The 133,487-nt window shown below is 39.5% G+C and overlaps 7 protein-coding genes across 9 annotated transcripts; 2 read left to right on the top strand and 5 right to left on the bottom strand.

The window, feature by feature from the left end:
- Positions 1–4,304: 4,304 nt before the first annotated feature.
- Positions 4,305–17,616, bottom strand: LOC148300618 (uncharacterized). 2 transcript variants are annotated; one of them, XM_088274538.1, is made up of 3 exons: positions 13,186–13,231; positions 11,308–11,641; positions 4,305–5,998 (listed from the first exon to the last, which is right to left on the bottom strand). In XM_088274538.1, the coding sequence occupies exons 2-3, from the start codon at positions 11,570–11,572 to the stop codon at positions 5,904–5,906; spliced, it is 360 nt and encodes a 119-aa protein (XP_088130664.1). In that variant the 5' UTR covers positions 11,573–11,641; positions 13,186–13,231; the 3' UTR covers positions 4,305–5,903. The 2 variants fall into 2 exon arrangements, with proteins under 2 accessions (XP_088130664.1, XP_088130665.1); XM_088274539.1 differs by lacking the exons at positions 11,308–11,641; positions 13,186–13,231 and adding an exon at positions 17,333–17,616.
- Positions 17,617–19,334: 1,718 nt separating this feature from the next.
- LOC148300617 (uncharacterized) lies at positions 19,335–45,953 on the top strand. Its single transcript, XM_088274529.1, has 22 exons — positions 19,335–19,411; positions 22,358–22,474; positions 24,382–25,242; positions 26,201–26,304; positions 27,023–27,214; positions 27,800–27,834; positions 27,949–28,055; positions 29,116–29,274; positions 30,041–30,199; positions 30,910–31,030; positions 32,025–32,180; positions 33,651–33,895; positions 35,564–35,671; positions 36,231–36,327; positions 36,927–37,042; positions 37,960–38,049; positions 39,828–39,931; positions 42,155–42,221; positions 43,087–43,182; positions 43,666–43,836; positions 44,784–44,968; positions 45,600–45,953. Exons 2-22 carry the CDS (start codon positions 22,359–22,361, stop codon positions 45,854–45,856), a joined length of 3,546 nt encoding a protein of 1,181 aa, XP_088130655.1. The 5' UTR covers positions 19,335–19,411; position 22,358; the 3' UTR covers positions 45,857–45,953.
- Positions 45,954–50,248: 4,295 nt separating this feature from the next.
- LOC148300616 (unconventional myosin-Vb-like) lies at positions 50,249–107,844 on the top strand. Its single transcript, XM_088274541.1, has 33 exons — positions 50,249–50,416; positions 54,040–54,278; positions 56,656–56,738; positions 58,558–58,680; positions 60,091–60,221; positions 61,434–61,653; positions 62,494–62,732; positions 64,065–64,311; positions 65,184–65,320; positions 66,429–66,627; positions 67,396–67,583; positions 68,576–68,766; positions 70,110–70,190; positions 70,631–70,769; positions 72,853–73,010; positions 75,748–75,922; positions 76,682–76,771; positions 84,844–85,028; positions 85,852–86,108; positions 89,524–89,662; positions 91,635–91,695; positions 92,203–92,506; positions 92,948–93,027; positions 96,872–96,981; positions 97,863–97,970; positions 98,552–98,715; positions 99,867–100,093; positions 100,710–100,813; positions 101,597–101,742; positions 102,649–102,893; positions 103,523–103,912; positions 104,621–104,786; positions 105,280–107,844. The coding sequence occupies exons 1-32, from the start codon at positions 50,390–50,392 to the stop codon at positions 104,747–104,749; spliced, it is 5,316 nt and encodes a 1,771-aa protein (XP_088130667.1). The 5' UTR covers positions 50,249–50,389; the 3' UTR covers positions 104,750–104,786; positions 105,280–107,844.
- Positions 107,845–112,285: 4,441 nt separating this feature from the next.
- LOC148300615 (uncharacterized) lies at positions 112,286–113,890 on the bottom strand. Its single transcript, XM_088274537.1, has 2 exons — positions 113,753–113,890; positions 112,286–113,255 (listed from the first exon to the last, which is right to left on the bottom strand). Exon 2 carries the CDS (start codon positions 113,150–113,152, stop codon positions 112,367–112,369), a length of 786 nt encoding a protein of 261 aa, XP_088130663.1. The 5' UTR covers positions 113,153–113,255; positions 113,753–113,890; the 3' UTR covers positions 112,286–112,366.
- Positions 113,891–115,230: 1,340 nt separating this feature from the next.
- On the bottom strand, positions 115,231–117,984 carry LOC148300614 (uncharacterized). Its single transcript, XM_088274530.1, has 3 exons — positions 117,848–117,984; positions 116,367–116,718; positions 115,231–116,192 (listed from the first exon to the last, which is right to left on the bottom strand). The coding sequence occupies exons 1-3, from the start codon at positions 117,974–117,976 to the stop codon at positions 115,351–115,353; spliced, it is 1,323 nt and encodes a 440-aa protein (XP_088130656.1). The 5' UTR covers positions 117,977–117,984; the 3' UTR covers positions 115,231–115,350.
- Positions 117,985–118,762: 778 nt separating this feature from the next.
- Positions 118,763–121,484, bottom strand: LOC148300613 (uncharacterized). 2 transcript variants are annotated; one of them, XM_088274535.1, is made up of 3 exons: positions 121,367–121,484; positions 120,241–120,699; positions 118,763–119,561 (listed from the first exon to the last, which is right to left on the bottom strand). In XM_088274535.1, exons 2-3 carry the CDS (start codon positions 120,632–120,634, stop codon positions 118,942–118,944), a joined length of 1,014 nt encoding a protein of 337 aa, XP_088130661.1. In that variant the 5' UTR covers positions 120,635–120,699; positions 121,367–121,484; the 3' UTR covers positions 118,763–118,941. The 2 variants fall into 2 exon arrangements, with proteins under 2 accessions (XP_088130661.1, XP_088130662.1); XM_088274536.1 differs by having other exon boundaries at positions 120,241–120,687; positions 121,367–121,482.
- Positions 121,485–122,301: 817 nt separating this feature from the next.
- Positions 122,302–127,071, bottom strand: LOC148300612 (uncharacterized). The gene is made up of 3 exons (XM_088274533.1): positions 126,974–127,071; positions 124,719–125,157; positions 122,302–123,388 (listed from the first exon to the last, which is right to left on the bottom strand). The coding sequence occupies exons 2-3, from the start codon at positions 125,092–125,094 to the stop codon at positions 122,496–122,498; spliced, it is 1,269 nt and encodes a 422-aa protein (XP_088130659.1). The 5' UTR covers positions 125,095–125,157; positions 126,974–127,071; the 3' UTR covers positions 122,302–122,495.
- Positions 127,072–133,487: the final 6,416 nt, after the last annotated feature.

Below are 133,487 nucleotides of genomic sequence, written 5' to 3'. Positions count from 1 at the left end.
AACACCGTTTATCATGTCCCTACTCAGGCTTCAACTTTATAAGTTTCATAGCCTATGCCTACTTGTGAGTGGATTTACTTTTTATGTTTAAAGTGACTATAATTTAATGTAATTCATGAGTGAAAATTCTAGGCAAAAACACTCGCTGGTATAAACCCTGATCTCTACGTTTAACTATATCTATACGTCTAAGCGACGATTGGAAGATCTGAAAAACTGGGACTCGTTATTTTTTAACGAACTGATTAGGTCGCACAAAGATCCGGATCCCCGTCCTGGGAGCGTCGCTTGGTATTATAATGCGGCACACTCACGAGCACACAAATGAAAATATTAACTTTGCTACAAAATCAAATTATTATAATGTTTAAATACAATTAATTGACCAAAAATCATTAAAGATAATTTATCACTTTTGAATCGTATAAAATTTTCAATAAACTCATCTCTTAAGATGTTTTGAGTTGTATTCAAATATATTAATATCGTACTGTGTATACCCCATTTATTTTATACGAATTGAAAATTATATTTTTGTTTTAGCATTGAATATGTTTATAAGCCAATATAACTTTTAAATTTGGTATACAATTTATAAAATTATGATACTTTTTGCATTTTCATTGGAAATTTTGAATAGTATATTTTTTGACAGATGTGTTTTTTTGAGCTGATTTTAAAATATTTTTTTCAAAAAGGGATTAAAAGAGAATGAGTAAGGCTATGCAACCCGAGTGTTCTATCCACTGCTGAAATTACGCTTTTTTGTTCATGGCATTTCCTTTTCAATGCGCAGTGAGATGTTTCATTTGTTTTTTTGCATCCTTCCTGGCTCTATCCCAACTTTTCGTATTTGTAGACTGTTGGGGTCAGCTCTCCTCGTCCTCAGGTTGTAGGTTTCATGCCTTCAAATCGTGTTATCTTTTGCTTCACCCATGAATTCCTTCCTTACCACATAGTTACTTCTAAATCAATTTATGAAATTCCATATTCTTACCCAGACATGCATAATATATCCTTCTTCATCGAGAGGTCAATAAAGTTAAATACAGTGAAACCTCTATCTATCGTTCCTGGAATAATCGTTTTCCCGGATGTGTCGTTTATTTCTTCTATCCCGAATTATTTTCATACTAAAATAGATTGCATCGATCGTTTCTCTATCACCATTTACCGCTTTTATCGTTTGAATTAAGCTGCATATTTGATACATTTTGTCTGTTTTTTTACATTCTTTTCAATTTTTTTTACATTCAACGGCAACGTATGGGATAGAAACTATCGAAAGATTGTGTAACCGATAGCAGGAGAAGTCGATATTGATGAAAAGGAGCCGCTGCCTCTACCTGCATTTCCAGAAGCGTGCACACTCTTTGAAAGAAAACTTTCTACAACGCACATTCAATAACCGATGCTGAAAAAAATACTATTTGCAAAGCCGAAAATATACTATTGACTTACGAAAATAAAACAGTTAAAAAAACTAATTTTGAGTATTTTTTAAAAATTCTATTCAGGTTTTTATTTTTTTTTAAATAAATACATTTGCATCTGAAACATGTATTCTTCTTAGAATTTTAGCCTACGAATGGTTTTGCAGATTGGGAGGACGGTATCTTTACTCCGTCATATCTACTTGCGTATTGACCTCTTAATCCCGCATTCATTGTTTTCCCGCATTCATAGTTTATTTGAATAGGTCCCTTTAAAAACGATAGGTAGAGGTTTCACTGTATTATATTTATTGTTTCGGCATTTACTTTATGGTAGGACATGTTAAAATGATTAACACTTGTTTTTATTAATGACTACTAGTTTCGGAAGCTAAACTTCCATCGTCAGGTCTGAATAATAACTAAAATATAAAATAAATAAAACTGTTCTATAAGGAGAGGGGTAAGTCATTTCTTTTCCATGTTATAATGTATAAATGTAAACGTTGTGTTTCACTCTCTCTCGCTGCTCGCTGATAGTGTGTGAAGGAGATGTGTATTTACCAGTGCTAAATATTTGTTATTTTATTATTATTTTATGTTACAAGACTTTTTGTTTCTTTATTAGTGTATTTTTATATTAGTTACTGTGTTAATCATATGTATTAATCATGTTAAAGGTATTAGCCGTTAATAAAAAAATAAATATGTATTTTTTTCACGACCACAAATTATGTAACAACATTTCAAGTGCGTGAAGAGGTCCGAGGTGATAGTTCAAGGTTGACACAGTCTATTTTCGTCTCATTCAATCACACAAGGAACAACATACAAAGAAAAAATACAACAACAGCAGATAATATTTATTTCAAAGGTAGAATGAATCCATAGTAACAAAAATATAATCAGGAACATTTAAAACAAAAATTCACTAACTAACCATAGGTACCAAATACTTCCTGCAACCTTCTGTACTCCTGGTAGCTTCATGGAGTTTGTATGGAAGTGATGAGTGGAAAATCAGACCGTATGTGTGTTATTGCATTGTATTGAAAGGTTGTATGTATCCCTTCGTAGTACTATAGTCAAAATAATAATTAACTAACTAACTAGCATGGGTACCGAATACCTCCTGCGCCGTTCTGTACTCCTGGTAGCTTCATGCCATCAGTACCTTACATCCATTCATCAAACTAGGTTGATCTGGATGTTGTAGCTAACTGTGACCATCATCGTTGCCTCTTCCACATTTATACATTTTCTCATACATCTCTTAAACCTTTATCCGCACCTCAATGGTGCATAGGGCACTGCATCATATAAACGCAGTGTTATCTCGGTCATTAACGCGTGAAGGAAAGGTGATCAGCTATCTGCTTCAGGTACCAGCCCAGGGTAATATTGAATAAAAATTAGAGTGAAAAAAATCACTTATAAATATATTTATTTAACCCCCCCTCCCTGGGAATCGAACCCGGGACCTTCAGAGCGGTAGTCAAGCGTGCTGACCATTACACTACGGTTGGGGACAATACACGCTGATCATTCCGACTCCTGACCTGACCACTTTCAAGTATTTGAAATACTCAATCATGCCAAGTTTTCCCCGGTCTTCTTCTACTTCTATTACCAAACTACGTTCACCTCTTAAATTTGTTTAACTATCCTTTCTTCACTCATTCGATCCACATGTCCAAACCATCTCAACACACCTTTCTTAATTTAATCGATAATGCTTATTATTTGCATTATTTCCTTATATCACCATTCGAACATCTAAAACACAATGTTTTGCCGCACAATCGTCTGAGAGAATGCATTTCATCCTTCTTTTGCCAACCCCATGCTTCACAACATACATCAGGAAGATGGTAATAAGTATTATTTTTTAAATAATTAAAAAAAAAAATCATTCTTAACACATTGTAGTCGGGCGCTTCGAACAATAGACTGTAGCCTATAGCGGACGTTTTTCGCGATTAGCGCAAAAATATATCGCTTTCTTAAAATTGACACAATTTCTAAACCAAATAATATTTTCCATTGAAATTTTCAAAGAAATCATAAATGACATTTGATCATCAAAAATAAATTATAATCATAATTTTTAATTAAGTATTCCGTATTTCACAATTTTAGAAGCATTGTAAACTCTAAAAAATAGTCTTCCCTTCCGAGGTATCATTCCCTATACAATGCTAATATATTCAAATAATAAAATACCAAACAGTAAACTAAACAGTGCGAGCGGTATGAAAAATAGTCCAATACGTGAAATGACTCAAACTAAACTGGAGATTGTGATCGCATAAAAACTCCAGATTTCTGGCGATGCCTTTACACGCGGTACACTAGCCAATCCGGACAAGGCATCTCAAATAACGTCAACAGACTGTCGCCTCGCACCCAGGTAGCAGATTACCCTTCAACGCGTTTTATTTCACGCTGATAACAAACCCGTATATTGCCGTTTCCCGCCGATAACCGACAGTCCACAAAAACGGCATTTGCCGTGTCCCGCAGTTGACCGACAGTCCGCGAAAAACGGCAAATGCCGTGTCCCGCCGACAATGTGTTAAATATATTAAAATTTGAGATACGATGCCAAGTTTTTTATTGTTGATAGAAAAGGGAAATATTTGTGTTTTTATTATTTATACAAATATTTCAATTTCATACTATTTCTGTGAGCCTTAGCGGCTCATTATTAGAAATAGGTATCAAATTGTGGTAGAGTGGTAGAGAGAAACAACAGGACCACAACCCGACACTTTAAGTCCAATCTCCTGTCAAATGACATTCAAAATATTCATTTAAAAATATACGTAGATACCCCCTCTGCGCTTAGTAAGATAATAAATAAAATAAAAGTTTCAATATTTCACAATTAAAATATATTTAGTACAAAATATAAATAAAATTCAACATTTTTATAAAATAAAACAAACGCATTGTATTCAACCACTTTCGGTACTTTTCTCCGACTTTGTCATCTTCAGAGATGGATATGTACATCCCTGAAGATGACAGGGTAAAAAATAAAAGTGGTCAAGAACAAAGTTTTAGTTTTATTTCATAAAGTTTTATAAAATGTGCCACAAGGTATTTTCAAAAAACTTTTGAGAAATTGTTCAATTTTGTTCCAAGGCTCCCCCGATATCCTTTCTAGATTCCCATTGACTCGTAATAAAAATTCCTGAAATTCCTCCAAGGATTCCAATTCAGACAAATCGCTCTCTCCTTTCAACAACGTCATATATAAAAAAACATGATTTTTCAGGAGATCATTTTTAATGTTTGAAAATATAATAAAATGTATTAAAAATAAATATCAAGCCACTTATTGAACTTTTTACTGTGCAACAGATCTTTTTAGGTAAAACCTGAATGTTTTTTCTCCATTCGAAAAATATTTAGTATGTATAAAAAAATTATTAAACAATACCTTTTATTCAAAATGTAAAAACAACACTTTCTGCCCTGTAGCGGGTAAATATTCAGTTTAAAATATGCCACTTTTGCTGGGTTATAGTACATTTACTGGGCATTCCGAAATCATACAGATTTTTGATTTATGACGTTGTTGAAAGGAGTGAGCGATATGTTCTCAATATCCTTCCTACATACCCAATTACACACTAGAAACGTTAGTAAAATCTATCCAAGATATTTTGTATATTAAAAGCATTGTTAACTTTGTGGTATGGTAATATAACACTCTCCTTATCATTCATCGTTCACTTTGCGTAATACCACTTTAAAGAACACTACTTCGTGACTACCAGTTCGGGAATAATCGTTCCGTAATCAGGTCAAATGTAGATTAAAATGAAATTCTTACTTAAGCATTGTGATTCATTTGTATTTTATTCTCTATGCCAAAATTTGATTTTTGTATAAATGTGTTTTGTATAGTGTAATGGTCAGCATGCTCGCCTACTGTACTGGAGGTCTCGGGTTCGATTCCCAGGAGGGGGTCAAATAAATATAAGTGATTTTTTCACTCTAATATTTATTCAATATTACCCTGGACTGGTGTACCTGAAGCGGAGGGCTGATCACCTTTCCTTTGTGTGTCAACAATCAAGATAACACTGCGTTTATATGATGCAGTGCCCTATGCACCATTGCGGTGCGTATAAGGGTTAAAAGAAAAGATTAATAAATTGTCAGACTGTAAAAATTTAATTTTAATCTACATTTGACGTGATGATGGAATGATTATTCCGAAACCTGTAGTTACGAAGTAGTGTTTTTTTTAAGTGGTATTACACAAAGTGAATGATGAATGATAAGGAGAGTGTTCTATCCAAGATTCAACATTCCAATGAATGTTGTCAATATCCTTTCTAGACTTCCAATGACACCCCAGAAACGTTCCTTACATCCCTCTTATTTCCCCAATTTTGCCGAATGCTCCCGATATGCCCCGAGCTCCCCGTCCGCCGGCCGAATGTCGCAACATCGCGTCTACTTCCTCTTCTTCAGCTGCTTCAGCTTCCTCTTTTCCTCTCGCTTGACTTCCTTGTCCTTGAGAGACTTGTAAAGTTTGTACCCGAAGAATGCTGCAACAAAGAAATGTACGGGTTAGAAAGGAGAAAAATTGACATTTTAAAAATTCAATTTATTTATAATAAACACATTATTTTTTGACATCTCATCAAAGATGAAGAAGAATATGGAAGTCTGGCCATTTACGGGGCTGACGACCGTCATTGGCTGGTTTAAGTGATCGCTTAACACACGTGTAACATTCACCAATTCTACCCATTATTGACAACCACACAACTCAAATTCTTGGAAGTTCTATAACTAACTAACTAACTAACTAACCATCACACCGCTTCCCCGCAGGGGTAGGCAGAGAGAATCGAACGCCACACCACTCTGTCCTTGCAAACATTCTTTGCCTCTTCTACATTCATGCATCTCCTCATACATACCCGACGATTATTACGACTCCTGACCCGGCCGCTTTCAAGTATTTGACATACCTGATTGTGCCAAGTTTTCCTCGGTCGTCCTCTGCTTCTTTTTCCAACTACATTCGCCTCATAAATTTGTTTAACCGTTCTTTCTTCACTCATACGCTCCACATGTCCAAACCATCTCAACACACCTTTCTTAATTTTATCGATAATGCTTATCTCAGCCTTACATTCTTTCCTTATTTCATCATTCGAACATCTATCAAACATCGTTTTGCCACACATTCGTCTGAGGGATCGCATTTCGACTGCATTCAGTCTGCTTTCATCCTTCTTTTTCCAACTCCATGCTTCGCTTCCATACATATGGGTTGGAACCAGAACTCCATTGTGTACTGCCAGTTTAGCTTCCGCTGATAGATTTTTATTTGCTAAAACTGATTTTAGTGCACAATTCACTCTGTTCCCAGCATTCACTCTCCTTTCTATGTCTTTATGAAGTTCTATATATATGAACCAATTTAGAAAACTTGTTCTTGAATCACTAGAACTTCACAAGAGACATCTATTGTTGAGATGTTAAGAAGCTTTTTATCAAGCAGAAACTCTTATATTAGTATGTGAGGTCCGAATCCTGGATTATAATCACACACATGAGAAACGCCAGAAAATACCAAGAATTTGAGTAGTGTGGTTCGAGAAAATGTTCAATTTTATTCTAGGCTACTCCAATATCCTTTTTAGATTCCCATTGACTCGTAATATAAATTCCTGAAATTCCTCCAAGGATTCCAACTCAGACAAATCGATCACTTCTTTCAACAACGTCATTTATCAAAAAACTTGATTTTTCAAGTGATTATTATTAAAGTTTAAAAATATAATATAGTGTATTAAAAATAAATATCAAGCCACAACAAGTTAGGAGTCGTAACAATCGGCGGGTATGTATGAGGAGATGCATAAACGTGGAAGAGGCGAAGAATGTTTGCAAGGACAGAGTGGTGTGGCGCTGTATTCTCTCTGCCTACCCCTGCGGCGAAGCGGCGTGATAGTTAGTTAGTTAGTTAGTTAGTTATAATTATCTTGGCTTGACAACATGATAGAGTGGCTCCATTGCAGCACCGAAATTGCTGTGAGGATTACCGACCTTCAGCGTGGAGTGCCACAATAAAAGACCAAACTAACCAAATATCACAAGGAGGACTATAGCGCAAATTATAATGGTGCCAGCGCTGTACTGCTGCAGCGTCCACGGCAGGCTGTCCGAGGCGCTCGCGGTGAGCTGCTCCACGGTCTTGCTGTTGACGATATCGCTCGTCAGCTTGGCGGCGATGCCCTTGATCTCCTCCATCTTGCTTCCGAGCTGCTCGCGAGCCTTCGAGTCGAACTCAGCCTTCTCGTTGGAGGAGAGCAGGTCGTAGCGGTCGGACATCCCTTGCAGCTGTGCCGTGAGGCTGGAGAGGGTCCCCTCCCCCCCGCTCAGCTGCTTAATCAGCCCCTCCAATGCCTTGAGAGTGGTCGCCGGATCTCCGGACGCCTTCTGCAGAGCCATCTGGCTGGAGATCTCGCGCAGTCTGGCCGCCTCTTGCGTCATTTTGGACACGACGTCCACCAGATGGTCCACGTTTTGGTCGACCTCCATTACGGCGGAAGGTTTTATAATTTTTTTTAAATCACGGCAACTGCTTTTGTACGTCCGAAGGTGTATATATAACTAATGGCCACGTACGATTGATAAAATGAGATATTATTTATCAATTATTGATAAGGATAATAGATTCTTATTAAATATATCAAATAATGATTGATTTATGCGAATATACACACACACACACACACATATATATATCGTAGTCGTACAGGAGAAAGTGACCAACTGACAAAACGTAAAATGTTCAGGAGGGCCATTTAAGTCACTTTTGCTTGGCAACAAAATAAACATCAATGAAGTTAGTAATTTTTACCAAGTCAATATATTATGCTTCCAAGTTTAAAATCCTTTGGGATTTTTTCAGGGCAAAATTAAGCTAGTAAGTTATCAAAAAGTCAATTGATCACATTTTTGTACTTGGTCACTTTGTCCTGTATGACTACGATATATATATATATATATATATATATATATATATATATATATATATATATATATATATATATATATATATATATATATATATATATATATATATATATATATATATATATATATATATATATATATATATATATATATATATATAGTCCACAAACTGTCTCCAGGCTTTTCTGTCGGCTGGCTGCCAGCTCCCTTGCATCCTCCCAAGTCAGATCCGCGTCCCGAAGTTCTGACGAGAACTGCCGACGAATTGTCATCCTGGGCGGCGCGAACCTGATGCCTTGTAAAAGAGGCAAGCTTGATTAAGGCTCTCAGGAGGCATGCGGAGTACATGGCCAAGCCAACTGAATCGCCTTTTCTTGACGACAGTTGACAGTTATATATATAAATATATGATTATATATATATATATATATATATATATATATATATATATATATATATATATATATATATATATATATATATATATAAATATAATCGTCCGCCGTCTACCGTTTTTCACGAGTTACATACGACGTTGGGAAATTCAGACATGGCGTAATTTGATAAGGTGACAAACGTAATATTGTGTTATCTGATTGATTTTAGATTAACATGAGATAAAAACTGTGTGTTGAATTAAATTTTTTATAAAAAAATTAAACTGTTGATAATTCTCATATAAATTTCAAATAATTACATAACAGAGCTTATCAACAATTAAAAGATATCCGACGAAACTATGGATCATTGTCAGATGGGAGGAATATCTAATTGAACATACTCTACCTATAAAGGATTGTATTAGACTCGTGAAGTGTTTATAACTAACTAACTAACCATCACGCCGCTTCTCCGCAGGGGTAGGCAGAGAGAATCGAACGCCACACCACTCTGTCTTTGCAAACATTCTTTGCCTCTTCTACATTCATGCATCTCCTCATACATACCCGACGATTATTACGACTCCTGACCCGGCCGCTTTCAAGTATTTGACATACCTGATTGTGCCAAGTTTTCCTCGGTCGTCCTCCGCTTCTTTTTCCAACTACATTCGCCCCATAAATTTGTTTAACCGTTCTTTCTTCACTCATACGCTCCACATGTCCAAACCATCTCAACACACCTTTCTTAATTTTATCAATAATGCTTATCTCAGCCTTGCATTCTTTCCTTATTTCATCATTCGAACATCTATCAAACATCGTTTTGCCGCACATTCGTCTGAGCGATCGCATTTCGACTGCATTCGGTCTGCTTTCATCCTTCTTTTGCCAACTCCATGCTTCGCTTCCATACATAAGGGTTGGAACCAGAACTCCATTGTGTACTGCCAGTTTAGCTTCCGCTGATAGATTTTTATTTGCTAAAACTGATTTTAGTGCACCATTCACTCTGTTCCCAGCATTCACTCTCCTTTCTATGTCTTTATCAAGTGTTTATAACAGCTGATATAATCAATATTCTCATTCATCATTTTCTTGTGGAAAATTCGCCTTCGTTAATACGTTATTTAAGTAAGTTGGTAATGAATGACGTCACAGAAACGATGGACTTATTTTAATATTGGTAACATTGCTAAATTATTGGCGGCTCTATTCTCTAAGCATTCTCGATAAAATTAAGAAAGGTGTGTTGAGATGGTTTGGACATATAGAACGAATGAGTGAGGAAAGAACGGTATTAATATAACAAATTTATGAGGCGAATGTTAGCGGGAAAAGAAGCAGAGGAAGACCGAGAAAAACATGGCACGATCAGGTATGCCAAATACTTGAAAGTGGTCAGGTTAGGAGTCGTAACAATCGGCGGGTATGTATGAGGAGATGCATGAACGTGGAAGAGGCGAAGAATGTTTGCAAGGACAGAGTGGTGTGGCGCTCTATTCTCTCTGCCTACCCCTGCGGAGAAGCGGTGTGATGGTTAGTTAGTTAGTTTTTTTTCTATTCGTTGATGTCTATGGTCCACCCCCCCTCCCCTCATATCTGGATAACATTAATGGTAGTGTAGTGGTAAACAAACAATCCACACTACTACTATTACAGCTCTATAAACCATAGACAATAAACCATATGACGTCATAAAACGTTCGATGACGGAAATTTGATGACGTATGCGAATGCACGTTTTTCGTTTTATTAAAATATCAAAAGTTTAAACCTTCATATCTCCCTTAGTTCTCTACAGATTTCAATAAGAATGTTACCGATAGTCTTATGGTATTTCATAATAATTTATTAGCTAATAAACCAACATCGTGACAAAAATCTATTGGCTGGGCTATATATATATTTAGTGGAACTTCTATATATAATCACCAGTGTGCCGCGTCACACGCTTTGCGGAACAAAGCTTGATTTGTCGGACTGATTTGTACCACAAAAATCAATCTGTTTAGTGCATGCTACCTTTTTCTGCATTTAAAGATTATTTCTATGTATGTTTTCATTTTATCAGGTGCAAAATATTAGCGCCTCATTGTTTGACAAACCATATCACCTCCCCTCCGGGCGGGGCAACTTTCTTACTTGCGGGGATACATTCAATTAGTGTCTTTGTATACATATTTTTGAAGAAAAAAAACTGATATGCGGATGGATTAAAAAAAAATTAATAACCATCATAACTAGTTAGTTTTATTTATTTGTATATATCACAATTTATACAAATTAAGAAGTTTTTTTTTTTTTTTTTGCTGAGACCCACCAAGCCACCTTGTGTGTCTTGTCGGTGGAGTGCTTTTTTAATACATTTTTTATTGTTTTTAACGATTTTAACCTAATATAGACACAAAAAAGAGAAAAAAATTAGTTAGTTAAAAAAAATAATTAAAAAAATACACAAAGGGCCCATCGGCCGACATTACCAAAGATGGAAGCCACCAGCAAGAGAAACGCGAAGAGAACGAACATCTGCGGCGACCAGAACACCTGCGGGGCGCCCAGGGGGCTGTCGTCCATCAGCGCCGCCCGCAGGTCCTCCTTCTCCGCGTCGGAGAGCCCCATCGTGTCCAGCATCCCGAGCAGCTCGTCGCGCGACGGCATCTTGAAGGGCTTCTGGTCCGCGGAGGGGTCAAACGAGGGATCGATCGTCCCCTCACCAACCTCCGATACCATGTCTTGTTCGGACATTGTGCACTGATTTTAAGATGGCGAAATGTCTCCGTTGCGAGGGCTGATCTTTAACCTTTCCGTTTGCGTCTAGTGCGTGATAAAATTAGTCTTCTCTCTGCACCCGATGGTGCATAGCGCACTGCGTCGAATTCATTGTTATCTTCATCGTTATTTACGTGGTTCAGGTACTAAGTCCAGTGTGACAATGATTAAAGAAAACACTTGTTTTTATACCGCTTGAGTTTTATTAAAGTCAACTAGTTTCGGAAGCTAAACTTCCATCGCCAGGTCTGAATAATAACTAAAATATAAAATTTAAAATTGTTCTTTAAATAAGGAGAGGGGAAAGTTAGGGGGAGGGGGTTAGTCAAGGGGCGGAGTTTGAAAACAAAGGAAAAATGGAAAGCAAAGGTGAAGAATTTTGAAAAAATATATTATTTAATAAATTATTATTAGAATTTAGTTTTTTTTATTTATTAACCATATCCGCTCCCTAGGTGGAGCATATGGAGTCCACAAACTGTCTCCAGGCTTTTCTGTCGGCAGCCAGCTCCCTTGCATCCTCCCAAGTCAGATCCGCGTCCCGAAGTTCTGACGAGAACTGCCGACGAATTGTCAGCAGTGGTCGTCCTGGGCGGCGCGAATCTGATGCCTTGTAAAAGAGGCAAGCTTGATGGCGGCTCTCGGGAGGCATGCGGAGTACATGGCCAAGCCAACTGAATGGAATTTCTAAATTTTCTAAATAATTCATAATTTGGCCTTTATGTGGTGTACAAACACTTTAATCATTGCAACATGTCTTACCACAAAGTTAATGCCGAAACAATAAATAAAAAGTCCAGTGTGATTTTAAACTAACTAACCAGATCGGATTTATACTCGGTGAAAACCAAATGCCGCCTATACAATGCCTGCATTGCTCCTGTTCTCTTATACGGCTGTGAAACATGGCACCTTACAAGGGCCCAGAGCAGCCGTGTACTAAGCTTTGAGAATAGGTGTTTGCGGAGAATCTTAGGCGTGCGGTGGTTTGACTTTGTGAGGAATGAAGAGATTAGGCGTAGGACGCAGCAAATCTTGGTCACAACTGTTGTCAAGAAAAGGCGATTGATTGCATAAAAAATTGAGAATCCGGTTTTCAGGCGTTTACCAGTATGTAAAATAATCAGTAATGTAAAATAATTCATGTTTGGATATTGCATCAAATAAAAGGTTCTGTGTTAAATAAAAACTTTCTAAATCCAATCATAGATGGCTATTGTGAACTCAATCACGCAACATCGTGTGATTGATCATATATACGTATGATTTCCAAAAATTGGAGTAGTGTGGCTGTCAATCGTGGATAGAATGGTGAAAGATACACATATTATAAAGTGACGAGTCAAACCAGCCTATGACAGGTCGTAAGCCCTGCAAATACCCAGACTTCCATATTCTTCATCATCTATATTGAGACAACCGTCTAATTTATTCAATATCACCCTGAACTGGTCACATTCCTCCGCGCATTCAACGATCAAGATATCACTGCCTGTATACGATGCAGTGCCCTATGCACCGTCGGGTGCGGGTTAGAAGGAGAAGATGTCACTTTACGAATTACAATATGATTGGCATTTGTAACTTACGAAGAACTACCGTTACACTTGCAAGTTAAACTTCAAATGTGAGATTACGAAGGAAAAAAATTAGGTAATATTTTTATCAGTGCTCTTATTATTTACACTTAAAAAACCAGTCACGTTTTTTAATTTTTTTATTCTGTACAATTCTATGTTGAATCTAACTTCTTCCTCTGCTTCTATTTTATGTTTTATTTTTATTTTACAAGAGAAATATTTGTGTTTTTATTATTTGTCCGCCTCTGTAGTGTAGGTCAGCACGCTCGGCTACCGTTCCCGAGGTCCCGGGTTCGATTCCCAGGGGGGTCAAATAAATATACGTGATTTTTTCACTCTAATATTTATTCAATATTACCCTGGACTGGTACCTGAAGCGGAGGGCTGATCACCTTTCCTTCGTGTGTAAACGATCAAGATAACACTGTGTTTATATGACGCAGTGCCCTATGCACCATTGGGGTGCGGATAAGGGTTTTATTTATATATATTTATTATTTACACAAATATTTCGATTTCATACTATTTCTGTGAGCCTAAGCGGCTCATTATTAGAAATAGGTATCAAATTGTGGTAGAGTGGGTTCGAACCGAGAAACTCCGACTTCTGAGTCCGCGACACTAACCACGGGACTACAACCCGACACTTACCGACAACATTCACTTTATTTAAATTAATCTACTAAATTGTATTTTACTGTTAACTCTTACCACTCTGTAGGCCAGACATTCTGGCCCGTATGATTCTAGTAGGCAGCTCCGTGGGCCACAATGTCTGGCCCGGCGCAGGTATAACTTTGATCACTGATTTCTTTATCACCCAAGTATATTCTACCAACAAATATTTCAGATAAATACAGTTCATCTTAATTCACATGGTCATACGAATTGCCAGACAGAGTGTCCCAAAGTTAGGGAATTAAAGTATCATTTATTGATTTGGCGTTTAATTTGTAGAACTCCATTTTAATTTATGTATTAATTTCAAATCAAACACAGATTTTTTGAGTCTACTAAGTTGTATTTTATTAACAAAAACAGATAAAAAAAACTATATTGTGTCAATTGTTTCGCCTTGTTAGGGCATTATCCAACGAATGCGAAGATCAAATGGACTACGGTCCTTATGTAGCTATACAATTCTAAGTGACAGTTTTAACACGTGCAGCAATAATTTATGGTAAACAATTGTCACAATATATTTTTTTTAAATATTGTTTTGGCATTTACTTTGTGGTAAGACATGTTACAATGATTAAAGAAAACACTTGTTTTTTACCACTTGAGTTTTATTATAGACTACATGTTTCAGAAGTTAAACTTCCATCATTCAGGTCTGTATAATAACAGACACAGACTGTTATTATACAGACCTGAATGATGGAAGTTTAACTTCTGAAACATGTAGTCATTAATTAAACTCAAGTGGTAAAAAACAAGTGTTTTCTTTAATCATTGTTATATAATTTTTTTATGTGTTTTTGTTAATAAAATACAACTTAGTAGACTCAAAAAATCTGTGTTTGATTTTAAATTAATACATCAACTATTTTATTTATTGTTTCGGCATTAACTTTGTGGTAACACATGTTACAATGATTAAAGAAAACACTTCGTTTTTTACCACTCGAGTTTTATTATAGACTACATGTTTCAGAAGTTAAACTTCCATCATTCAGGTCTGTATAGCAACTAAAATATAAAATTGTTCTATAAATAAGGAGGGGAAAGTAAGGGGAAGGGGTTAGTCAAGGGACGGAGTTTGAAAACAAAGGAAAAATGGAAAGCAATGGTGAAGAATTAAATTAAATCAATTTATTATTTTTTTTTAATGAATTTTTTTTAAATTCTTCACCATTGCTTTCTATTTTTCCTTTGTTTTCAAACTCCGTCCCTTGACTAACCCCTTCCCCTAACTTTCCCCTCCTTATTTATAGAACAATTTTATATTTTATATTTTATATTTTAGTTGCTATACAGACCTGAATGATGGAAGTTTAACTTCTGAAACATGTAGTCTATAATAAAACTCAAGTGGTAAAAAACGAAGTGTTTTCTTTAATCATTAATACATAAACTAATTTTTTTATTTTAATGTAAGAAAAACGTCGCGTTTTTTTGATCAGAGTAGCTGATCAGTTGTAAGAGTGGAAAGGTTTAAAGAACACATAAAATCTTTTTTTTTATGTGTTTTTTTTAGTAGACATCAAAAAATCAAATTTGTATGTGAGACCGGTTTTTAAAGAGTTAAGTCTAGATAATTTTCATGTTGTGTTTGTATTGGGAGATAAGGAGGAGCGTGCCACGTGTTCCCCAATGACTGCAAACGTGTCACAACACAGCACGACGCGATACACGTATGTCATTCCAACGACAACGCCGGTCAATCCGAGGTGGTGCTGTGAAGGAGCAAGTCTCTGCTGATTGCCAATTATTTATTATGAAACTTAAATATGATATTTATATGATGAAAATACGTAATAAAATCCTACTTTCATTGCATTTTATTATGTATTGCAAAATTTATGTAGAAAATATTTATATTTAAAGTACTTATTTTAGTAAATTTACTAAGTGTCAAAAGCCTGCGTACTCGGAGGACATGTCGCTCACTCCTTTCAAGAACGTCATAAATCAAAAATTGTCAATTTTCAGTTGTGCATGTTTTCGGAATGCCCAGAAAATGTACTATATCCCAGCAAAAGAGGCATATTTTTAACATAATATTTACCCGCTACAGGGCAAAAAGTGTTGTTTTTGCAATTTGAAGAAAAGGTATTGTTTAAGTATTTTTTAAAATATACTAAATATTTTTCAAATGGAGAAAAAACCTTCAGTTTTTACCTAAAAAGATCTGTTGCACAGTAAAAACTTCGATAAGTGGCTTGATATTTATTTTCAATACATTGTATTATATTTTCAAGCTTTAAAAACATTCTCCTGAAAAATCAAGTTTTTTGATTTATGACGTTCTTGAAAGGAGTGAGCGATGTATGACTAGATGTAGGGATGTGAAGGAGGTGAGGAGTGTATGTCAGGACAGAAGAGTGTGGCGTTCCATCCTCTCTGCCATACCCCTGCGGAGAAACGACGTGATGGTAGTAGTAGTAGTAGTACTAAATATAACTCTGACAGCGAAAGCTAAACTGGCAGTTTGCAATGGAGACTTCCAACAGATAGATTGTTTCCCATTCCTATATACAGGAGCAACCTGCCGATGGTTATGCCTGTAGGAAGATATGCTGAACAATACCTGTTCCATGTGCCTGAGGGGGTATTCCCATGAGGGATTCTTCTACATCTTTAAGTCTTCTTCCTTACTTTTAATATATACGCCTTGAATATTGTTTATTACGCATATTTAATCTTTTTTGGTGAATAAAATTTAATAATGTGTGGAAAAAATACTTAAAAACCTCTACCTTGGGGGACAAACATGAAGAAAACTGAATACATTGTGACCACATATGACTAAAATTATATAGTGTCCAAAATTGATATTAAAATAACAACTTTTGTGTCAACAAAAAACAAAAAAATACAGAATTTGCGACCAAAAATTACTTAAAACCGTAACATACGACACTAAAAATAAATGGTGTATTTTTTAAAATTTAAAATATCAAGTTTTAGCATCTAAAATGACTAAATGACTCTAAAATTCGTGTATAAACTATTAATTTCAAAATTTTTTCACAAAATTATGTCCAAAAATCACGAAAAATCACAAATTTTATGCAAAAAAATCACATATTCAATATTCTACCTAAGAGACAATTTAAGACTCGATGTATTTTTTGTATTTTTTTTTAATTCAAACACAGATTTTTTGAGTATACTTAGTTGTATTTTATTAAAAACACAAAAATGAATATTGTGACAATTGTTTCGCCCAGTTATGGCATTTACAAACGTTGATGTATTTCGTTATATGCTGTTTGTTTTACTGGTAAATTACATTTCGTGGGGTGGATACACATATCGTGAGTGATAAAAACACCAAAACATCGACACATTGTGTCAAAAAAACGTAAAAATTTGTCAACATATTGTTGGAAAAAATTCACATTAATCTCTGGCAAATCGCGCGTTTGAGGTCGGAAAAAATGGCTGCAAGAAAAAAAAACAAATGACAAATGTTAGATGAATGCCTCACCTGATAGTCCGATGACGATGATGCCAGGAATGATGAAGACGGAGTTGGAGAAGCCGTGTTCGAAGAGCCCGTCGTCGGGGGCGCTCCCGAGGTCCACCATGTCGAGACTGGGTCTTCTATTATTATCAACTATCGACTATTGTCAATTGATAGTCTAAACAGAGATATTATCAGTTAGTGGTAAAGGTCATTGTTTGTTTATTAGCTGCGAACCGACCGACACATTTCACCGGCCGCTTGGAGCTCTGAATAAATTGATAAATACACATACAGATGAAATGCCGAACGTGCTGTAGTGTAAACATTATAAGGTCTGTTCGTGGTTGACAACATATTCATCGCATTCTGCACATGACGTCATAATTGGATATAATAAAATGACAACTATGAAATTCTTTCTACATGAAATTTATTTGACCAGCAACCGGGTTTCGTCATAACCAACATCATCAGACTGGTGAAGTCGGCTACGACGAAACCCGGTTGCTGGTCAATAAAATTAATGTGGAAAAAATTACACAGTTGTTATTTTATTATATAAAATGCAGTTCCACTAAGAAATCAGTACAAAGCTAAAATCTAATAATTGGATAGTTTTTTTTTACCTTGTCTTCTTTTTCTTCCAATCTCCATCCCAACTCTTTGTAGACTGTTGGGGTCAGCTCTCCTCGTCCTCAGGTTGTATGTCCTTCTGTCATAGACAACGTCACTTAGGCCATGCCTTCAGCATCCATGAATTTATTGGTCTCCGTCTTTCAAAGAAGATCCATTACAATTGCTTGTTTCACAACATGTTCAGGGTCTCTTTGTATTGTATAAACACTTTATTTTAAGTCTTGGCGATGCTAATAACAATACCTAGTGATATAATATTTAAAAAGTAAAAGAAGAATAAGGAAAACTTGACAAAATCAAGTATTTCAATTATGTACTTGAAAGTGGTCAGGTCAGGAGTCAAAATAATTAGCGAGTATGAATGAGGAGATGTATGAATGTGGAAGAGGCGAAGATTTATGGCGTTTGGCGTTTATTTATTTTCCTTACTAAATGACTACGTAAAAGTTTATATTTCATTAATGTTTTACCTCTATAATAGAGTGGTTATGTATGAAAAAGGAAAGACCGCGATTTGAAAATATGTTTTTTTATTTAATTACCACATACACACAAAATATATTTCTGAAATCACATAAATCTCCATCGATTTGTGAAATGCGGGTTAGTTTTATACGTCATCTAAACAGAGTATCTAGATGTCTCTACTGCATGATCCACGCATGACTAGACTAAAACATCAAAGCCACGAAAATTGTAATCGGCGACGCGCAGCATCTATTTTGACGTTTCTATCCAACACATGAAGAAGTGGTACAAATACGTCACTATATGTATCTCTTTTTTTGGTATCCAAAAAAGAGTGACACCAAATAAAACGTTTGTTCTATGAAAACAAATCGATGTGATATGACTCAAGTAATAGGCAGAGATAATTCAAAATGCTACCTCGCGGGAAAATGAGGTAATGAAACGGACCTTGTTCTTTTAAATATCAGTGAATACCACGTCAATTTAGTGGTGCCTTATGCACCAGTTATGGCAGATAGGTCAACAAAGATTTTTAATAAATTTATTGGACAATTTATAAAGTATCGTTTGCATAATTATGTAAAACAAGATATCATAATGTACTGTTGTTAATTACTAAACGTCTGGTTTTCACTAATATTTGAAAAATATGGTATGTATGATATCAGGTATGTCAAATACTTGAAAGCGACCGAGTCAGGAGTCACTTTCGTCGGGTATGTATGAGGAGATGCATGAATGTGGCAGAGGCGAAGAATCTTTGCAAAGACAGAGTGGTGTGGCGTTCGATTCTCTCTGCCTACTTCTGCGGGAGAAACAGCGTGATGGTTAGTTTTCGGTATGTATAGAGAGACATATACCTAAGATCAGACCTACTTCTTGAACTTTGATTAGAATCATGCCCTGTACTTTATCTCTAATTCAAAAGAAAAACCTATCATGGTGTTGTTTTGTATATTGCCGCTGTTATTAAATTGTGAATATCTTTTTAATGTAAGTATTTAAAAAATATGTGTGAAATATTACGTCCATAATGTGATTTCCTTTTACCAATAAAACTCTATGAAGATATTCCCGCTAAAATATAATATCCAGCTGTCAAAATATTCACAGGCCGTAACTCCATACGAAATGTCAGCCATGACAGCGGATTACAGGCCGCTTATAAATTAATTACTTTTTTTTTTTAAATTCTAATCTTGGTACAACATAAATTAATATGGGTATCTTTCAAGCCCTTTGCCAATAAAAAATGTCGAAATATTTTTATTGGCAATTATTATCTCCTATACTAGAGTAATATTGTATTTACAAATTTATGAATACCTGTTGTAAAAAAAAACTAACTAACTAATCATCACGCCGCTTCCCCGCAGCGGTAGGCAGAGAGAATAGAACGCCACACTAGTCTGTCTTTGCAAACATTCTTCGCCTCTTCCACGTTCATGCATCTCCTCATACATACCCGCCGACTGTTACTGTTGTAAAAAATGTAATAAAAAGGAAACTCGTATAAAAAAAGGAATTTTACATCGATTGTAATATTAATTTTTTATGCTGCAAGATATACTAATCTCATTACTTTAAAGCTTGCTTAGTTTCAAACTTGGGTTTGATTACCTTAAAAACTTAAAACCCTTATGCGCGCACCCCAATGGTGCATAGGGCACTGCATCATATAAACACAGTGTTATCTTGATCGTTAACACATGAAGGAAAGGTGATCTGCCCTCCGCTTCGCTAACTAACCATTGCGCCGCTTCTCCGCAGGGGTAGGCAGAGAGAACAGAACGCCACACTACCCTGTCTCTAAAAACAATCGTTCACATTTTCGTTAACATTAAAAATGTTGTGGACATAGTTTTTTTTAACTTTATATATATTTTATTCATTCATTCAAACCCTTATCCGCACCCCAATGGTGCATAGGGCACTGCATCATATAAACGCAGTGTTATCTTGATCGTTAACATGTGAAGGAGAGGTGATCAGCCCTCCGCTTCAGGTACCAGACAAGGGTAATATTGAATAAATATTACAGTGAAAAAATCGCTTGTATTTATTTGACTCCCCCCTGGGAATCGAACCAGGGACCTACAGAACGGTAGCCGAGCGTGCTGACCATTACACTACGGAGGCGGACAAAAACATTATAAGCCAGGAAAATAATTAATGCAATTCCCATCTAAAAAAAATCAAACTGAATTACCTGCTTCGATTATCCATAAAGTCATTAAATAATGAAACTATGTATAAAAGAGCTATTCATAAATGGATAACGGGGGTGGGTAGATCTGAAATAGATTGCATCATTCGGCCATGTCATACATGCTTGTATGACTGATGACAGACAAATTACTAATAAAATAAGTAAACACCGCTGATGTGCATTCCCTCAGACGAATGTGTGGAAAAATCGACGTATGACAGAAGTAAAAATAATGATATCAGAGAAAAAAAAAGAAAAAGAGAAATATATTATTACGGGGCTCGGGTATAGGAAATAATAACTCGTAATTAGGATGCAATCGGTTTATTCAACAGGTCGCCATGACAGTACAATGACAAGTGTGTGCAGGAGATGCTGCATTCGTCTCATAAGGGATATAACGTAAACGTTCCCCGCGTACACCCCGCCCTGCCCCTAGCGGGCGCACAGGGTCATAGTTCATGTTGCTACAAATATTACGCCGTAACATATCGCTCACTCCTTTCAAGAACGTCATAAATCAAAAATCATCAATTTTCAGTTGTGCATGTTTCCGGAATTCCCAGAAAATGTACTATATCCCAGCAAAAGCGGCATATTTTTAACTTAATATTTACCCGCTACAGGGCAGAAAGTGTTATTTTTGCATTTTGAGGAAAAGGTATTGTTAAATTATTTTTTTAAATGTACTAAATATTTTTCAAATGGAGAAAAAATATTCAGGTTTTACCTAAAAAGATCTGTTGCACAGTAAAAAGTTAAATAAGTGGCTTGATATTTATTTTTAATACATAGTATTTTATGTTTGAGCTTTAAAAACGTTCTCCTGAAAAATCAAGTTTTTTGATTTATGACGTTCTTGAAAGGAGTGAGCGATATATGTTTTTATTATTTACACAAATATTTCAATTTCATACTATTTCTGTGAGCCTAAGCGGCTCATTATTAGAAATAGGTACCAAATTGTGGTAGAGTGGGTTCGAACCGAGAAACTCTGACTTAAGAGTCCGCGACACTAACCACGGGACTACAACCTGACAGGAGGAATGTAAGACTGAACTAGGGATGATTGAAAAGATTGAGAAAAGTTCTTTAAGGCGGTATGGACATGTGGACCGAATGGATAGAGAGAGAATGACTGAGAAAGTATGTTTGACGAATGTAAATGGGAGAACAGTACGAGAATGGCCAAAAAAAAATTGGAACGACCAAATCAATCGCAAGCTAAAATATGGTTGTGTCAATAGTCTACGTAACCGGAGAGCATGTATAATTAGATGTATATACGTGAAGGAAGCTAGGATTGTATGTCAGGACAGACAAGTGTGGCATTTCATCCTCTCTGCCTACCTCTGCAGGGCAGTGGTAGTCGTATTAAAAGTATTGCAAAATGTGCCCTTAGCACAAGAACACTCAGTGAGGACGTATTTTATATAAATTTGAAATTGTTAATACATTGTATGATGAAAATAACATTCTGCTTCTTCTTTATGAGCCCTCTGGCCTCCACAGCTGGATATAGGCCTCTTCCCCTTCATTCCGTTTCCTCCAGTCGGTTGCTGCTTGCAGCCAGATTCTACACCCCACAGCGACAACATCATCAGACCATCTCTTTTGGGGTCGTCCGACACCTCTTGTGTTCTCCCAAGGTCTCCATCGTAGAATCCTTGGGGTCCATCTTGTGGGGTCCTGTCTCGCTATTCTAGATCAATTTTTTCCCTTTGTTTCAGAATGAATGAAATGTCATTTTCAAGCATCATCCTGTGCCTGCAGAACCATCTGGATGAAGAGACTTCCATCGAAGTCTTGCCCGAGGATGATTTCCACACTTTCATGGAGAGAGCGAGGTATGGATCACAAATTACTTGAAGCGTCTAAAGAAATGTGTGGCAAAGCCATGTGTGATAGATGTTGGAATGGCGAGATAAGGAAAGAATGCAGGCTAAGGTGACCGTCTCCTAGTACATTGTTCAGCCACGTGTTTGCCGCGGCACACTGGTATACTGCGGTGATTAGTTGGTGTGCCGCGGAAAAAAGGTCTAGGTTTGTGAAAATAACACAATTGCCCAGAAAAAGCGGCAAACTTTTAACCTAATATTTACCCGCTACAGGGCAGAAAGTGTCGTTTTTGCATTTTGAAGAAAAGGTATTGTTTAATTATTTTTTTAAAATAAACTAAATATTTTTCAAATGGAAAAAAAACATTCAGGTTTTACTTAAAAAGATCTGTTGCGCAGTAAAAAGTTCAATAAGTGGCTTGATATTTATCTTTAATAAATTTCATTATATTTATATTATTTTTTGACATCTCATCAAAGATGAAGAAGAATATGGAAGTCAGGGCATTTACGGGGCTTACGACCGTCATAGGCTGGTTTAAGTGATCACTTTACACACGTGTAACATTCACCAATTCTACCCATTATTGACAACCACACTACTCAAATTCTTGGAAGTTCTATATATATGAACCAATTTAGAAACTTTGTTCTTGAATCACTAGAACTTCACTAGAGACATCTATTGGTGAGATGTAAAGAAGCTTTTTTATTAAGCAGAAACTCTTATATTAGTATGTGAGATCCGAATCCTGGATTATAATCACACACATGAGAAACGCCAGAAAATACCATTTTCATTTTTATTATTAAGCTTATAATTTGACCAGATAAATATATTATATTATAATATATTATATTATATTTTCATTATATTTTCTAACTTTAAAAACGGTCTCCTGGAAAATCAAGTTTTTTGATATATGACGTTGTTGAAAGGAGTGAGCGATATGTTAAATATGTTACCATAATAATATGGTAAATATGCACCTCTGAAATTTAGTAATTTGGTAGGTGTACCTTGAATAGAAATAGTTTGCGGAACACTGTCCTAGTATGTAATTGGGAAAAATCCTACATTTATTTCATGACAGTCTTTGATAGTCAAAAAATTAACTTACTTAATTCAACTGAAGCAGAAATGTTGGGAGCAGAGTATGACCGAGAAAAACTTAGCATGATCTTCTTCTCTTTTTCTTCTTCTGCTTGGTGTAGGCCTTGTGGCCTGTTTTTAAGGAGGACTAGCATCCTGCGATGTCGATTTCCAGCTGTCGACCCATCTCTTCAGCATGATCAAGTATTTCAAATACTCAGGCGTGGTCAGGTCAGGAGTCAGAATAATCGGCGGGTATGTATCAAGAGATATATAAATGCAGGGTATGCTTGGCCACAATAGTTTAGAGACTAGAAGGAATGTGTATTTGATGAGGCATTTCTATCCATTGTTGCGCAGTATGATGGATAATCCTGAAATTATCCGGAGCATCGGTCTGTATGTTCCCGATAGTTAGCTAAGACAGCGTCGGCATAGATTGTTTCACATTCCTGTACACAGGACCAACCTGCGGATGGTTATGCCTGTAGGAAGAGCTACCGCTATGTTGAACAATATCTCATTGAATATTGATCTGTTCCATGTGTCTGAAGGAGTTTTCCTAAGTGGGATTCTTCTACGCCTTTAGCAATAGTATTCTTGCTTATTTTCGATTTTTGTTAATGTATACGCTTTAAATTTTAGTTTGTAATGTGTATGTTAATTATAAATGAATTGAATGTGGAAGATGCAAATGTTTGCTTAGACAGATTGGTGTGGCGTTCTATTCTCTCTGCCTACTCCTGGGAGAAGCAGCGTGATGGTTAGTTGGTTGATTAAATAGTCTACTCAAATTATTGATATTTGTGTTACTTGTTTGTAGGTCGATTTTAGGGAAAGATGTGGACATTGCGACCATCACGGGCGGAACGGAGGTCTCGCTGTCCGACAACATATACCAGTTCATCTTAAAATCCCAAATCATCTTCCAACCGGACGCCAGAGACGAAGAAATCAGGCAAGAACAGTACGAAACTCAAGAAATAGTCACATTGACGGATGCGGAAAATGAGCAAGAAGAAGTGGTCTACGTAATAAGCGACGCACAAGGATACTACGCGAGTAACAATGACTCCAATCACTCACCTGCAAATTCTGATAATCTCGTCTTGTATAATATCCAACCAAACGACTGTAGCTCTGAATCTGAAGACCAGAACGCGTTTCAAATCGTGGACAGCGAGATAACGCACTACGAGGTAACAGAATCCAACGTGAGTGACGCGATACCGAAAAAACAGTCAAACGAAAACAAGTGCCACGTCTGCGGCTTGTATATAGTATCAAACGCGTACGTCGCATATATTTTGGACCCGAAAATCCAAAAGAGCCGGGTCAAACACGCCGCGAAACAGCTGTTTGACTCTCCGAAGGTGATATGCTCCCCGTGCTTGAATAAGAACTACGTCAAGTATGAAACGAAGCCAGAGGCTCTCGGGGATTGCGATCACCTCGTGATCAGGAACAACGTTCAGACAATCTACAAGCGAGTACGCGATGGGCTGCCGCCTCAACCCTCGAACCGCAAGCTGCTGAACCGTTCCGTGAGCGGTAGGAGCGAGGCCGTCAGCGCGACGGATCAGTCCTGCATCGTGAAAAAAGAAAACGGCCATTTTGATATTTTTAAAGATAATTTTGTGACTAACGTAGCCGATAGTGCGGAGATACCGTCGTATTCTTGCAGGTGAGAAAATTTAGTCATTTGATTCACAGAACACCACATCACTCAGTCTTTGCAAACAATCTACGCCTCTTCATTCAATCATTATTCCCAATTGACCTGATTTTGCCCAAGTATTTGACATACTTGATTGTGACAGGTCTTCCTCTGCTCCTATTTTCATCTACATTCGCCTCATAAACTTGTCTTACTGCTCTTTCTTCCCAACCCAACGCACCTTCCTTGGTTTGATGGATAATGCTCATCTCAGCCTTGCATTCTTTCCTTATATCACAATTCGATAAACGATGTTCTTCTTCTCCGTCTTAATCCTCATTGCTGAGGGTTGTGACCCTTGCAGAAGCAATGACTCTTCTCCAGCTATCCCTTGACTGCGCTGCACGTACCGCTCCAACCACTGAGGTGCCTGCTGCTGCCTTAATTTGATCGGTCCATCGTGTGGGGGATCTTCCTCTCCCTCTCTTTCCCTCCAGGCTACCCATCACAACTAGTCGTTCCAGGCTATCCTCGATGCCACGCGCAACGTGTCCAAAGAACTGGAGAATCCGTCGGGTACAGATATTGGCCAGAGACAAGCCATCCAAGTTATATTTTACTAAATTAAACAACTTTGTTTTAACCACTTTTTTATTATCAGTACAGTTTAACCTACCGGTTTCGACAAGAGCCTTGTCATCATCAGGGTTTATTAAATTCTAAAAGATTAAAATACTCTTAATTAATTACATTCCCTTACCGAATATTAATGTTACCTTATGTTTTAATGTTTTAGAATTTAATAAACCCTGATGATGACAAGGTTTTTGTCGAAATGGGTAGGTTAAAGTGTACTTATAATAAAAAAGTGGTTAAAAAAAGTTGTTTAATTTTATAAAATATGCCACAAAGTATCTGCGAAAAACATTCAAGAAATGTTATATTTTTGATTCGATATACAATTGTTGTTCATATTCTGTGCTAGGCTGTGCGGGCAGGGCTTCTCGCAGCTGCCGGTAGCTCACAGCGCACAGCACAAGCTCACAGTCTCCAACCAGCCGGTGTTCCCCTGCGTCATCTGCGAATACGGCAAGTATCAATCCTAAATCATAAATTATTATTTTAAAATGAAATTTACTTGATAAATATCAAATAAGGCCGCTGACGACCATTCACCGACTATACTCAGCGGAACTTCGAGACGTCGGACTGACCTGGGAGGAAGCCAAGGAGATGGCGCGTGACAGAGTGACTCGGAGACGTCTCGTGTAGGCCATATGCTCCACCTAGGGAGCGAACATGGAAAAAAGAAAAAGAAGAAGAAATATTAAAAACAAAAATACCAAAAACAAAACAATACCGTATACCACTACAGGTGAGCTCATATCCACCCAACTTGGACATGTGAGCTAATACCTAGCCAACAGGTGGGCTAATACCTACCCAACTTGGTTGGTAAGGTGAGATAATACCCACTCAATAGGTGAGCTAATATCTACTCAACAGGTGAGCTAATATGGACCTACCTTCCCAACTTGGACAGATGACCTAATATGGACCCAACGGGTGAGCCAGTACTTACCCAACTTAGAAAGGTGAGATAATACCTACCCAATAGATAAGCTTATACCTATCCAACATAGACAGATGAGGTAATACCCACCCAAAAGGTGAGCCAATACCTACCCAAATTGCCAATCTACTCTAATCACTGCCGTTTACCAGCGATGCCAATTACACCCCCTACCAAACCCCATTCCCATCGACCAACACATCATACAACAACTAACAAAGCCTGACGTTCCAGGGTACAGCTCCATGGACGAGGTGGGCGCGCACATGCGCAAGGAGCACTGCAGGGCGGAGGAGGAAGGGGAGGAGGGCCGGCGGGAGGACCTGCAGCTGCTGCGGCGCGCGCTGGGCGCCCGGGTGCGCGGGGGCGGAGCCCAGTGGCTGGACGAGGGCACAGGGGTCCTGATCAGCATAGCCAACAAGGACGGTATGTCCCTTTATATTACGTACTCATGTCGTATCAGTGATTGACACAGGAAGACCGAGGAAAATTTTGCATGATCGAGTGTTTCTAATGATTGAAAGCGGTCAGGTACAGGAGTGGGAATAATCTGCGGGTATGTGTGAATGTGGAAGAGGCAAAGATTGTTGTGAAGAAGAAGTTGGGCGTTATTCAAGGTGTCTCAGATAATGTGACTAACATGGGTTGGGCGCTATCCGAGGCGTCACAGACAATGTGCCGAACATGGGTTGGGCACTATCCAAGGCGTTACAGATATTGTGCCAAACATAGGTTGAGCGCTATCCAAGGCGTGTCAGACAATGTGCCAAACATGGATTGGGCTCTAATCGAGGTGTCACAGACAATGTGCCAAACATGGGTTGGGCGCTAATCAAGGCGTCACGGACAATGTGCCAAACATGGGTTAGGCGCTATCCAAGGTGTCACAGACAATGTGCCAAACATGGGTTGGGCGCTATCCAAGGCTTCACAGACTGTGTGCCAACCGAAGATACAAAGTTAATTGATTCAGCGGTCACTTATTGGTAACTTTTGGTATTATCATTTCAGATGATGAAGACTCACTCCAAACATCAGAACACAAGGTAGGAGTTCAAAATATTGCTTTCTGATTCTAGACTACGATAAGCCAAAACTCATTTCAAGTGTGTCCAAATCTTTGTTCACAAATTATATTATAGTGTTGTGTCCTTTTATAGGGTTCTGATACTGAGGATTGCATATGGATAATTCAAGCGGAAACCGACTCACAGACTGAAGACCAGCCAGTTGTGACGGCTCGCAAGTTCCATTGTTACGACTGCAAGTTAGTACATTATCATCCAAGATTACAACTACACATTATCATCTGCTGTTAGACTCGCAAGCTAGTACATTATCATCAGCTGTAACAACTGCAAGCTAGTACATTATCGTCTACTGTTACAACTGTATGTTAATACATTATTATCCGCTGTTACAACTGCAAGCTAGTACATCATCATCCGCTGTTACATCTGAAAGCTAGTACATTATCATCTACTGTTACAAATGCATGTTAGTACATTATCATCTGCCGTTATAACTGTAAGCTAGTACATTATCATCCACTGTTACATCTGCAAGCTAGTACATTATCATCCGCTGTTACAACTGTAAGCTAGTACATTATCATCCACTGCTACATCTGCAAGCTAGTACATTATCATCCGCTGTTACAACTGTAAGCTAGTACATTATCATCCACTGTTACAACTGTATGTTAATACATTATTATCCGCTGTTACAACTGTAAGCTAGTACATTATTATCCGCTGTTACGACTGTAAGCTAGTAAATTATCATCCACTGTTACAACTGTATGTTAATACATTATCATCTGCCATTATAACTGCAAGCTAGTACATTATCATCCGCTGTTACATCTGTAAGCTAGTACATTATCATCCACTGCTACATCTGCAAGCTAGTACATTATCATCCGCTGTTACAACTGTAAGCTAGTACATTATCATCCACTGTTACAACTGTATGTTAATACATTATTACCCACTGTTACAACTGCAAGCTAGTACATTATCATCTGCCGTTATAACTGCAAACTAGTACATTATCATCCGCTGTTACAACTGTAAGCTAGTACATTATCATCCACTGTTACAACTGTATGTTAATACATTATTATCCGCTGTTACAACTGTAAGCTAGTACATTATCATCCGCTGTTACGACTGTAAGCTAGTAAATTATCATCCACTGTTACAACTGTATGTTAATACATTATCATCTGCCATTATAACTGTAAGCTAGTACTTTATCATCCGCTGTTACAACTGCAAGCTAATTCACTATCATCCGCTGTTACTACTGCAAAATGAATGTTCCAGGAGGCGCTACAGCTCAGCAGAGAGACTGGCGAGACATCACTGCGGCTACGGAAAAGGTGATTCCAACAAGGCCAGGAGAAGTTTGACCTCGGGACACAAGTATTCCTGTGACTCGTGTGGCAAGGTCTTCCCAACCAAAGTGCGTCTTCAGTTCCATCTGTGAGTACACCTTCTGCAATACTGAATCAACATTACACACACATACACACACATACGCATTCATTTATTTGCTAGATCTACACTAAATATGTTATACTAATCTTTATGTTTCTGTGGTTAGCTATAATTGGCTTGTTTAATGTATATCTTTCAATTGTTTTGTTTTACATATCGCTCACTCCTTTCAAGAACGTCATAAATCAAACATCGTCAATTTTCAGCTGTGCATGTTTTCGGAATGCCCAAAAAATGTACTATATCCCAGAAAAAGCAGTATATTTTTAACTTAATATTTACCCGCTACAGGGCAGAAAGTGTTGTTTTTGCATTTTGAATAAAAGGTATGGTTTTATTACTTTTACAAATATTCAAAATATTTTTCAAATGGAGAAAAAACCTTCAGATTTTATTTAAAAAGATGTGTTGCACAGTAAAAAGTTCAAAGAGTGGCTTGATATTTATTTTTAACACATTGTATTATATTTTTAAACTTTAAAAACGTTGTCCTGAAAAATCAAGTTTTTTGATTTATGACGTTCTTGAAAGGAGTGAGCGATATGTTGCTGTTGTAAACCCAAATAAAAAAATTTAAAAAAACAATCTTTCAACCCCGATCATGGTCTATCCACTTCTCAGGATATTACACCTTCCATTCCTCCGCATAACACATCCTTCTTCACTCATCGCCTTCTTTATACACCTCCAAGAAACGTTACTATCTCCCATTCGACCCTGCCCTGAGCGTGCGATGCTCGTCTGATTGCAGGCGCCACCTGCAGTGCTCGCTGGCGCTGGCGTGCCCGGCGTGCCCGGATGCCCGGTTCGGCGCTGAGGAGGAGCTGTACGATCACGTGCACTTCGCGCACGCGCGCGCCCGCCGCCACCGCTGCCCCCACCCCGGCTGCGAGAGGGACTTCCTGCTGCGGTCAGTGCCACGAGGGATAGGTACCTCGTACCGAGTGCCTAAATCCTTTTTACTTATGTCTTTATGTTACTATAATAATAATAATAAAACCCTTATCCGCACCCCAATGGTGCATAGGGCACTGCGTCATATAAACGCAGTGTTATCTTGATCGTTTACACATGAAGGAAAGGTGATCAGCCCTCCGCTTCAGGTACCAGTCCAGGGTAGTATTGAATAAATATTACAGTGAAAAAATCACTCATATTTATTCTTACCCCCCCTGGGAATCGAACCCGGGTCCTCCAGAACGGTAGCCGAGCGTGCTGACCATTACACTACGGAGGCTTATGTTACTAATCTTTGTTAATCTTCTTCTCTTCTTCTTCTTCTTGGTGTAGGTCCTGCGGGCTGTTTTTAAGAGGCGCTTAGAGCAGTGTTCCGCAAAATTTTTGAGGTACCGTAGAACGGGGCTACTTGAACTTTGATGTGTTACTTGAGCCCAGTACAAAAAACAATTAATCTGTATTTGGTCTACAATAATGAACGTGTCGTGACAATACCTGTCAGGGAAACAATGAATCATGTCGATTCGGAAGAATGGAAGAATCTAGACTGGTGGGGGAATGACCCGAGCTGGATTCGGGCAAATCACTGTGTCTTCAAAATACCTACCCGAATTGTATTCGGGCAAATCAGACAAGGGGTTAAGATGTTTCCTGTGGTTTCAGGGCGTCCCTGAGCAGCCACCTGAAGTGCCACTCCGGGGAGCGGGCGCACGAGTGCGAGCAGTGCGGGAAGAGGTTCCTGGACCGCCAGACCCTGGCCGAGCACAAGGTCACCCATCTCAAGGTGAGACCCTACACAAGTACCATAGTGCACTTGGACAGTCTGTGCCTCCGTGTCTGTATGTGCATACAGTCGCAAATGTAAAAGTAGTGGTAAATGCAAGTTGGTACACAGTCTGCGGTTGCTTGGGTTGTGTCCAATGCATGTTGGCACAGTCTGTGGTTGTTTGGGTAGTGTTAAATGCATGTTGGCACAGTCTGTGGTTGCTTGGGTAGTGTCCAATGCACGTTGGCACAGTCTGTGGTTGCTTGGGTAGTGTCCGATGCATGTTGGCACAGTCTGTGGTTGCTTGGGTAGTGTCCAATGCATGTTGGCACAGTCTGTGGTTGCTTGGGTAATGTCCAATGCATGTTGGCACAGTCTGTGGTTGCTTGGGTAGTGTCCAATGCACGTTGGCACAGTCTGTGGTTGCTTGGGTTGTGTCCGATGCATGTTGGCACAGTCTGTGGTTGCTTGGGTAGTGTCCAATGCACGTTGGCACAGTCTGTGGTTGCTTGGGTAGTGTCCGATGCATGTTGGCACAGTCTGTGGTTGCTTGGGTAGTGTCCAATGCACGTTGGCACAGTCTGTGGTTGCTTGGGTAGTGTCCAATGCATGTTGGCACAGTCTGTGGTTGCTTGGGTAGTGTACAATGCATGTTGGCACAGTCTGTGGTTGCTTGGGTAGTGTCCAATGCATGTTGGCACAGTCTGTGGTGTCTTGGGTAGTGTCCAATGCATGTTGGCACAGTCTGTGGTTGCTTGGGTAGTGTCCAATGCATGTTGGCACAGTCTGTGGTTGCTTGGGTAGTGTACAATGCATGTTGGCACAGTCTGTGGTTGCTTGGGTAGTGTCCAATGCATGTTGGCACAGTCTGTGGTGTCTTGGGTAGTGTCCAATGCATGTTGGCACAGTCTGTGGTTGCTTGGGTAGTGTCCAATGCAATATTTTCGAGTCAATTGTATATTTGCTATACCTGACGTGGGAGTTGAACCGAAGGTCTGGTCTCTTGTCGCAGGTGAAGCCGTTCCAGTGCCACATCTGCCTGAAGTTCCTGAACCGCGGGTCGCGCCTGCGCATGCACCTGCTCACGCACGGCTCCGAGCCCGTCGCGGCGCGCGTGCTGTCCTGCGGCGGCTGCCAGCGCGTCTTCCGGGACGCCGCCCACGCCGAGGTAACAGCTCGGGCGTGTGCAAGTGCTTGTGCCTTGTGCGCGAGTTGTGTGGTAACAGCCATAGATACCACATTTTGGCATCTCAACGTAGATGAAGAAGTGATATACGAAGATTTGCAGAATGGTCTGGAAAGGTGGAGAAGGGTTTTGTAGGATAATGGATTTAAACTGAGAAGAAACAGAGTATATCGTAGTCGTACAGGAGAAAGTGACCAAGTGCATTTTTTACAAAAACGTGATCATTGACTATTTGATATCTTACTAGCTTAATATTGCCCTGAAAAATAATCCAAAGAAATTCAAAGTTGAAAGTATAATATATTAACTTGTTAAAAATGACTAACTGCATTGATGGTTATTTTGTTGCCAAGCAAAAGTGACTTAAATGGCCCTCCTGAACATTTTACTGTTTGTAAGTTGGTCACTTTCTCCTGCTGTATACGATATGTACCTACCGTTCGAGAATAAAAATGCTGATGGTCAGTTAGTTATGAGTTAAATTTGTAAGGCGAATGTAATTGGAAAAAGCAGCAGAGGAAGACCGAGAAAAATATGGCGCGATCAGGTGTGCCAAACATTTGAAAGTGGTCAGGTTTAGGAGTCGAAATAATCGGCAGGTATGTATGAGGAGATGCATGAACGTGGAAGAGGCGAAGAATGTTTGCAAAGACAGAGTGGTGTGGCGTTCTATTCTCTCTGCCTGCCCCTGCGGGAAGCGGCGTGATGGTTAGTTAGTCAGTTAGTTAGATGGAAACATGTGCGAATGCAAAGTTGTGTCAAAATTTCAAGCAATCTGTGTATAATTTTTGGAGATTTGAAACTTTGAACAAATTAGCATTTAGAGCGTTTGAGCGCTCTTTGGCTTCAGAAAAATCGCACCGTCACACATAGTATTAATTTTACCCATATTATTTTTTGACATCTCATCAAAGATGAAGAAGAATATGGAAGTCTGGGCATTTACGGGGTCGACAACCTTCATAGGCCGGTTTAATCACTTTACACACGTGTAACATTCACTGATTCTACCCATTATTGACAACCGCACTACTCAAATTCTTGGAAGTTCTATATATATATATATATATATATATATATGAACCAATTTATAAGCCTTGTTCTTGATTTACTAGAACTTCACTAGAGACATCTATTGGTGGGATGTAAAGAAGCTTTTTACTAAGCAGAATCTCTTATATTAATTCTTTGAAGAGATGTCAAAAAATAATACGAAAAATAACTCAAAGTGAACAAGTATTTGGACACACTCAAAATGTTGTAGACGGATGTGAATTTAACTTCACATTTGCTTGAAAATGCCATGACTAGGCGAAACAACTGTCACAATATAATTTTTATGTGGAAGTTCCTTGAAAATACTCCTATAATTGGAGATAATCCAGATTTGTGAACAAGTATTTGGACACACTCAAAATGTTGTAAATTTTACCTATCCCTATTTTTGTCCAGGAACACCTGGAAGAAACGGGAGACTGTCCGGACTTTGACGAGAACGACCCGGACGATCCCGACATATTTCCCGACAAACTGAACGACCAAGAGACGAATGGGGATGAGTCGTTCGCCGCAGAGGATCGGAAGTCGTCGCAAGACGCAGAGGGAGCCGCGAAGTTGTCACAGTTGACCGTACAGTCGAGGCGCTGGATCAAGTTGGTAGAGATCGACAGAGCGTACCGCTGTGAATACTGCGAAAAGTAACTAAAAACTTGTATTTGACCTTGAAAATTGATTTAATTACAATCTTATATATATTTATATATTTTCGTCCGCCTCCGTAGTGTAATGGTCAGCACGCTCGGCTACCGTTCTGGAGGTCCCGGGTTCGATTCCCAAGGGGGGTAAAATAAATATAAGTGATTTTTTCACTGTAATATTTATTCAATATTACCATGGACTGGTACCTGAAGCGGAGGGCTGATCACCTTTCCTTCATGTGTAAACGATTAAGATAACACTGCGTTAATATGACACAGTGCCCTATGCACCATTGGGCTGCGGTTAAGGGTTTTATATATAAATTAAGGTAGCATTGAATACCATTAATAATTTACGTAAATTTTTATTTTTTCCCTATACTTGGGGTCTCCTGTGTACTCCGCATGCCTCCTGAGAGCCTTAATCAAGCTTGCCTCTTTTACAAGGCATCAGGTTCGCGCCGCCCAGGATGACAATTCGTCGGCAGTTCTCGTCAGAACTTCGGGACGCGGATCTGACTTGGGAGGATGCGAGGGAGCTGGCAGCCGACAGAAAAGCCTGAAGACAGTTTGTGGACTCCATATGCTCCAACCTAGGGAGCGGATATGGTTTAATTTTAAAAAATTATACTTGGGGTCAGCACACAGGTGGTGCCAACTGAGATAGTTTTTACGCCGCACTTGGCACACAGTTAGTGTCGAATTAGTTATTGCCCACAGCGCAGTAGGTACTAATTTGGACAGTGTTTACGGCGCATTTAGGATACATTTTGTTCCAGCTAGGATAATGCCCAACACGCGTTTTGTACACAAGAGCCAACTAAGAAAGCGTTCGGAGCACTTTTGGAAAACAATTTGAGCCAACTAAAATAGCACCCAAAGCGTGTTTGGCACACAGTTTGTACCAACTAAGATAGTGCCCAAAGAATGTTTGGTAATTAGTTTGTGCCAACTAGGATAGTGTCCAAAGTATGCTTAGAACACAATTAGTGGCAACTAGGATAGTGCCCAAAGTGTGCTTAGAGTACAATTTGTGGTAACTAGGATAGTGTCCAAAGTGTGCTTAGAACACAATTTATGGCAACTAGGATAGTGCCCAAAGTGTGCTTAGAACACAATTAGTATCAACTAGGATAGTGTCCAAAGTGTGCTTAGAACACAATTTGTGGCAACTAGGATAGTGCCCAAAGTGTGCTTAGAACACAATTAGTGGCAACTAGGATAGTGTCCAAAGTGTGCTTAGAACACAATTTGTGGCAACTAGGATAGTGCCCAAAGTGTGCTTAGAACACAATTTGTGTCAACTAGAATAGTGCCCAAAGAATGTTTGGTAATTAGTTTGTGCCGTACAGTGCCCAATGCCCGTTTGGTAGACGATTTATGCCAACTAGGATAGTACTTGAATCGTGTTTCTTATACAGTCTGTGCCAACTAAGATAACGCCCAAAGCGCGTTTGATATGCTATTTGTGACCAAAAAATTCCAAGGAGAAACGAAACTAACAACCTCCTTAGATAAGCAATACCTTCCCATTCCACGCTTCAAGTATATGGTTATACATCACTCCAATATCACTGTCTTTCAGGCAAAGAGGCGTTCACTCTTTCCACACAAATTCCACTTTTGCTTAGACTTGTCGGTGATGGATAACTATGTGTTTGTTTCCAGAGTGTATTGGAGACCGCAGTCTCTGGACGCCCATAGAAATGTTCACAAAGGGTTGATGAGTCCGTTTGTGTGTCACGTCTGTGGGGCGACCTTCTCCTCCTACTCGCGGTGAGTCCATATTACACATGTTTACAAAGACAAATTGGTGTGGCGTTCTATTCTCTCTGGCCACCCCTGATGGATGAGAGATATTTGAATGGTGAAATAAGGAAAATAATGCAAGGCATTATAGATAAAATTAAGAAAGGTTTGTTGAGATGGTTTGGGCATGTGGATCGAGTGAGCGGAGAAAGGATAGTAAAACAAATTTATGAGGCAAATGTAGTTGGAACGGAAAAAGACCAAGGAAAATTTGGCATGATAAGTGTTTTAAACGCTTGCGCGTGGTCAGGTCAGAAGTTGGAATGATCGGCGGGTGTGTATGAGGAAATGCATGAATGTGGAAGATGCAAAGGTTGTTTGTAAAGACAGAGAGGTGTGGCTTACTTTTCTCTCTACGTCTGCGGAGAAGCGTTGTGCGGTACCCGAACAGAGCGCCATAGTCAAATGTGCCGCGGACGAACGTGACGTCACCACGGACGAGCATGACGTCACTGGGCGAAGCATTAAATAGACTGACCACGAAGAATATCGCATCGGAGATTGATGGTTCCTCATTGGTTTCCAGATGTACCACGCACAAGACGACGCACGGGTTCTATCGCTCCAAGCACTCCACGCCTGTGACGGACACTTATCCAGTCGTGAGGCACTTCCTTTGTGAGGTAGGTTCCGCATTCCCGAACCTCGGCAATACTCTCTCTGAGCCTCGGCTATAGTCTCCCCCGAGCCTCGGCAATACTCTCTCCGAGCCTCGGCTATCGTCCCCCCCAAGCCTCGGAAAGTCCCCTTCAAGCCTCGGCAATACTCTCTCCAAGCCTCGGCTATAGTCCCTCCGAGCCTCGGATAGTCCCCTTCAAGCCTCGGCAATACTCTCTCCAAGCCTCGGCTATGTTCCCCCCTTAAGCCTCGGATAGTCCCCTTCGAGCCTCGGCAATACTCTCTCCGAGCCTCGGCTATAGTCCCCCCCAAGCATCGGATAGTCCCCCCGAGCCTCGGATAGTCCTCCTCGAGCTTCGGATAGTCCCCCTCAAGCCTCGGCAATACTCTCTCCAAGCCTCGGCTATAGTTCCCCCCGAGCCTCGGTTGTAGTCCCCCCAGAGCCTCGGTTACAGTCCCCTTCAGAATATATAAGTGAGATGTCAATAGTCGATTTGTAGAAATTAACATTATATGTTTGGCACGCGCTTTGTGCCAAACACTCGTTGGGCACAGGCCTAGTGCCAACCGCAGGAAAGACTAAAAATGACATTATTCATTACAGGTGTGCGGCAAATCCTACTTGCATTGGACGTATCTGCAGGTCCACAGGAGGCAGAAGCACTCGGACAACGTGCACATGTACCAGTGCCGGACTTGCGGTGACGAGTTTCCCAACAGGTGAGATCGCCCGGGCTCACACAGCCGGCCGACGTCAGGTTGTGAGTTAAAGAAACTAACTAACCATCATGGATATTGATCTGTTCCATGTGTCTGAAGGAGTTTTCTGAAGCGGGATTCTTCTACACCTTTAGCAATAGTTCTTGCATATATTTTATTTTAATGTATACTATTGAATTTTTTTATGGTTTGTAATGTATATATTAATCGAAATAAATAAATTGAATTGAAATTGAATTGAATTGAATGCCGCTCTCTGCAGAGGTAGGCGCAGAGAATAGAACACCACATCACTCTGTCTTTGCAACAATCTACTCTTCTTCATTCAATCATAATTCCCAATTGACCTGATTTTGCCCAAGTATTTGAAATACTTGATTGTGTCAAGTCTTCCTCTGCTCCTATTTCCGTCTACATTCGCCTCATAAATTTGTCTTACTGCTCTTTCTTCACTCATTCGTTCCACATGTCCAAACCATCTCAACACACCTTCCTTGGTTTGATGGATAATGCTTAGCTCAGCCTTGCATTCTTTCCTTATATCACTGTTCCAACATCCAAAATACATCGATTTGCCGCACATTCGTCTGAGAGATCGCATTTCGACTGCATTTAGTCTACTTTTTTGCAAACTACATGCTTCACTTCCATACATTAGAATTGACTCCACAGTATATGACTTTCACTGATAGGCTTGCATTTGCTATAACTGATTTCAGTGCACCATTCACCCTGTTCCCGGCGTTCACTCTCCTTTCCATCCCTAGAAAACAAACTTCCCAATTAAAGGAAATCATCATCTACATACCTGTTATAAAATTTCCCCATTTACTATTTCACGGTGACATTACACATCCCTGTTTAACACCTGCAGAGATGACAAATATGTGTAATTTATTATTTATTTTGGTTTGCAGTTGGGGAATCGCATACCACAGGAAGAAAGTACACGGACAACAGAACGGGTCAGCTCCCGCAGATGAAATTTCTCTTCCGCCAATAGAAAAGTATGTCCCGAAGGTCTATATTTGCGTCTAAACGTAATGCCACATTGGTCCTTTTGAAGTGTTCATTCAGTCTACTTCTTCTTTTGCTACATACATTATATTCCCGTTATTTCTATTCTTCTCCGTCTTATTCCTCATTACTGAGGGTTGTGACCCTTGTGGAAGCAATGACCCTTCTCCAGTTATCCCTTGCCTGCACTGCACGTAGATCTAACCACCGAGGTGCCTGCTGCTCCCTTAACTCCATCGGTCCATCGTGTGGGCATCTTCCTCTCCCTCTCTTCCCCTCCAGGCTACCCATCACAACCAGCCGTTCCAGGCTATCCTCGTAGCCACGCGCAAAGTGTCCAAAGAACTGGAGAATCCGTCGGGTACAGACACTGGCCAGAGTCAAGCCGTCCGAGTGTAGTTCCTGGCGAATGGACTCGTTGGAGCGTCTAGCTGTCCATGGAATTCGGAGCATGCGCCTCCAACACCACATTTTGACAGCGATTTTTCTCTTTCTGCTGCTTTTATGGTTCACGTTTCAGAAGCATAGAGAAAATGGAGTGATTTATCATACTATGAAGAAGAATATGAAAGTCTGGGCATTTGCGGGGCTTACAATCGTCATAGGCTGGTTAACTGATCACTTAACACACGTGTAACATTCACCAATTCTACCTATTATTGACAACCACACTACTCAAATTCTTGAAAGTTCTATACATATATACGATCCAATTTTGAAATATTGTACAAGAATCACTATAATTTTCACTAGTGACATCTATTGATGAGACAAAGAAGTCTTTTTATTTATCAGAATGTTATACGTGTGTAAATTGATCACTTAACCACTTAGCCTATGACGGTCGTAAGCCCTGTAAATGCTCAGACTCCCATATTTTTCTTCATCTATGTTGAGTTGTCCTATAATTTTGTCCGCCTCCGTAGTGTAATGGTTAGCACGCTCGGCTACAGTTCTGGAGGTCCCGGGTTCGATTCCCAAGGGGGGTATAATAAATATAAGTGATTTTTTCACTGTAATATTTATTCAATATTACCCTGGACTGGTACCTGAAGCGGAGGGCTGATCACCTTTCCTTCATGTTTAAACGATCAAGATAACACTGCATTTATATGACGCAGTGCCCTATGCACCATTGGGTGCGGATAAGGGTTTATTATTTTTATTTTTTATAATTGGAGATAATACGGATTTGTTAACAAGTATTTGGACACACTCAATATATTGTTGAAAATGGAGTGGACCAAACCCATTTTCCTCTATGCTGCATCTATTTTATTTTATTTTTTCTTTATTTTAAATTCTTTTGCAATATACAAAACATGACATAAATTCAAATACAAAAAATATGAATAAAATATAAATACGAAAAAATATCCCACAAAGGCATGGCCTGTGTGTGGGTATACAATATAATTTAGGTCATAGTAAAGGCTATAAGGATATAATAATAAAATAAAACCCTTATCCGCACCCCAATGGTGCATAGGGCACTGCGTCATATAAACACAGTGTTATCTTGATCATTTACACACGAAGGAAAGGTGATCAGCCCTCCGCTTCAGGTACCAGTCCAGGGTTATATTGAATAAATATTACAGTGAAAAAATCACTCATATTTATTCTTACCCCCCCTGGGAATCGAACCCGGGTCCTCCAGAACGGTAGCCGAGCGTGCTGACCATTACACTACGGAGGCGGACAGGATATAGGTATTATAAGTAGAACTAGAATAAAAATACTTGACTATCAATTATTTGTAATCTAGGTTCCAATATTCTTGTCCGGAGTGTGGAACTACCGTCAAAACCAAGGCCCAGCTGTTCCTGCACAGGAGATCTGAACATCCTCCATCATCGTCAGCCAAACCAGGTAACTCTACTTTATAACTAACCAAATACCTCCTGCGTCCTTCTGTACTCCTGGTAGCTTCATGGAGTTTGTATGGAAGTGATGAGTGGAATATCAGAACGTATGTGTGTTATTGAATTGTATTGAAAGGTTGTATGTATCCAAAAAGGAGTTGGCAAAAGAAGGATGAAAGTAGACTGAACGCAGTCGAAATGCGATCTCTCAGAAGAATGTGCGACAAAACGATGTATGATAGATGTGCGAATAGTGAAATAAGGAAGGAATGCAAAGCTGAGATAAGCATTATCGATAAAATTAAGAAAGGTGTGTTGAGATGGTTTGGGCATGTGGAACGAATGAGTGAGGAAAGAACGGTAAAACAAATTTATGAGGCGAATGATAGTGGGAAAAGAAGCAGAGGAAGACCGAGAAAAACATGGCACGATCAGGTATGCCAAATACTTGAAAGTGGTCAGGTTAGGAGTCGTAACAATCGGCGGGTATGTAAGAGGAGATGCATGAACGTGGAAGAGGCGAAGAATGTTTGCAAGGACAGAGTGGTGTGGCGCTCTATTCTCTCCGCCTACGCCTGCGGAGAAGCGGCGTGATGGTTAGTTAGTTAGTTATGTATGTGTGTAATTGAATTGTATTGAAAGGTTGTATGTATCCCTTCCTAGTACCTACTATAGTAAATAATAATAATCAACTAACCAACCAGCATGGGTACCAAATACCTCCTGCGCCATTCTGTACTCCTGGTAGCTTCATGGAGTTTGTATGGAAGGGATGTGTGGAATATCAGAACGTATGTATGTGTGTTATTGAATTGTATTGGAAGGTTGTATGTATCCCTTCCTAGTACTATAGTAAATAATAATAATCAACTAACTAACTAGCATGGGTACCAAATACCTCCTGCGTCTTTTTGTACTCCTGGTAGCTTCATGAAGTTTGTATGAATGTATGTGTGTTATTAAATTGTATTGAAAGGTTGTATGTATCCCTTCGTAGTACTATAGTAAAAATAATAATAACTAACTAACTAGCATGGGTACCAAATACCTCCTGCGCCGTTCTGTACTCCTGGTAGCTTCATGCCATCAGTACCTTACATCCATTCATCAAACTAGGTTGATCTGGGTGTTGTAGCTAACTAATCTACATACGGCTTATCCGCAGGGGTAGGCAGAGAGAATAGAACGCCACACCACTCTATCATTGCAAACATTCTTCGCCTGTTCCACATACAGCCATCTCCTTATACTCGTACAAACCAATGAATCCAAAAACTTTTGAGAATTTGAAATACCTGATCATGCCTAGTTTTCCTCTGCTTCTATTACCAACAACCACATTCGCCTCATAAATTTTGTTGTACTATCCTTTTTCTTCTTTTTTGTCCGCCTCCGTAGCGTAATGGTCAGCACGCTCGGCCACCGTTCTGGACGTCCCGGGTTCGATTCCCAGGCAGGGATCAAATAAATATAAGTGATTTTTTCACTCAAATACTTATTCAATATTACCCTGGACTGGTACCTGAAGTGGAGGGCTGATCACCTTTCCTTCATGTGTTAACGATCAAGATAACACTGCGTTTATATGATGCAGTGCCCTATGCACCATGGGGTGCCGGTAAGGGTTTTGATGATCCTTTCTTCACTCACTCGTTCCACAGAAACCTTGTTCTAAATTCTCATGTGTGTGATTATAATCCAGGATTCGGATCTCACATACTAATATAAGAGTTTCTGCTTAGTAAAAAGCTTCTTAACATCTCACCAATAGATGTCTCTAGTTAAGTTCTAGTGATTCATGAACAAGGTTTCTAAATTAGTTCATATATATAGAACTTCCAAGAATTTGAATAGTGTGGTTGTCAATAATGGGTAGAATTGGTGAATGTTACACGTGTGTAAAGTGATCACTTAAACCAGCCTATGACGGTCGTAAGCCTCGTAAATGCCCAGACTTCCATATTCTTCTTCATCTTTGATGAGATGTCAAAAAATAATATGAAAATAACTCCTGTAATTGGAGATAATCCAGATTTTGTGAACAAGTATTTGGACACACTCAAAATGTTGTAAACAAATTTCTTAATTTGATGGATAATGCTTATATCAGCCTTGCATTCTTTCCTTATATTATTTACCATTGGAACTAAACATTGCATCATTTTAATTAAAAGCAATATCAGTTAAGTGTTTTTACGTAGAAATTGATGCATGTGATTATGCATTCCAGGTCTGTTTGCTTGCGGAAAGTGTGACAAGCGATACACCACTAAGGTCGGGCTGAAAACGCACATGAGGTAAGTCTATCTCTACATGAGAGTACGGCTATTATCCTCGGCTCTACCCGACCCAGTTCCTCCAGGGTATGCTCGGCTACAATAGTTTAGAGACTAGAAGGAATGTGTATTTGATTACGCATTTTTATCCATTGTTGCGTGGTATGATCGATAATCCTGAAATTATCCAGAGCATTGGTCTGTATGTTCCCGATAGTTACCTAAGACAGCGTCGGCATAGATTGTTTCACATTCCTATACACAGGACCAACCTGCCGATGTTTATGCCTGTAAGAAGAGCTACCGCTATGTTGAACAATATCACATTGGATATTGATCTGTTCCATGTGTCCGAAGGAGTTTTACGAAGCGAGATTCTTCTACACATTTAACAAGAGTCTTCTTGCGTAATTTTTAATTTGTTTTTTTAATGTATACGCCTTAAATGTTTGTTTGTAATGTATATATTAATTATTGAATAAATTGAATTGAATTGAATCAAATAGTCAATGATCACGTTATTGTTGTACAATAATGTGATCATTGACTATTTGATATCTTACTAGCTTAATATTGCCCTGAAAATCTTTTTTGTGGTCTTCCGACGCCTCCTTTGGTCTCCCAAGGTCTCCATCGTATAATTCTTGGGATCCATCTTATGGGGTCCTGTCCGACGATCAAGATAACACTGCGTAAATACGATGCAGTGCCCTATGCACCATTGGGTGTGTCTGAGGGTTTGGAGAAATCCAAGATCGAATAATGTTTGCATTTGACTCCACACTCCCGATTTGTGCACCGTCTGGATGTGTGGGATGCTCCTTATGTTGCGTCGTACTGGTCCCTGATGGTTTCATTGTTCCCGGATGGGCTGGTGTTCCCGCAGGAGCCACGGGGAGGGGCGGAGGGGGGAGACGCTGCACCCGTGCCAGCAGTGCCACAAGACCTTCGTCCACGCCACCGGACTCAACACCCACACCAGGCAAGTATCTCAGGATTTACTTGTCACTGATAACTGCTCACTCACTCTATATTCTGTCTCTTACCACTCACTCTGTATCCTATCCCTTGTCACTCACTCTATATTCTGTCTCTTATCACTCACTATCCTGTACCTTGTCACTCACTCTATATTCTGTCTCTTATCACTCACTATCCTGTACCTTGTTACTCACTCTATATTCTGTCTTTACTCACTCATTCTATATTCTGTCCCTTGTTACTCACTCTCTATCCTGTCCCTTGTTATTCATTCTGTATTCTATCTCTTGTCACTGCTCATTGCTCAGTCACTCACTCACTCTATATTCTGTCCTTTGTTACTCATTTTATATTCTGTCTCTTATCACTCGCTCTGTATCCTGTTCCTTGTTACTCACTCTGTGTCCTGTCCCTTGTCACTGTTCACTCACTCACTCTATATTCTGTAACCGGTCACTCACACTGAGTCCCTTCTCTTGTGCAGGCGCGTGCACATGCGCGAGGTGAACTACCGCTGCCAGCAGTGCCCCAAGGCCTTCTACAGCGCCAGCGACCTGCGCAGCCACGCGCGCCGCCACACCGGGGAGCGGCCCTACGCCTGCCACGCGTGCTCCCGCACCTTCCGCACGCACGGCATGCGCAATGAGCACTTGCGGTACGTGCAGACATCATCCTCACCCCCTCCTCCCCTACTCCTACTCCACCGCCCTCTCCCGGACTATGAGTTAGCTTTTTTCACATTTAATACAAACTATTTTTACACTTAATTTACACCATGGGTAGAATGGTAGTGAATGTTACACATGTGAAAAGTTATCACTTAAACCAGCCTATGCCTTCTCTTATGGTAGAGAAAGTCCAAAAGAAGTTTTTGAGGTATCTCTACATGAGAGACTACGGCTATTATCCTCGGCTCTACCCGACCCAGTTCCTCCAGGGTATGCTCGGCTACAATAGTTTAGAGACTAGAAGGAATGTGTATTTGATTACGCATTTTTATCGATTGTTGCGCGGCATAATGGATAATCCTAAAATTATCCGGAGCATTGGTCTGTATGTTCCCGATAGTTACCTAAGACAGCGTCGGCATAGATTGTTTCCCATTCCTATACACAGGACCAACCTGCCGATGGTTATGCCTGTAGGAAGAGCTAGCGCTATGTTGAACAATATCACATTGGATATTGATCTGTTCCATGTGTCCGAAGGAGTTTTCCGAAGCGGGATTCTTCTACACCTTTAAGTCTTCTTGCTTACTTTTACTTTTAATATATACGCCTTGAATATTGTTTGTTATGTATATATTATTTTTTTATTGAATAAATTTAAATTGAAATTGAAAATGACGGTCATAAGCTCTGGATTCCCAGACTTCCATATTCTTCTTCATCTATGTTGAGATGTCGAAAATGTAAAAAGAAGCTTACATACATACATTAGTCTTTTTTTAAAAGTTAACCAGTTGAGTTCTTCTCTCTAATTTTTTCTACATTCTTTTATCTATTTTTTGTTAACACTGTTTCCAAAGCTTTATTTTGAAGAATTTCCTGTTAATTTAAACCTCCTTCATCGGCCTAACATAATGCTGTGGGCTCTGTGCAGGATCCACACCGGGGAGAGGCCGTACGCGTGCTCGGCGTGCGGGCTGGCCTTCCGGCGCCCGTACGCGCTCAAGGCGCACCGCCTCGTGCACTCGGGCCAGCGCGCGCACGCGTGCGCCCTCTGCGCGCGCCGCTTCCGCCTGCGCGCCGAGCTCAACACGCACCTGCGACACACGCACGCCGTCGGTGAGTGGCTCCCACCTTGTCGCCTCCCTACAGCGTCTCCCTGGACTGATCACTCTGCCTTCATAAAAAATAGAAAAAATTGGAAAAATACGGAAATCTATAGCTAATCCCCTTAATTAATTATAAATGAAGTAAAAATTTTGTCCGCCTCCGTAGTGTAATGGTCAGCATGCTACCGTTCTGGAGGTCCCGGGTTCGATTCCCAGGGGGGTTTAATAAATATAAGTGATTTTTTCACTCTAATATTTATTCAATATTACACTGGACTGGTACCTGAAGCGGAGGGCTGATCACCTTTCCTTCATGTGTAATCGATCGAGGTAACACTGCGTTTATATGAAGCAGCGCCCTATGCACCATTGGGGTGCAGATAAGGGTTTATATATAATATTTATTCAATATTACACTGGACTGGTACCTGAAGTGGAGGGCTGATCACCTTTCCTTCATGTGTAATCGATCGAGGTAACACTGCGTTTTTATGAAGCAGTGCCCTTTGCACCATTGGGGTGCGGTAAGGGATTTATTATTATTATTATTAGATTGAGAGAAGCAGAGTCACTTAAACATTAGGTAATTAAAAAAAAAATCACAATAAAAAGGAACAAAAAATTTATATCTTTTTTTATAGAACCGAATTCGTACACGGCCGAGCTCTGCGATCGGGCAGAAGGAGAGGGTGATCAGGGGATGGCCTTCAGCGCGCGGCCGGCGGAGCTGGCGCTGTCGGACGAGGAGCTGGCCGCGGGGGCGGAGGCCGGGGGGGCCCTGTTTACGGCCATGTTCGAGGACGCGCCCCCCATGGGCTTCGAGGCCATGGCGGGGGCCCCGGGCCGGGTGGACCTGGACGACGCGCAGCGCTTCCAGGACCTCTTCAGGCACCACTGATCCGGATCATGCCAATTTATCCATGTATTGATTCTACAAATTAAACGCCATTTTTAATTTATGTATTAATTGTTAAATTAAACACAGATTTTTGTGAGTTATAGCGTTTCTTTTATATATATCAAGTATGTATGTTTTCGAGGCATTTTCGAGGCGTGGACTTAACGTAATCGAAAGATTTAGGGAGGCAGAGTGATTGGCCCTGCGCTCCCGAGGCCTGATGTCCGAGGACCCCTCAACAGGTCGGCTCAACCTTGTTTCCCGCTTTGTCTGGCCTCTCTTCACCAACCTGCTTGGCATGGGAGACCCTTCTGGTAGTCAGACTACCGCCATAGCCTGGTGAATCACTATCAAGCCCCCTCACCGCGACAAGGTGGGGATCAAGGAGGGGGTCTCTTTTACAAGGCATCAGGTTCCCGACCACTGCTGACAATTCGTCGGCAGTTCTCGTCGGAACTTCGGGACGCGGATCTGACTTGGGAGGATGCGAGGGAGCTGGCAGCCGACAGAAAAGCTTGGAGACAGTTTGTGGACTCTATATGCTCCACCTAGGGAGCGGATATGGTTATTATTATGTATGTTTAGCCCTTTCCGGCCCTATGTCGAATGTCATTTGACATTTTTTTCTTCATCAGTTTACTGTTAAAATACAAGAAAACATATTTCTTTCTCACTTGGGACGAGGATTCAATGATTTTCATAAACACTAGAATGTTTATAATGTTCACAACTTTCTACCTGAGAATGATACAAAAGGTTTGTTTTGGGGGCTGGCTCGGTACCGTCACTCGGATGTCCGGCTACCGGCTTCAGTTACACTCGACCCGTGCGTATGTGAGCAGCAGTGATTACGATTCCGTCCACAATAGCCCGCGTGTATGGAAAAATGTTACGCTCAGCGAAAAATTCCTGGAGGTAGGAAAGAAACCCGATACATTTGCGTCACTTGCGAGAGAAAGCCCGGCCTTTGCGTCGGTGACCGTTTTCACCGGTACCATACATTAGATGTCTATAAAATGTAATCATAAGAGACAAGATTGTATACATTCAAAATAAAAATAACAATTTAAAAAATATATAATATATATAATATAAAAATTTTAACATAAGAAGTTTCACAATCTGGCGGTGTCAAAAGTCTGCGTAATCGGAGGGCATGTATGACTAGATGTATAGATGTGAAGGAGGCGAGGAGTGTATGTCAGGACAGAAGAATGTGGCGTTCCATCCTCTCTGCCTACCCCTGCGGGGAAACGGCGTGATGGTAGTAGTAGTTGTAGTAGTAGAAGTTTTATTTAAAAAAAAAAACTTGGATGTATTGTTTACCCTGTAATGCTGTAAATCTATTTTGGACCTGATGGAATTTTTTTATGGACCGGAAAGGGCTTTAGTCATGAAATATATTATATTTTGTTCTGGAGGTCCCGGGTTCGATTCCCAGGGGGGTAAAAATATATAAAAGTGATTTTTTCACTGTAATATTTATTCAATATTACCCTGGACTGGTACCTGAAGCGAAGGGCTGATCACCTTTCCTTCATGTGTAAACGATCAAGATAACACTGCGTTTATATGACGCAGTGCCCTATGCACCATTGGGGTGTGGATAAGAGTTTTATTATTATTATTATTATATAATATATACAAACATAATATAAGAGGGCAACAGGTTGTTGCCGAAACTAGTTGGTTTTTTATAAAATTGTGGGTGGATCAAATAACAGACTTTTTATTTCTCTAAATAAAATGATTAAAACTATTCATTTCCAGTGAAAACATCCACTTGACGCAACGCCATAATTCAATTCATTTATTGATCTGGCGTTTATTTTGTAGAACTCCATTTTAATACCAATAATATAATAAAACCCTTATCCGCACCTCAATGGTGCATAGGGCACTGCTTCATATAAACGCAGTGTTATCTTGATCGTTTACAAACGAAGGAAAGGTGATCAGCCCTCCGCTTCAGGTACCAGTCCAGGGTAATATTGAATAAATATTACAGTGAAAAAAGTCACTTATATTTATTTGGCCCCCCCTGGGAATCTAGCCCGGGACCTCCAGAACGGTAGCCGAGCGTGCTGACCATTACACTACGGAGGCAGACTAGATTTTAGTTTATGTATTAATTTTTTAATCAAACACAGATTTTTTGAGTCTACTAAGTTGTATTTTATTGTTTATAAAAACACATACAAATTGATATTGTGACAGTTTTTTCGACTAGTTATGGCATTTTCAAACGAATCTGAATTTAATATTATTTTTTGACATCTCATCAAAGATGAAGACAAATATGGAAGTCTGGGCATTTAGGAGGCTGACGACCGTCATAGGCTGGTTCAAGTGACTTTACACACGTGTAACATTCACCAATTCTACCCATGATTGACAACCACACTACTCTTTTTTTTAAAATTACCTAACGTCCAAGTGACTCTGAAATCTAGCTACGGCTTATGCAACACCGTTTATCATGTCCCTACTCAGGCTTCAACTTTATAAGTTTCATAGCCTATGCCTACTTGTGAGTGGATTTACTCTTTATGTTTAGAGTTACTGTAATTTCATGTAATTCATGAGTGAAAATTCTAGGCAAAAACACTCGCGACACAACTCAAATTCTTGGAAGTTCTTTATATATGAACCAATTTAGAAACTTGTTCATGAATTACTAAAACTTCACTAGAGACATCTATTGGTGAGATGTAAAGAAGCTTTTTATTAAGTAGAATCTCTTATGTGAATTCTTTGATGAGATGTCAAAAAAAATATTAAAATAACTCCTATAATTGGAGATAATCCAGATTTGTGAACAAGTATTTGAACACTCTCAAAATGTTGTAAATGAACTTCACATTTGCTTGAAAATGCCATAACTAGGCGAAACAACTGTCACAATATAATTTTTATGTGTTTCCTTGCAATAAAATACAACTTAGTAGACTCGAAAAATCTGTGTATGATCATAAAGTCATATCAATTATACATAAAGCCATAATTCGATATTAAAAAATCGTTTCTATTTACCCCAAAGCACAAACGTCGTTTCTATTCACCCCAAAGCAGAAACGTCAGTATTCGGGGCAGAGTTCACCGCTACATATCGGCCGTGTGCAGCGCTCTTTATAAACGGATAGTGTGTTTTCATTGCCACGAGGAAGGCATTGCGCTTGCGTAATCCGTACTAATTAGTTATGTCATAAAAATATATATCAAAAAGTACAAAATGTTAGTACTAAGCACAGAATAAAAGCAAATAAAGGCATTTTACCTTTTGCTGGAGTGTTCTCTTTTTACCTTACCTGTATTGTTTGACATTTCATGAAAATGTAGGGTTGGCACTCCCAACATATAATTTATTTATTAAAAAAAAACATATTACATATATAAGTCATATTTATAATTTCCAGATAATTAATTTCTATTTCTCATTTTGATTTATTTCTTAATTCAATAAGTCTCACGACTTCATTTTTTTAAACATAATTTCTTTCTTCATAATACATCGATTTAATGAAAAACAAAATTTTTTCGTCATCTTAAAAGGACCCACTCTGCAGAGAAAGTCCGATATCAATTTTTGCACTCCCGCTAAGAAAGCACACTTTCCATTCCTCGCCATAACACATCATTCTTCAGTAATTCCTTCTCTGTCCAAGCGGCCAGACTATGGAATGAATTACCTCTCCGCGTAAACAAATGCACCTTCTCTTATAACTTTTAAGAAACGTCTGAGACATTACAATCTATCATTAGTATCCTAACTGTCCATCAAGCCTCCTCCCTTAGTTTTTCCCTCTACCTTCTTCCCTAAACTCCCTTTTTCCTTTGCCCTCCTTATTATCATGTTTGAAATTAATGTATTTTTAAATTTTAATTTGTAATTTATGTTTGTTTTTAATGCTCAAGTACTATCTACCCTCTGATTGCAAACAGCTGTAAATATATGGTATCAAACGTTTTTATCAATATCACTAGTCTGTTTTTGGTTGGCGGCTGGAAGATATTGCTTTTTAGCAATAAGCCCGCCAATGTACTTTTTTATTTTCTGTACATGAAGTTTAAATAAATAAATAAAATGTGTTGATAAATGTTTAAAAAAAAACTTAAGTTAAGGTGACAACCTTGTTTTGGCGAGTGAACCCGTCTACTTCCCACGAGTCGATTACCTCTACTCGCGATATTTCGTGATTCGTGACGCGAATTGAACTAGTGTTCCGTGTCGCCATGTGCTCGCATTAATTAATTTTAAATATAAAAAAAACAACAACGAATCCTACACACTTATCTCAGATATATCAATCAAACCGCCGGCGTAAAAGTCCGACGGCGAAATTCTAAATTTACGCGAAAAACCCCAGTCAAAATTTGACAGCTGTCATCACTACCTACGAAAGATGACAATAGAATTGTAAAATGTGTTTTGTTGCTTTGAATTGAAAAATTTAAGTGCGTTTCGACGCGTTTTGATGTCCGAGATGGGTTTACGCGGTTGCACTTAGCGGCTGAAGTGGAATTCCTTCAAATATGACTACAAAAGAACTGTATACAAAGGTTCGTTCGTTTAGTTTCTATTTTTTTTTCACACGCTCTCTTTAGCCTCAGAGGCTTATATTTTCCTTTTTTTTCATGTATTTTTCTGCTAAAAAGGCGTCGCTTGCACGTCTGCCTGATTTAAAACTGCAATTATGCAATTATTGACACCTCAGTACAAGTATTTTCCCTTCGATTTCAAATATCTTTCTTAATCCTTAAGTCCTAACTCCACCGGCGCATCGATAACACACCGAGTTTATTTATTTTTTGAACGGCTAATGCCTTTAACATAATACAAATATTAAAAAAAAACTAACTAACCATCACGCCGCTTCCCCGCAGGGGTAGGCAGAGAGAATAGAGCGCCACACCACTCTGTCCTTGCAAACATTCTTCGCCCCTTCCACGTTCATGCATCTCCTCATACATACCCGCCGATTGTTACAACTCCTAACCTGACCACTTTCAAGTATTTGGCATACCTGATCGTGCCATGTTTTTCTCGGTCTTCCTCTGCTTCTTTTCCCGCTAACATTCGCCTCATAAATTTGTTTTACCGTTCTTTCCTCACTCATTCGTTCTACACGTCCAAACCATCTCAACACACCTTTCTTAATGTTATCGATAATGCTTATCTCAGCTTTGCATTCCTTCCTTATTTCACTATTCGCACATCTATCATACATCGTTTTGTCGCACATTCTTCTGAGAGATCGCATTTCGACTGCATTCAGTCTACTTTCATCCTTCTTTTGCCAACTCTATGTTTCACTTCCATACATCAGAGTTGGAACCAGGACTCCGTTGGTCACTGCCAGTTTAGCTTCCGCTGATAGGTTTTTATTTGCTAAAACTGATTTCAGTGCACCATTCACTTTGTTCCCAGCATTCACTCTCCTTTCTAAGTCTATTTTAGAAATATACAGTATCTAATATAAAAATACACTAATAAAGAAACAAAAAGTCTTAAACATAAAATAATAATAAAATAACAAATATTTAGCACTGGTAAATACACATCTCCTTCACACACCATCAGCGAGCAGCGAGAGAGAGTGAAACACAGCGTTTACATTTATCCATTATAACATGGAGAAGAAATGCTGAGAAAGTACACACTTCAAGGTGAAATTTATGCTGAAATTCTCAAAGATTTTGAAGCAAAAGTCAATATTAGAGAGAAATAGTCTATTTTGCAAAGAATGTAAGGCTGAGATAAGCATTATCGATAAAATTAAGAAAGGTGTGTTGAGATGGTTTGGACACGTGGAGCGTATGAGTGAAGAAAGAACGGTTAAACAAATTAAAAATATTTTATTTGTATGAAATCACAATTTTTACATATTATGAACGTTAGTTTTATTTATTGTTTCGGCATTAACTTTGTGGCAAGACATGTTACAATGATTGAAGAAAACACTTGTTTATGTACCACTTATTTTAACCAGTAACCAGCGCATCGAAAGGGTCGAGAGTTTCAAGTACTTGGGGGTGTACGCGACTGAAAATGGCAGCCTTCAAAAGGAACTGGGAGTGCGATTAGGACTCACACAGTCCGCATTTAACAGTATGAAGGCTGTCTGGAGATCGGATTTATACTCGGTGAAGACCAAATGCCGCCTATACAATGCCTGCATTGCTCCTGTTCTCTTATACGGCTGTGAAACATGGCACCTTACAAGGGCCCAGAGCAGCCGTGTACTAAGCTTTGAGAACAGGTGTTTGCGGAGAATCTTAGGCGTGCGGTGGTTTGACTTTGTGAGGAATGAAGAGATAAGGCGTAGGACGCAGCAAATCTTGGTCACAACTGTCGTCAAGAAAAGGCGATTCAGTTGGCTCGGCCATGTACTCCGCATGCCCCCTGAGAGCCTTAATCAAGCTTGCCTCTTTTACAAGGCATCAGGTTCGCGCCGCCCGGGACGACCACTGCTGACAATTCGTCGGCAGTTCTCGTCAGAACTTCGGGACGCGGATCTGACTTGGGAGAATGCGAGGGAGCTGGCAGCCGACAGAAAAGCCTGGAGACAGTTTGTGGACTCCGTATGCTCCACCTAGGGAGCGGATAAAGTTATTACTTACTTATTTTAGTTATTATTCAGACCTGACGATGGGAGCTTAGCTTCCGAAACTAGTGGTCTTTAATATAGTATAAACTCAAGTGGTATAAAAACAGGTGTTACCTTAATCATTGTGGCTAGTTAGTTTGGTTGAAAAATAAGCTGGCATTTACTTCTGAATCACCAAACGTGAATAATTGTTTCATGAGTAATGAGTCTTATCTTGAAAATGAATTCCGGCTGTATGCAGGAATTGATAAGGTCCGTTTGTTAAGGTTTATTTAAAAAATATATAAATTAAACTATGTATGGAAAAGATAAATAAACATACGATTGTCTAAACTATCTAGCTAACCATCGCATAGCTTCTGCGGGGGCAAGCATAGAGAATAGAACGCCACACCGCCCTGTCTTTGCAAACATTCTTCAGCTCTTTCACATTTTCATGCCTGCTCATTATAACGACTCCTGACCTGGCCAGTATTTTAAATACAACATTTTGAGTGTGTCCAAATACTTGTTCACAAAATCTGGATTATCTCCAATTACAGGAGTTATTTTCTTATTAATTTTTGACATCTCATCAAAGGCGAAGAAGAATATGGAAGTCTTGGTATTTACGGGGCTGACGACCGTCATAGGCTGGTTCAAGTGATCACTTTACACACATGTCCGCCTCCGTAGTGTAATGGTCACCATGGTCGGCTACCGTTCTGGAGGTCCCGGGTTCGATTCCCAGGGGGGTTCAATAAATATAAGTGATTTTTTCACTCTAATATTTATTCAATATTACACTGGACTGGTACCTGAAGCGGAGGGCTGATCACCTTTCCTTCATGTGTAATCGATCGAGATAACACTGCCTTTATATGAAGCAGTGCCCTATGCACCATTGGGGTGCGGAAAGGGATTATTATAATTTTATAACATTCACCAATTCTACCCATTATTGACAACCACACTACTCAAATTCTTTGAAGTTCTATATATATGAACCAATTTAGAAACCTTGTTCTTGAATCACTAGAACTTCACTAGAGACATCTATTGGTGAGATGTAAAGAAGCTTTTTACTAAGCAGAAACTCTTATATTAGTATGCGAGGTCCGAATCCTGGATTATAATCACACACATGAGAAACGCCAGAAAATACCATTTTCATTTTTATTATTTAAGCTTATAATTTGACCAGACAATTTATTTACAACATTTTGAGTGTGTCCAAATACTTGTTCACAAAATCTGGATTATCTTCAATTACAGGTGTTATTTTCATATTAATTTTTGACATCTCATCAAAGATGAAGAAGAATATGGGAAGTCTGGGTATTTACTGATCACTTAAACCAGCCTATGACGGACTATTTCCGTCTACATTCTTTCCTCGCTCATTTGTTCCACATGCCCAAACCATCTCAGCACACCTTCCTTAGTTTGATGGATATTGCTCATCTCCATTGGAACAACTACCATACATGGTTTTGCCGCACTGAGAGATCGCATTCCGACTGCATCCAGTCAACTTTCATCTTTCTGTTGCCAACTCCATGCTTTATATTTTATATTATCGTCCTATTGTGGCAGGGGGCGCGGGTATGGGTGCCGAGCGCGGAGTCGGTGTGGGAGGGCGCGGAGCTGGAGGCGGACTGGGAGGAGGGCGCGCCGCTGCGCGTGCGCCTGGAGTCGGGCGGCACGACGCTCGTGCCCGCGCCGCCCGACGCGCTGCCGCCGCTGCGCAATCCGCGCATCCTCATCGGCGAGAACGACCTCACCTCGCTCTCCTACCTGCACGAGCCGGCCGTGCTGCACAATCTGCGCGTCAGGTGAGGTCTACTCAATCTGTGAGTGGGAGGAGACTTACTCCATCTGCGAGTGGGATGGGACTAACTCTGTTAGTAACTCAATCTGCAGGTGAGATGAGGCTTACTCTGTTAGTTACTCAATCTGCGAGTGGGAGGAGACTTACTCCATCTGCGAGTGGGATGGGACCAACTCTCTTAGTTACTCACTGTTAGTTAGAGATGAGACTTACACTGTTAGTTTCCCAATCTATGAGTAGGGTAATACTAACTCTGTTAGTACCTCAATCTGCAGGTGAAATGAGGCTTACTCTGTTAGTTACTCGATCTGCGAGTGGGATGAGACCAACTCTCTTAGTTACTCACTGTTAGAGATGAGACTTACACTGTTAGTTGCTCAATCTATGAGTGGGGTAAGACTATCTCTGTTAGCTAATCAACGCATGCAAGACTTACTCTATTGTGTGTTTAATCCCTGGAGTCAGACAAGAATCTCTTCAGAAGATTTACTTAATTTTTATATTTAATTTTTACTTAGTATATATTACTTTTTCTTAAAATATATTGTGATATGTGTTTCGACTCATTCCGCATCAATTTGAAACACCCTATTTACTCTCTCTGTAGATTTACTCTCTTTAGTGCTAAACCCACAAGTCAAAGGAGACTTCAATCTACGAGTGAGATTAGACTAACTCTGTCTGTTACTCAATCTGTGAGTGTGATGATACTCTCTTGATTTCTCAATCTGCGATTGAGATGAGACTAACTCTCTTAAGCACTCACCCACGAGTCAAATGAGACTTATCTTGACAAACCTCAAACAAGTAATTCAAACAAAGTTTTTTCTCTATTTTCAAATACACCTAACTCCACATTCAACTGGTTTTTTTCGCATAATTTTTCGGTATTTGTTTTATTACACAATTTTCGAATATCACAAACAATTGTCATATTGTCATTTCCAATGAATTGTTTAAACAAAACAAGAATGCAATATTCAGCTGTGTTTGTTATATTTTGTAAATATGTCTGTGGATTCTTTTGATGACGGATCTGCAGCTTCGCAATTCCTGCAAGATGCAGGAGAACGCCTGCAGAGGCCTGTGTGACGAAATCAACGGACTGACTGGCAGTTACAGCCCTCCTCTGCAGGGGTGGGCAGAGAGGATAGAACGCCACACCGCTCCGTATTTGGAAATATTCTTTGCCTCTTCTCCCGCCTTCCCGCTCTTGTCCAACCCTCGGTCGTGCATTGGGCACTGCGTCATATCGATGCGCTGTTGTCTCGATCTTTACTTGCGTGTAGGCGAGGCCTTTATGTATTTCATGATCAAGATAACACTGCTTCCAATACGGTGCAATGCTCTATGCATCGTTGAGGGCGGATAAGGGTTAGAAAAAAATATAGACATTTTTGGTGCTTTGGTTCATATTGCTACCTCGATAAACTTCTTCGTCTATGTCTAGACATCAATGAAGTATTGAGTCAAAAATAAATTATGTTCGTGACGAGTGCATATAAGTATCTTTGGTGCATAGGGCACTGCAGATCAGTGCGCTATTCCTTGACAATATTCACATTCCGATAAACTTCTTCGTCTATGTGAGGGATCAATGAAATATTGCGCCAAGTATTCTTGTTCATGAGTATAGTATTCCTTGCCCATATTCGCACTCTGATAAACTTCTTCGTCTATGTCGAGACATCAATGAAATATTGTGTCAAACATCATTTATGTTGGAAATGAGTATACTATTCCTTAATCATAATCCTACCTCGATAAACTTCTTCGTCTATGTTGAGACATAAATGAAATTGTGACTTGAAAATAAATTGCGCTAATGGATGTTGATAAAGATTGTACATAACCCCACCCCATTAAACTTCTTTGTCTTTGTTGAGACAAAAATGAAATATTGAGTCAAACATCATTTATGTTCATAATGAGTATACTATTCCATAAGCACATTTTTTTTTTTTTTTTTTACCTCGATAAACTTCTTCGTCTATGTCTAGACATCAATTAAATATTTGGTCACATATCATTTATATTTATAATGAAAATATAAATGATCCTCGAGCACATTCTCACCTCTGTAAACTTCTTCGTCTATTTGTAGACATCAATGAAATATTGTGTTGAAATCAATTATGTTGATAACGAGCGCATATAATCATCTTTGGTGCATAGGGCACTGCGGATCAGTGCGCTATGCCTCGACCATATTCCCACTCCAATAAACTTCTTTGTCTATGTCGAGACATCAATGAAACAATCGGTCAAACATCATTTACGTTCATAATGAGAATATTATTCCACGAGCACATTCCTGTCTTGATAAACTTCTTCGTCTTTGTTAAGATATTAATGTTACCTTGTAACATTTGATTTTGCAGATTTTGTGATCTGAACGCCATCTACACGTACTGCGGCATCGTCCTGGTAGCCATAAACCCGTACGACGAACTTCCCATATATGGTAAGCCGACTTCCCGACACGTGTGTAATGTGATCACTCGACCAGCCTAAGACAGGTCAAAATCCTTTTAAATATCCATATTCCACTCTGTGTAATACCACTTAAACAGTTCACTTTGTGTAATTCCACTTACACAGTTCACTTTGTGTAATACGACTTACACAGTTCACTTGATATATTACCACTTACACAGTTCACTTTGTGTAATACCACTTACAAGGTTCACTTTGTGTAGTGCCACTTATACAGTTCTCTTTGTGTAATACCGTTTACACACTTCACTTTGTGTAATGCCACTTATACAGTTCACTATGTGTAATACCAATTACACAGTCCACTTTGTGTAATACCACTTACATACCATAGTTCACTTTGTGTAATACCACTTACAAGGTTCACTTTGTGTAGTGCCACTTATACAGTTCTCTTTGTGTAATACCGTTTACACAGTTCACTTTGTGTAATGCCACTTATACAGTTCACTATGTGTAATACCAATTACACAGTCCACTTTGTGTAATACCACTTACATACCATAGTTCACTTTGTGTAATGCCACTCATACAGTTCACTTTGTGTAATACCATTTACACAGTTCACTTTATGTAACACCACTTACACAGTTCAATGTGTTCTTGTAATACCACTTAAAAACTCTACTTTGTGTCGGGTTGTGGTCCCGTGGTTAGTTTCTCGGTTTGAACTCACTCTACCACAACTTAATACCTATGTATTTCTAATAATGAGCCGCTTAGGCTCACAGAAATAGTATTTTTGTAAATAATAAAAAAAAAATACATTTTGAGTGCGTCCAAATCTGTATTACCTCCAATTATAGGACAACTCAACATAGATGAAGAAGAATATGGGAGTCTGAGCATTTACGGGGCTTACGACCGTCATAGGCTAGTTAAATCACTTTACACACGTGTAACATTCTCTGCTCCTTTTTCCAATTACATTCGCCTCGTAAATTTGTTTCACCGTTCTTTCCTCACTCATTCGTTCCACGTGTCCAAACCATCTCAACACACCTTTCTTAATTTTATCGGTAACGCTTGTCTCAGCTTTGCATTCCTTCCTTATTTCACTATTCGAACATCTGATTAAGAATACCATATGCCAACTATATATATTCACTGAAGTTCCATTTTTTTTAAAAAGAGAAATATTTGTGTTTTTATTATTTACTTAATAGGTATCAAATTGTGGTAAAGTGCGTTCGAACCCAGAAACTCTGGCTTAAGAGTCCGCGACACTAACCACAGGACCACAACCCGACACAAAGTAGAGTTTTTAAGTGGTATGACAAGAACACGTTGAACTGTGTAAGTGGTGTTACACAAAGTGAACTGTGTAAATGGTATTACACAAAGTGAACTGTATAAGTGGCATTACACAAAGTGAACTATGGTATGTAAGTGGTATTACACAAAGTAAACTGTGTAATTGGTATTACACATAGTGAACTGTGTAAGTGTTTTGTCATACAGTAAAAAATTTAATATATAAATAAATAATTAAGCATGGATATGTTCTATTATTTCGGGAAATAAAAACACTTTGTGTTTTGATCCACTCACATTTTTATTAACCAACTAGTTTCGGCAACAACCTGTTGCTTTCTTCAGGGTTTAATTTGAACCCTGAAGAGGGCAACAGGCTGTTGCCGAAACTAGTTGGTTAATAAAAATGTAAGTGGATCAGAACACAAAGTCTTTTTATTTCTCGAAATAATATATCAATATGATCCATAAAGTAAATGCTTTCAATATTCAAAACATGCATATTTTCTGACACGGTTTTCGTCTGCCCGCAGGCGAGGAGACGATCCTGGCGTACCGCGGGCAGGCCATGGGCGACCTGGACCCGCACATCTTCGCCGTGGCTGAAGAGGCGTACACCAAGCTGGAGAGAGAGCACCGCGACCAGAGCATCATAGGTCAGTCTGTCCCTGTCGGATTTACATAAATTGTATAATATTGGAAATATGCGAGATGGAAGATGTCGTTAGGTGGGGAAGGCAACAAAGGAGACAATGGTATGCGCGTGTGAGGATAATGGAACCATCCAGACTCCCCCACATCGCACTGCACGGCCAACCCCATGGTAGACGACTCCCGGGCAGACCACCGAAGAGATGGGTCGATAGCTGGGAATCGACGTCGCAGGAGGCTAATCCCTCTTAAAAACAGCCCGTAAGGCCTATAATAATAAGAAGAAGAAGAAGAAGAAGTATAAAATTGTTGGGTAATATATCCAAAATAAAACAAGGTTTGTTGGATTGAATTCTACATTTATTTATGTATATCGCTCACCCCTTTCAAGAACGTCATAAATCAAAAATCGTCAATTTTGAGTTGTGCATGTTTTCGTAATGCCCAGAAAATGTACTATATCCCAGCAAAAGCGGCATATTTTTAACTTAATATTTACCCGCTACAGGGCAGAAAGTGCTATTTTTGCATTTTGAAGAAAAGGTATTGTTTAATTATTTTTTTAAATATAATAAATATTTTTCAAATGGAGAAAAACCTTCAGGTTTTACCTAAAAAGATCTGTTGCACAGTAAAAAGTTCAATAAGTGGCTTGATATTTATTTTTAATACATTGTGTTATATTTTTAAACATTAAAAACGTTCTCCTGAAAAATCAAGTTTTTTGATTTATGACGTTCTTGAAAGGAGTGAGCGATATGTTAATGCGTGACGCATTTCGTCTTATTAAGACATTATCAAACACCATGAGTGTTGAATTGGAAAAAAAAATTATGTCCTCTGCTCCACATACTGTTGTAATAGATACGAGTGACAAAAATGTAAGCTTGGAATTTAAATAAATAATACTTATGATGAAAAAAATGTGGAATAACATCCGACATGGGACCTAAAAGGAGACAATCGATGTCGAATGAGATTCCACATTGGACTAGTAAGGGTTAAAAGTGCTAATATAAACAACAAATATTTGATTTTAGCAGAAGACAATAAATTAAAAAGATCCTTCTTGGAATTGGATTTGTTTGGCTCTGGTCTGATGTGCATTTGTGTATTTCAGTGAGCGGTCTCTTCTGATGTGCATTTGTGTATTTCAATGAGAGGCTCCTTCTGACGTGCATTTGTGTGTTTCAGTGAGTGGCTCTGGTCTGGCGAGTGTGTGCATTCCAGCGAGGGGTCTCTCCTGATGTGCGTTTGTGTGTTTCAGTGGGCGGCTCTGGTCTGGCGAGTGTGTGCATTCCAGTGAGGGGTCTCTCCTGATGTGCGTTTGTGTGTTTCAGTGGGCGGCTCTGGTCTGGCGAGCGTCTGTGTAGTTCAGCGAGGGGTCTCTCCTGACGTGCGTTTGTGTGTTTCAGTGAGCGGGGAGAGCGGCGCGGGCAAGACGGTGTCGGCCAAGTACGCCATGCGCTACTTCGCCACCGTCGGGGGCAGCTCCTCGGAGACGCAGGTGGAGCGCAAGGTGCTCGCCTCCAGCCCCATCATGGAGGTACGCCCCCCACACTCCGCACCCACACGTCCAGTGTAGACGTATGCGTGCGGAGGCAGCTGGCTATATAGTAGACTCTTGACACAACCAGATTTCATACTCTGGTTGATTTGGTTGTTCCGGGATGTTTTGGCCGTCCTTCCGTTTACATTTGAGAGCTATTTGTACTCAAATTAGTGAATTTGAATTTTTAACTCGAATTTGAAATGATGAATTTGATATTATTTTTTGACATCTCATCAAAGATGAAGACGAATATGGAAGTCTGGGCATTTACGGGGCTGACGACCGTCATAGGCTGGTTTAAGTGATCACTTTACACACGTGTAACATTCACCAATTCTACCCATTATTGACAACCACACTACTCAAATTCTCGGAAGTTCTATATACATGAACCAATTTAGAAACCTTGTTCTTGAATCACTAGAACTTCACTAGAGACATCTATTGGTGAGATGTAAAGAAGATTTTTATTCAGCAGAAACTCTTATATTATTAGTATGTGAGGCCCGAATCCTGGATTATATTCACACACATGAGAAACGCCAGAAAATACCATTTTCATTTTTATTATTTAAGCTTATTTGATTGTTGAAAATTTAATTAAGGAATTTGAATGTATTTGAACTTGAATTTATAAATTTGAAAGGCTAATTGAATTAATTTAATTTGAATTTATATGAAATAAACTATTTCTTGAATGTTTTTCGCAAATACTTTGTGGAAGTTTTTGGTAAGGGAATGTATGCAACTATGTAACTATGAGTATTTTAATGTTTTAGAATTACATAAACCCTGATGATGACTAGGTTCTTGTCAAAACCGGTTGGTTAAAGTGTACTTATAATAAAAAAGATTAGTTAAAAGTTAAATAAATAAATTTACTCAAATATAAATTTGAATATTAATTGATTTAAACTTGAATTAATTCAATAATTAAAACATGAGTCAATGAATTTAATTTGAACTTGCATAAATTTAGACCGAGAAAACCTTGGCACGATCAGGTATGCCAAATACTTGAAAGTGGTCAGGTTAGGAGTCAAAACAATCAGCGGGTATGTATGAGGAGATGCATGAACGTGGAAGAGGCGAAGAATGTTTGCAAGGACAGAGTGGTGTGGCGTTCTATTCTCCCTGCCTACCCCTGCGGGGAAGCGGAGTGATGGTCAGTTAGTTAGTTAAAATGTGTGTGTTTATCATCCCCAGGCCGTGGGCAATGCCAAGACGACGCGCAACGACAACAGCTCCCGCTTCGGCAAGTTCATCGAGCTCCACCTCGGCCGCGACTTCCACATCGTGGGCGCCTCCATGCGCACCTACCTGCTGGAGAAGTCGCGCGTGGTCTTCCAGGCGCGCGGCGAGCGCAACTACCACGTCTTCTACCAGCTCTGCGCCGTGCGCGACCTCATGCCGCACCTCATGCTGGGTGAGTGCCTGCGACTCCCCACCCGGCCTTGTCCTTGTGTCCAGTGTTGAACAAAGGCCTCCCTCTTGGGCTTGCACAGTTCTCTGCTGGACGCGACTCTCTTTCTTAATGCCATCGGACCATCTTGTCTGCGGTCTACCCACGCTTCTGCGTCCTGTTCTTTATTTAATCTGTTTTTCTCTGTCCTGTTCTTAATTAATCAAAATCCTAAATTTGAATGTGTTGGCAGAGAGCCAGGAGGCGTTCCAGTTCCTGTCGCAGGGCTGTGACAAGTGAAGGATGAATGACAAGGAGAGTGTTACATTACCATACCGCAAGGCTAATGTGTCTTGACGTGTGTTGGCAGAGAACCAGGAAGGATGAATGGAGAGTGTTACATTACCGCACCGCAATGTGTCTTGAATGTGTTGGCAGAGAGCCAGAAAGCGTTTCAGTACCTGTCAGGAATGATGAGGAGAATGTTACAATGCTATGCCGCAAGGTTAATGTATCTTGGCATGTGTCGGCAGAGAGCCAGGAGGCGTTCCAGTACCTGTCGCAGGGCTATAATAAAGTAAACGATGAATGATAAGGAGAGATTACTAACCGCAAGGTTAATGTGTCTTGGCGTGTGTTGGGAGAGTGTTACATTACTATACCGTCTGTCAGGAAGCCTAGATGCTTCTGTATCAGATCTGTAGATGCTGTGGGACAGCTTTCAATATAACTTTACCGTAATGTGTCTTGGCGTGTGTTGACAGAGAGCAAGAAGGCGTTCTAGTAACAAAGTGAAGGATGAATGATAAGGAGAGTGTTACAGTACTAACCGCAAGGCTAATGTGTCTTGACGCGTGTTGACAGAGAGCTACGAGGCCTTCCAGTACCTATCGCAGGGCGGCGACGCGGGCATCGCGGGCGTGGACGACGCGGCGGCCTTCCGGGAGACGGAGCACGCGCTGAGCACGCTGGGCTTCAGCGAGCGCGAGCGCGGGGAGCTGTACGCCGTGCTGGCGGCCGTGCTGCACCTGGGCAACGTGGCACTGCTGCCCGGCCCCGCCTGCGAGGGCAACGACACCAGCGAGGACACCAGCCAGATCTTGGTACCGACCCCCCCCCACCTTCTCTCCCACAGGGCCACTCATGACCGGAGATCTAGAGTCTTTCACTAGTACATGCATTAGGATAAGTTCATTCTTTAAAGGCGTTAAACAGGGGTGTGTAATGTCATAATCAGTAATAACTTGCTAGTACTTTGACTTCATGAACCGAGATCTAGAGCAAGGGTGGCCAACCCGCGGCCCGCCGGGTGTCTTCTTGCGGCCCGCGGAGCAAATCATACATTTTTTTCCTTTAGTGTACACAAAACCACCAAAAGAACATTCCATCATGCGTAGTCCGTATAATATCCCATATATGGGAGTATTTCACTATCCTGGCAATTCCAAGACCTATAATGGCGTCCAGTAGTTAAAACGTTGGACTAAAGAAGAGAAGAGTTACAGAAGAACTGAGAAGTTTTTAAGACAGATGGACTATGAACTATATGTGCAATGATTCTGTTTCTATCTGGAAAAAGTATAACATGACACGGCATTACGAGGCTAAACATGCAAATGAGTTTGAAAAGTACCAAATAAATATGTTATGTATTTAATAAATATATGTTCTTATCTTGTTTGCTTTGAATAACAAAATAAATTTTATTTTACGGCCCGGTAGGAAATCTCATTTCTAAAATTTGGGCCGGCTATTGAAAATGTTGGCCACCCATGATCTAGAGTCTTTCACTTGTACATGCATTGGGATAAGTTTGGCATTCTTTGAAGGCGTTAAACAGGGATGTGTAATGTCATAATCAGTAATAACTTGCTAGTATTTCGATTTTGGTTCATTTTAAACAAGTATTACTAAGTAGCTCTAGGTGAGTGCCTGATTTCTAGTAGAGACTAATCTAGAATGCCCTTGCAGACCATGCGGCTATGTAACTGTCACCAATGTGTCACCAACATACCCTTACATAAACCGAGACACATTTTGTTTGTTTTTTAACTCACTGAAAAAAAAACTGGAGATTTGTACGATTAATCACATATATATATATATATAAATATATATATATATATATATATATATATATATATATATATATATATATATATATATATATATATATATATATATGTATATATATATATATATATATATATATATATATATATATATATATATATATATATATATATATATATATATATATATATAAATATATATATATATAATTTTTTTTTTTTGTACATGCATTAGGGTAAGTTTGGCATCTCTACGGTGTTCAACAGGGATGTGTAATGTCATAGTGGATGTTTAATATACAATTATGTAAGGTGTGTGACATTACGCACCCCTGTTTAACACCTTCACTGGTTGGCTTCCAGCCGGACGACCCGCACCTCGCGGCGTTTTGCGCGCTGACGGGCGCCGCGCCAGGCGCGCTGGCCGAGCGGCTGACGCAGCGCGCGCTCGTGTCGCGCAGCGAGCTCATCGAGTCGCCCATGAGCGCGGCGGCGGCGCGCGGCGCGCGGGACGCGCTCGCCAAGCACCTCTACGCAGGCCTCTTCTCCTGGCTGGTCTGCGGCGCCAACAGGGCGCTGCGCTGCGACCAGCCCACGCACCACCGCATAGGTGAGGGCCCATCACTCCGTCTTCTTCTTCCTCTCTAGCCTCTGGATCAAGGGTACTGCACAGTAATGGTGTTATCTTTGTGTAAGGTACTGTATAGGTGAGGGACCCATTACTCCATATTATTTCTCTCTAGCCTCTGGCTCTCTGTCATGGATTAAATTGTCACTTTTTGCAAGTGCTTGGGTGGAAAAGTGGAACATTGCATTGAAAATGTTAGGATTTGTTCTGCGTACTGCCCAGGTTTTCGAAAATACCCGCGTGCCGAGAACTCTTGCTGCGGAGTGGACTCCATGATTTGGGGGTCACACGAGCTTAAGTACTCTCTTATGGTAGACAAAGTCCAAAAGAAGTTCCTGAGGTATCTCTACATGAGAGAGTACGGCTATTATCCTCGGCTCTACCCGACCCAGTTCCTCCAGGGTATGCTCGGCTACAATAGTTAAGAGACTAGAAGGAATGTGTATTTGAGGCATTTTTATCCATTGTTGCGCAGTATGATCAATAATCCTGAAATTATCCGGAGTATTGGTCTGTATGTTCCCGATAGTTACCTAAGACAGTGTCGGCATAGATTGTTTCACATTCCTATATACAGGACCAAGGACTAGAAGGAACTTGTATTTGATGACTCTTGAGTCAGAGTTTCAGGGTTCGAACCCACTCTACCACAATTTGATACATATTTCTAATAATGAGCCGCTTAGGCTCACAGAAATAGTATGAATTTGAAGTGTTTCTGTAAATAATAAAAAACACAAATATTTCTCTTTTTTTATATAAAAAAGAAAAGTCCCCAAGGCATCCGCAACTGTTCTTCATCTATGCTGAGATACCAGAACACTGTGTAATCCATGTCCATTGTGTGTTTGAAGGTGTCTTGGACATATACGGCTTTGAGACGTTTGAGATCAACTCCTTTGAGCAGTTCTGCATCAACTACGCCAACGAGAAGCTCCAGCAGCAGTTCAACTCCCACGTCTTCAAGCTGGAGCAAGAGGAGTACCTCAGGGTGAGCTTCTAGGTCCCCTTCCTTGCTGTCCCCTTCTCACCACAGGCGATGATGCCAGGCGCCATGAAACACACACTCTAGCACAGGCTAATGCACACCCCAACACAAAGGCTAACGCACACCCTAACATAAAGAGCAACACACACCCTAACACAAACGTGAAGTGCAAATTTCATGTAACCCTAGGTTTTCTAATAATCACATATTGCACAGATTTAAAACAACAGCAGCGTTAAACCATTATACGTACGTAGGTAATTTTTTTTTAGTAAACTTCTGGAAAACTTAAAATCTATAAAAAATTATCAAACCTTCAAAACTAAAATAAAAAAAACATACAAGACTCACCCCTACCTAGACTCCATACCAAGGAATATATATATATTTTTTTTACTTTGTTCATTTTTCCGCCTCCGTAGTGTAATGGTCAGCATGCTCGGCTACCGTTCTGGAGGTCCCGGGTTCTATTCCCAGGGGGGGTCAAATAAATATAAGTGATTTTTTCACTTTAATATTTATTCAATATTTATTCAATACTACCCTGGACCCTCCGCTTCAGGTAGTACCTGAAGCGGAGGGCTGATCATCTTTACTTCTTGTGTTAACGATTAACACAAAGGCTAACACGCACACCCTCACACAAAGGTTAACCGCACATCTTAATACAAAAGCTAACGCACACTCTAAAACAAACAGTAAAACATACCTTAATGCAAAGGCTAATGAACACCCTAACAAAGGCTGATACACATCATAAAACAAAGGCTATTGCAGACCCTAACACAAAAGCTAATACAAAGGTTAGCACACACCCTAACATAAAGAAAAATACACACCCTAGCACAAATACTAATGCACACCGTAACACAAAGGTTGACACACGTCTCTAACATAAAGGATAATAAAGCACATCCTAATAAGGAGTACCTCAGGGTGAGCTTCTAGGTCCCCTTCCTTGCTGTCCCCTTCTCGCCACAGGCGATGATGCCAGGCGCCATGAAACACACTCTAGCACAGGCTAATGCATACCCCAACACAAAGTCTAACATCCAATAAATACACAATGAGCTAGTCATACTAGTTGACCGAGTGGCATGTGTACTTGCAGGAGGACATCACGTGGACCATGATCCACTTCTACGACAACCAGCCGTGCATCGAGCTGATCGAGGCGCGGCTCGGGGTGCTGGACCTGCTGGACGAGGAGTGCCGGGTGCCGCAGGGCTCCGACGCGGGCTGGGCCGCCAAGCTGCGCCTGCGCTGCGCCGCCTCCAAGCACTTCTCCATACCGCGCTTCCACAGCGAAGGTGAGCGCCCACCGCACACTCACTCCCTGCACACTCACTCACTGCCCACCCACTCACTGTACACTCACTCATCATTCACCCACTCAGCGTCCGCTGCACACTCACTCCCTGCACACTCACTCATTCATTGTCCACTCACTCACTGCCCACCCACTCACTGTACACTCACTCATTGTCCACCCACTCAGTGCCGACTGCACACACATTCACTGCCCACCCACTCACTGTACACCCACTCATCATCCGCCCACTCAGCGCCCGCTGCATACTCACTCCCTGCACACTCACTCATTCATTGTCCACTCACTCATTGTCTATTCACTCACTGCCCACCCACTCACTGTACACTCACTCATTGCCCACCCACTCACTGTACACTCACTCATCTCATGATACAAAGTTTTATTTTGTACTAAACAATTGAAATCCATTTCGAAGAACATTTTCAGTATGTTCAAATACTTTATACAAATTTTACAGATTTGTTTACCAATCTGGATTTTTCCTCTTAGAAGAATAAAGAAGTCTGGGTATTTACATTCTACGACCTTTATTTATTTATTGATTTATTTCAAAACATATTATGTACATAAGTCATATATATACATATAATATTCCCGATGAGTAATTTCTAGACCTGCCATAGGTAAACCAGCCGATGACAGGTAATAAGCCCTGTGAACACCCAGACTTCTTCATCTGTGTTGAGATGCCAAAAGAGATGAAAATAAAGTTGTGACTGCCCATCATCGGATGTTGGTATTGCAGCGTTTGTGATAAAGCACTTTGCGGACGACGTGCTGTACCAGGCGACCGGGTTCCTGGACAAGAACCGGGACACGGTGCTGGAGGAGCAGGTGCGCCTGCTGCACGGCGCTGCCACCGGCCTGCTGGCCGCGCTCTGCTCCGGGGAGGACCTGCAGCTGGGCGCGCCCGCGCCCGCCGTGAGGCACAAGGTACGTGCCGTCTGCCACTTGTGGATCTCCAAGTGTGCGAGGCTCTAGGGTTCATGGGACATGCCTCCAGGTGTGCGAGCCTCTAGGGTTCATGGGACATGCCTACAGGTGTGCGAGCCTCTAGGGTTCATGGGACATGCCTACAGGTGTGCGAGCCTCTAGGGTTGATGCATCATGCCTCCAGTTGTGCGAGCCTCTAGGGTTCATGGGACATGCCTCCAGGTGTGCGAGCCTCTAGGGTTCATGGGACTTGCCTCCAGGTGTGCGAGCCTCTAGGGTTCATGGGACTTGCCTCCAGGTGTGCAAGCCTCTAGGGTTCATGGGACATGCCTCCAGGAGTCTAGGGTTCATGTGGCATGACCGCGTGACACAAGATACGTGCCGCCCGCTTGAAATACGAAAGTCTAAAAATCTACAAGGATCCACGAGCTGTCGTTGACTGGGTTGATCATTAAATACACTTGTGAAAGTTTCATCATTCTGCCTGTTAGTGTATTATAAATAAATTTTCTTCGTCTCTGTTGAGAATCTGTTGAGACATCTGTAGTAATACACATATAAGTGATTTTTTCACTCTAATATTACCCTGGACCGGTACCTGAAGCGGAGGGCTGATCACCTTTCCTTCATGTGCTCATTATCAAGATAACACTGCGTTTATATGATGCAGTGCCCTATGCACCATTGGGTGCAGATGAGGGTTTGAAGAAAAATAATACACATGAGTGCGTAGAGTACTAACCTAACCTGTGCTAGTTGTGTGGCTGTTTGCAGGTGTCGGCACCTCTGGACCTGTATATAGGAATGTGAAACAATCTATGCCGACGCTGTCTTAGCTAACTATCCGGAACATACAGACCGATGCTCCGGATAATTTCAGGATTATCCATCATACTGCACAGCAATGGATAAAAATGCCTCATCAAATACATTGATACTCTTCCTATAGGCATAACCATCGGCAGGTAGATGTATGTATCTATTTATTGCAGGTGTCGGTGCTGCCCGAGCGGCCGGCCACGAAGCAGCACAAGCAGACGGTGGGCGCGCAGTTCCGCGCCTCGCTGGGCGCCCTCATGGCCTCGCTCAACTCCACCACGCCGCACTACGTGCGCTGCATCAAGCCCAACGACGACAAGCGCCCCTTCCAGTACGACCCGCGCCGGGCCGTGCAGCAGCTGCGGTGAGTCCGGCACTGGAATGCAGTGGGCGTCTCGGGGTGGCGCTCCGATGCCACCCTGGACTGTTCACCCTACTAGAGATGTATCAGTACTATAGGTGTCCAGAATGGTGCTCCGATGCCACCCTGGACTGTTCATCTTACTAGAGATGTACCAGTACTATAGGTGTGGGAGAGGGAATGGCGCTCCGATGCCACCCTGGACTGTTCATCTTACTAGAGATGTACCAGTACTATAGGTGTGGGAGAGGGAATGGTGCTCCGATGCCACCCTGGACTGTTCATCTTACTAGAGATGTACCAGTACTATAGGTGTGGGAGAGGGAATGGTGCTCCGATGCCACCCTGGACTGTTCATCTTACTAGAGATGTACCAGTACTATAGGTGTGGGAGAGGGAATGGTGCTCCGATGCCACCCTGGACTGTTCATCTTACTAGAGATGTACCAGTACTATAGGTGTGGGAGAGGGAATGGTGCTCCGATGCCACCCTGGACTGTTCATCTTACTAGAGATGTACCAGTACTATAGGTGTGGGAGAGGGAATGGTGCTCCGATGCCACCCTGGACTGTTCATCTTACTAGAGATGTACCAGTACTATAGGTGTGGGAGAGGGAATGGTGCTCCGATGCCACCCTGGACTGTTCATCTTACTAGAGATGTACCAGTACTATAGGTGTGGGAGAGGGAATGGTGCTCCGATGCCACCCTGGACTGTTCATCTTACTAGAGATGTACCAGTACTATAGGTGTGGGAGAGGGAATGGTGCTCCGATGCCACCCTGGACTGTTCATCTTACTAGAGATGTACCAGTACTATAGGTGTGGGAGAGGGAATGGTGCTCCGATGCCACCCTGGACTGTTCATCTTACTAGAGATGTACCAGTACTATAGGTGTGGGAGAGGGAATGGTGCTCCGATGCCACCCTGGACTGTTCATCTTACTAGAGATGTACCAGTACTATAGGTGTGGGAGAGGGAATGGTGCTCCGATGCCACCCTGGACTGTTCATCTTACTAGAGATGTACCAGTACTATAGGTGTGGGAGAGGGAATGGTGCTCCGATGCCACCCTGGACTGTTCATCTTACTAGAGATGTACCAGTACTATAGGTGTGGGAGAGGGAATGGTGCTCCGATGCCAACCTCAACATATTTTTTCTTCTTTCTATTTTATTTAATAAATAAGGGACTGGACAACTCAGAATACATATGATATATAAATTTTATAGGTGTCTCACCCTAGTTAGTTAGTTGTAACTGTGATAAGTCTCTTAAAAAGTGCCTAAAATAAAGAAAACGTAGTTGGGAGTGAGCAATATTTAACTATTGTTTTGTTTCCAGGGCTTGTGGAGTACTGGAGACCATCAGGATATCGGCGGCTGGATTCCCATCTCGGTGGCTGTACTCCGAGTTCTTCCTCAGGTAACCGTCTTTCAATCACTTAACGCTCTAGACTTCTTCCTAGACTGACACGATGTTTGCCAACCTTCAGCGTGGAGTACTCGGGCCGTTGTATGAGGGGAGAAGAATAGCGAGTAATAGGTATTATATTACAAGGCGGCGTGGAAGGTAAACGCAGCGTAGGAAGAAGGCGTATATCCTGGCTCGGCAACTCCGCGTATATCCTGGCTCCGCTGCAGCACTGGGGCGCTGCTCAGAGCGGCTGCAGACTGACACGATGATTGCCAACCTTCAGCGTGGAGTGCTTGGGCCGTTGTATGAGGGGAGAGAAATAGCGAGTGATAGGTATTATACTACAAGGCGGCGTGGAAGGTAAACTGGTCACTATGATTGTACCAGCCTGGAGTGGCGCAGTAAGTTGAAGAACAGTATGGTTTGTCAATGTGAGATTGCGGTTGCAGGTATCGGGTGCTGTGTCACTCCAAGTACATCAACCGGCAGGACTACAGGGCCACCTGCTCCAGCATCATACACAACTGTATCAAGGACGAAGACAAGTACCGCTTCGGGAAGACCAAGATCTTCTTCAGGGCTGGACAGGTAATGCGAGAGAATATCACAGCTTCATACAACTTTTCAATTCAATTCAATTTATTTGATTGTAAGTACATTAACGAAGATTCGAAATTAACCGGATCCACGCGGCTCGCATAACTGTATGTGTTTTCACAAAACATGCCCCATACGCGGCTGACATAAGCGTATGTGTTTTTACTTTGCTCCAAGTTTCAAACCTCAGTTCAACTTGGAGGGATTTTTTCATGGTGTGGAACTTTGGATAAAATACTACGTCAATCCTTGGCCTTATGACATCTGTTGAAATATCTGACTAATAATTTGTAACATCACAAGGATAAATAAAAGAACAGATCCTTGATTTTTCTTGAGGTCGATAATTAGTCCGCGCCATAATCATCCCCTATATCTGTCTCACTCTCGACGCTACGCATCGCCAGTGGGTAAGAGTGACACACGATGCGTGCTTTGATTTATTTATGTTACGATCTTATTTGTTTATATTACGATATATTTCAAGAATAATGTGACACGAGTGTATTATAGAGTACCAAAAAGGCACAATGAATCCCATTGAACGTTTTTGTTTAGGAAAATAAATCGTTTTTTAACTAAATACATGACAAAAGTAATAATTTTAAAAACGGTGAAATACCGCCGCGCACGGGCGTCTCTCAGGAACAAAGTTAATGCGGTTAAAAGGTTAAGTAAGAAGGCTCTTGTTAACCCATCCGCATATCAGTTTTTTTTCAAATCATGTATACAAAGACACTAAATGAATGTATCCCCGCAAGTAAGAAAGTTGCCCCGCCCGGAGGGGAGGTGATATGGTTTGTCAAACAATGAGGCGCTAATATTTTGCAGAAATGCAAATGCAGAAAAAGGTACCGCGCACTAAACAGATTGATGTTTGCGGTACAAAACAGTCCGGCCAATCACAACGCTTGCGTGTTTGCGGCGTCAACGGCGTTCAAATTCAACCGAGTTATAAAAATAAACTATCTCATAAAATTATATCTTTTACTGTTTTACCAATAAATATGGTACATATAACTATTATGGACGTATTTTATCGTGTGTCTAGATCAGAAATGTGATGAATTAACAAGAAAACTTGAAAAAATCAATTAAACATTATACCTGGGATGTAAAGTTTTGATTTCTAACTGATATTAGTTGATATTCCAATCAAAAGGATAATTCTATCCTTACAGGGACATCTTTGGTCAAGTGTCGTCAGTAAATTTGTATAAAAATTATAAGAAATAATACATTACAAAAAGCTTTCTTTACTGATTTGTAGATGTCACACTAAAGTATCTTTATTTAGCAACATTTTGAGTGTGTCCAAATACTTGTTCACAAAATCTGGATTATCTCCAATTACAGGAGTCATTTTCATATTATTTTTGACATCTCATATAAGAGTTTCTGCTTAGTAAAAAGCTTCTTTACATCTCACCAATAGATGTCTCTAGTGAAGTTCTAGTGATTCAAGAACAAGATTTCTTAATTGTCTCGTATATACAGAACTTCGAAGAATTTGAGCAGTGTGGTTGTCAATAATGGATAGAATTGGTGAATGTTACACGTGTGTAAAGTGATCACTTAAACCAGCCTATGACGGTCGTCAGCCCCGTAAATGCCCAGACTTCCATATTCTTCTTCATCTTTGATGAGATGTCAAAAATAAAGTATCTTTATAATATGAATCACCACAGATGGGGGTGTGGCTTAAACCGCGACTGATTTGCAAATGTAAAAACATACCTACCGCCAAGGTTTGGCGGCAGGTAGGCCGATGGGTTAAAAATGTAGAAGAACCCCTTATGGGAATACCCCCTCAGGCACATGGAACAGGTATCGTTCCGCATATCTTCCTACAGGCATAACCAGCCCCGTAAATGCCCAGACTTCCATATTCTTCTTCATCTTTGATGAGATGTCAAAAAATAATATCTTTCAGCAGTTTCTAAGAGTGTTATCTTTTTTCCGCGGCGTACCAGCTTATCACCACGGTACACAGTTTGCGAAACACTGGTGGCACCAGAGAGGCACTCCCGTTAGCTTTGTCTCGGTTACGGACGTGTCCGGTTGTGCGTTGCAGGTGGCGTACCTGGAGAAGCTGCGGGCGGAGCACCTGCGGCGGTGCTGCATCATCATGCAGAGCCAGCTGCGCGCGTACGTGGCTCGCAAGGCCTACCTGCGCCTGCGCGCGGCCGTGTGCGGCCTGCAGCGCCACGCGCGCGGCTACCTCGCGCGCAGGTAACCTCCCTTCCCGGTCATGTGTGACTAGTGCACACTGTTTGTAATAACTCCATAAATATGTTCTTCTCTCTCTTCTGCTCGGTGTAGGCCTTGCAGCCTATATTAAGAAAGGTTATGAGGAGATGCATGAATGTGGAAGAGGCACGGAATTTCTGCAAATTTGCAAAGACAAGTAAATTCAACTGGTTATTTAATAATTTTTAAATTTTGTTGTATTGTTTTTTTATATCCAAAATCTCTAAATTATGCAATGAGTTTATAAAAAAAAAAGATAAATTTCTTCTTCTCTTCTTCTTTGTGATTAGCCTCCTGCGGTGTGGATCCATCTCTTTGGTGGTCTGCCCGGGAGTTGGTCTACCTTGCGGTTGGCCGTAGAGTGCGATGTGGGGGAGTCTGGATGGTTCCATTCTCCTCACACGCGCATACCATTGTCTCCTTCGTTGCCTTCCACACCTACTGACATCTTCCATCTCGCATATTTCCCTGATCCTGGCGTGCTTTATTCTATCTCGAAGACTCTTGCCAGATATGTTTATTATAATATCTATAAATGTAATAAATAATAAGTTCAGATTTTAGGTAATCCGCCATAATAAATTTACGCATTGAATGGAAAAAATAAATTGTTACAATCACCATTTATCGTGCACATTATAATAATAAATAATAAAACCCTTATCCGCACCCCAATGGTGCATAGGGCACTGCGTCGTATAAACGCAGTGTTATTTCGATCGTTTACACATGAAGGAAAGGTGATCAGCCCTCCGCTTCAGGTACCAGTCCAGGGTAATATTGAATAAATATGACAGTGAAAAAATCACTTATATTTATTTTACCCCCCTTGGGAATCGAACCCGGGACCTCCAGAACGGTAGCCGAGCGTGCTGACCATTACACTACGGAGGCGGACACATTAAACAGATATTAACAAAAATTTATAACAATTTTTTGGACAGCCCTGATCTCCTAAATCAAATAAAGCTTAGCGTGCGTCAAAGAGGTACTAGGCAAAAATCTGTATTTGCTGTATTTGCACATAATGCAAACTATGTTCTCTCCCATTCTGCGGCTTCACGTGTTATCCAATGCTTTTGAAAGTATAGATTTATTTAATATATTGTTATCCACCTTGAAGTGTGTACTTTCTCAGCATTTCTTCCCCATGTTATAATGGATAAATGTAAACGTTGTGTTTCACTCTCTCTCGCTGCTCGCTGATGGTGTGTGAAGGAGACGTGTATTGACCAGTGCTTACTATTTGTTATTTTATTATTATTTTATGTTTAAGACATTTTGCTTCTCTATTAGTGTATTTTTATATTAGATACTGTATATATGTATTATGTTAAAGGCTTTAGCCGTTCAATAAATAAATAAATAAATATTTACTGAGAATATGCCATCTCAGTTCTCAGATGCGTTTCTAGTAATGAACCGAGTCGAGAATTGCATGCACCACGCGTGTGTGTATCATGCGCTGCAGTCAGCAGTAGCTTTCGAGCAGCCAACCGAGGTGGTTGTCTTGAGCAATGATGTTTTCATGTTTTCAAAATCCAATAAACATCCCATTTTACTTGAAATATAATAAATTTAGGCGATTTTCTATGAACATTGATCAGTAAACAGTTACAACATTTTGAGTGTGTCCAAATACTTTTCACAAAATGTTGTAAATAAATTATCTGGTCAAATTATAAGCTTCTTCTTCTTCTTCTTCTTCTTATTGTAGGCCTTACGGCCTGTTTTTAAGAGGGATTAGCCTCCTGCGACGCCGATTCCCAGCTATCGGCCCATCTCTTTGGTGGTCTGCCCGAGAGTCGTCTACCATGGGGTTGGCCGTACAATGCGATGTGGGGGAGTCTGGATGGTTCCATTCTCCTCACATGCGCATACCATTGTCCCCTTCGTTGCCTTCCCCACCTAACGACATCTTCCATCTCGCATATTTCCCTGATCTTGGCATTTCTCAGTCTATAAGCTTAAATAATAAAAATGAAAATGTGATTTTAATCCAGGATTCGGACCTCACACACTAATAAAAGAGTTTCCGCTCAATAAAAAGCTACTTTTCATCTCACCAATAGATGTCTCTAGTGAGGTTCTAGTGATTGAAGAATAATGTTTCAAAATTGGTTCACATATATAGAACTTCCAAGAATTTGAGTAGTGTGGTTGTCAATAATGGGTAGAATCGGGGAATGTTACACGTGTGTAAAGTGATCACTTAACCTTTTCGGGAGTATGAACCTCAATGAACGTCAGTGCAAATTTTCCTTAAAGGAGTATCGACGTTTACGAACGTCGAAGTCCGTCTGTCAGTTAGTATGATGTTACTTGTATAGCAATGACATCTGTGGATATTTGCGTGTAATTTTGTCATAATTGGAAAATATTTCGAAATTTTAGGTGTTTTTTTTTATTTGAATTATTTTAACATAATTTATATCTTCATAATACATCAATTTAATGAAAAAAAAAATGTAAATTTATGTAAAAAGAACCCACTCCCCAGAGAAAGTTGGACATCAATTGTTTTACTCCGGGAAAGGTTAAACCAGCCTATGACGGTCGTCAGCCCCGTAAATGCCCAGACTTCCACATACTTCTTCATCTTTGATGAGATGTAAAAAAAAATAATAGTAAACAGTTAGTTCAGTTGGTTAGCTAGGAGGGGTTGGGGCTGAGTGTGCGGAGGAATAGACTAGGTGTTGACGGGGCTGTGTGTCCGCAGACTGGCGCAGCAGCTGCGCCGGCAGCGCGCCGCCGTGACGCTGCAGAGGCACGTGCGCGGATGGCTGCAGCGCGTGCGCTACGGGCGCCTGCGCAGGACCGCGCTGGGCCTGCAGGCGCGCGCCCGGGGCATGCTCGCGCGCAGGCGCTTCCGGGACATGCGCAGGAACAACGCCGTGAGTGGGACTCTTCTTCCTCATCATATATGCTTATTTCTTCATCAAACCCTTATCCGCACCCCAGTGGTGCATAGGGCACTGCATATAAACGCAGTGTTATCATGATCATTAACACGTGAAGGAATGGTGATCAGCCCTCCGCTTCAGGTACCAGTCCAGGGTGATTTTGAATAAATATTTGACCCCTCCAAGGAATCGAACCCGGGACCTCCAGAATGGTAGCCGAGCATGCTGACCATTACACTATGGAGGCGAATATGCTTATTTAGATGTTTATTTAGATGACCAATGAAGAAGATCCATGGCGATTGCCTGGTTCACTATATGACCAGGTTCTCTGCGTCCTATGTGCCCATACCACCTCCAATTGCCTTTCCTCTACCTTACTATTGATGCCTGTTACAGCCAGGCTGCCAGGAATGCGTGAACTCTTCATTTTGTCTCTAAGGGACACTCCAGCTGACCATCTAAGCATTCGCATTTCAGCAGTTTTTAATTTTTTCATTTCAAACCCTTATCCGCACCCCAATGGTGCATAGGGCACTGCATTATATAAGCAAAGTGTTGTCTTGATCGTTAACAACACACGAAGGAAAGGTGATCAGCCCTCCGCTTCAGGTAACAGTCCAGGGCAATATTGAATAAATATTAGATTTGAAAAAAGTTTTTTCAGCCGTTTTTAGTAACTTTTAACTCTATATATTTTTTAGATATTTTTATGTGGTGTGGTTAAATTGTTTCCATATTTCCTTGCAGGCCATCACCATACAGCGACATGTCCGCGGCTGGCTCGCCCGCAGGAGGTACGCCAAAATGCGCAAGCAGGTCGTCATATGTCAAGCTGCCGTGAGTGAATTTATTTTATCAAAATAATTAATTGACCAGAATATTTTTTTACTTACCGCTTTGAACATACTTGTGGGGCCGCTGCGGAGCTGAGATTTTGTTACTGACTTACTGAATTATTATCACGTCGCTAACCGCAGGGGCAGGCAGAGAGAATAGAATGCCACACCACTTGTCTTTGCAAACAATTTTCGCCTCTTCCATACTCGTAGACTCCTGACTTGACCACGCCCAAGTGTTTAAAATACTTGAATTGGCCAAGTTTTTTTTGATCTTCCTTTGCTTCTATTTTTAACTACAATCGCCTCATAAATTTGTTTTACCGTTCTTTCTTCACTCATTCGTTCCACATGTCTAAACCATCTCAACACACCTTTCTTGGTTTGATGGATAATGCTTATCTCAGCCTTGCATTCTTTCCTTATATCACCATTGGAACATCTACCATACATGGTCTTGCCGCACTGAGAGATGGCATCCCGACTGCATCCAGTCTACTCTCATCCTTCCCAAACCATCCCAAGCCGCCTTCCTTAGTTTGCTGGATAGTGCTCATCTCAGCCTTACACCCTTTCCTTATATCACGACTGGTACATCTACCATACATGGTCTTGCTGCACTGAGAGAAGGCATCCCGACTGCATTCAGTCTACTTTCATCCTTCTTTTGCCAACTTCATGCTTCACTTCCATATATTAGGCTTAAGGGTTTAAACAGGACTCAATAGTGTGCTGCCAGTTTCACCATCGGAACATCTATCATACATAATTTTGCCAATCATTCGTCTGAGAGATCGCATTTTGACAGTGTACTTTCATTCATCTTTTGTCAGTTCTTTCAATTATCCATCCATACATTAGACAGCCGTGGTGACATAACACATCCCTGTTTAACACCCTTAAAGATGCCGAACCAAGACTAAAAATGAACCACTCACCCTACCACATGTACGGGTATAGTTTTCCAAATCATTTCCTCACTTTTATCAGTTATAGAAAATAAAAACCTATCAGCGAAAGCTAAACGGGCAGTACACAACGGAGTCCTGGTTCCGACCCTAATGTATGGAAGTGAAACACGGAGTTGGAAAAAGAAGGATGAAAGTAGACTGGATGCAGTCGGAATGCGATCTCTCAGAAGAATGTGCGACAAAACGATGTATGATAGATGTTCGAATAGTGAAATAAGGAAGGAATGCAAAGCTGAGATAAGCATTATCGATAAAATTAAGAAAGGTGTGTTGTGATGGACATGTAGAACGAATGCATGAGGAAAGAACGGTGACAAATTTACGAGGCGAATGTTACTGGAAAAAGGAGCAGTGGAAGACCGAGAAAAACTTGGCACGATCAGGTACGCCAAATACTCGAAAGCGGTCAGGTTAGGAGTCGAAACAATCGGCGGGTTTTGTATGAGGACATGCATAAACGTGGAAGAGGCGAAGAGCGTCATGGTTAGAATTGTTGAATGTTACACGTGTGCAAAGTGATGCGAAGATTGTTTGCAAAGACAGAGTGGTGTGGCAAAGACACACTAAACCACGAGTGTAAGTCTCTCTCCAAGCACAAGAGCACAGTCTCTTTTATGGAGAGACACAGCGAATCGAAATATAAAAGTTCTCCATATGTATAAATGATTCAAATGTATTATGTTATAAATAAAAATGTAAATATATTAACCTTTTAACCGCGTTCACTTTGTTCCTGAGAGACGCCCGTGCGCGGCGGTATTTCGCCGTTTTTTAAATGATTACTTTTATCATGTATTTAGTTAAGAAACGATTTATTTTCCTAAACAAAAACGTTCAATGGGATTCATTGTGCCTTTTTGGTACTCTATAATACACTCGTGTCACATTATTCTTGAAATATATCGTAATATAAACAAATAAGATCGTAACATAAATAAATCAAAGCACGCATCGTGTGTCACTCTTACCCACTGGCGATGCGTAGCGTCGAGAGTGAGACAGATATAGGGCATGATTATGGCGCGGACTAATTACCGACCGCAAGAAAAATCAGGGATCTGTTCTTTTATTTATCCTTGTGATGTTACAAATTATTAGTCAGATATTTCAACAGATGTCATAAGGCCAAGGATTGACGTATTATTTTATCCAAAGTTCCACACCATGAAATAATCCCTCCAAGTTGAACTGAGGTTCGAAACTTGGAGTAAAGTAAAAACACAAACGGTTATGTCAGCCGCGTACAGGGAATGTTTTATGAAAACACATACGGTTATGCGAGCCGCGTGGATCCGGTTAAATGAATAAAAAATAAATAAAAAAATATAGGGTGGTGTGGCGTTCTATGCTCTCTGCCTACCCCTGTGGGGAAGCGGCGTGATGGTTAGTTAGTTATTTCCACATTTTTATCCAAGCATAGATCAAGCTAACTGCGATATCTAACTTTTTGTAATAACACCAAAACTCGAGTGGGCTTCAAGTATGGGGAACATAATCCTTGCCTTAGCTGTGCTTATCTCTCTGAAAAAATAACAATATTTGAACCGAGTTGATTAAAAACTTATCATATTACGTTTTGTATCTTAATATCTATCATAAATCTGCCATCCTGCATTCCAGTCTTCTCACGTTTCCATATATCAACCTTTAGAGTGCTGAGAATCGAAATACATTGACTGGTATATTTTATAAGTATGCTGATATTGCTGTAAAATTGGTCCTTTTTATTTATTAGACTAACTAACTAAACTAACTAACCATCACGCCGCTTCCCCGCAGGGGTAGGGAGAGAGAATCGAACGCCACACCACTCTGTCTTTGCAAACATTCTTCGCCTCTTCCACGTTCATGCATCTCCTCATACATACTTGTCGATTGTCACGACTCCTAACCTGACCACTTTCAAGTATTTGGCATACCTGATCGTGCCATGTTTTTCTCGGTCTTCCTCTGCTCTTTTTTCCACTTACATTCGCCTCGTAAATTTGTTTTACCGTTCTTTCCTCACTCATTCGTTCCACATGTCCAAACCATCTCAACACACCTTTCTTAATTTTATCGAAAATACTTATCTCAGCTTTGCATTCCTTCCTTATTTCACTATTCGTACATCTATCATACATCGTTTTGTCGCACATTCTTCTGAGAGATCGCATTTCGACTGCATTCAGTTTACTTTCATCCTTCTTTTGCCAACTCCATGTTTCACTTCCATACATTAGAGCTGGAACCAGGACTCCGTTGTGCACTGCCAGTTTAGCTTCCACTGACAGGTTTTTATTTGCTATAACTGATTTCAGTGCACCATTCACTCTGTTCCCAGTTTATTAGGTGTGTGCAAAATAGACTATCTTTCTCAAATATTGACCAATTTTACCCTTTGCACCCGAATGGCGACAATATTTATTCATTTATTGAACGGCTAATGCCTTTAGCATAATACATATATACAGTATCTAATATAAAAATACACTAATGGAGAAACAAAAAGTCTTAAACATAAAATAATAATAAAATAACAAATAGTAAGCACTGGTAAATATACGTCTCCTTCGCACACTATCAGCGAGCAGCGAGAGAGAGTGAAACACAACGTTTACATTTATCCATTATAACATGGAGAAGAAATGCTGAGAAAGTACACACTTCAAGGTGGATAACAATATATTAAATAAATCTATGCTTGCAAAAGCATTGGCTAACATGTGAAGCCGCGGAATGGGAGAGAACATGGCATAGTTTGCATTATGTACAAATACTGGGAATACAGATTTTTGCCTAGTACCTCTTGGACGCACGCTAAGCTTTATTTGATTTAGGAGATCAATATGTCGACATGATAAATTCCCTAGTAAATCGGTTGGCCACTATGTACCATTCTTCTTCTTCTTCTTCTTCTTCATCTTGTTGTAGGCCCTGTGGCCTATTTTTAAGAGGGATCAGTCTCCTGCGATGCCATTCCCAGCTGTCGATCCATCCAGCATCTCTTTGGTGGTCTGCCCGAGAGTCATCTATCTTGTTATTGGCCGTGCGGTGCAACGTGGGGGAGTTTGGATGGTTGCATTCTTTACCATTGTCTCCTTCGTTGCCTTCCCCACCTACTGACATCTTCCATCTCGCATATTTCCCTTATCCTGGCGTTCCTCATTCTACCTCGAAGACTCTTGCCAGATATGCTCCTTAGAGACTTTATTTTGGACATTCTAAGCGTGTTTTTTGCAAAAGTGGTCCTTTTTATAAAGTTTGTACAAAATAGACTATTTTTCTCAAATATTGATCTATATAAAGTGCTGAATTTTTTTTCTTATAAGTATGCTGATATTGCTGAAGGCATTCTTGCAAAATTGCCCCATTTATTTATTAGGTGTATGCAAAATAGACTAAAAAACTAACTAACTAACTATCCATCACGCCGCTTCCCCGCAGGGGTAGGCAGAGAGAATCGAACGCCACACCACTCTATCCTTGCAAACATTCTTTGCCTCTTCTACATTCATGCATCTCCTCATACATGCCCGACGATTATTACGACTCCTGACCCGGCCGCTTTCAAGTATTTGGAATACCTGATTGTGCCAAGTTTTCCTCGGTCGTCCTCTGCTTCTTTTCCCGCTAACATTCGCCTCATAAATTTGTTTAACCGTTCTTTCTTCACTCATACGCTCCACATGTCCAAACCATCTCAACACACCTTTCTTAATTTTATCGATAATGCTTATCTCAGCCTTACATTCTTTGCAAAATAGACTATTTCTCTCAAATATTGACTTTTGCTTCAAAATCTTTGACAATTTCAGCATAAATTTCACCTTGAAGTGTGTACTTTCTCAGCATTTCTTCTCCATGTTATAATGGGTAAATGTAAACGTTGTGTTTCACTCTCTCTCGCTGCTCGCTGATGGTGTGTGAAGGAGACGTGTATTGACCAGTGCTTACTATTTGTTATTTTATTATTATTTTATGTAAAAGACTTTTTGTTTCTCCATTAGTGTATTTTTATATTAGATACTGTATATATGTATTATGTTAAAGGCTTTAGCCGTTCAATAAACAAATACTACTACTACTACCATCACGCCGTTTCCCCGCAGGGGTAGGCAGAGAGGATGGAACGCCACACTCCTCGCCTCCTTCACATCCATACATCTAGTCATACATGCCCTCCGATTACGCAGACTTTTGACACCGCCAGATTTTAGGTTCTGATTGATCTGATCGTGCCAAGTCTTCTTCGGTCGTCCACGTTCTGTTTTCCCTCTCACATTCGCCACATATATTTTCTTAGTCATTCTCCCGCTATCCATTCGCTCCGCATGTCCATACCACCGCAAAGAGCTCTTCCTAATCTCTTCAATTATTCCTCGTTCAGCCTTACATTCCTTTCTTATATCGTCGTTTTTCATTCTGTCATACAATGATTTTCCACACATTCGTCTGAGGGAGCGCATTTCAACAGCGTTCACTCTGCTTTCATCCTTTCATCCAAAAAAAAAAAAGAAAAAAATAAATCTAAGAAAAAAATGTCAGCACTAAAACGGTTAATGAAATAAGACTGCAGTATTTATTTTGATAGTTTTTGTCACCTCTCCATATCACACTTGTCCATTTGTAATCAGTTTCTTACTATGCACACTCGGTTCAGTAGTTTTTCGCGTGTTTTTCTCAATATTACATTCCGGAATAGGTCAAAATCAAGAGTTTACATTGCGTTTCGGAAGAGGTCAAATTAAGAGTAATATCACAACCGCAAGGGGTCAAATTGAGAGTCAATATAAAATGTGAATTTTGCAATAGGTCGAATTGAGAGTGAATATCACATTTCGGAAGAGGTCAATTTGAGAGTTAATATCACATTCTGCAAGAGGTCAAATTGAGAGTAATATCACATTCTAGAAGAGTTTGAATAGAGAGTTTATTTCACGTTCCGGAAGAGGTCAAATTGTGAATTGATATTGCATTCCGCAAGAGGTCAAATTGAGAGTTAATATCACATTCCGCAAGAGGTCAAATTGAGAGTTTATATCACATTCCGAACTGCTTTGGGAAATCGATTCTAAATAATGTAAACCGATTCTAGCTCGGTTTACGATAATGAATTCCGGATTGACGAACGGAGAATGGTGCTATTTTTGACGCACCGTGCCGTGAATAGCACCCATTTTGTGTTATACCATTTTTTGGATCTCTTTGTGCGATCTGTCAGAGTGTTGGAAGCCCTTCTGAAGCCCTCTGAATACAGCCTGGGGAAAATGGTGGAGGTTTGTATCTCACAACAGTCTTCTTCGTCTTTGTCGAGACTTGGACACTTCATATTTATGATAGCCATCTGTGGTGTTGAATGGAGAGTAAAACAAAATTATGACGCGAATGTGGTTGGATGTAGGAAGAATGAAAGTAGGTCGGAATGCGATCTCTCAGGCGAATGCGTGGCAAGATGATGTATGATATATGTTCGAACGGATATAAGGAGAGAATACAAGGCCGAGATAAGTATTATTGATAAAATTGAGAAAGGTGTGCTGAGATGGTTTGGGCATGTGGATCGAATGAGTGAAGAAAGGGTGGTAAAATAAAATTATGAGGTGAATTTGGTTGGTAATAGAAGCAGAGGAAGACTTGGCACGATCGAGTGTTTTAAATACTTGTGCGTCGTCAGGTCAGGTGTCGGAATAATCGGCGGGTATGTGTAAGGAGATGCATGTATGTGGAAGAGGCCAAGATTGTTTGCGAAGACAGATCAGTGCGGCGTTCTATTCTCTCTGCCTACCCTTGCGGTAAATGGCGTGGCGGTTAGTTAGTCAGTTGGTCTATCTCTGGTGTTCTCCTCATACTGTGACTATGGCCGGATGGTCAACGCACTGTTGTTGGGAGGTTTTGTTCACCAACCCCGCCCCTAATTATACTCTGGCAGTCTGCCGCCCGACCCTCAATGTTTGCAGGCGTCTCTCGCGCTCTACCTAAAGTAAGCAAATAGAACGCTCGCAAGCGTCTCCCGCTCTCTACCGACAGTATGGAAAAGATGCTTTTATGGAAACAATGCGTTGAGATAACACAGAGAAGGTGTCTACTGTGAAAATTCATAAATTTGTGGCCTGTTTTTAAGAGGGATTATCCTCTTGTGATGTCGATTCCCAGCTGTCAATTCATCTCTACCTTGGGGTTGGCCGTACAGTGCAATGTAAGGAAGTCTGGATGGTTCCATTCTCCTCACACGCGCACACCATTGTCTCCTTCGTTGCCTCCCCACCTGGCGACATCTTCCATCTCACATATTTCATCACTTCGACACAGTGCTTTGTACACCGTTACGGTTGGAATTTCACATAACTCCATAACATTCCATTGTGAACGTACGGAATTTCAATTAAAAATGTAACCAAACAATACAGCTTAAAATATATCATATATGGTTTATGCCATCATCGCTATAGTACAACTGAGATGTCCAAAATTATACCAAAATATATATACAGCCACATACATAAGTGAAACATGGAGTTGGCAAAAGAAGGATGAAAGTAGACTGAATGCAGTCGAAATGCCATCTCTCAGAATACTGTGCGACAAAACGATGTATGATAGATGTGCGAATAGTGAAATAAGGAAGGAATGCAAGGCTGAGGATAAGCATTATCGATAAAATTAAGAAAGGTGTGTTGAGATGGTTTGGACAAGCAGAACGAATGAGTGAGGAAAGAACGGTAAAACAAATTTATGAGGCGAATGTAATTGGAAAAAGGAGCAGAGGAAGACCGAGAAAAACATGGCACGATCAGGTATGCCAAATACTTGAAAGTGGTCAGGTTAGGAGTCGTAATAATCGGCGGGTGTGTATGAGGAGATGCGTGAATGTGGAAGAGGCGAAGAATGTTTGCAAGGACAGAGTGGTGTGGCGCTCTATTCTCTCTGCCTACCTCTACGGGAAAGCGGCGTGATGGTTAGTTAGTTAGTTAATTAGTTAATAAAAATAATGGAGTAAAAACTCACTCCCCCAGATACAGTTTAGTCCGCAGAAACTCAGTCTCTACTCTTTTTCTACCAAAAGAGACGCTTTCAAGCGTTTCCTGCTAACAATGTGTTAAGGTGCTCGCTCGCTTGTCAGGTGCGGCGGTTCCTGGCGAGGCGCCGGTTCAAGCGGCTGAAGGCGGAGGCGCGCTCCGTGGAGCACGTGAAGAAGCTCAACAAGGGGCTGGAGAACAAGATCATCTCCCTGCAGCAGAGGCTGAGCGACCTGCAGCAGGACAACAAGCAGATAGCGCCGCTGCAGGCCGACCTGGCCGAACTCAAGTATGGCCATCTCTCAGCATAACTGGACCTAACATAACATATCCTAACATGGCCTCGAGTAATGCCATCACTCTAGCACGACATATCCTAACATGAGGTCGAGTAATGCCATGACTTTCACATTACTGGTCCTAATATGAACTTCAGTAATGCCATCACTCTGGCATAACATATCCTAACATGACCTTTATTAATGCCAACACTCTAGCACGACATATCCTAACATGAGCTTCAGTAATGACATCACTCTGGCATAACATATCCTAACATGACCTTTATTAATGCCATCACTCTAGCATGACATATCCTAACATGAGCTTCAGTGATGCCATGAGTCGAGCATAACCGGTCCTAACATAACATAGCCTAACATGGCCTCAAGTAATGCCATCACTCGAGCATAACTGGTCCTAACATGACCTTTAGTAATGCCATCACTCTAACATAACAAATCCTAACATGACCTTTATTAATGCCATCACTCTAGCATAACTGGACCTAACATAACATATCCTAACATAACCTCAAGTAATGCCATCACTCTAGTATAACTGGACCTAGCATAACATATCCTAACATGGCCTCGAGTAATGCCATCACTTTGACATAACATAACCTAACACAACCTCAAGTAGTACCATCACTGTGACATAACATAACATATCTTAACATGACCTTTATTAATGCCATCACTCTGACATAACATATCCTAACATGATCTCAAGTAACGCCTCACTATAACCTTAAGTAATATTAACATCTAATAAAACACAACCCAATCTTATTTGAACGTTTGCAAATAATGAATATTCTCCCTCCCCAGGAGCAAGCTGGAGCCGATGCGCTCGCTGGAGGCGCTGGTGAAGGAGCTGCGCGCGACGGTGCGCGAGCGCGAGGGGCGCCTGGAAGCCCTGGACGCGCAGCTGGCCATGGAGCGCGGCAACACCATCGAGCTGGTGGAGGAGCGCGCGCGCGAGCACGCCGAGCACGCGCGCGCCGCGTCCGAGTGGCGCCGGGAAATCGAGGCGGCGCACCTGCAGCTCGCCCAGACCGCCCAGGACACGCACTCCAACCGAGAAGGTATATATTTATGTATTAAGAATCATAAATAAATGTAACTCGACACACCCATCCAATGAGCTATTTACAAGCTACACGGTCCTAGACGCACGGCAACTGTTCATCAAGGAAGTACTGATTCACCTCTGGAATAAAATGGAAAAGGTAAGATCGCAACAAATTATTCGAACCCGGGCAGCGTTAAATAAAAACTATTTATTGATTTGGCGTTTAATTTGTAGAACTCCATTTAAATTTATGTATTTATTTTAAATCAAACACAGATTTTTTGAGTCTACTAAGTTGTATTTTATTAACAAAAAACACATAAAACAATTGTATTAAGCTTTAAAATATTAATTCTCAATATGGCCATGTCAATAAATTCTTCCTTTCCCAGAAAATAAATATAAGGGTACATACCTACATCCCCCATTAGCTACTGTTGTCTCCCATAAATTATTGCTGCACGTGTCAAAACTGTCACTTAGAATTGTATAGCTACATAAGGACCGTAGTCCATTTGATCTTCACATGCGTTTGATAATGCCCTAACAAGGCGAAACAATTGTCACAATTTAATTTTTTATGTGTTTTTTGTTAATAAAATACAACTTAGTAGACTCAAAAAATCTGTGTTTGATTTAAAATAAATACATAAAATGAAAACTATATTGGCCCATCCGTTAAAACAAGTTTTGCGCAAATAACTGTTTCATTCCTTGCTCCAAAGATATTTAATTTCCTGCCCGAAACCTTGAAGTTTTCCAGTAGTGATCAAGTCTTCAAGAACAGTGTCCGTCAATGGTTGCTTCGCATTGGAAGGGACAAGGTAGAAAGTGATTGAATTAAAGTCCAGGTGTGATTATTTTATTATAAAACCTTTATACTGGAAATAATTTTTGTATCTCCTGTATGTAATGTATATAATCTAATAATAAAAAAACAAATAATATTAAAAAATTTAAAAAATATATAAAAATTGTATGAACATGTTAGTATTCGGCTCAACACAGGCCATGCCTAAAGAGCCGTAATACATTTAGTAAATGTATATATGAAAAAAATAAATAAATAAATAATTTTTTTTATATATATTGGTGTAATGGTCAGCATGCTCGCCTACCGTTCTGGAGGTCCCGGGTTCGATTCCCAGGGGGGTTTAATAAATATAAGTGATTTTTTCACTCTAATATTTATTCAATATTACACTGGGCTGGTACCTGAAGTGGAGGGCTGATCACCTTTCCTTCATGTGTAATCGATCGAGATAACACTGCGTTTATATGAAGCAGTGCCCTATGCACCATTGGGGTGCGGATAAGGGTTTTATCTATCTATATATATATATATATATATATATTCACTTCGACCATATTAGGTCTATTGTGACCTCCCTCCGTGTCATAGCTCACTCTCAAGACTTATGTGAGTCATGTAGCTCACGACCTGCCTTGGTGGTAGGAGCTTCACCTTCTCGGAGTCCAGTAGAGGTCCTCCAAGGATGTGACTCCAATTGCGAGCGAGTGCGTCACAGTTATAGAGAATGTGGTTTGGTGTTTCGTTATCCTCCATACAAAATTTGCACACTAGGGAATCATATAGTCCACTTTTCGTCATGTGTTTCTTCAGTCTGCAGTGTCCTGTCAAGGTCCTGGTTAGGTTAGGATAGGTTCTGTTAGCACCTTTACCTAGCTCACTGGAATATCTGCAGTCCTCTGTATCCACCTAACCTATCTCACTGGAATATCTGCAGTTCTCTGTATTCACCTAACTTATCTCACTGGAATATCTGCAGTCCTCTGTATCCACCTAACCTAGCTCACTGGAATATCTGCAGTCCTCTGTATCCACCTAACCTATCTCACTGGAATATCTGCAGTTCTCTGTATTCACCTAACTTATCTCACTGGAATATCTGCAGTCCTCTGTATCCACCTAACCTATCTCACTGAAATATCTGCAGTCGTCTGTATCCACCTAACCTATCTCACTGGAATATCTGCAGTCTTCTGTATCCACCTAACCTAGCTCACTGGAATATCTGCAGTCCTCTGTATCCACCTAACCTATCTCACTGGAATATCTGCAGTTCTCTGTATTCACCTAACTTATCTCACTGGAATATCTGCAGTCCTCTGTATCCACCTAACCTAGCTCACTGGAATATCTGCAGTCCTCTGTATCCACCTAACCTATCTCACTGGAATATCTGCAGTTCTCTGTATTCACCTAACTTATCTCACTGGAATATCTGCAGTCCTCTGTATCCACCTAACCTATCTCACTGAAATATCTGCAGTCGTCTGTATCCACCTAACCTATCTCACTGGAATATCTGCAGTCTTCTGTATCCACCTAACCTAGCTCACTGGAATATCTGCAGTCCTCTGTATCCACCTAACCTATCTCACTGGAATATCTGCAGTTCTCTGTATTCACCTAACTTATCTCACTGGAATATCTGCAGTCCTCTGTATCCACCTAACCTATCTCACTGGAATATCTGCAGTTCTCTGTATTCACCTAACTTATCTCACTGGAATATCTGCAGTCCTCTGTATCCACCTAACCTATCTCACTGAAATATCTGCAGTCGTCTGTATCCACCTAACCTATCTCACTGGAATATCTGCAGTCTTCTGTATCCACCTAACCTAGCTCACTGGAATATCTGCAGTCCTCTGTATCCACCTAACCTATCTCACTGGAATATCTGCAGTTCTCTGTATTCACCTAACTTATCTCACTGGAATATCTGCAGTCCTCTGTATCCACCTAACCTATCTCACTGAAATATCTGCAGTCGTCTGTATCCACCTAACCTATCTCACTGGAATATCTGCAGTTCTCTGTATCTACCTAACCTATCTCACTGGAATATCTGCAGTTCTCTGTATTCACCTAACTTATCTCACTGGAATATCTGCAGTCCTCTGTATCCACCTAACCTATCTCACTGGAATATCTGCAGTTCTCTGTATTCACCTAACTTATCTCACTGGAATATCTGCAGTCCTCTGTATCCACCTAACCTATCTCACTGAAATATCTGCAGTCGTCTGTATCCACCTAACCTATCTCACTGGAATATCTGCAGTCTTCTGTATCCACCTAACCTAGCTCACTGGAATATCTGCAGTCCTCTGTATCCACCTAACCTATCTCACTGGAATATCTGCAGTTCTCTGTATTCACCTAACTTATCTCACTGGAATATCTGCAGTCCTCTGTATCCACCTAACCTATCTCACTGAAATATCTGCAGTCGTCTGTATCCACCTAACCTATCTCACTGGAATATCTGCAGTTCTCTGTATCTACCTAACCTATCTCACTGGAATATCTGCAGTTCTCTGTATTCACCTAACTTATCTCACTGGAATGTCTGCAGTCCTCTGTATCCACCTAACCTAGCTCACTGGAATATTTGCAGATTCGGAGCGCAAGATGAGGGAGCAGTACGAGCTGGAGAAGAGGGAGCTGCTGTCGGAGCTCGACCAGGAAAAGACGGCTTACCAGCGCCTGCTCACCGACCAATACCGTCTGCAGGCGCGCCTCGAGGAAATCCAAGCGTATGTCTCAATTTCCACCTGTCCGCTCTGTTTTCTGGGCAACTCTGGACCCAAAGGGCGCTTGTACACTGCACAGAATTTTACTGCCCGGCAGTCCGTTTTTTTTAATATAAGCGACTTCGACGGTTTAGCGTGATGGAGCTCACGCGCACCGTAGTGCACCGATCCGGAGAAAGACGGACAAGTCTTCTTCTTCTTCGTATTGTAGGCCTTGCGGCCTGTTTTTAAGAGGGGTTAGCCTCCTGCGACGTCGATTCCCAGCTATCGACCCATCTCTTTGGTGTTCTGCTCGGGAGTCGTCTACCATGGGGTTGGCCGTACAGTGCGATGTGGGGGAGTCTGGATGGTTCCATTATCCTCACACGCGCATACCATTGTCTCCTTCGTTGCCTTTCCCACCTAACGACATCTTCGATCTCGCATATTTCCCAAGTGCACAAGTCAATCATCTGTTTTTTCATGCTAACTGGACCGCCAGACAGTAAAATTCCTTCTTCTTCTTCTTTTTGTAGATCCTAGGGATCTGTTTGTGCTTCCGCATGTCGCTCTTGGGATGTTGACTCCCAGCTGTATTTCCACCTTTTCGGAGGTCTGCCTGGGGGTCTGCGTCCTTCAGGGATTCCTTGAAGGGTGATAACTGGAAGTACTATAACTGGTGGAAGTCTGCCATCTGACATTCTGTAAAATTCTGTGTAGTGCAAATTGCTCCAGCTCTGATGAAACTAAAAAAAGACCATCTGACCATCACGTCACTTTCGCAGGGGTAGGCAGAGAGAATAGAACGCCCCACCCCTCTGTCTTTGCAAACAATCTGCATCACGTTGCACACGTGTAACATTCACCAATTCTACCCATGATTGACGACCGCACTACTCAAATTCATGGAAGTTCTAGATAACAATGCCTTTTCTTCAAAATGCAAAAACAACACTTTCTGCCCTGTAGCGGGTAAATATTGTGTTAAAAATATGCCTCTTTTCCTGGGATATAGTACATTTTTTGGGCATTCCGAAAACATGCACAACTGAAAATTGACGATTTTTGATGTATGACGTTGTTGAAAGGAGTGAGCGATATATAGAATTTCCAAGGATTTGAGTAGTGTGGTTGTCAATAATGGGTAGAATTGGTGAATGTTACACGTGTGTAAAGTGATCACTTAAACCAGCCTATGACGGTCGTCATCCCCGTAAAGACTTCCATATTCTTCTTCATCTTTGATGACATGTCAAAAAATAATATTAGCTAAGATAATCATGTTTTCAAGCGTTTGTGAATATAACCCAGGATTCGGACCTCACATACTAATGGAAAGTCTCTGCTCAATAAGAGCTTCCCTCATTCCAACATAGATGGCTGTTGTGAACTCGCGCATACCGCGTCACGAGTTTGATCAATATATCTAGGAGTTCCAAAAATTTCATTAGTGTGGTTGTCAATCGTGGGTAGAATTGGTGAATGTTACACGTGTAGAAGTGATCACTTAACCAAGCCTTCGACGGTCATAAGCCCCGTGATTGCCCAGACTTCCATATTCTTCTTCATCTATGCTGAGATCTCAAAAAAGAATATAAAAAATAACTCCTATAGTTGGAGATAATACAGATCTGTGAGCTAGTATTTGGACACACTCAAAATGTTGTAACAAGGTATATTGACTATTGTCCCCCTCCGTGGTGTACTGTTCAGCGTGTTTAGCTACCATTCTGGAGGTGCCGGGTTCGATTCCCAGGGAGTCAAATAAATATTAGTCATTCTACACCGTAATATTTATTTAATATTACCCTGGACTGGTTCCTGAAGCGCAAGAGTGATCACCTTGCCTTCGTGTAAGTAATGATCAAGATAAAACTGCTTCAATTCGATGCAGTGCCCTATGCACCATTGGGTGCGGATAAGGATTATAAGTAAGTAAAAATATTGACTATGTTGACACAAACGTGTATTTGAAATGCTGATTTTTGTTGTACAGGAAGCAGTCCGGGCAGAAATCCCACCAGCGTTCCCTCTCCAATACATCGCAGCAGGATGAGGTACGTTCCCATGCGTTGTGAGTTTGTTTAGAATATCAGTTTCGGTAGCACCCAGTATGACAAGTGGTTGGAATGGAGCGTAGATGTTGTGGTATGGACTGTATCAAGACTTAATAGTCCCCAGGACTTGGAATGTTCTGTGTTGGCTAGGTGCACCCGGAATATTCTGTGTTAGCTAGGTGTACCCGAAATGTTCTGTGTTGTTTATGTACACCCAGAATGTTCTGTGTTGGCTACGTGCACCCAGAATGTTCTGTGTTGGCTACGTACACCCAGAATGCTCTGTGTTGGCTATGTACACCCCGAAAGTTCTGTGTTGGCTACGTGCACCCAGATTATTCTGCGTTAGCTGAGCACACTTGGCACATTACATTGAAGGTATATGTGCCATCTACTACTATTATAATATATATGTAGTATAATTGTGTCACCTATTTTCATAATCCGCCATATCCATGTAAGTCAATTTTACAAAAAATGCAAAATTCTTGTCCATTTATGTTCCAGGACGGGGGCTACGGCTCAGTGCGCTCTGCGAACTCTCTCCGCCCCGGGCCGGACATGGCCGAGCCGGCCGACGCGGCGCTGGTGCTGCGGCTGCAGGCGCGCGCGGAGGAGCTGCTGCGGCAGCGCGACGCAGCACGCGCGCGTGAGCAGGAAGCGCGCGCCGCGCGGCCGGGCGAGCCGGGCGCGGAGGAGCGCCACCGCGTGTCAGAGCTCGAGGTGGAGGGCGCGCGCCTGCGGGGCGACCTCACGCGCCTGCGCGACGCAGTGGCGCGCGGTGCCGACCTCGCCGCCAGGGAACTGGCCGGTCAGTGCAATGTACCCAAGAAACGCTACTATATTAACTGCATTGTACCTGAAAAGGGCCACTATACTTGTCAAGTAGTAGCTATTGTATGAAGAATGTCACATTCGCTTTTTTCACATACCAATCTGATCAATAATATGTCCTTTTTTGCCTTTCAGAGCAACTTGTGTCAGTTCCAACGGTGTAAATGTGTCACATTCGCTTTTTTCACATACCAATCTGATCAATAATATGTCCTTTTTTGCCTTTCAGAGCAACTTGTGTCAGTTCCAACGGTGTAAATGTGTCACATTCGCTTCTTTCATGCACCAGTCTGGTCAATAATATGTCCTTTTTTTGTCTTTCAGAGCAACTTGTGTCAGTTCCAACGGTGTAAATGTGTCACATTCGCTTCTTTCATGCACCAGTCTGGTCAATAATATGTCCTTTTTTGTCTTTCAGAGCAATTTGTGTCACTTCAAGAGGAATTGGATAGACGCCGTGAAGAGTGCATCCAGCTGCGCAGCATCCTAGCCAATCAGGTAAAGCGCCATTGCATTAATTGGATATGTGACGTGACAAGGAGCTGACAAAAAAATTGCACTAAAAAAATCTAATTAAATTTATACATTTTTTCAAACCAATTTTTATTTAATCTTAATTTTTGGTCTGTCATTGAGGAAAGCTATAAATTCATAATAGTCTTTTCAGCCATACCTCACTCGACCTGTTTTTAGTGACGTCACTGATGATTATCGCAAATAGTGAAAATCGGGAATTCACCCGCTCGAAATTGTTGTGCATACTATAAGATGTAGAGTCGGGTGCTGAATTCAATTTATTTTTTATCGGGCATGCTCCATCGTGATTGGTTGATATGTTGACATTCCTTTACATACTGTTAATATCATGTATTATATCATTTACATTTTAGAGACACATGAATTTACATTCTAGAGAATTTTGGGATAAAATTTTAAGTCACATTTTAGATTAATTTGATATTGAATTTTATTAAATTTTTATGTTACATTTTAGAGAATTTTGAGGTAAAATTTTAGTATAATTTGAGATTACGCTTATGAGAATATTGAGGCATAATTTTAGTGAAATTTCGAATTACATTTTTGAAAATTTTTAAATAAAATTTGAAATTACATTTCACAGAATTTTGAGATTGAATTTTAGCAAAAAAATTAACTACGTCTAGAGAATTTTAAAATAAATTTTTAGTGTAATTTGAAATAACAGTTCAGAGAATTTTAGCATAAGACTTTAGAAACTTTAGAAAATTACATTTTAGAAAATTTTATGTAAAAATTTGATATCACGTTTTAGATAGTTTTCTTATTACATTTTAGAGAACATTGTAATTTCATTTTATAGAATTTCGAGGGTACATTTTAGAGAACTTTAGACCTTTTTTTAAATTTATTTAAACATTTATTTATATTTTACAGAATTCTTAGATTATAATTTATTCTTTTTCGGTTTTCAAACTGCATTTGAGATTAATTTGATATTGTATCTTAGAGAATTTTAATGCTTCCTGTAAGAGAGTTTTAAATTAATTTGAAGTTACATAGAGAATTTGGAGATTACATTTCAGAGAATTATTATTTACAATTTAGAGAATCTCAATTTACAATTTAGAGAATCTCAATTTACAATTTGGAGAATCTCAATTTTCAATTTAGAGAATCTCAATTTACAATTTAGAGAATCTTAATTTACAATTTAGAGAATCATTATATACAATTGAGAGAATCTCAATTTACAATTTGGAGAATCTCAATTTACAATTTAGAGAATCTCAATGTGCAATGCAGATTTTTTTTAAATTTACATTTTTGAGAATTATCGTCACTGGGTCCATAATTTGTTGATCATTGGGTAGTAAATAATATGATATATTCTTTTTGGGCTACCAGAAGCCGTGGTTCCAAGCCCTAAAGGATGTCGTAAGTACATTCCGCCTCATTCATAGTCTCTCCATTTCATACATTACTGCGCTATAATTCCTCCATATCCCATAACGATCTTTAGTATTCTTCCTCTGATAAATGTTTTTATCGTAGACTTGTTGTTGATCTTATACCTGCCTCAGCTGCAAATATATACCTTCTGATTCCTCCACTCCTGACCCTGGCATACAGTCCTAGCTTCTAGCCACACATGCTACACAGACTTAGGTGTACTCTTCCATATATACTGCTCTAACCATTCTCTATATATGACCACACCACCCTAGAGACCGTCTTCCCAACTATACCTGCCTCAGCTGCACATATATACCTTCTGATTCCTCCACTCCTGACCCTGGCATACAGTCCTAGCTTCTAGCCATACATGCTACATAGACTTTTAGGTGTACCCTTCTATAAATACTACTCTAACCATTCTCAATATATGACCACACCATCCTAGAGACCATCTTCCCAACTATATCTGCCTCAGCTGCACATATATACCATCTGATTTCTCCACCCTGGCACACAGTCCTAGCTTCTAGCCATACATGCTACATAGACTTTTAGGTGTACCCTTCTATAAATACTACTCTAACCATTCTCTATACATGACCACACCATCCTAGAGACCATCTTTCCAACTATACCTGCCTCAGCTGCACATATATACCTTCTGATTTCCCACTCCTGACCCTGGCGTACAGTCCTAGCTTCTAGCCACACATGCTACGCAGACTTAGGTGTACTCTTCCATATATACTGCTCTAACCATTCTCAATATATGACCACACCATCCTAGAGACCGTCTTCCCAACTATACCTGCCTCAGCTGCACATATATACCTTTTGATTCCTCCACTCCTGACCCTGGCGTACAGTCCTAGCTTCTAGCCACACATGCTACACAGACTTAGGTGTACTCTTCCATATATACTGCTCTAACCATTCTCTATATATGACCACACCAACCTAGAGACCGTCTTCCCAACTGTACCTGCCTCAGCTGCACATATATACCTTCTGATTCCTCCATACAGTCCTAGCTTCTAGCAACACATTCTACATAGACTTTTAGGTGTACCCTTCTATAAATACTACTCTAACCATTCTCTATATATGACCACACCATCCTAGAGACCGTCTTCCCAACTATACCTGCCTCATCTGCACATATATACCTTCTGATTCCTCCACTCCTGACCCTGGCATACAGTCCTAGCTTCTAGCCACACATGCTACGTAGACTCTCGGGCCTACTCTCCCTTGATCTTCCCAACTATACCTGCCTCAGCTGCACATATATACCTTCTGATTCCTCCACTCCTGACCCTGGTGCACAGTCCTAGCTTCTAGCCACACATGCTACGTAGACGCTTGATCTCTTTCCATATCTCACCTTCCGTGATATTCACAGATAAGCATAATCTCTAGTATTCGGTACATTTCTTAGACTACTGTTTTGATCCCTCCCATATATCTTGTATAGATAATTAAAAAAGCCGACAATAGTTTCTAGTGGGTCTTATCTTATCTTCTGTCCATTATCGTACCGTATTGTCGCTAGTGAAGTGTCACGTTGTGTTTAGCGGTCTTCAATTCTATGTTTTCCTGGGTGAAATCCAAAGTAAACAAATTATAGTTAACCCTCGATATAACGGTCTAAATGGGGATAGCTTCTAAGTGTCCGTTAACCCTCCCTTCCCAGTGCTGTGTACCTTGCACACATTGCTTCTAATATCCGTAATATCTCTTTAAATATAATAAATAAAGCGCCAAGATTTTAGGTATTCCTCCATAACATATTTACGCATTCATTTAAAAAATAATATTAATAACAATCAGAATTTATCGGGTACATTGGAGCTATTTTGTGAATATCGGAAACAAATTCAGGTATAAACAGCGCGTGAAGTGTGTGCGAGAGCCGCGACACTAAATTCGCATCTCACTCTTGCATACTTGCACTGTGCAACCGTGAGGAGCTCAAAGCTCAATGTTCTCTGGCTAGAGGCAGCTCTTGAGCTTCCGACAAGAGTGGACATATGCTTGTTCCGTGAGCGTTGCCAGATGGTTTTTTTTTAATGTTTTCACCAAATAAATCTAAATTATTATAATTTTTTACTTCCTTTATAATTACTTAAGAGGATTAGCTATGAATGTCGTAAACATACATGTGTGTAAAGTGATCACTAAAACCAGTTTCTGACGAATATAAGCCATATTCTTCTGCGTATGTCAAAAAATAATAAAAGTCACTCGTTGCCTCTGAGTGAGTGTCTGCTTTCTAGCCGAGAAGAATGCCGCTATGCGGGTATATACCCGATTGCGGGATGTATCGTCGACGCCGTGTCACCAACGTACCCGCGTTCCTCGCTGTTTACGTAGTGGGTTGTGATGAGGGGATATTGTGTTGCAGACGGTGAACCTCAAGTCTCTGGCGACCTCCAACTACGGCTCTGATGTGGACGTCATCAACGAGGACGGGGAGCTAGTGCAGGCCTTCGAAGGGCAGAAGAGAATCACCAAGTAAGACTCTCATTCATCTTCTTCTTTTACTGCTGGCATTTTCCCAAAGAAGCATGCTGCAGACAAGAGTGGGCTTTAATAATAATAATAATTTTGGATAATTTATATGGCGCCATTTTCGTAAAATACTACCACAAGGGCGCTTATACAGAATGGATTATGATTCTTCTTCTCCGTCTTAATCCTCATTGCTGAGGGTTGTGACTCTTGCAGAAGCAATGACTCTTCTCCAGTTATCCCTTGACTGCGCTGCACGTAGCTCCAACCGCCGAGGTGCCTGCTGCTGCCTTAACTCCATCGGTCCATCGTGTGGGGATCTTCCTCTCCCTCTCTTTCCCTCCAGGCTACCCATCACAACTAGTCGTTCCAGGCTATCCTCGTTGCCACGCGCAACCTGTCCAAAGAACTGGAGAGTCTGTCGGGTACAGATATTGTCCGCTTCTGTAGTGTAATGTTCTGTAGTGTTCTGGAGGTCCTGGGTTCGATTCCCAGGGGAGGTCAAATAAATATAAGTGATTTTTACACTGTAATATTTATTCAATATTACCCTGGACTGGTACCTGAAGCGGAGGGCTGATCACCTTTCCTTCATGTGTAAACGATCAAGATAACAGTGTGTTTATATGAAGCAGTGCCCTATGCACCATCGGGGTGCGGATAAGGGTTTCACACAGATATTGGCTTATAATTGGATTATGATATGGAAATGATAATGATAAAAAAAATATATATTAAAGAAAAACGTCGTAAATCCACTGAATCTGAAGGGGGGAAAGTGGAGCCGTCGTATTATTGCACCTTCTTCTCGGTCTTCTTGGGCTGGAGCATGGACAAGATGCTGGGCTTTGCACTGATTCATCCTCTTCTTCTTCTTCTTGCAGGCAATTGGAGGAGGAGCTCAGCATCGAGAGGGAGCGGCATGCGGCGACTGCTTCAGAGCTGTCGGCGGAGCTGGACCGTCTCCGGGACGATTGCGAAAGGCAGCAAAAGTCAGTTTCTGTACTTTATAATTTATTCCAACTTTAATTTGGCATTTCGAATCATCGTTGATCAATTCTGACGATTGGAGCACAACTGCAAAAGCCCTTTTTAAGTACACCTGGTCCTTTTCAGGTCCACCAACTGCTATGGCTCTTTTTAGGTTAAGTTCTCCAACTGCAATGGTTTTTTTCAAGTCGATTAAATGGCCCTTTTCATGTCTATTATCTAAAACAGCCTTTTTCAGGTTGATTATCCAAAAGAGCCCTTTAAGGTTCACCAACTGCAACAGCTCTTGTTAGGTTACGTTCTTCAACTTCAACGGTCTTTTCAGATTGATTATCTGAAACAGCCCTTTTCAGGTCTATTATCTTAATTTTCATGTCGATTATCTAAAAGAGCCCTTTTTAGGTTCACCAACTGCAACGGCCCTTTGCAGACTGATTACCTACAACATCCCTTTTCAGGTCTATTATCTTAATTTTCATGTCAATTATCCAAAAGAGCCCTTTTTATTTTCACCAACTGCAACGGCCCTTTTCAGGACGACTTGATCAAACAAACATCATTACAAGACTGTTTCTGTCCCCAGATTGCTGGCGGCAGGGCCGGCCGGCTCGGACCAGTTCCTCAAGGGGGAGATATCCCGCCTCGCCGCGCAGAACTTGGCGCTGCAGGAGAAGGTGGATGAGCTCACTGAAGCCTGCGAGCGGTTCCGCCAGCGCCTGCAGGAGCTGGGGCACGATCCACTCTCATGTAACTACCATACTGTAGCGCTTTGAAAGTTCAAGTTGGCTTTATCAAAGGCTCGATTTAGCCATTTATTATTATTATACATACTTAGTTTTTAATCAATGTTTTACTTAGTAAATACCACTATTTCTTAAATCTACTGTGACACGTGTTTCGATGCATTCGGCATCATTTTCAAACACCGTAAGTAAAATATTAATTAAAAATGGATAGATTTTACCACAAAGTGACTGCCGAATCAATTGATGAAATTATACTTAGTCTTCACCCATTTGCTTTATTAAAGGCTCTTATGGGCTGTCTCTGAGGGTTCAAATGAGCTTTGTCAATGTCTCAATTTGGCCAATTTTACCACCATATCGTCCTTCACACGTTTGCTTTTTTAGGTGTTCAAAAGGGTTTTTTTTGAGGGTTCAAATTAGCTTTGTCAAAAGCTCGATTTGGCCACTTTTACAACTGTATTTTTTCTCTACGCATTTGCTATATTAAAGGCTCAAATGGGCTATCTTTGAGGGTTCAAAGTAGCTTTATCAATGTCTCAATTTGTCCAGTTTTACTACCATACCGTCCTTCATACGTTTGTTATTTTAGGTGCTCAAAAGGGCTATTTTTGAGGCTTCAAATTAGTTTTATGAATGGCTTGATTTAGCCACTTTTGCAACTGTACTTTTTCTTTAAACACTTGCTATATCAAAGGATCAAATGGGGTATCCGCGAGGGTTCAAATTAGCTTTATCAAGGGCTTGATTTGGCCATTTTTACTACCATATTTGTCTTTACACATTTGCTATATTAAAGGCTCAAATGGGCTGTCTTTGAGGGTTAAATTAGCTATAAATTACCTATATCCAGAGCTTGATTTGGCCAATTTTACTACCATATTTGTCTTTAGACATTTGTTATATTAAAGGCTCGAATGGTCTTTTTGTTGAGGCTTAAAATTAGCTTTATTAAGGGCTCAATTTGGCCTTTTTTCTACAATACTTTGAGTTATATATCTTTGAAAACCCCGGGCTTTCGGGTTCGGGGAAACCCGGGTAGAAAACCCCAGTTTTCTTGATGACTTTATGGAGAATCGAAGTAGGCCATATAGCTTTATTTTATTTGGCCAATCACTTTGATCTTTGTGTGAGTGACGTGAGGTCTGATTGCAGCGTCGGTGGCGCGCGACACGTCCACGCTGCCCGTGGTGAAGAAGAAGGAGCGCGCGGGCGAGTACGCGGGCATGTTCGAGTACGCGGCGGGCGCGGAGGGCGCGCTGGTGCAGCGCCTCGTGGCCGAGCTGGCGCCGCGCACCGCCGTCACGCTGCTGCCCGGCCTGCCCGCCTACGTGCTCTTCATGTGCATCCGCTACACGGACCACATCAACGACGACGACAAGGTGACGCGCCCGGCCTCCCATACATATACCCGGCCTTCTTGACATATTCGGTCTTTTCAACATATTCAACCATCCTGACATATTCGGCCTTCCTGACATATTCAACTTTATTGACATATTCGGCCTTCCTGACATTCGGTCTCTTCAACATATTCAACCTTTTTGACATATTCAACCTTATTGACATATTCGACCTTCTTGACATATTCGGCCTACTTAATATAATCGGCCTTTTTTAAACATATTTAGCCTTCTGAATATATGTGGCCTTCTGAACATATTCGGAAATCTTAACACATTTGGCCTTCCTAATATATTCGGTCTCCATAACATATTCAACCTTCCTAACATTCAGCCTTCTTAACATATTCGACCTTTCCTAACAAATCCGGCCTTCTTGACATATTCGGCCTTAACGTATTCGGATACTTATCTTTATATTTTGGATGGACTTTTCACTGAACCGCCAAACATGTTTTGTAATATGGCATATATATCCGCCGCCTAAAGTTCGATTTGAGTGGCGAGAGCTCCCATCTGCCCCCTAGAGTTCCATCAATTCACGGCCTTCCCCATACTTGAGTCGCACTAACTAGAATGGTTGTGTTGTTGACAGGTGCGTGTGTTGCTGCGCGTTTTCATCAACGGGGTGAAGAAGGTGGTCAAGAGGAAGGGGGAGAAGATGGACATTTCCATTATGTGGCTGGCCAATACGCTCAGGTAATTATTGCATTTGTATCATCATGTATAATGTATGTTCACACTTTCCTGTGTCTCATAATGTATATTGGATATTTATACTTTCTGGTATCTCATCATGTATATTGCATGTTCACACTTTCCGGTATCTCATTATGTATATTGCATATTCACAATTTCTGGTATCCAGTATCTCATAATATATATTGATTTGATTTTCACAAATTCCGATATTTCATCATGTTTATTGTATGTCCAAATTATCCAGTATCTCATTATGTATATTGTATGTTCACACTTCCCGTATTTCATCATGTATATTGTATGTTCATACTTTCCTGTGTCTCATAATGTATATTGGATATTCATACTTTCTGGTATCTCATCATGTATATTGCATGTTCACACTTCCCATATCTCATCATGTATATTGTATGTTCACACTATCCAATGTCTCATCATGTTTATTGGATAATCATACTTCCCAGTATCCTATCATGTTTATGGCATGTTCACACCTTCCCGTATCTCATCATGTATATTGAATGTTCACACTTTTCTGTATCTCATTGTGTATATAGTATATTACACCTTCCGGTATCTCATCATGTATATTTATTATGTATTTACACCTTCTTGTATCTCATCATGTATATTGCATGTTCACACCATCATGTATATTGGATGCTCACACCTTGTGATATTTCATCATGTATATCGAATATTCACACCTCCCGGTATCTCATCATGTATATCGCATGTTCACACCCTCCTGTACCTCATCACGCCCCCCTCTGGTTGCAGACTGCTGCACTGCCTGAAGCAGTACAGCGGCGACCGGGCCTACCAGGTGTCCAACACGCCCGCCCAGAACAAGCAGTGCCTCAAGAACTTCGACCTCTCCGAGTATCGCCAGGTGCTCTCCGACATCGCCGTGTGGATATACCAAGGTGGGTACTACCATCCATAAATCCCAAGGACTGCTCATCCGGTCAGTCCACCTGTCCGGACCATCCCTCACCAATCTCCCTTGGGCCTTTATATTTCCCTCACACTGACCGAAGATTGCGCTAGCTCTGTGTCGATTAGCAGCAGTAATGCCCTATGCACCATCTATTACAGATTTTTAATATTATTTTATTTTACTTGGGAGCCTCCGTAGTGTAATGGTTAGCATGCTCGGCTACCGTGCTGGAGGCCCCGGGTTCGATTCCCAGGGGTGGGGTCAAATAACTATAAGTGATCTTTTCACTCTAGTATTTATGCAATATTACCCTGGACTTGTGCCTGAAGCGGAGGGCTGATCACCTTTCCTTCATGTGTTTACGATCAGGATAACACTGCGTTTATATGATGCAGTGCCCCTTGCACCATTGGGGTGCGGATAAGGGTAAGAAAGAGAGAGAGAGAGAGAGAGAGAGCTATTAAATTCCACAATTGTAAAATTGCAAAAATACCTGGAAGAGGGACGGGAGGGAACGGAGGAAAAGGGGAAAAGGGGAAAAAGGGAAAGATCAAAGCTTAAAGTCAAATTGTCTACAGATTAGACATTGACTACAGACTACAACAGAGTGTATCTACACTCTATCTAGACATCTGCAGAGCGACGAACAGTGCTCACATAGAATTTTTTTAAATCTTTTTGCGCACATTTTAGGATCAAAGCCTTTGAATTACCTCATAGTAGTTTTTTAATAAGTTATTTTAAATTTTGGTAGTATTTTTCAATGACCCTGTAAAAGCCCATTTAAAAAAAAAAAAGTAGAATCACATCTGCTGCTGTTCCGCCACCGTCCGGAGAGTAGGATAATGTGTCTCTCGCGCCTACTGACTCTGTCTGCGGTTGTCTGTGCCAGGGCTCATCACACTGCTGGAGCAGCAGCTGCAGCAGCTGATCGTGCCGGCGCTGCTGGAGTTCGAGGAGATCTCGGGCGTGTCGGGGCGCGCGCCGCGCGGCCGCTCCGTGTCCACGGAGGGCGAGCCCGCGCCCGCCGCGCCGCGCGCCTCGCCGCAGGCGCTCACCCGGGAGCTGGCGCGCGCGCGCGACGCGCTACGCTACTTCGGCGTGGACGAGGACCTCGTCGCGCAGATCTTCCGCCAGGTCGGTACCCGCTCCTCCATGAGATGGTGACACTACATGAACCGACAGTGGTCTCTTGTTGATTAATGGTTACAATACGTTGTGACCTCAATTAATTGGAAATGATCTGTTATTGTGACCTTGATTGGCTGACAATGATCTCTTATTGATTCAATATTGTAACCTTGATTGATTGACAATGATTCCTTACTGTAATCTCGATGGATTTGACAATGATCTGTTATTGTGACCTTGATCAATTCGACAATGATCTCTTATTGATCCATTATTGTAACTTTGATTGACTTACAACGATTTATTATTGTGACCTTGATCGATTTAACAATGATGTATTCTTTTTTACTTCAATCGATTGACAAATGACAATTATCCATTATTCCTTACTTACTTCCTTATTAATACTTATTATTACTTACTTATTCCTTCTTACTTCGATCGATTTAAAATGATCTTTTATTGTGTGTGACCTTGATCAATTGACAATAATTTATTATTGTAACCTTGATCGATCGACAAAGATTCCTTATGGTGACTTATATGGATAATATATTTTTATTCTCAATATTAATGACCTGTTATTGTGACCTCGATAGATTGGCAATGATCTGTTATTAATATCTTCCTTGCAGCTGTACTACTTTGTGTGCGCGTCGTGCCTGAACCAGCTGCTGCTGCGCAAGGACCTCTGCCGCTGGTCCAAGGGCATGCAGATCCGCTACAACCTGTCCACGCTGGAGGTCTGGGCCAAGGAGAGCCTCGGCGCGTCGGCTGCGGCCGCGCTGGCCACGCTCAACCCCGTCGTGCAGGCCGTGTACCTCATGCAGGCGCGCAAGTCGCCCGCCGACGTGCAGTCCACGTGCGACATGTGCCCCGACCTGTCCTCCATGCAGATCTGCAAGATCCTCAACCTGTACACGCCCGCCGAGGAGTTCGAGCCCAAGATCACGCCCGACTTCATCCGCCAGATACAGGCGTGCCTGCAGGAGCGCGACCGCGCGGGCGGCGCGCACCCCGAGCATGTGAGTACCACACACTAACCCTGAATGAGTCCTCACATACCTTGCGACTGCACACACTCCGAGTAGGTCCTCACATACCTTGCGACTGCACACATTCCGAGTAGGTCATCATACGCTCTGTGACTGCACACACTCTGAGTAGTTCCTCACATATCCTGCGACTGCACACACTCTGAGTAGGTCATCATACGCTCTGTGACTGCACACACTCCGAGTAGGTCATCATACGCTCTGTGACTGCACACACTCTGAGTAGTTCCTCACCATACCCTGCGACTGCACACACTCCGAGTAGGTCATCATACGCTCTGTGACTGCACACACTCCTAGTAGGTCCTCAAATACCTTATAATGAGACAAACCCTGATTAGTCGTCACATGCCCTATGATTGCACAAACCCCGAGTAGGTCGTCATACGCCCTGCGACTGCACACACCCTGAGTAGGTCCTCACACACCCGGCAACTGCTCACACCCCAAATGGGTCCTATCAAACCTGCCAAAAAGTTCTTATCTAGCACTCCCCGACATCTGTAACAAATACTGTCTGCCTTTACAAAATTGACAATCAAAACAACATGGCGACGATGCGATGCAGTGCCCTATGCACCATTGGATATAGAAGACAAGATAAAGGAAGATGGTACGAGGATCTTCATTGCTGTGATCAATTAATCGGGAATATATGTCTTTGGATTGGTCTTCCAGAACAATCTGCTGATGGACTCCAAGTTCAACTTTGCCGTGAAGTTCCCGTTCAGCCCGTCGGACATTCGCCTGGAGCACATAGAGCTGCCGGAGGCGCTCAACCTCTCCGACCTGCTGACCAAGCTCTAGGGCGGCCCTGTGCTATCGTTGGCTGATAAATTGATATGTAAGGGATTCTTCTACATATTAAACAAAAGCCTTCTAGCTGACTTTTTAATTTATGTTTTATTATATAAGTTTTGTCCGCCTCCGTAGTGTAATGGTCAGCACACTCGGCTATCGTACTGGAGGTCCCGGGTTCGTTTCCCAGGGAGGTCAAATAAATATAAGTGATTTTTTCAATTTAATATTTATTCAATATTACCCTGGACTGGTACCTGAAGCGGAGGGCTTATCACCGTTCCTTCATGTGTTAATGATCAAGATAGCACTGCGTTTATATGATGCAGTGCCCTATGCACCATTGGGGTGCAGATAAGGGTTTGATGAAGAAGAAGAAGATAAGAAATTTTAGTTTGTAATGTATACGTTAATTATTATTGAATAATTTGAAAATTTAGGCAAAAGATGCATTGATGCGATTGAATTTGATGATGCAGTGCCCTATGCACCATTGGATTGATTTTTCATTTGATTTTGATCATTTGTATTTTTTTCAGAGTTCTACGTCAGCGGATCTTCGAGCGGCAGACGTTATTTATGAAAAAACGTACGTTATGTGTTCAAATATTGTTATTTAAACATTTTGACATCTCACCGTAGATGAAGAAGAATATGGAAGTTGTTTACGGGGCTTATGACCCATCATTGGCTGTTTTAAGCTACTAAATGTATAGATGGCGCAATGTGTACTGACACCTTCTTTCACATGCGAGTTCTCGGCGCCATCTACATTCGATTCACTTAAACCAGCCTATGACAGGTTCCGTAAACACCCAGACATCCATATTCTTCTGCATCCTCGTTGAGATATCAATGTTAAAACAGTAATAACTCCTATGTGGACAAAATCCACATTTGTGAACAGAGATTTGGACGCACTTAAAACATTTTGCGCTGTCAATATCTCTGTTTGGTATTTATTTGTGAAAAGCATATGAATATCGTAGCCGTACAGGAGAAAGTGACCAACTAACAAAACATAAAATGTTCAGGAGGGCTGTTTGACAGGTCGGAAGCCCTGTAAATACCCAGACTTACATATTCTTCTTCATCCATGTTGAGATGTCGAAAATGTAATATAACTAAGTGGAGGAACCCGAATTGAGAACAAGTATTTGGACACACTCAAAACGTTGTGTATAAGTTCTTTGTCATCGTTTTGAGCTGGATTATTTGGTTAATTTTTTGCTGTGATTATACATTCCGGGCACTTGGCGGCTCCACGCCTGTAAAATGTCGCTTAGTTTATATAGACATGTTTAATGTTATAGCGATGTATCTACATTCCATAGTGCTGCCATATTCCAGAACATTATCTGTAAGTGTAGGAAGAGTTTGCCTGACTGCGTGCGCTGAACGAAATTCTGGCCCCTGAGGCATTTGTGGCTGTTTTACAGGCTCACGTTGACCATGTTACCTATTTTTTAACAGCTTGCATTGGTCATGTTAGCTATTTTTTAACTGATTCACATTGGCCATGTTAGCTATTTTTCAACGGCTTACGTTGGTCATGTTAGCTATTTTTTAACTGGTTCACATTGGCCACGTTAGCTATTTTTTAAACATGATCACATGGGCCATGTTAGCTATTTTTATTGGGATTCATATTGGCCATGTTAGCTATTTTCACGGGCTCACATTGACCATGTTAGCTATTTTCACAGGCCATGTTAGCAATTTTTATCGTGCTCACACTAGACATGTTAGCTATTTTCACAGACTCACATTAGCCATATAAATATTTTCACGGCCTAACACGGGCTCTGTTATCTATTTTTTAACAGGCTCACAGTAGCCATATTAGCTATATTATGACTGCTCATTGGCCAAATTAGCTATTTTATGGCTTCGCATTCATCATATTAGCTATTTTATCGGTTTACATTGGTCATGTTAGCTAATTTCATAGGCTTACATTGGCCATGCTAGTTTTTTTTTACGGGCTTATTTTGCCCATATTAATGATTATTTAAAACAAAATATAATAGCACTATTTTAGTATAAAAAAATACACCTCAAAGGTGTCTTGTCTATAATGACTTAAAAATGTGGAGCAGCTCTTATATGTTTTCGTAGAAACCCAGCTCGGTAAAATAAAAGAAAAAAAACTATGTACATTGGAACCTCTTATAACGAGCATAATTGGTTCCAGAATATTATTTCTAAAGCGAACTTTTTTTTCCGGCTCACAAGTGAATATCATGAAAAAGGGACTTGCCTTTTCTCTGTAACTCGTTACGTGAAAATTCACTCGTTAACCCTTCCCTTACGATGCTAAAAACTCCCGCGTTCCGGTGATATGTATTTTGTACGCCATATGAAAATGTGGTTTAAAAACTAAATGTTGCTTTTATTGACCATAGTTGATGTTAAAATGTAACCATTTTGTAATGTTAGCTCTGGTATTATCTGAAAACGAGAAAAAAATACATCGCAAATAACCGCAACCGTTGGCGTAGCGACACGACCGTCGCGCAAGACGATCTGCGTGCTACTGGCGTGGTAAACACATTAGGACATGCGTGTATACTCACATACCACGCCACACGCGCACACACAGAAACGTTTGTGTATTGGTGATTTTATTCTCGATTTGATTCACAAATTAATTATTTCCGTTGTTGCAAATGGATAACTTTATATTATAATACTTTCATGTGATACATGATTATATTACGGAGGAATACAAGAAATTCTGAGCCCGTATCTATTACAGTTTATATTGATATTCTCATTTGAAAAGTCGAGTTGTAGTGTGTTGAGATGGTTTGGACATGCGGAACGAATGAGTGAGGAAAGAACGGTAAAACAAATTTACGAATGTAATTGGAAAAAGGAGCAGAGAAAGACCGAGAAAAACATGGCACGATCAGGTATGCCAAATACTTGAAAGTGGTCAGGTTAGGAGTCGTAATAATCGGCGGGTATGTATGAGGAGATGCTTGAACGCGGAAGAGGCGAAGAATGTTTGCAAAGACAGAGTGGTGTGGCGTTCTATTCTCTCTGACTACCCCTGCGGAGAAGCGGCGTGATGGTTGGTTAGTTAGTTAGGTAGAGTTGTAGTAAATATGTATCACCGGGAGGGGAAGGTTTAGGGAGCAACATTTTCTCTTGCTGGCTATGCGAATTACTCCTTATAAGAGGTTCCAATTTAGTTGTTGTTTTATTATATAAAATACAGTTCCACCAAGAAATGTCAGTACAAAACTTATATCTAACGGCAAATTAGTTACGCAAGATCTCATGTAGCAAATTTCAAAGGTCCACATAAGCTTTTTAAAGGGCTTAATATGGTCATGTTGAAGAAATCCACGGATAATCAACCGACCATAAGCTAAACAGAGAGAAAGAGGACAGAATGCAATGGAATCAATGAAATGTATAAACTCATGCCTCTAGCGAGGTAGCGAGTGTTTTTGCCTAGAATTTTCACTCATGAATTACATGAAATTATAGTAACTTAAAACATAAAGAGTAAATCCACTCACGAGTAGGCATAGGCTATGAAACTTAAAAAAGTTGAAGCCTGAGTAGGGCCATGATAAGCGGTGTTGCATAAGCCGTAGCTAGATCTCAGTCACTTGGACGTTAGGTAATTTAAATAAACCTCTTTTCTCCCACACATCGACTGTTCCAACACTCGGCAAATCCTACTTGGTGTGTTTTGTCATCATGCTTGTCCCGGCTTCCAATGCCAACTGTACTAATGTATTTTTTTGCTAGCATCAACCGTGGAAGTCCTCATCGAAACGTTACATTTCCATTCATCATCATCTTCTAAAGGCAGCGCCTTGTTGTGTCAGCCACTTGTCTCTGTCAGTCGCCATCCTCTTGAGCTGCGAATAGGAGGAGACGTCCATGAGCCGCTTCAAATCCTGGAAGTATGAAGTTCTTGGGCGGCCTCTTGTTCGTTTTCCCAAGATTCTTCCTTCGAAGATGTTGCTAAGAAAGGTGCTATGTCTAATTCAGTGCCCTATTAGCTTGGCCTTCCTCTTCAAAATATGATTTATGAGCTCTCTTCTTTCTTTTACGTCCTGCAACACCTTTTCGTTGGACTTCCTTACGACCCATGATGTCTTGGTCATCTTCCTCCAAAATTTTTCCATTATAAATGGTTTTATTTTATTTATTGTTTCGGCATGTACTTTGTGGTAAGACATGATGATATTAACAAAGAAAACACTTGTTTTTTACCACTTGAGTTTATTTTATGATGACTAGTTTCGGAAGCTAAGCTATCTTCAGTAATCAAATAACAACTATATAATTCTACATTAATTAAAATTTTTTCTACATTAATTTTATTTGACCAGCAGCCGGGTTTCATCGTAACCGACATCATCAGACTGGCGTGAGGCTAGACACAATTCTATGTTATATACACAACAAGGCAGGAGTTGAAAACCATGATTTCATATAATTTTCTGATAAAAAGAATTTTAATTGAGTTTCAAATTCATTTTATCAGAAAATTATATGAAATCATGGTTTTCGACTCCTGCCTTGTTGTGTATAACATAGAATTGTGTCTAGCCTCACGCCAGTCTGATGATGTCGGTTACGACGAAACCTGGTTGCTGGTAAAATAAAATTAACGTGGAAAAATTACATAGTTGTTACTTTATTACATATATAAAATGCAGTTCCACCAAGAAATGTCAGTACAAAACTCAAATTCAGGTCTAAATGTAAACTGTTTTAAAAGTCCGCCTCCGTAGTGTAATGGTCAGCACGCTCGGCTACCGTTCTAGAGGTCCCGGGTTCGATTCCCAAGGGGGGTAAAATAAATATAAGTGATTTTTTCACTGTAATATTTATTCAATATTACCCTGGACTGGTACCTGAAGCGGAGGGCTGATCACCTTTCCTTCATGTGTAAAACGATCAATATAACACTGCGTTTATATGACGCAGTGCCCTATGCACCATTGGGGTGCGGATAAGGGTTTTATTATTAAATGTAAACTGTTTACATTTAGACCTGAAGATGGAAGCTTAGCTTCCGAAACTAGTCGTCATGAAATTAAACTCAAGTGGTAAAAAAAACAAGTGTTTTCTTTAATAATAAATGGTTTTAAGTAATCAGGAATTCTAGCTTGTAAAATTGTTACGTTTTGGTGCGATTTAATGATTTCATATTGGTTTAACTCAGGATTGGTCACGTTTTGTCGCAACTTCAATTGAGATTTCGATAGAATACAGTCAACAGAACAGATTTGCATTTAAAGGTATTTTTGTGCAATATTGGAAATATAGCTTTTTGGTGAGGACCTCCACAATTCGCTCACTCCTTTCAACAACGTCATATATCAAAAAACTTGATTTTTCAGGAGATCATATTAAAATTTCAAAATATAATAAAATGTATTAAAAATAAATAGCAAGCCACTTATTGAACTTTTTACTGTGCAACAGATCTTTTTAGTTAAAACCTGAATGTTTTTCTCCATTTGAAAAATATTAAGTATGTTTAAAAAATGTTAAGTATGTTTATGTCCGCCTCCGTAGTGTAATGGTCAGCACGCTCGGCTACCGCTCTGGAGGACCCGGGTTCGATTCCCAGGGGGGGTAAAATAAATATGAGTGATTTTTTCACTGTAATATTTATTCAATATTACCATGGACTGGTACCTGAAGCGGAGGGTTGATCACCTTTCTTTCATGTGTAAACGATCAAGATATCACTGCGTTTATATGACGCAGTGCCCTATGCACCATTGGGGTGCGGATAAGGGTTTTATATATATATGTTAAAAAAAAAATTAAGCAATACCTTTTCTTCAAAATACAAAAACAACACCTTCTGCCCTGTAGCGGGTAAATATTAAGTTAAAAATATGCCGCTTTTGCTGGAATATAGTACATTTTCTGGGCATTCCAAAAACATGCACAACTGAAAATTGACGGATTTTGATAAATGGCGTTGTTGAAAGGAGTGAGCGATATGTATTCAACACGCCTTCATTCCAATGCCAGTGGACCAGAATTATCGTATAAAGTGTGTGGTAAAGCTAGCTCTAGAAAGAAAAGTGTATTAAGTCTCTTAGAGCAGTTTTCTAGTATTGAAATAATTATTTTAATAAGTAAAATGTACTTAATATGTTGTTCCTTAAATGAAAAACGTTCCATTATTTAAAAAAAATGTATTTTATATTTATGTTAAAAGAAAAAAATGTATTTAAAAAATAAATTAATAAATATATCTTATGTTGAAATTAATATTTGTGTTTTTATTTATTTGTTATTGTATACACTTTCCATTCCTCCACATAACACATCCTTCACCCCATTCTTGCACTGGAATAGCACTGCTTTGGAAAAGCAGTAATGAGACACATATTTCTAACAATTTAAATTGTTAGAAATATGTGTTCAATGTACATTGGAATATGTGTACAATGCACATTGAAATATGTGTACAATGTACATCGGAATATGTGTACAATGTACATTGAAATATGTGTCAATGTACATTGAAATATGTGTACAATGCACATTGAAATATGTGTACAATGCACATTGAAATATGTGTTCAATGCACATTGAAATATGTGTACAATGCACATTGAAATATGTGTACAATGCAAATTGAAATATGTGTACAATGCAAATTGAAATATGTGTACAATGCACATTGAAATATGTGTACAATGCAAATTGAAATATGTGTACAATGCACATTGAAATATGTGTTCAATGCACATTGAAATATGTGTACAATGCACATTGAAATATGTGTACAATGCACATTGAAATATGTGTACAATGCACATTGAAATATGTGTACAATGCACATTGAAATATGTGTACAATGCACATTGAAATATGTGTACAATGCACATTGAAATATGTGTACAATGCACATTGAAATATGTGTACAATGTACATTGAAATATGTGTACAATGCACATTGAAATATGTGTACAATGCACATTGAAACATGTGTACAATGCACATTGAAATATGTGTACAATGCACATTGAAATATATGTACAATGTACATTGTGTTAGAAATATTTGTACAATGTATATTGAAATAAGTGTACAATGTGCATTGAAATATGTGTACAATGTGCATTGAAATATATGTACATTGAAAGTACTTTCATGACCGCATATAAATTTACATTAGAAACAGAAGAATGGTTTCCCGATGGTATACGTGTGAATATGATTAAACTTGCTTTGGGTTTGATTTCCAAGGGGGGGTGGGGGTTAAAATAAATATGTAATGTTCGCTCTCATATTTATTTAATATCACCAAAGATAAGAAAGGCCAGACTGATCAACTTTCCTTCATGCAATCAACGGTCAAGATAACACTACTTGCGTACTATGCAGTGCCCTATGCACCATTAGGTGCAGACGAGAGTAAAGGGAAAGATAAGACTACAGGGGTGGAGACCAATCTAAGCATTTTTATTATTGTAAAATCCTAGAATTTTTCTACTGAGGTCAAATGGCTTTGTATCCACAATGAATAATAAAAAAAAGTTAGATATGTTTGGTATTAATACTATGTATAATTGTAGAACAATTATTTTGTGATATATTTTTTTAATTCAGCTATCCGATTATATCGTATCAAAGGTGAGTTAATTTATGTCTGTTGAATGAGCCTATTTGAATGCAGACATAATCACACTCAGAACAAGCGAGTGGTTTCTCGACTCCGTGAATAATGAGATGTTTTCTCAAGCTGGTTTTCGAAATGCTCGCGAACTCGCACTCCGTACATCTGAAGGGCCTCTCGCCAGTGTGCGTCAAAATATGAGAGTTTAAATTGCCTTTTGATGTAAATCCAGCGTAACATATCGAACACGAGAAAGGTTTTTCGCCAGTATGTGTAAACATGTGCGTCTTCAATGCACCTTTACGAGCGCACACGAATTCGCACTTTGAACAAGCGAATGGTTTCTCACCAGTATGAGTGGCCATATGAATATTCAGATCCCCTTTTCGTCTGCCTTTAAAATTGCATTCAGGACAGGAAAGAGGTTTCTCGCCTGTATGGGTGAATATATGTGTTTTAAGACTGTTTTTCGAAGTGCAAGCGAATGGACACATCGCACAGGCGAAAGGTTTCTCACCAGTGTGAGTGAACATGTGCGATTTCAAGTTGCCTTTTGTTGTAAACATCGCAGGACAGACCGTGCATGCGAACGGCCGTTCGCCAGTGTGTGTAAACATGTGCGTTTTTAAGCAGCCTTTGCGAGCGGAAGCGAAATCGCACTTCGGGCACGCGAAAGGCTTCACACTGCTGTGATTCAACATGTGCGTCTTTAAACTGCTTTCACGAGTGCACGTGAATTCGCATTCCGAACAAGCGTGTGTTTTCTCAGACGAATATACAAATTTTTGAAGTTCCATGTTACATTTACTCGTCGTGGCAGTAAAATAATGAGAAGGTAAATTAATATTTTTTCCGATTTTAATCGTTTCTTGCCTATAATATGATGACCTTCGTTTGCACCTGAAATACATGTTTAAATTAAATATCATATAATATTTGTACTTTTTATAGATTGAAACAAATTAATTAAACATTTAACATAAATAGTATGGAACCACTCGCCGGGATTTAAGTCTTCCGGTTTCTAGACGTACCCGTCTCTTCGTCAGGACAATCACTACACCAACATGCAAAAATACTACCATAGCACTATTCACACATTTAAAACTACACGAAACGTTAATCATACGCATTTTGGTCGACCCGAAGAACAACATACACTAAGGATTACAGAACAACATGTACTAAAGGCATGCAATAAATGCACATGTCATTGAAACATTTTGTGCAATTGACAAGGAGTGACAAGGAGTATTGTTTGACGAAGAGCTAGGTACGTCTCGAAACCGGTAGACTAAAATCTCGGTGAATGGTTATATACTAATATTATTAATATTAAAAAAAATTACCAACCGCAAAGTAAATGCTTAAAATATTAATAAAACAATATTACTTACTAGAAAATTCTAAGCATTTTTGTCTTGTATCTGTGGAAAAAATATGTTCTCTAGTATCAATCTCCGTTTGGTAACATCTTCCTTCCGTGTTGTGTAGTTTCGTATTGGTTCCCGATACAGCTTGCTTTTCGTTCATATGTTCGGGAGTATGAAGAATATCACCATATTCAAAGTCAGTTCCAGGTTCTGCCTTGATAAGAGGAACTTCTGGGTAAAAAATCTCTTTCTTAACAGCGGAATATGATACATCTGATACACCAGATTTTGTGATGTCACTAATAACGCCATCAGGCTCTGGTTCACTTTTGAGTATAACGGGACATGGTGCCTCTATGGCGTCTCCAGTTTTGGGAACATCCCCTTCTACATTGCCAGTATCTGGTTTAGTCCTGACGCGAACTGAAGTGAGGTCCATTTGTTCGTTATCTTAGTTGAAGGGATTATTTTTTAATATTTATTAGTTATCTTAGACAATTCTCCTTGCCTATTATGTACAAGGATTCATGGCATATTTAGTTTATATGTCTTAAAAATGATAGTGGACGAGTATAGTTCATAATAAATTGATAAGGTTGATCCATAAAAACAATACAATAGACACAATGGATTCAATATATTATATCAATCAAGATTTGACACATAGCTCATTTATTTGTCTTATTCTTCTAGTCATATTTTTTAAATCAGACGCCACTAAGTCCGATAAATCTTTATGTCCTATTGCCTCATCAATTTTTGTCAACTGCATACCTTCTTTTGCACATTCTGTTGCTAATTTAAATCATTAGTTTTCGAAAAACTGGACAAACATTTAAACGAAAGTGATCTTTTTCCTTTTACGATATTTTTATTTGATAAACACTGCCCGTTTATAACCCCGGACGACTAATTAAAAATATTGTTTTACAAAAATTGTCATCTGTTCAGGAACTAAAATAAGATAGTAAAACGACATTATTGAATCAACAGATCAATAAAACTACCTTGACAGAACATTTTTACGCGCAGGAATGAATATAATCTAGTTGTAAGATCGGCCTAACATTTGTTATTAAAAAAAAATATTATTCTAAACGTATTATAGGAAAAGCGATCTCATTTGACAGACGTCATTTCATTTTAGTTGTCATAGACAATATGACGTCACTGGATATTTTTTAGTACCTACCTTAGAGACGAAAAAATAACGTAGTGACTCAAATAGTGGTGAATACGAATAATGTAATATGGAATTTTTTTTGCATAGAATTTTCACTCATGAATTCCATGAAATTATAGTAACTTTAAACACAAAGAGTAAATCCACTCACGAGTTGGCATTGGCTATGAAACTTTAAAAGTTGAAGCCTGAGCAGGGTCACAATAAGCGGTGTTGCATAAGCCGTAGCTAGAGTCACTTGGATGTAAGGTTTTTTTGTCGTTTATTTTTTAATTTATTTTATATATATGAATGTATATAAAAATAATGAAATAATCGGTTGAAATCAGTAATTTTTATTTTTGTACAATAATTAAATTACGAAACAATGCAATTGAAATATTTTAATATTACGTCGAGACATATTCCATATGATATAAAATTTTTCATTTACTTTTTTTCAAGTTTTTTTTAATTTTTCAATGGTGTGTGCAAAAACGTGTCTTTTAAATGTACTCTTATAAGCACATTTAAATGAACAGTCTTTACATTCAAATACTTCCTTTTTAGCGTGGACCAACATGTGGCGTTTGAGACTATTCTTCGACGTGCAGGAGAATGTACATTCAGAACAAACGAACGGTCTTTCACCGGTGTGAGACAAGACGTGTAATTTTAAATTGCTCTTCGTAGTAAATGTTGCGTTACATACGGAACAAGCGAAAGGTTTCTTCCCGGTGTGAATCAACATGTGTCTATTTAAAGAGCCGATCTGAATGCAGACGTAACTGCACTCCGCACAAGCGAGAGGTTTCTCGCCAGTGTGGATGAAAAGATGCGTTCGTAAGCTGTTCTTCGAAGTGCACGCGAATGAACACATCGTACAAGCGAATGGTTTCTCACCAGTGTGAGTCAACATGTGTAATTTCAAATTGCCTTTCGCTGCAAATGTGTCATTACAGAGCGAGCAAGAATAAGGTCGTACGCCCGTGTGTGTTAGCATGTGATTCTTTAGACTGCCCTTGCGAGAGCTTACGAATTCGCACTCTGAACAAGCGAAAGGTTTCTCGCCGGTATGGGTAAACAGATGCACTTTCAGATCGCCTCTTCGTCTGCCTCTGAAATCGCAGACTGAACAAGGATATGGTTTCTCAGTTGAATCAGTATTTTTTGGGGGATCCGTTTTACTTTTCTTCTTTGACACGACGCGAGAAATGAAGGATTGAGTCTCGCCAGAATGAGATGGAGAATTCTTGCCAGAAAATTGTGGGTTATTGAAATTTACCTCGTCTTTGATTACACCTGGAAAAAATAATATTATTTGTACAAATTCTTATTTAGGGTTAGTTATGGGTTTTTAGCGTTGGGTTTAGTACATAACCCTAGAGCTATTAAAATATAAGAAAAGCAATACTTTATACAGTTTATATTGCGGCCTGATGATCAGTTAGCGAGTTTGTTAAATTATTCACTTACTAGACGATTCCGATATTTCCTGTTTCACGTCGACATCAATATTCTGTATGTTTGTGCTAGTTCCCGATACAGCTGGCTTCTCGCCAACGCATTGCTCAGTATTGAGAATATTTCCATATTCGTAATCAGTTTCCACTTCTGTCTTAACGATAGGAATTTCTGGGTAGATGACCTCCTTTTTCACAGCAGAATATGATACAAGTCCATCACAGTGTGGGACATTACTAATAACGCCATCAGACTCTGGTTCGCTCTTGATTATCACGGGACTTGGTGCTTCAGAGTGGAGGATATCAAGTTTTATGTCGCCAATCCTCGGTTTAGCCATGACACGAACAAACACGGAACCAATCTATTCAAAATTATACGATTATTTTTTAATTTTTTAACGGTTCACAAACAATGAAAAACACAATACAATAAATGAAATACAGTGCAATACAAATTGTTTGAATGTTTTTCATCAATTAGATGAGAACACAACAAACTTACAGAAACAAATAAAGGTGCAGGTTAAATACATATATAAAGAATAGAAATTCGGTTTTAAAAAAGGAGTAATAACAATTAAGTTTTTTTTAATTAGTCCGCCTCCGTAGTGTAATGGTCAGCACGCTCTGCTACCATTCTGGGGGTCCCGGGTTCGATTCCCAGGGGGGGGTCAAAGAAATATAGGTGATTTTTTACTCAAATATTTATTCCATATTACCCTGGACTGGTACCTGAAGTGGAGGGCTGATCACCTTTCCTTCATGTGTTAACGATCAAAATAACACTGCGTTCATATGATGCAGTGCCCTATGCACCATTGGGGTACGGGTAAGGGTTAAATTAAACACTTAAACACTTGATGAGTTTTATTAATAAATACGACTATTTTAGAAAACTTACAGATGTTTTCATCTTCTGGTAAAAATTTAAATTAAAAAGTATGTTTTAATTTTTACAAGAAGATGAAAACATCTGTAAGTATTCGAAACTAGTCGTATATATAAAAAAAAACTCATTAAGTGGTATATTCAAGTGCATAGTTAATGCCGAATCAATAAATACTACAATTAAAAGTAATGAAATAATAATAAAAAAATAGCAATTACTAGCAAAAATTAAAAGTGAAATTAAACTATGCTACTTAAGGTACAAAATTCAAGACTCTATTTCAAATTGATTTCACCAATCTGGCAATGGACCTCTTGTATTTCTCCGTGCCATAATTAAAAATGTCGATGATGACATTATCAGTATTTTCTAAATTATTATACAACCTTAGCATCCTATTTTTATTATTTTGAAAAATTATATTTCTTTCTGCCGTATATAGCTAACCGGTAAACATTATAATTAAGTTATAAAATATGTATAGTGATTTTAAAACAAAGTTACATTTTAATTATTTATTACTTTGTAGTAGACTTTTGGCCGGTCAATATCGGACACAATTTGATGATCATATTAATTTATGTAAACCTTCACATACGTACTTGTTTCGTTAAGAAGAATCTTAACGTTGATTCGGTATTACTCGTAACAATGGATGAGAATTCGTTTTCTTTTGAAATATTAATTATAACGTAGGAACAGCGAAGCCCAGCCGACAGACGCCATTTCATGGAAATACATAGACACTGATGCTACCCATAGACAATCAAGTATCACTTGAAAAAGTACTTACCTATTTTTAACTAACGAAATGCTTTTTAGAATAAATAAATATTTGGATTTTATATTTATTTCGTTTATTACGTCTTTTGCAAGCAATTTTGTTATAAAGAAAGGTCTTAACTTTAAAAATATCTAATGAACGATTTAAAATCAAAATACAACAAAATTGTCGAGAAAACCCACATTTTCAAGTTGAATTGCCTTCCTAGTATAATATGCTTATATATATATATATATATATATATATATATATATATATATATATATATATATATATATATATATATATATATATATATATATATATATATATATATATATATATATATATATATATATATATATATATATATATAAATATATATATATATATATATATATATATATATATATATATATATATATATATATATATATATATATATACATATATATATATATATATATATATATATATATATATATATATATATATATATGTATATATATATATATATATATGTAAAAATGTTCTTTTTGATTAGAATTTAAGCAGCCAAAAATTCTGAAGAAGGGAATTGAAGAAAAAGCAAGCAAAACTGGTTACTGGTAATATATTTCAATTCAGTATCACAAAGAACTCGGCGTTATACAAACAAATTAAGCTGATTTATCTCTTTAAAAATACAACATAGATTTTTAGGCAAATTTGTAATAATATAATTGTAAACTATACATATACAAATGAAACACAATTTTTTTTATCGTAATAATTTAATTTAAACAACAATTTATTAATTTGATAACATTCTACGTAACTAATATTACAAATATAAATACCAAATTTGGCGTACACAAATTGTAGCCATAAAATGTCGTTCAAAACTCAGGTGCGACGGAAGATGGTGTCCATTTTGCAGACAGACGAGGACAATTAAACGATTAAATGTTTAGGTACTCGGCCCTTCCGCTTTTTGTGCACGTGCGTTAAGACATGCCTTTTTAGACTACTTCTACGAGCGCAGGTAAATTCACACTGCGGACAAGAAAAGGGTTTCTCACCGGTGTGAATTAACTTGTGGGTTTTTAAACTGTGCCCCGAGGTGCATGAGAAATCACAGATAGGACAGGAATGAGGTTTCTCGCCGGTGTGAGTCAAAGTGTGCAATTTCAAGTTCCCTTTCGTCGTAAATGTACCGTTGCAAAATGAACACGCGAAGGGCTTCTTGCCAGTGTGAGTCAACATGTGCGTGTTTAAATTTCCTCTACGCGTGCACACATAGTCGCACTCTTCACACGCAAAGGGTTTTTCACCAGTATGAGTGAACATGTGGATTTTCAGATCGCCCCTTCGTTTGCCTCTGAATTCACATTCCGGACAAGAGTAACGTTTGTCGTCTGTGTTCGTGAGTTTTTTAGCTTCTATTTTATGGTCACTTGTCGATGTATCAGAAAATGTGGAAGTTGAATTGTCGAGAGAATGAGAAGGTAAATTTATAATACTGTCTGACAACTGTAGATGTTTGTCTTGTACACAGCTTTCTTCGTTCACATCTGAAAAATGAACGAATTCATGAAATACCATCGCAATTTTGCACAAATAAAAAGATTGTAAATAAGAATATTAAAATTAAAGGGTACGAATGTAGTACATATACTGTACATATGTAGTACATACGCCATAGCATAAAAAAGATACAAATCGACTGTACCATAAACAGGTCGTAACTTTCAAAGGAACAGAGTTTGAGCCTCAATGCCTTTACAATCCTCAAAAAAACAGAAAAATTAGATAAATAACCACTTGAAAAAAAAAATTGTAAAATTTTAGATATTCTGGCCGGTGCATTATATAAAGTATTACTAAAACTCAAGTAAATGGGTTAATTATTTGCTATTTTTTCATTTGAAATTGATAATTAATTCATTATTAAGGTCAGCGCGTTTGGCTGCCGAACCGGAGGCCTCGGGTTCGATTCCCAGGGGATCAAAACAAATATGAGTAATTTTTTTATTTTAATATGTATTTAATTTATACTGGACTGGTACATGAAGCGCGAGACTGGATCACCGTTTCCAAATATATATTATGATCAGAATAACACTACTTTTATACGATGCAGTGCCCTATACACCACAGGGTGCGACTAAGGATTAGAAGGGGGTAATGTATTTCGCCATCACGCACAGAAAAATTACAAGGGAGATACGACGAAAAAGAAGCGTTACATACTACTGTTGGTTCCCACGCTGAGAGAAGAAGACTTCGAGCATTCTAGTTTAAAGTCAGGATAAGTAATGTCGATCTCTGTGTAAGGCAGTTTTGCACTAATCCCCGGTATACTTGGCTCATTACTCGTATACTCTTCACTATGCGGAGTGTCGCCATATTCAGAGTCAATTCCTAGTTCCACCTTGACGGGAACTTCTGGGTAGATGACCTCCTTCTTTACATGAGATACATCTCCATCACAGTGTGGAATATTACATGTAGCGTCATCAGGCTCTCGTTCACTCTTCAGTATCACCGGACACGTTGGACCCATGGGGTCTTCAGTTCGGAGAACATCCTCTTTTACGTCGTCAGTTTTCGGTTCGGCCTTGACGCAAGCTGAAGCGAGATCCATTCTTTCTACATCTTCTAATTTATTTGTAAATGATTCGTATTTTTGTCTCCTACCTTAAAAACAAACTGCAATATTTTTCATATTGATCATCATGCGTTATAATGCTGTGTTATAAAAATATCAATACTTTATTTTACACTCAAATAATCCATAATTAATGAATTGTTGGGTAACGTATAAAATGACCATTTATTTTTGTCCTCAAAATGGGAATATAGTATGTATATTCAAAGAAACACATATTTTTTCATGGTTTTTATGTATTTAATAAAAAGAAAAGGAATATTGATAAAGAAGATAAGACAATAAATAATAAAAAAATATTGTTTTATATTGGGGCTGGCTATCGAAAACCGGGACGGTCCCATTCAAAACGGGACGTATGGTAACTTTAGTAATATATACAAAATTAAACACGGTTATTGGATTTAATTCTACTTTTTTTACAAATACATATATGATAATATGTATGACGCGTTTCATCTTATTAAGACATTACCAAATACTCTGTTTTGATGTCTTAATAAGACGAAACGCGTCACATATTATCATATACAAGTATGTTAATAAAAGTAGAATTCAATTCAATAACCGTGTTTAATTTTGGATATATTACCCAACAATTCAATATGGAATTATACCAACTGTCTGCAGTTACAATTTATAATTGATGATATCAAATTTCGGGGTTTAAATAGTATAAAATTAAGTACTATCAAGTTGTAGATATACCTTGTGTGCATCATGAGCAGAAAATCTTATACAGTAAAACTCGTAACAAACACTTGTAGATATATCAATTTACAGAACAGTGACCTCAATTGACAATGGACGCCATTTTGTGAAGCACATAAACAATTTTCCTTGTCATAGTAAATTTATTAGATTAAGTAGGTACCTTACGATAATAGCTGGTAGGTAAGTACTATGCAAAATAAAATATAATTTTATTGGATTGCGGTCCTGTGATTATTGCCACGGACTCTGAGTTGCGAGCCCATAACTTATTTCCTTTCTATTTGAAATTCGTATAAAATTAAAATATTCGCGTATATAATTAACGTTGATGTAAAAATAATATTTTTCAATAGCATAAAATTCGTCAAAAAATCAACTAATTTTAATAAGTTTCCACAAACAGAAAAATGATTGGCAGAACATTTGGTTCATCGATGATTTCCGGTAATACAGAATTTAAAAAAATATATATGTAAAATTTGATTATTTTACCCTACTTTAAAACACTCCTTTAAAGTTTACCTTTTTTTATTTGTTCAGGAATTGTACAGCTTTAAATTTAAAAAGTATATAATAAAAAATATTTATACTAGTAAAAATAAAGCCAATTACACAATTCCACATTTATGTTATAATAACTTTCAAAAACATTAAGAGATAAAATAAAGGAGTGGGAGTGTGTGTGTGTGAGGAAGGGAGTAAAAGGGTAAGGGTATGGTATAAGAACAAGATTTTGCAGGAAGGAGAAGGAAAGGAGAGGAATTAATGAGAATGCTTAAAGGATTATTGCCAAATAAGACACATGTTTTTAATTTGACAGTACAAATTGTAACCAAAAATATAGAATACCTGTTTGTTATTAGCTACCCCAAGGACACATGTTTTCGCAACGTTCGGTCACTCTTCAAATAAGAAAAATACATACAATATCAAATTAATCCGATTTTATTTATTTAAATAAAAATTGGGAGTATTTATACAACTTCAACATACAAAAATATAAACTAAGAATTTCAAAAACTTATGATTACAGTAAGAAAGGTATGGAAGAAGAATTTTGAAAGGGACAGAAAATATTGTGATGGTTGGTTTAGAATTCAGGGAAAAAACACACGTTTAAATATTACTTTCGATGTGTTAACATATGTTTCCTCAAACGATCCCTCCTCAAACAACTATATTGGCACTCGGGACATGGGAACGGCTTTTTGCTAGAATGCGTTAAAATGTGCGATTTCAGATTCTTTTTCAACGAACATTTATAACCACAATCGAAACATGTAAACGGTTTCTCGCCATTGTGAGACATCATATGAGCCTGCAGAGATCTTTTGATTATAAATCTGGATTCGCATTGATTACAAGCGAATGGCTTCTCGCCAGTATGACTTAGCATATGAGTGTTTAAGCTGTGTTTCAGGGAACATTTATAATCGCATTCGGAACAAGAGAACGGTTTTACGGCAGAATGACTGAACATATGAACTTTTAAATTTCCTCTCTTGAAAGATTTATATTCGCACTCTGTGCAGGAAAACAGTTTCTCGCCACTGTGAGTAAACATGTGCGTTCTCAATGTTGCTTTCAAAGAAAATTTGCATGGACACTCCGAACACGAGAAAGGTTTCTCGCCGGAATGTGTCGCCATGTGAGTTTTAAGGCTATACTTCCGCGTACATTTGTAATTACACTCTGTGCAAGAAAATGGTTTGCTGTCAGTGTGACACCACATGTGTATTTTTAAATTTCCTTTCATCAAACATTTGTAGTCACAGAGTGTACAAGAATAAGGTTTCTCCCCGCTATGAGTTAGCAAGTGCGCTTTCAATGACTTTTTTAAAGAAGATCTGTATGGACACTGTGGGCATGGAAATGGTTTCTCTTTTATATTAGACGTTTGTGACGCATTGTCTGTTTCTGAAGGCAAGTTATTTGCATTATTTTGTTTCTTGAAGCTGCTAGACGATTGATAGTTATTTGTGGAACCCGTCGATATCGTCCTAATTTCACCGAAATCTGAAAACAAAATGAAGATAATTTATTTCGATCTACAGCAAGTGACTGTAAATGCCATTTTTGTAAGCATATTTTAGACGGCATTTCACTTGCATTTGATTTTAAGTCCGCTCAAAATCACGAGACTCGTATGAACTAAGAACTAAGGAAGAATATTAAAGAAAACTAATTCAAGACATTCGCCTGAGGGATCGCATTTCGACTGCATTCAGTCTGCTTTCATCCTTATTTTGCCAACTACATGCTTATGTATGGAAGCGAAGCATGGAGTTGGCAAAAGAAGAATGAAAGCAGACTGAATGCAGTCGAAATGTGATCCGAGGTTTGAAAAAGCGAGAAAATAAAATCTTATAAGAAACAATGGGGAACAGAAGAGCGAAATCAATATAACACAACTAGAGGCATTACCATAAAAGAAAAAGATGAATACCAAAAAGTAGTTACAAAAAACTGTTGAAAAAGAAAGGAAATAATAAAGAATACAACATTTAACTGTGTCTAAACACTTGTTCACAAATCTGGATCTCCAATTATAGGAGTTATTTTTTCATATAATTTTTTGACATCTCAAAATAGATGAAGACATTCCAGACTTCCATATTCTTCTTCATCTATGTTGAGATGTCAAAAAATAATATGAAAAATAAAGAATATGTTACTGGTTTACGAGAACTACGTTACGTTTGTGCCATGGCATGCCATGGCACAAACTACTACTTCGAATCGTGAGTACTGCTTAGAAAATATGTTTAAAAATTATAACTTTTATTTTTAAAATAAAGGGTAAGCGTAAGAGGGAGGTAATGTATCTCGCCATAAAGATAAAAAAATACTAACTAACTAAATAACTAACCATCACGCCGCCTCCCCGCAGGGGTGGGCAGAGATAATCGAACGCCACACCACTCTGTCTTTGCAAACATTATTCGCCTCTTCTACATTAATGCATCTCCTCATACATACCCGACGATTATTACGACTCCTGACCCGGCCGCTTTCAAGTATTTGACATACCTGATTGGGCCAAGTTTTCCTCGGTCTTCCTCTGCTTCTTCTCTTCACTACATTCGCCTCATAAATTTGTTTAAACGTTCTTTCTTCACTTATACGTTCCACATGTCCAAACCATCTCAACACGCCTTTCTTAATTTTATCGATAATGCCTATCTCAGCCTTACATTCTTTCCTTATTTCATCATTCGAGCATCTATCAAACATCGTTTTGCCACACATTCGTCTGAGGGATCGCATTTCAACTGCATTCAGTCTGAATTACAGGGTGAATACAGCAACAGGATGGATAAAACAACAAACAAGTAGTGTTACATACTATGATCGGTTCCCACGTCGAACGTATTCTCCGAGCATTCTTGCTTCAAGTCAGGATAAGCAGTGTCAACATCCGTTTGGTTTGGGTAAGCGCTGGTCCCCGGCACAGCCGGTTCGTCGTCTATATACTCTTCAGCACGACCCCATTCAGAGTAAGTATCTGGTTCGAACTTGATTATAGGAACTTCCGGGTAGGTCATCTCCTGCTTCACGGCGACATATGGCACGTCTCCATCGCTGATGGCGCCGTCAGACTCCGGTTCGCTCTTGAATGTGACGGGATACGGTGCTCCGACGACGTCCGCAGCTTGGAAAGTATCCTCTTCTTCATCGACCGTCTGCGGCTCGGCCTTGATCGAAACTAGAGCGAGGTCCATCGTTTATTTCATATTATACGAGCGTTAAAATCTAACTGTGTATTCCAATTGAAGATATTTCACCTGTAAACAGAATTCCTTCTTTAAAACAGGTTTTTAACTTCTAATTGAGCGTTTAACTATTCAAATTATACGTTTTACAAAACAAATTGGCCGATTTATTGTATTTTATAAAAGGATCAGGTAAGGAGTCGAAATAATCGGCGGATATGTGTGATGTATATATATATATATATATATATATATATATATATATATATATATATATATATATATATATATATATATATATATATATATATATATATATTGTCCGCCTCCGTGGTGTAATGGTCAGCGATTTTAGCTACTGATAGTGCTGGAGTTCCCAGGATCGATTCCCAGGGTGGGTTGATAATAAATATTAGTGAGATTACACTCTAATATTTATTTAATATTACTCTGCAGAGTCCTTGAAGCGAAGGAGTGATCACCTTGCTTTCATATAATTTACGATCAAGATAACATCGCATCAATGTGGTGTGGCGTTCTATTCTCTCTGCCTACCCCTACGGAAAGCGGTGAGATAGTTAGTTAGTAAGTTAGATTTTTTTTAATATATTCATATTAGTACTACATATACCGTGTGTGTGAATACATGTCCACTTTTTTTTTATTCTGAAGACTAGCGAGTGCGTTAGTCGTCAAACCTGCGCGGTGATGCGTGTACTCAAGTTTTCAGACCAGATTTTCATGTATATACAATAAAATAATTACACTTGTACTTTAATTAATTCTCTTTTCACTTTGTCCCTACCAACGAGAAGCAACCATCAGCGGACACTGTTCTTAAAAGCATGATCGCTACTGGAATTCTTAACCTCTAACCTGCTTAATTTCGAGTGTCAAACTTTCCGTCCCGTGCTGGATTATTTTACATTACAATATTTTTGACAAAAAAAGCATATTTCTGCCTATTTTTTGTAGTGAAACTTTCGGATATCCATCATAGATGTTCACAGTACACAATGCACTTTACTTATTATGTTTTTATGGTGTATTTACACAAAAATATTAACATTTACGGACTCGCGGCCTAAAGTATGGCGGCTGTATAGAAGACGCGGCTGCGGAGCACGAGCCGACCGGAAGTATTCACGATAAAGTTGACACTAAATTAAAATAATTTCGATATTTTATGACAATAAATCAAAGAGAACTAATTCATCCATGCCTCGAACCAAATTTAAGTGCAAAAAATTATCCATAAGTGTTGATATAAGTACGTAAAGTTGATATATAATATAGATATTAAAGTCTATAAAAAAACGACAATAGATGCGATCCGCAGCTTACGGGTAATGGTTACGGGCAGCAAGTTGGCGCAAGGAATAAAAATAAGTAATAACTTATTAAATTATAATTACCTAAATTTACCTTAACCTTATTAATTACCTAAATATAGTAAGTTAAAAAGATATGGATTTATTTTTGTATAAAGATTTTTTTGATGTATTAATATCGGTGAGGATGTTGATCAAAGTGGGAATATGAACGTCGACTATCAAAACAATTCAAAGTACCTACCCACCTAGTCCTCTAAAGTATGATCTAAATTGTCCATGGTCTAGTAATCTGTCAAAAATAAGAGTGCGATACGAAAATACAAACATTATTCTTTGTACTAATGATAACGGTGTAGTTATCCATTTATTCTAATTCATTCTACGAGCATTTTCTAGTGCTTTTTGTTTATTCTCGCCAAATGAAAACATAGGTTATAGAAAACGATATATCGACAGCGTCGTTCGAAATCAGGAGGTAGGTCTGCTAGATTCGTTAGCTGAACAGAATTAACGAGTTGGTCCAACGCTGTGCGTAACGAGTGACCAAAACTCACCTTTTATTGATGGTATTCCATTTATAATGAAGCGTAACAAGAGATACAGCTGTCACGGAGAGCGGTGGGCGGCCATTTTGTGTGAAATGTCAAACCATGTCATAGACAAAATACAACAAAGAACATATTGTAGATGAAATACTCGTTTAAAGTACCTACCTGTTGTCCTGATACCTACCGGAGTTTTCGTATTAAAAACCTCACGCTCTTCTTCATCTTTGTTTGGATACCAATGAAACATCTTAATTATTTTTTTGTATGTGGAATACAAAGTGAATTATTCATTTATTGTTTGTTTTGCTTGTAGTATCATGTTATACATGTAAAAAAATATATTGTATGAGAACATATATCTTTCTTTTTCAGTAAAACGTTTTAAAGTTTAAAAATATAACACATGTGTTAAAAATAAATATCAAGCCACTATTTAAACTTTTTACTGTGCAACAGATATTTAAAGAAAAAACCTGAAGTTTTTTTCTCCATTTGAAAAATATTAAATATATTTTTTAATAAATAATTGAACAGTAACTTTTCTTAAAAATGCAAAAACAACACTTTCTGCCCTGTAGCGGGTAAATAGTAAATTAAAAATATGCCGATTTCGCTGGGATATAGTACATTTCCTGGGCATTCCGAAAACATACACAACTGAAAATTGACAATATTTGATTTATGACGTTCTTGAAAGGCGTGAGCGATATGGCCAGGGTTGTATGTAGAGATGTCAAAAAATAGTGTATATGTATTTCACCTTGGATCTTGTTGGAGCGTCGGCCGCGCCCACCACTCCCTGAAGATGGTAAGAGCACCGCGTCTGCGCGGGATGGGCCGGGACGCCTCTCGGATTCCGGTCCACGCCGGCTATGAACCCCATCTCCTCGACGGTGATCACTCCTGGTTCCAGCGTCACGTATCCGGCGTCACGTATGCGGTACGAGAGGGTTTATTCTTATTCAGTTTTCTATTGTATAGTCTGTTATTATTATTTGGGTGTATATATATATATATATATATATATATATATATATATATATATATATATATATATATATATATATATATATATATATATATATATATATATATATATATATATATATATATATATATATATATATATATATATATATATATATATATATATATATATATATATATATATATATATATATATATATATATATATATATATATATATATATATATATATATATATATATATATATATATATATATATATATATATATATATATATATATATATATATATATATATATATATATATATATATATATATATAATAGGCACACTGGTGAACGTTACATAAGTTTAAGAAGTGATCACTTAAGCCTCCCAATTGCAAGGTCATTAAACCCTGTATCTGTGCATCCATCTTCTTTCGTTTAAAGAAAACGGTTGGAAACATATTGCTGAAATGATTTCATTATATTTATGATTTGCATATTACATGCGGAAAACGGAAATGTAATACTTATAACAAATTGTAAATCATAAAACAAAGATATTTAAACAAAGAAATTCAAAGGTGTATGAACTCAAAACATGGGAAAACAACTTCATGAGTATATTTCAAGCGCAAACAATATCGAAAACAAGGAGCTGACATCGCAGTCAAAAGATAACACATCAACTAGTTATTCTATAACTTCCTTTACAATCACGCCGTTTCTCTTCAGGGGTAGCCAGTAAAGATAGAACGCTAGACTGGTATGTCCTGACATACACTCCTAGCTTTCTTGACACTCAAACTTCACTAGAGACATCTATGGTGGGATGAGACAAGCTTTTTATTAAGCAGAAACTTTTTCATTTGTATGTGAGGTCCGAATTCTGGATTATATTAACATATATTAGAAAAGTTAGAAAATATCCGTTAAAATTTTATCTTATAATTTGACCAGTTTATCTCCAATTATAGTTTTTAGGTGTATAAAGCTGTAATAGTAGTAGTGTGGGTTGTTTGTTTACCACTACACTACCATTTGTGTTTTACAAATATCAGGGGAGGGGGGGTGGACCATAGAACCATCAACAAATAGAGCCGCCAACAATTTAGCAACGTTGCCAATATTAAAATAACTCCATCGTTTCTGTGACGTCATTCATTGCCAACTTACGAAAATAACGTTTTTTCGAAGGCGAATTTTCAAAATGAAAATGATGAATGAAAATATTGATTATATCGGCCATTATAAATAATGCACGAGTCTAATACAATCCTTTATAGGTGGAGTATGTTAAATTATATATTACTCCCGAGTGATAATACTTTATTGGAGATAATACAGATTTATCAATTTGGTAAGTTGGACACACTTAAAACAATGTAAAGAACTATAGATGTGTCATATCAAGTTGAAACACCTATAGCATTAACCCGTAAGCTGCGGATCGCATCTATTGTCGTTTTTTATAGAAGTACCGTTGACTGCGGATCGCATGCATAGTCGTTTTTCAACTTTACGTACTTATATCAACACCTATGGATAATTTTTTTGCACTTAAATTTGATTCGAGGCATGGATGAATTAGTTCTCTTTGATTTATTGTCATAAAATATCAAAATTATTTTAATTTAGTGTCAACTTTATCGTGAATACTTCCGGTCGGCTCGTGCTCCGCAGATACGACAGCCGCGTCTTCTATACAGCCGCCATACTTTAGGCCGCGAGTCCGTAAATGTTAATATTTTTGTGTAAATACACCATAAAAACATAATAAGTAAAATGCATTGTGTACTGTGAACATCTATGATGGATATCCGAAAGTTTTACTACAAAAAATAGGCAAAAATATGCTTTTTTTGTCAAAAATATTGTAATGTAAAATAATCCAGCACGGGACGGAAAGTTTGACACTCGAAATCGAGCAGCTTAGAGGTTAATATCTCTTCCGCAGGGTGAATAATCCATCGCCTACTAGAAAGAATGATGATAATTTTGTTTGGTCAAGCTTCGATTGCCGCGTCAAGGCTAGAGGAGCCGACCAGCGTCGCCCTGACGAGGTGCTAGAAGCACACGCTGATGTTATCTCCTGGGCAGAGTCGCGGGGTAGGTACCTGCAGATGACAGCATCGCTTCCGGCAGACAAAGGGTTATTTAACCTTCGCTGAGGCGCTCTGCTGTCATCGAGGAAACGGGTCTGAGCTAAAATATAATACTATATACCTTTTGGCATTTTCCCAACATATCGCTCATTCCTTTCAACAACGTAATATATAAAAAATCTTTAATTTTCAGTTTCGAATGTTTTCGGAATGCCCAGAAAATGTACTATATCCCAGCAAAAGCGGGATATTTTTAACTTAATATTTACCCGCTACAGAGCAGAAAGCGTTGTTTTTGCATTTTTGCACTTATGCGAGCCTATGACGGTCGTAAGCCCTGTAAATGCCCAGAATAGAAATTTTTTGTAGGGATGTATGAGGAGATGCGTGAACGTGGAAGAGGCGGAGAATGTTTGCAAAGACAGAGTGGTGTGGCGTTCTATTCTCAATGCCTACCCCTGAGTTTAGTTAGTTTATTAGTTAAATCTAGAAGTTTGTTAATTTTTTTCATCTCACCAATAGATGTCTCTAGTGACGTTCTAGTGATTCTGTTTCAAAATTGGTTCATATATATTAATAAAAATTCCAAGAATTTGAGTAGTGTGGTTGTCAATAATGGGTAGAATTGGTGAATGTTACATGTGTGTAAAGTGATCACTTAAACCAGCCTATGACGGTCGTCAGCCCGTGGTAAATTTTCTTTCATATTAAAAAAAAAAAAAAATAATAAAAAATTCTGACTTTTATATTAAAAAAAAAATAATATGAAAAATACTCCTATAATTGGAGATAATCCAGAGTTGTGAACATGTATTTGGACACACTCAAAATGTTAGAACTTGGAATTGAACCACACATTTTTTCGTTGGTACTTTTCTCGAATCTTACAAGCACCTTGTCGTCTTCAGGGATGGATATGTACTTAACTAAAAACTGTGAAATATTTATAGTTAGGTGAGTAGGCGGGATTTAGGAGGGTGTAATTAAATCAGTTAATTGCAATTAAGTTGTATGCTATGAATGCTGGGAACAGAGTGAATGGTGCACTGAAATCAGGAATAGCAAATAAAAACCTATCAGCGGAAGCTAAACTGGCAGTGCACAACGGAGTCCTGGTTCCAACTCTAATGTATGGAAGTGAAACATGGAGTTGGCAAACGAAGGATGAAAGTAGACTGAAGGCAGTCGAAATGCGATCTCTCAGAAGAATGTGCGACAAAACGATGTATGATAGATGTGCGAATAGTGAAATAAGGAAGGAATGCAGAGCTGAGACAAGCTTTATCGATAAAATTAAGAAAGGTGTGTTGAGATGGTTTGGTCATGTAGAACGAATGGGTGAGGAAAGAACGGTAAAACAAATTTATGAGGCGAATGTTAGCGGGAAAAGAAGCAGAGGAAGACCGAGAAAAACATGGCACGAACAGGTATGCCAAATACTTGAAAGTGGTCAGGTTAGGAGTCGTAACAATCGGCGGGTATGTATGAGGAGATGCGTGAACGTGGAAGAGGCTAAGAATGTTTGCAAAGACAGAGTGGTGTGGCGTTCGATTCTCTCTGCCTACCCCTGCGGGGAAGCGGCGTGATGGTTAGTTACTTAGTTAATTAAGTTAGGTTGGAAGTGAGGGAGATGAACGGTGGAACTTTTATTAACATTTTTTCTAAGAAAACCAATAAGGAAAATATTTTTAAAATAGGGCTATAACTTTAAATAAGATAGTAATTAATTTAATTTAATTCGTATTGTGAAATTAATTTGTCTGCCTCCGTGGCGTAATGGTTATTATGTTTAGCCACCGCTCTGGAGGTTCCGGGCTCGATTCCCATGAAGGGGTGAAAATAAATACTAGTAATTTTAAAACTAACAAACTAACTAACCATCTAACTAACCATTTTGTCCGCCTCCGTAGTGTAATGGTCAGCACGCTTGGCTACCGTTCTGGAGGTCCCGGGTTCGATTCCCAAGGGGGGAAAAAAAATATAAGTGATTTTTTCACTGTAATATTTATTCAATATTACCCTGGACTGGTACCTGAAGCGGAGGGCTGATCACCCTTCCTTCATGTGTAAACGATCAAGATAACACTGCGTTTATATGACACAGTGCCCTATGCGCCATTGGGGTGCGGATAGGGGTTTTATTGTTATTATTATTTAACTAACCATCACCCCGCTTCACCGCAGGGATAGGCAGAAAGAATAGAACGCCACACACATCTTGTATCCATTATATTTCAAATTGGGTTTCCCGTTACTGAAATTATGTCCAGGATAATTAAATTAATAAAATAATCATAAAAACGGGAACCGGTTCTGCCCGACGAACGGGAACCGGTTTCTATTCATAACTTTGCTGTATTCTTTTAATCCGGTCGGATTTTAACAAACAAAATCATATCGCTCACTCCTTTCAAGAACGTCAAAAATCGAAAAACTTGATTTTTCAGGAGAACGTTTTTAAAGTTTAAAAATATAATACAATGTATTAAAAATAAATATCAAGCCACTTATTGAACTTTTTACTGTGTAACAAACCAGAAAGTTTTTTCTCCATTTGTAAAATATTTAGTATATTTAAAAAAAATTAAACAATACCTTTTCTTCAAAATCCAAAAACAACACTTTCTGCCCTGTAGCGGGTAAATATTAAGTTAAAAATATGCCGCTTTTGCTGGGATATAGTACATTTTCTAGGCATTCCGAAAATATGCACAGCTGAAAATTTACGATTTTTGATTTGTGACGTTCTTGAAAGGAGTTAGCGATATGTGGAGGTCCTCACCAAAAAGTTAAATTTCAAATATTGCACAAAAATCATTTAAATGCAAATCTGTCCTGTTGACTGTATTCTATCGAAATGTTAATTAAAGTTTCGACAAGTAACATTCACCAACTCTACCCATCATTTACAACCACACTACTCAAATTCTTGGAAGTTCTATATATATGAACCAATTTTGAAACATTGTTCTTGAATCGCTAGAACTTCACTAGAGACATCTATTGGTGAGATGAAATGAAGCTTTTTATTGAGCAGAAACTCTTTTATTAGTATGTGAGGTCCGAATAAAAAAAAAACTAACCATCACGCCGCTTCTCCGCAGGGTAGGCAGAGAGAATAGAGCGCCACACCACTCTGTCCTTGCAAACATTCTTCGCCTCTTCTACGTTCATGCATCTCCTCATACATACCCGCCGATTGTTACGACTCCTAACCTGACCACTTTCAAGTATTTGGCATACCTGATCGTGCCATGTTTTCCTCGGTCTGTCTGAGGTCCGAATCCTGGATTATAATCACACACATGAGAAACGCCAGAAAATGTCATTTTCATTTTTATCATTTTAGCTTATAATTTGACCAGATAATTTATTTACAACATTTTGAGTGTGTCCAAATACTTGTTCACAAATTTGGATTATCTCCAATTGTAGGAGTTCCT

This window comes from Brachycentrus maculatus, unplaced genomic scaffold (assembly GCF_059751285.1).
Source record: "Brachycentrus maculatus isolate JH-2025_06_01 unplaced genomic scaffold, ASM5975128v1 h1tg000685l, whole genome shotgun sequence".
Taxonomy (NCBI): Eukaryota; Metazoa; Arthropoda; class Insecta; order Trichoptera; family Brachycentridae; genus Brachycentrus; species Brachycentrus maculatus.
This window is presented reverse-complemented; position numbering and strand designations above follow the sequence as displayed.

What these genes read in the sequence shown, in the direction of transcription:
- LOC148300618 (XM_088274538.1), bottom strand. Translation starts at nt 11,572, where the DNA reads ATGTCCGAACAAGACATGGTATCGGAGGTTGGTGAGGGGACGATCGAT. An exon ending in GCTGGTGGCTTCCATCTTTG is followed by an intron (nt 5,999 to 11,307) that starts GTAATGTCGGCC and finishes TCTTTGTTGCAG; the next exon opens with CATTCTTCGGGTACAAACTT.
- LOC148300617 (XM_088274529.1), top strand. Translation starts at nt 22,359, where the DNA reads ATGAATGAAATGTCATTTTCAAGCATCATCCTGTGCCTGCAGAACCAT. An exon ending in GTGCGTCTTCAGTTCCATCT is followed by an intron (nt 29,275 to 30,040) that starts GTGAGTACACCT and finishes GTCTGATTGCAG; the next exon opens with GCGCCACCTGCAGTGCTCGC. An exon ending in CGCTGTGAATACTGCGAAAA is followed by an intron (nt 33,896 to 35,563) that starts GTAACTAAAAAC and finishes GTTTGTTTCCAG; the next exon opens with AGTGTATTGGAGACCGCAGT.
- LOC148300616 (XM_088274541.1), top strand. Translation starts at nt 50,390, where the DNA reads ATGACTACAAAAGAACTGTATACAAAG. An exon ending in GCCGACCTGGCCGAACTCAA is followed by an intron (nt 85,029 to 85,851) that starts GTATGGCCATCT and finishes CTCCCTCCCCAG; the next exon opens with GAGCAAGCTGGAGCCGATGC. An exon ending in CGCCTCGAGGAAATCCAAGC is followed by an intron (nt 89,663 to 91,634) that starts GTATGTCTCAAT and finishes TTTGTTGTACAG; the next exon opens with GAAGCAGTCCGGGCAGAAAT.
- LOC148300615 (XM_088274537.1), bottom strand. Translation starts at nt 113,152, where the DNA reads ATGGAACTTCAAAAATTTGTATATTCGTCTGAGAAAACACACGCTTGT.
- LOC148300614 (XM_088274530.1), bottom strand. Translation starts at nt 117,976, where the DNA reads ATGAAATGGCGTCTGTCGGCTGGGCTTCGCTGTTCCTACGTTATAATT. An exon ending in GATTCTTCTTAACGAAACAA is followed by an intron (nt 116,719 to 117,847) that starts GTACGTATGTGA and finishes AATTTTGAATAG; the next exon opens with ATTGGTTCCGTGTTTGTTCG. An exon ending in GGAAATATCGGAATCGTCTA is followed by an intron (nt 116,193 to 116,366) that starts GTAAGTGAATAA and finishes TATTTTTTCCAG; the next exon opens with GTGTAATCAAAGACGAGGTA.
- LOC148300613 (XM_088274535.1), bottom strand. Translation starts at nt 120,634, where the DNA reads ATGGATCTCGCTTCAGCTTGCGTCAAGGCCGAACCGAAAACTGACGAC. An exon ending in CAGCGTGGGAACCAACAGTA is followed by an intron (nt 119,562 to 120,240) that starts GTATGTAACGCT and finishes TTCATTTTTCAG; the next exon opens with ATGTGAACGAAGAAAGCTGT.
- LOC148300612 (XM_088274533.1), bottom strand. Translation starts at nt 125,094, where the DNA reads ATGGACCTCGCTCTAGTTTCGATCAAGGCCGAGCCGCAGACGGTCGAT. An exon ending in CGACGTGGGAACCGATCATA is followed by an intron (nt 123,389 to 124,718) that starts GTATGTAACACT and finishes TTTTGTTTTCAG; the next exon opens with ATTTCGGTGAAATTAGGACG.